We start from the raw sequence: 136,971 nt of genomic DNA, 5'->3' as shown, positions 1-136,971 counted from the left end.
ACGAGTGCGAGGTTGTCTGGGTACGAGTTGACGCTGTTGGCAAGCCACATTCAAATAAAACGTTGTAATGTCCTGAACCCGGCAACTTTGTTACCAATTAGCTCAGAGTCAGATGAGGTAACAGAACACAACTGTTATTTGAGGACAGAGGAGGAAACAAAAGGTCGAGTGGACCTTAAAAACACCCCATTGGAAGACCCAGATGGTACACTGTATGTGGATGGTTCATGTTTCAAGTTGCCGAATGGTGATGTGACTACTGCTTATGCTGTTGTAACGTTGAATACTGTTGTTGAGACTGCGAGATTAAATCAGAATTCTGCCCAAGCTGCAGTCAAGTCAAGTCAAGTCATAACATTTATATAGCGCACTACATACCCAGAGGGTTTCAAGGCGCTTAGGAAGGGGAGTAGGATTATTTGTCAAATATCCACGTTTTAAGCTGCTTTCTGAACGCTAGGTGATTCTGGGTGAGGCGAAGGTAAGCGGGGAGTGAGTTCCATGTTTTGGCAGCCAGGTAAGAGAAGGATCTGCCTCCCATGGTGGTCTTGTTGATGCGAGGTACAGTGGCCAAGGCTTGGCTGGAAGAGCGAAGTTGGCGGGAGGGGGTGTAAAAGGACAGTCGAGAGTTGAGGCACTCTGGTCCAATGCCGTAGAGTGATTTGTGTGCGTGGGTAAGCAGTCGGAAAGTAATCCTCTTATTGACGGGTAGCCAATGGAGGTTTTTAAGGTGACCAGAGATGTGTTCGTTGCGTGGGATGTCTAATATGAGCCTGGCTGAGGCGTTTTGGATTCGTTGTAGTTTCTTCTGGAGTTTTGCGGTAGTACCTGCGTAGAGGGTGTTTCCGTAGTCCAGTCGGCTCGTGACCAGAGCGTGGGTGACTGTTTTCCTTGTTACTAGAGCGTGTGTGTTAGCGAAAGGGAAACGCGTGAATGTGTTTACCGACAGCCAATATGCATTTGGCGTCGCACATAGTTTTGGACGTTTGTGGAGAGAGAGAGGTTTTCTAACATCGCATGGTACGAAGATTCAGCATGGCCAGCTTGTGAATGATCTTTTGGACGCACTTACGTTGCCTAAGCAAGTGGCGATTGTCAAATGTAGTGCGCATCGTAAGGTGACGGATGATGTGGGTCGTGGTAATGCGTTTGCGGATGAGACTGCTAAGGAGACTGCCCGGAACCTTAGCACTCGAATGTATGTGACGAGTTCGGTTAGGTGGCCTACAGAATCGAGTATGTGTGAGGACACTATCGAGAGTGTGAAAGCAATTCAGAATGAGGCCACCGAGACTGAAAAGACGAAGTGGAAAGAAAGTACGGGAAAGTTGGATGCGAATGATTGTTGGATTGATTTGTCGGAACAGAAAAGATGGATGTTACCGGATGCGTATGTGCTGGCCGTTGTGACAATGGCGCATGGGTTAGCACATATTAGCGCGAAAGGTATTTGTAAGTTGCTGTCCCCTGTGTGGAAGAATGATGGTATTACGAAATGTGCTGAACGCTTGGTTAAGAACTGTATGGTGTGTATGATGTACAATCCTGGCAAGGGAACCCCAACTCCTCCTGGTAGTTTTGCTCCCCCTTCATGTCCCTTTGAGGTGATTCAATTGGACTTTATCCATATGGAGAGATGCAATAACCTGAAATACGTCTTAGTTGTGGTTTGCGCATTCTCCCGATGGATTGAGGCCTATCCTCTCAAAGACAATACTGCTTTGTCTACTGCGAAAATCCTACTGAAGGAATACTTTCCTCGGTATGGAATGCCTAGAGTCGTGTGGTCAGATAATGGAAGTGAGTTTGTGGGGAGTGTGATGAAGAGTGTATGCAAGGGCCTTGGAATTAATCAGAAATTCCATAGCGCCAATCATCCCCAGTAAGCTGGTTAGGTTGAAGGGTATAACGGCACCCTTAAACTAAAACTAGCGAAGATTCAGGCTACGACTGGTCTCTCGTGGCCTGACGCTTTACCCTTAGCATTACTGTCAACTAGGGCGACTGTACACTCCCGAGTAGGGCTTAGTCCCTATGAAATAGTGTTCGGTCGTCCTGCGAATGTTTGGGGGGTTCCTAGGCCAGGTATTTTCTGTGACCTTGAGTATCCAATGTTGATCGATTATCTTCATGACTTGACTGCTAAACTGAGGTTAATTCACCAACAGGTTCACGAAGCATTGCCGACGCAGACGGAGGGTCCAGGCCACCAGCTCCAGCCCGGAGATTGGGTGGTAACGCGCAACTTCTCGCGCAAAACCAACTTGGACCCGAGGTTTACTGGACCCTACCAGGTCCTCCTTGCCACGAGAACTGCAGTTCGTCTTGAGGGGCGGAAGAATTGGGTGCACGCCACCCATACGAAGAAAGTCCCTATCCCGTTGCCAGCAGACTCGTGGGTAAGAAAAGGCATTGCATCAACTGAAACCGAAGGATTGCCGGCGTTTGTACCTTTCAGTGACGCACAACCTGTCGGAGAATCCTCAGTGCAGCAGAGAGACATTGTTGAACATTTGTCAGCAAAAGACTCAAGACTAAAACATTCAGCTGATCAACAGGACGTTGTCCCTTCAACGGATCCTTTGTTCGACGAACAGACACGTCCTGGGAAAACCCGATACTTTTTACGATCCAGTACTAAAGACTAATAAAAGATCCTGTTCTGTCCCTTGATAATTGCATTATCCCGTTTTCCACGATCAGTTTGAACATTCGTACCATTGTAATTGTTTTGTACATATTCATTGAGCTTCGTTCCTTACACTTTTGCTTCCACAGCTGAGAGACATTGTTTTTGCATATATACTTGTGATATAAAGGCCGTAGGGCCGCGCGCGTACTTCCTTCTGGTTAGTAGGTCTTGACGCTAGGTTAAAGACCGTCGGTTCCTGGGAACTCCTAGGGATTGACTATTGCTACACAGAACGAAGTGCGTCAAGAAACGTTGCGGACGGTCGTAGGGAATGACATTTTCAAAGCTGACGGATTTGGAAGGAGCTCAGGCTCATAGATTCAAGCTGCAGCAACTCAGTCGTACCAAATGTTTTATATTCCAAATATTCGTATTGTTTTTGACTGTTTCTGCATTATTGGCGGGTGGGGTGTATTATACGATGTTTTACTTCTTACTTTCTGCTACACCTACTCCTACCCCTGACCCTAAACTTACCTCCACTGCTTCTCCTCATTCTTTCCATATCTTACCTGAACACGAGCAGGCTAGACGTGCAGAATTCCGCAATAATTCCTTTATTCAGCTCCTCCATCAGCATCAGTTAGTGGTTAACACTACTAATTGTTGGGTGTGTGGGTTGATGCCACATACTACGGATAAGGGAATTCCATATCTGGTGTTACCGTATAGTTCCCAAGGGTCTGCTCGAGCATTTCAGACAATGTTTCGAAGCGCACTGGGTTTCCACCCCATTCGAGAACCACGTTCCCCCTACTCTGGTCCTACCTCATATCAAAAACCTTTGTCTATAGCAATAGAGGATTTGGATAGCGATATCTATGATCCCTCGCTTATTCCCGAAGAAGAGGTACAAGCCTATAGGGTCCTAAGTAGAGGCGAATATAGTGTGTTCACCAGTGAAAAACAGCTTAAAAGCTCGCCCCCGATATGGGTCGTACCCCACATTGGTAATTTTTGTCTCATAGGTCGCGGCCGAGGATCGAAAGCCCGACTGGGAGAGAGTGCTTGCACTGAAAATTACATTCTGCCGATGGTCTCGTCCCCTGTGTTCCTGGCCGCCAAGGGTACATACTTTCTCTGTCATGATCGTGCATATGCATGGTTGCCCACTGACTTCATGGGCTCATGCTTCATCGCAAACTTGTTGCCTCCGACGTTCACTGTAGATGCAGATTATCACAAGACTAGAGTTGTGAGAGGCGTAATTAGCGAAGAGGATACTGCCGGTCAAGAGGCAGGAGACTTTTTCAAGGGTTTCCTCCCGTTTTGGGGACCTATGGTTAATAGTAGGAACCTGAGACAGTTGACTCGAGTGGTAGAATCGACAGCTAATATTACTGCCAGTGCCCTTGGTAATATCACCACTGAACTTCAGGCGGATAGACTTATGACGTTACAAAACCGTATGGTTTTAGACGTGATCTTAGCAGATCGAGGTGGGGTATGTAAGGTGATCCATTCGAGCTGCTGTATTTTCATTCCAGATAATGCTCCGACTGTCTATCAAGCCATCTCGAAGTTGCATAAGATCTCCGAATCCATACACGTGGATGTAGGGGATTGGACGCTACTTGGGTGGTTTTGGGGCCTAGTGTCGACTTGGGGTTGGAAGATTCTGATGATCATCGGAGTCGTTGTGGCGTTCCTGTTCACGTGTTGCCTTTGTGTGCAGTGCGGTCCTGCCTTATGTGGCCTCTGTGCTACAACGTGTATGAGACAGCCACCTGTTACCAAGGGGACTCGGTTGGACAGAGCTATGCTACAACAACATCTAGATGGTCTGATGAATATCGAATATGATTCCGACTAGTGCTTGCCTACATGAGGGCAAAAGGAGCGTCTGAGGATCCGTGACAATTGTAAGTGATGTTTTCGACTCGCACGAATATAGTCGAGTTTGGTATCTATGAACCGCAAATGACGAGTTTAGTAAGTGTGCGCAGTTTCGCTGTGCTAACTTAAACTGTTCGTTTATTATGTGGGTTTTTCATCTGTACCCACGGGTTCCATCTTAGATACGGCATCCATTTTGTCTCTTGCCCTCAAGTAGCCAGCGAACGGACGATGTCCGCTTCGCGACCCTGGGACTCCCAAGATATTTGCGGAAGACGCATGTTCTTTGTAAGTGTCTTTATGACGAGGGGGATGAAACTGTAAGGCAGATGGCCCCGCTCGAGGCTCATCTTGCCGTGCCGGTTTATTGTCTCAGCCGTGCATCTCATTAGGCACGTCCCTTTGATGCCTGTATCTGAATATCTCGTGTTTCCCGATACCCCCCCTTTTTACACCCTTTCCGATCTCCCCACTGTCTCCGTCTTCCTCTGCACCTGTCTTTGTTCCTATTTCGATCCGTTTTACTGCCGATTGGAATGCACTAATGTTGGGAAGATGGGTTTTTACAGTTGGGAACCGCCAAATGTATCCGCACTTATGTTCCGGACCTTATGTGTATCAAAGTGACCAAAGCGACCCCTCTGGGGGATAATTATGGGAACTGGGTTGTAAACTTTTGTGTACCATGTTGTCCTATGGGTAAATTCTGTATAAAAGGAGCGATCCACAGAACCAATTTGAAGCAGTCTCCCCAAGTTGCACGTGTTGTACTTGTCGTGACTTCTGTGTTCCCTGCAGTAAATAAACCTTGAATCTTTGACGCCGAAGGAAGTGTCCCGTGTCTCTGTCATTCGTACGCCGGAGCAGGTTACCCACGAAGGTTTCAGGTGTTGTGCCCTGGCACCGCTGGGTCTTAAAGAACCCAGTCCTTCAGAACTTCAAAATCTGCAGAAGCGGCAAAATCATTTAACCCTGCAGAGATCAGCTACTCTGGGCAGGCTGTCCGTAGAGTTCCTCTTAGTAAAAACGGAACCACAACTAGAGGAATTCTTAGATGTAATCCAACCATGTCTTGTGCGGAAGTTATACACTCAACTAAGGCATGGCAGCCTACCAATCAGGGCATTTACTTCTAAATGGGCTAAATCGGGGAATGGAGCCTGTCCGGCATGTAATTTTAAACGAGAAGATGTTCCTCATGTTATGTTTTTCTGTCCAGCGTATGTAACAATAAGAAAATGCTGGCTGATCCCAATATGTAGGAACCTGGGGTTTAGACATTGTACGCAGGCCTGCAGGGTTCTAATGTATGATATTTGTCCCCCCATAGTATTTTCTCTATCTCGTTTTCTACTTGGTATGTGGCGCAGAAGGAAAAGCTTTGTTAAATGCCTGTGATCAATTATGAATTTTATATTACTTGGTCCTTGATAACAGCTGAGTTTAATTAATTTTTATCTCTAATATTGATTCATTCACTATTTATTGTTTTAAAATGAACTGTGCCTTGTATGTATTTTATCTGCACTTTTATGGTCTTTTCAACCGAAATAAAGTTATCATTGATTGATTGAGTTAGGACCTATTTTTCATAGGAAAATCATTGTTTGTTTTCCCAATAACTTTGGCGCAGGTTGATGAATCTTCCCAAACTTTTCAAAACTAGTGAGGTGTTCCGGTCAGCTCCTATCTTTAAAGTTTCGGGGTGATTCGGCAAGTGGGGGCCGAGAAAAAAGGGGGGTCCTAAAACGTGTTTTGTTCCATGTTAATTTCCATAAGAAACTTTAGACACTGCTACAGCCCGCACTGCTTAATGAAATTACACAAATTCAGCAAAAAGGTAGCCCTTGGTTCAGTAAGAGACATTTTCTTAAATGGTGTAAATCCATTCAGTAGTTCCTGAAAAATTCAAAAAATAGTTGTTGAAAAATTAACTTCCCTTAGGAAACTTTAGACACAGTTATAGCCGAAACTGCTGAATGGAATTAGACCAAATTTGGCACAAAGGTAGCTCTTGGTTCAGGAAGAGGACTTTTTTTAGATGGTGTAAATCTGTTCAGTAGTTGCTGAGAATATAAAAAAAGAAAAGTTTTGATATCTAGAGGCGAGGTGGATCTGCGGACCATCATGTGCTTTATTCTAATTGGCTGTCAACACTTCAAACCAGGAAGTGTTGGTAGCCATCTTGTGCCTCAGTAACCAAGGCAAAAGAAAATAGGGAAACAAAGGTGTAAAACAAGGAAAGGGGGCAGGGCAGAAACACCCTGACCCCGTAGGCCTGCTCAGGGGGGTCCCACAAGGACCTCCAGGCCCAAAAAAGCATAATAAAAACACAAAAATCAGCAAAATTCACGAATGATCCGCGGATCCTGCCGCAAAAATTTAAAAAACGAAGCACGGGCTCCTGTGCTTCGTTATTATTTAGCCCTGGGTGGGCCAGGTCACAGGGCCAGAGAAAAGAAATATGGGGGTCCCAATCCCCCCACACTGCCCCGGGGACCGCTACCTCCCCGGGGCTTGATTAATTAGTTGCAGGGGTCACGCCACCCCCCCCCCACAGCCCCAGGGACCGCCACCCCCCCAGGCTTCTTTTTGAATGGGTGGGGGACCTCTGAGGCCGCTAAAGCCCCTGGGACTGCCACCCCCAGAGCTTTTAAAAAAGAAATGCACCTGTGTGGGGGGCCTCGAGCCCCCCAAATGTCCAGAGACCGCTACCTCCCCGGGGCACTAACATTCAAATTTGGGGGTCCGTGATGGACCCTCAATCCCCAGGGACCACCATCTCCCTGGGGCTTTGCTAATGGTGGAAGGGGCGCCACCCCCCAGGGCCGGCTCCTGCAGTGTCCCTGGGTGCCCACCCCGGGACCCTGCTGTTTGCTATGGCAGGGCGGGAGCCTTGCTGCTCCTGTCCTGCCATAGCATACCGTGGTTTGAGTTTTGGGAGAGAGAGCAAGAAACCTGATTTCTCTTTTAAAATCCAAACCACATAGCTTTTCCACATGGGGACCTGCATGTCAGCAGCTCCCCATGTGGAAAAACAATGCCGGCAGGATGCAGGGAGCCGGCAGGTACTGTGGGGGAATAGGGGCTCCCCCGTGGTCCCCGAGAGGCCAGGCCAGGGAGATGGGGTCCCCGGGGCCAGGAGTGGCCAGGGTGGGGGGCCACCCAGTCCCCCTCCCCATAATAAAATAAAAATAAACATTTTTAAAAATTCAAAGGCCGGCCCCAGGGGATTGGGTCCCCGGGGCCATAAATGGCCTGAGGAGGGGGGGCATGCAGCCAGCCCCACTCCAACTACATTTAAAAAAAACACTAGCCATGCCCCAGGGGATGGGGTCCCCAGGGCCAAAAATGGCTTCGGAAGGGGGGCCATGCGGCTCCCTTCCATTAAAAAAAATAGGGGTCAGGCCCTGGGGGATGGGGTCCCTAGGGCCCATAAAATAGAAAAGGAAGGGGGACCACATAGCTCCCCTTCTAAAAAAATAAAAAGATGGGATGGTGCCGGAGGCCCAGCACCCTCCCAGCAACACTCTGTGGCGCGTTTTAAGTTGGGGAATTAATTCCCTTTCAATATCGGGGGTCCCTGGTTGCCAACTAGACCACCAGGTACCCCCAGTAAGCGCTATAGGGCTGCGTTGCAGAGTGGGGGTCCAGGCCAGACCCCTTTTGGTCAGAGAATTCCTATAAGGGTACGATTCACTTCTAATTGTAATACCCAACATGTGATTTATGCAATTCGTTGCCCGTGTGTATTATATTATGTAGGGAAAACTGAGAGATCACTTAGGATTCCTATGACTGAGCCCGAGAGTAGGATTAGAACTAGATCGTTAACTTCACCACTATCTAGGCATTGTTTGCAGGTGCATCACACTATAGCTCAACTCAGGTTTACAGTACTGGAGGTAGTTACACTCTGTAATGACAGAGACATGACAAAATATATCACGCAGAGAGAGACTTTTTGGACACAATGTCCCCAAGGGGACTGAATGATAAACTGGAGTTATCATGTTTCTTGTAGAATAATCCCCTGCAACTGGAATTCTGCTCGAAATGTTTGTTGTGTATGGTTTTTCAATTTGACAGAATAGTATTAGAGGACATTGTTCTGATTGAAGGTTGTCATTAATATTCATTCATCACTATTTCTCATTACAGATTAATTATATTAGTAGGTACTAAATCACTTGTATAGGCAAATACAGGGGGTGTGATATGTCAGGAGGCCACATATATGATGAGGTTGATTTGTTTTGAATGTTTAGTACAGCACTTGCTTTAAACTTGAGTCGCTTGGCATTTCAACATTGAATGATCCCAAAAATGTTGTTTATTACAAATTCAGTGCCTGTATATTGATATACATAACGGTGTAACGATGTCTAGCTTGTTGTTGTTTATTTGGAATCACATAATGCTCGAAAGCGTCATGACACAACATTTCTGTATTGTCTTACACAAATGAGAAAGAATCCCATTTGTCTCTTATGTAATAGCACAAATATGTTCAGTTACGCTTAATTCCATGGAGATTGATGAACATGGAATTAGTGTCTACAAGAGAGCCAGAGCGATAGATAGTTGTACTTAACAGCATGAATTTATGTCTTTGTTAGCATTGTTTAATCTCATCTAGCATGTCAGATGTGTTTGTGAATATACACTACCAGTTTCTAGAAATATATGATAACACTAATTTCATTACTTAAACATACTTCTTGGGCACTCACTGACAATTAACCACAAGGGCAGATTTCTTGGGTGTATACTTTTGCTTTAATATCAAACACATTTCCTTTTATTCTTCAACATGATTTTAACATTTTTAATATATCTGTTAGGTTCTAGAAATATGTTGTGTCATGCGAGCCCGTTTTTTAATAACAATACACCTTGCTTATAACGTGTGTGGCACTTGGGGTATCTGCAGGTATATTTCACATAGCTTAGAAGCTATCTACATCATGTTGTCTTTATAGTGTTCCCTTGAACCTGCTAATATGACCGCCGGGCTTTGTGGATTACGCTGGGCCTTTCTGAGGCCGTTTTTAGTTTTAGTGATTTCAGGCAGCTCAATTGACGTGATAACCACATTGGACGTACGCAAGTAAGTTTTAAATTCAGCCTTGGCATAGGAAGCTTTGCATTGCATACAAGTGTGTTCCGGGAAAATCTTTTACTGCTTCAACGTTTGTTATCGAGTAAGTTGCTGTCTACAAGATTGGGGGACACAGGGAGCGGGGTGAAAGGATACTTACCCCAATGTTTATTCATTTCTATATTTGATGCAGGCAGAGTTTGAATTACACAGCAACTTTCACTCCTTAGTCTTATAGAAGTTTGGCACTTCGTAAGCAGGTGAGACTTTTTGGCACTGGCATACTGCTCAGTAATGCACTAGCTGTAATGAGATGGAATACCTCAAATGATGTACACCAGGCAGGGGTGGTTATTATGCATTTATTTTATTTTCCTTCAAGAGAGCGCCGGGAATCATTCCGGAGCGCTCGGCTATCGGCACTCGAATGCCGTCCACAATGGCCGCCACACACTACATCATCGCATAGTGCGAGACAACTAGAGCGCGACACTACATATCTCCCTTCTTTATATAACAATGACAAAACAAACAGTCTCTCTCTCGGGACATAATTATTTTGCTTCCCCCAAGTTCATAGTCTCTGTATTTGGCAGTCCTCACAATGGTTCTCCCTGCCCGCGTACGTCTTACCGGAGTAGAGGCGGAACTCCCCAAGTTGCTTTCTGCCTGGCTCGCCAATCCCCTTCGAGTTCCCTTGGGACTCTCTATTTCCCTAGTCTCACAGCTTCCTCCTGATGTTCCCCTGCAATGGGATTGTCTCTATCATGGAACTCAGCTCCTCTTCCTTCAGTTCCTGAGTCTTCCTCTCCTCCGCGCGGTAACTCTCTGTCAGTAGATGAGTCCTGGCCCTGTTGTGCCTTTGCTCTTTCTTCATTGGCCCACTGCAATATCTTATTGCATTTGGAAATGTAGTCCTGTGACCAGACATTTCCATCGCTGAGCAATGCTGCTCTGTCGTACACCTCTTTTACCTGCATGGGCTGGCTATATTTGCTGTCCCCTTTCCTTCTCAACTGGGCTAGTTTGACTCTGATCCACTCTCCTCTTTCTAGCGAGGTCTCTTTCACATTGTGTCTCTTATTGTAGTGCTTGGTGTATATTCTTGGTGCTCTCTCCAAGTTGTGCTAAACCACTGCTGGTGACCACTTACTCGTGACGGTCTTTTCCTTCCATGCCAGATTGCCCTAGGTGAAAGGGTCGCTCCCTCATAGGATCTGGAAAGGATCATACCCTCTGCCGGTGGGTGTAATTCGGTAGGCCCAAAACATACTCTGTACTTCTTTTTTCCAATCCTTGCCCATTGCAATGTCAGCCTGTATGGAACCCATTATGACCCGGTTAAACCTTTCGGCTACACCATTGCCAGCCGGGTGGTATATTGATGTGTGTTTTGTCTTGATCCCATTCCGCTCCATGTATTTGTACCATTTTTCAGAAGTGAATTAGGGCCCATTGTCACTCAGAATGGAGCGGGGTATGCCTTTTCTGAGGAAAGTGGCTGGTAGAAATCTGAGAACTGTCTCTGTGTCCATCTCCTCCTGTATGTCTATTTCAGGCCACTTTGAATACCGGTGATGAGAACACACACATACTTCGGGGTTCCCTGTGCATCCAGTATTGGTCCCAGAATGTCTATAGACACTTCTTCCCAAGGGTTCGCAGGGTTGTCCAATTTGCCTAGTGATGGGTTTGAGACTTATCCGCTCGCTGGCACTGGTCACATTCCCTGACATGCCTTTCAATTTGGATGTCCATTCCCGGCCACCAGTACATCTGTTTGGTTCTCATCTTTGTTTTCACAATACCCAGGTGACCTTCATGCAATACGGCTAGCAGGTGAGGTATCAGCGTCGTTGGGGGAACCACTTTGTTCCCTCTAAACAGGAATGTTCTGTGATCTCCAATGCATAACTCCTCGCGCACCTCAAAGAATTTCCTGAGTGCTGCCCTGAGCTGTTTTTTTTCGGGCCATCCTTGTAGCAGGAAGTCCTTAACGTCTTTGATATCAGGATCATTTTCATAGGCTTGTTCCCATTCTTGACCGCTTATCACTTTCTCTGGGTCTTCTGCAAAAGCCACATGCATTTTTTCCTCGTCTGCCCGGATCGGCGCTTCCTCCATCGCTGAGGCTCTGCTGAGATAATCAGCTACCTTATTCCTTGTCCCTGGGATGTACTCCACATCACATCAGTAGTCTAACAGTTTCAGAGTCATCTTGGCGATACGGGGTGTAGCGCTAGCGTGGCCACATGATGGGAGTACTTTGACCAGGGGCTTATGGTCTGTCTTGAGCTGGAACCTCGTGCCCCATAAGAATTGGTGACATTTTCCCATGGCCTACACTACTGCCAGCATTTCTTTTTCTATTACACTGAACCATTGTTCTGTTGGTGATAGGGCCCTGGACGCAAAACCATCTCTCCAGTCTTCCTTTCCTGCATAAGGACTGCTCCTAGTCCCTTTTCGCCTTCATCCGTGGTTAGGTCCTGCTGGGGCTCCAAGGCACCCTCCTCTCCGTGCTGCTCTTGTTCCGCCAGGGCCCTGGATCTCTAGTAGGCTTTAGTGGGTGACTACGCTCCTGGTGGCGCATTGATTCCCTCTGATTTACTCCTTTACCTTTGTATTGGTTGGTCCCACTGTATACGTGCCTCCCTCAATGGCGCGCTTTTTTGGTGCCTGGTCGTGACTGGTTAAGATTATTCTTCCCCCTTGGGTTCTTTGTCAGCTATGCTTGGGGTGGGGCTGCCCTCCTCCCTCATCGTTCTTGGAGGTATTCTTGCCCCCTGTATCCTGGGTGCCACTGTTCTGGCCACTGCTATGGGTGCTTGCCTGTATCGGTGACTTCCTCTGCCACGCTCTCTTGCTGCATGTACTGCCCCTGGAGTCACTGCTCCTCATGGTGTCTAACTCTTTTTTTTATGTCTGGTAGGTCCTGGTGTCTCCTTTTGTTGTTTTAGAGCCCAGCCTCGTCGAAACTGTAATGAGGTGGAATACCTTAAATGATGCACACCAGGCAGGGGTGGTTATTATTTATTTATTTCCTTCAAGAGAGCGCCGGGATTCACTGTGGAGCGCTCAGCTATCGGCACTCCAATACTGTCCAAAATGGCCACCGCACACTACGTCATTGCATAGTGCGCGATAACTAGAGCGCGACGCTACACTAGAGTCACACGCATATAGATAGCAGTCTCATTACATGCTTGTTTTTTTAGCTGCAGGTTGAAACCTTGCAGCATTCTAAATTGCAATTGTGGTCTACTCAACAATCTACTACTGTTATCACTACTTAAGATGCAGGTGAGACCATAAGATAGATGGCAAGACAGTTACTTGATGCTATCAGTAGCACATTATTAAATAGTAATTTTCATTGTATCACATAATTAGTAAAGGACCTTTTTTAATGAGCGGCAGATGCCTGTATAGCATTGGAGGAGAGCGCGCTATTTGGATGAATAGAGGTAACAGCTATTTTTGGCTTAGTTTAAGTAAGCGAGGATTGAACACATGGGTGGATCAGCACTCTGAGTTTATGAATAACTTTATTTACGGCACAGTTGGTGTGGTAATACTCTCTTCTTTCTACTTTTTTCACTTCTTTTATAGTTGTTATGGTTTCTTACTTTTTAAAGGCACCAGCAAGATGATTTCTACTACTATTGCTTCATTTCTTAGATTTAGGACTTTCCTTCATGAATAATGATGAGAACTGTTGAATTATGAACTTATTGTATATGACATGGTACATGTTACAATGTAAATGTTTTGTTGTAGATATCGCCTGACGAAGGGTGTTCAAGATACCTGAAATGCATTAGGACTGATTTTCTTCTTTATGATTTGCAAGAAGTTGTACTTCGAGTATCAAAGTTTCACATGATCTTGTACTCCGCTTCAGAATAAAAGGAAGAGTCAAGAAGAACCTTGGGTAAATTTACTTTTTTATGTTGACTGTTGCAAGAATGTGAATAATTGTGTTTTGTTTACATAGAGTACTTTCACAAAATTGTGAGTGATATGAACTAATTTCATTTAAAACTATTTTTGGGATGACACATTCATTCATGAGTGCCAAAGGTAGTGCTTTCTCTGTCTAGGACCGTTGAGCCAATGTCAGTTTTTCTTCTTAAAGCTCTACACAGACATACCGCCCTCTGGAATGATTCCTGGTGGCCATTGGAACTCGGACCAACCTCCACTCCAAAAGACCACAACTGCAAACTCTGCATTATCCTGGCCAGTGAACTTTCCATGAAGTGTCAGGTCAACACCGTCTCCTCCGCCTGCATCCACACTCTCTGCATGCTCCGGAAAAGTTTCAAGTGGCTCCCCATCAGCAAATGGGAAAATGGTGATGGAGGCCCTCATCACCAGTTGGCTAGACTATAGCAATGCACTCTATGCAGACACCACCATCAAGAATAGACTCCAGACAATTCAGAACGCAGCAGCCAGACTGATCCTCAACCTGCCCTTGAGGACCCATATCACCCAGCACCTGAAGGACTTCCGCCGGCTTTCCATCCAGAAAAGATGCCAATTCAAGCTCCTGACCCATGTCTACAAAGCCCCTCATGACCAAGGACCTGCTTACATTAACCACCACATGCATTTCCACCAAATCTCCAGGAACCTCTGCTCCATTCTCCTTGCCTTCACAGAAATTCCGCACATTCGCCTCTGCCGCTGCCGCTCCGGAGGGCGCTTCTTCCCCCACCTTCCAAAGTACCTTAGTACTGGAATACCCTTCCACTCCACTCTTCTCCTTCGCTAACCAATGTCAGGAAGGGACTCAAGACCTAGCTCTTTGACTGACACCTGCAGCAGAGCACCTGGATACTATCTTGGGTGTTAAGCTGCGCTATATAAGTACCACTTGATTGATTCTTGATGACCCTTCTTCCCAAGGTGCAGTTCTGCTTCAGCAGATTCTTTGGGATGAGTTTCAGGAGTCGGAGAGAATCTAGAAATGCATGTTTCACTGTCTGCACATGTGTCACCTCTGAGGTGTATAAAATCTTGTAAAATTCTGAAATTCCTGTGGAATGTTGTAAGGGTTTGTCAGGCTACCTTGCATGGTTCAAATAGCGGGGATAGACATAACTGGTTCACCGAATTTCAGTACACTTTGTTCCACTCTACTGACATTGGCTGATTAACATGCATACTGTAGCCTCCTATGAAATCTATAAATTGGATGATTACCAACAGCAGTTGGAGAAGTATGGGGTCCGTTCCTGACTTAACTGTTGCTCTCTTTGTTTTTTGGGGGAATGTATCTACTGTGATATGGTATAGTTATTGAATTGTGTAGTGTTTTCCATCATATTTCTGCTCACACGGATAATTGTACATAGTTAGCCTAGTGCTTCTCATGTCAGGGAAACTGTTGCACCTAGAATAGCTATACACAAGTGTCACTGGTGCTTGTATCTACACTGGATGTTATTAGGAAGGCTTCCCTTTCCCCCTGGCCCCTTTCCACCCTCTCATTCCTATATTACTCTAATTTTCAACCTGCTTTTTTGATAGTTGATTATGTGTACCTTTTGATGATGTGTTCACAGTATTAGCTGTGTGTACCAGAATGTCTTTAAATCTTAATAAAGAATTGGAATATAAAAATGGCAGCCCTCGTTCTATTCACCTCTATCTTACTTGTACCCAATGATCCAGAGGCTTGAAAGATTTTGAGCATGTCTGTAATGCTGGTGTCGACTCATTGGGCTGGTGGGCCACCCACAAAAGTCAAAGTGAGTTCACAATTCTGCTGTTGGTCTACATGCATATAGTGAAGAGAACTTTCCTACCACCTGACATGTCCAAGAATTTCAACAGGGACTCTCTCAGTGTCAGTGTATGGTATGAGCTCTGTAAAAGCTTTGCATTCTGCAAAAGAATGTGATAAGAGTTTGGTTTTAACATTAAAGCCAATTTAACATAAAACGACATTATGGAATTCCATCTGAGTTTCCCTTACTCAAATATAATGCAATTCTGCAGCACACATAGAAAGAGGAGAATGCCTCTTAGGATTTTTTTGTATGGAGGAAAATGTCCCTTCTTGTACAAAAACAATCCTGCCTGTAATGCAGGTGCCCCTGCATTATGATGCAAGCATGGTTGTTTTGGCGCAGGGCAAAGCTCAGTGCACCAGTGCACTGAGTGAGCAGGAATCAGGGCTCGAAAAATCCACTTGCCCGCTCGCATTTGCGAGCCAGATTTAATTAGTGTGAGCTATTTTTAGGTCCTACTCGCCCTTTCTGGTGAGTAGGAAGACAAACTGACTTTTGACCTCTGTCTCTGAAAGCAGAGGAAATGTGACAAGATAGCACGATTTAAAGGCATCTTTATTGCTCACAAAGTGAATGAGCAATACAAATGCCTCGGTCAAGTGCATTTCAAGTAGGTCGAGTACATTTTTTAGGTTACTAGACCTGCAGGTCTAGTAAAAATTAAATGATTTTTCGAGCCCTGGGAATGCGCCATATCTTTGTGAATATGGCACATCCCCCCTGTCTCCATTTGACGCAGTGTAACAGGTTGTCTTGCTGTGTTCTGTTGCGTTGTGCCAAATGTTATTAAATATGTCCCTTGCTGACCACAGCACTTGAATGTTCACAGATATTAGTAATAGAAATGAAAGTGTACTTTCACCAAAGTCTTATCTTAGGGCAAGTGGGCTTTGAGTTAGCTATAGTGAAGAGTGTCCTGCAGTCTTCATGAAAAAGTTCATGTCCAAAATTTGAATGTGTGATGTTCTGCTACCTGTGATCTGGAACAGACTGCATATGTTTAGCGCAGGTGTCTCCAACCAGTTGATCGAGACATAGCTCACAGAAACCTTAGGAGTAGCAGCCTTGAGTTTATTTTTAACTTAGAACTTCAATAAATAAGCATTGCATTTTCCTTTTATAGTTAAGGAAAGGCTGTGTTTAATTCACATTATTACAGATAGCAGGCCTGATAACGAGCAGATTTTTGACACAGGGGGGTCACAGAGGTTCAGAACTGAAGCACTGAGGTATTTAACTCTTAAATAAAAGTTATTCTCAACTCAATATTGGAGCATGAGAATAAAATGTTTTTGAATGCTTTTAATTGAGAAAAAATGAAAATGAATAGTTACTTTAATGATTAAGTTAACACTTCTCCCTTTACAAAGTGTTGCTTTTACATACAGCAGACATCTTGCTCCCAGTGGCTGGGAGACACAGTGCCATATATATAACATACAGTTATTTTCTTTTAAATTGAACATATATAAAGTGAAGAAAAATGTTTCTTTGAAACATAGTCTTAATGTTTTGCACTACTTTAAATTAACCCAAATAAGTCTTAATGTTTTATGAAGCATACTTATTCACTTTAAATTTTTCACATTTGAACAAATTACTGTATTTTCTTATCCTAAATGTGGCACCATATCTACAGGCCACTGGAAGTAAAATGCATGCTGTTTGTAAAGACACTCTGACATGCAAGAAAATTAAAAAGATGAGTTTTATGTAATGTATATAAACATAAAGTTAACTGCTCAGTTAACCCTCCAACAGTCCGATGTCCCTACGCCAGCTGACTCCGCCGCACGGCGTAATGCGGCAGTCAGAACGCGGGAGCAGATATCCGTCTGACCGCAACTGACAGCCATTTGGTTGTGGTCTGACCGACATGACAATAAGGGCCCAAGTTTCAAATCCTTATATCTGGCTGCCGGCTTAGCACTACCTACAAATGATGGAGTGGGCGCCCAGTGTTATAAAATAAACACATTTCTCTGTGTATGACTTTTGTTGTCTGACGTCTGTTCCATTGGCCTGATGATGGAATATCCTGTCTGCATCTAGATTGCCTTTCTGTGAAACGTGATTACTTATCTGAGTACAATAAAACATCAACACACTTAAACCTTTGTCGACAGTGTATCTTACAAATGATAACACTAGTTTCCTCTTGGCAAATATTCCTAGTTACAAAACCACTCTACACCTTGAAACCTTTGTGCAAGTTTATCCCAGAGTTATGTCAAGCTGCAGAAACAGAGCCTTGTACCATCGGTCATCAGCATTCTTACACTTCCTTCCCTTCCCCCTCTGGAGTGATGAGAGGTCCACCACACCTCTCCAAAAACAACCAAGGAACTGACACTGCATCAACATCTTGGAAAATCACTGAACTGTTAATGGAAGGTAAAGGTGCGGCTTCAGCGGCATCGTGAGAAAACTAAGAGAACAAATAGGACGATGGAGCAGCATCAGAGATGTGTCCTAAGCCAACATCTGGATAAAAACAGCAAATTGTTTCTCTAGATTAAAGTTCTTGTAATGCCGCAGGTCACTCTTCTGGGGGTGTTGCACCCTTTTATTATGTACAAGCAATTGTCTCAGATGCTTCTACAGAATATGTGGAATGAGGAATTTGAGGTTTATCATTTATTAGAGCATTGGAATGTTGGGAGCTCCATTGCAGACAATGGAGTGCTCCCGGCTTCTACGGGCCGGTAAAGGCCTGCAGAGCTACACTCCAATGTTCTACAAAGGCTTCTCGAAGCTCAAGGGCATTTATATCCCCTCGAGCTTCGAGAACCCTTTGTTTAATTTGTTAGAACATTCTGCCCTCTAGTGGCAGAATGTTCTAATAGCCTTATAGCCCTCCGTAGCAGGGCTATACCGGCAATTAAAGTCCCGCTGTCTTGTTCGATTCAGCGGGCCTTTAATAGCCGGTATAGTCCGCTACGGCGGGCTATAAGGCTATATTGTAAGTGGAGGCGTAGTAAGAAGGTAACTAGGCAGCACCCAGTCTGGGTAGGTGCGCCAGAGGAAGTGATGTCACCTGGAGGCTGTGGGGTATTGAATCTGTCTGCAAACAGAGACAATGAAGGGTGGCTGAGACAACTGTGTGTCATTCAACAATATCACGTCGACAAGCAGGAATACACAATGGCCTTCCTCTTCAGAAACCAGCTTTAAATTGTAAACAGCGATTGTGTATAATCCTTATCACCTCATTTAATTTGTCACAATAAAGCACACAAGGATAAAAAAACTGATTTGGAGTCAGGTATTAAAATTGCGTCAGAAGACAGCTTATTTATTTGCAAAAAACCAACCACATTCAACTGTTGTACCTGTCCTGGACACAAATGTTCTCCTAATGATCCTCTAGAGAGACAAAACATTTTCAGACGTCCCTTGCTAGCCGGCATGTGCAGTTTCCAGCAAAAGCATATGCTTTGTATATAATCCTTTTGCAATTGATCACTTGAATATATAGCTTGTGATTTAAAACACGATGAAATAAAACAAATCATTTAATACCTGAGGCCTGCTGTCTAAATCGGCCGCCAGGTGGCAGTACCGCAGCAGCTTACAAAACATCATTAGTAGCAGTGTTGCATGTCTGAATGGTATTCTTTATACCAGTATCAGAGTGGGGTATTTCAAAAGTCACAGGGACAAGCAGTAAAACTGTGCAGAGAGAGTGTCCAGGTGAGCGCTGCAGAAGAAAGGACCTATTTCACACAGCACTAAGGGGGCAGATTTATGTTAACTGACGCATCCCGAGGGATGCGCCAGTTAACATGCGCCACAGTGCGCCACAGATACGCCACCCATGGTGCGCAGACATTTATAACAAATCAAATGACTAAAGACTAGTACATAATTGAAACAACCCCTGGGAAAAAAAGGAAAAGGTACCAACATCCAAAGACATTCATAACAATCTCCACATTCTCACTCAAACTTCACACATTCTCACAACATATGAAACACGGAAGAAAAATCATGAGTACAGGTCTCCAAGGTCAAGGTTGACAATACAGTAGGAGTTCTAATGGAACAATTCAAAATTAAAGTTTCAGAAGGTCATTTATTATCTATCTTCCAAATAATGATCCCTATATAGGTGGATGTTGGAGTGAATCGGGAATTCCGTGATTACTGCATACAGTATGATCCTTGACTTTCTATTTATTGAAAAAAACCAATAATTGGTTCCCAGCTCTTATAGGTAACAATTATGTCCACAAGATTTTATAAATCCATTTTCTATTCAGAACACTGAGGGTATGGCATCCAAACTTTTGAGCGTCCTGATCGAAATAGAGCCTCGATTCTAACGTGTCCGCATCTCAGTAACCTCCAATACGGGAAAAGTGTGGGTCCTATCAACATAACATTTTGGTGCTGTAGATCAGATGGCTGGAGGAAGCCTCACATGGTGGGCAGGGGCAGGGAAAATGAGTGATGATAGTACGGCCATTATAAGGAAGGGATGCCCACCACTTTCATGAGATGTCCTCTGAGGCGGTACCGCTGGTCAGGAGTTACTCTTGTAATAATTCAGTGGTGGGAATGACAGTTTCACTGACCGAAGAGGCCGCCGTGTGCAGCTTTCCTTCTCTTTTGCCAAATCATAAATAAGGACATTAATTGCAAAGACTTTGAAGAAAATTGACCCATTGTCCATTGAGTATGGTGGATGGGCTCAACCATTGGATTTCTTTGCGTCAAATACAGGATGGAGCATGAAAAAACATTGCACGATATGCAAAGTTTTTATGTCACATGGTAAAGCACAAATGATTATTCATGAATGTAGATGTTTTTATCTTGTCTGCAACTCTATATTGGTTTTTAAATTCTTCTTGACACTTTAGTAACCTAATTTTCTATCAGGAACTAGGTACTGTTTGCTTTGCCTTTAAAGGTATATTTGCATTTTCTTGTTGCCAATTTGGTGAAAATTAAGAAGAAAAATAAAGAAATAGAACATTTGCAAAAGAGCGGTGACAGCACGTAAAGTGCACAAATTCATTCAAAATTCTCAATTCGTTTGTAGGACCAGGTGCTGTGTGTTAGGGTATAGTTTATTTGTTTGTTTTTAGTGGAGACACACAAAGATACCCTACTAAAGTAAAATGTTTGCTCTTTCTACCATCCTACAAATGTGACGTTTTTGAAGTTTTATAGTTATTGTTCAGGGGTGTGTGTATCTGTGCCGCATGGGATATTTGTTGCTCAGAAATATTTTCAACATTTTTTTAGCAGGACTAGTTTCAGCTGTTTTTGTAGTAGGATTTAAATTTCCTTCAATGTTGTAATAGTATGCAATTTTTGAGTAGCTTTTGCATTTCATGATCTGAGTTGATTCTTGCAATTTGAATTACAAATAATTACCCGCTTTTGAAAGGCTTGTCATGATCAAAGATGGTTTTTGTGATTTCTTGATGACTAAATTTGACAGAGTACCACTAATTAAAAATAATGCATAATTATTGAAGCTGCCTTTCCTTCCTTGTCCTTAGGGACCAGGAAAAGCTCTACTCTGCTCTGCTGTTTGGGTATTGGGCAGGAGTGAGAAGCTGTGCATGGGGTTTTCGTTTCTTTATTTTGTTTCTGTCTACCTGGTTACCTAGCACGTTTATTTATTTTTTAGTTGCTGTAAGTGGCATGCATGTAAGCTTTTCAATAAGCATGTTTGCCTCATAATATTGATTACATTCTATCAGTTGTACAAACTGGTGGTTGGTAAGCAATGAAGGCTGTATGCTCTTCACATGTCCTCTTGGCGGACCTGCAGGTTAAAAAAGGAAGTTGCCGTCCATTCTCCAGAGACCATGGTTTTATATCCAAACACTGTCATGACCTCAGCTGTGTAGGGAACTTTGATGTTGGCCTTCTTGACAACTGCTTTCTGCCGGACAGCCTTTCCAGCTGGTACTTCAAAGCTAAATGACACTTTGTAGTGTGTCTGAAAAGAAGAAGAAGAAGATGGGTTCAAAGAGAAAACACAGGTAGTTTGGGATTCTTTAGTAAGATTTGTAGAGAATAAAGTCATTATCGCTACTATTACGCTACTACAGAAAAAAAATTGTTTTCAGCAAATAAATCATCTTTGCATTGGAAGCACCATTGACCTTCACCCGGTGTTGATAAATTATCTCTGAGATGCATTTCTTGGGCTGTCTGTTCTTTCTATGTCGGCAAACCAATATGCTGTTGTTATCAGTTAGTCTCCTCCCCACCTGAGGAAAATTCAGTAACATCACCACCTTACTTCATAGTACATAATTGTTGGACCTGGCCCCTTTTGCAGTGTTATCCCCAAACCTTTTTCCTTTTTCCTCCGATTTTTCTGACCATCCTTTTGTTGGTGTATGACTCTAGGCCCTCTACCACTGCTAGTCAATGTTAAGTGCAAGTACTCTCTCCTTTAAAACATGGCATGGATGGTTTACAACTATTTGGCATATTTAATTTACTTGTAAGTCCCTGTTAGAAATGGGGTTTCTGGTTGGCTAGGGTATAAATGTAAGCAAGGCAGAACACACCACTCTAATCTGGGTAAGTGAATTACACACCCAAGATAATTCCTGCTTGGTAGCTTTGCTGAGCAGTCAGCTTATCCCAGAGGCAACGTGTAAAGCGTTTGTGCAACACACACACAACAGTGACACACACATCCATCAAAAAAGAGACTCCACACAGGATTTTATTAAAATATCTCACATATTATATATAACACGGACACCACAACCACATAAATCATGAATCACTTTGCCAACTAGGCAATTGTCATAACATCACAGTTAATGCTGTACCTCCCCGGACGTCGCATTCTAGACAGAGACATGGTTGAACCCCGCCTCCACACCCGACTTCGTCATTGCCATCCTGGAAGGATACAAGATCATCCGCAGAGACCGCACCAACGGAACAGGTGGAGGAATCGCCATCGTTCACAGGAAAACCCTCAGAGTCTCAACCAACACCGACGACACCCTCAATACCGCTGAACACATGTACTTCCATATCCACACCGATCCCAACACCACCCTCAGAGGAACCCTCATCTACAGACACCCCAGACCCTGACCACAATTCAGCGACTCCATCGCCGACTTTGTCAGCACGCACGCCCTCGCCTCCACAGACTACATTCTCCTAGGAGACATGAACTTTCACCTCAAGAACAATAACAACACCAACTCCACCACCCTGATTGACAACCTCACCAACCTTGGACCCAGACAGATTGTGACCACACCCATCCACACGCTCGACCCCATCTTCACCGCAAGCCTCCACGTTTCCTTCAACCACACCACCAAACTCCACTGGACCGACCACCGCTGCATCCACTTCACCTTCAAGAATCCCACCACGCCCCAGCTGCTGCCTCAACGCTGATGGAGGAAAGTCACTAAAGACCAGCTAACCACCTCCCTCGCCCAGAACCCACCCGCTGACTCCACCGACCCTGACACCGCCAACCGCAACCTCAGACAGTGGATTAACGACTGCGCCAACACCCTCGCCCTGCTCAAGACACCCTCCAACAGCCACACCAGCAAGAAATCCACCTGGTTCACAGAAGATCTCCAGGCCTCCAAACGAACATGCCGGAAACTGGAGAGGAACTGGCTCCGCGAACGATCACCGGACAGCTACACAGCCCACAAGAACGCCACCTGCAGACACCACCAACACATCAGAGCCGCCAAGAGAGCCTCATTTAAGGACCGCCTAGACAACAACGCACACAACAGCAAATAGCTATTCAAAATCGTGAAGGAACTCTCCAACCCCAGCTCCAACGCCAACGACACCCTCTCAAGACCAATGCGACTCACCGGCCGCCTTCTTCCACCGCAAGATCGCCGACATCCACAGCAGCTTCAACGCCATGACTGCCCCTACAACCACCACCCCCACAACCACCATCTGCACCAACTATCTGCTCTCCTGGACCAGCATCAACGAAAAAGACACCAGCAAGATCATGAACATCATCCACTCCGGCTCACCGCTAGACCCATGCCCCACCACATCTTCAACAAAGCCAGGACAACCATTGCACCCCATCTCAGCAAAGCCATCAATATCTCCTTCGAGACAGCAACCTTCCCGGAAAGCTGGAAGCACGCCCAGATCAATGCCTTAATAAGGAAACCCAAGGCGAACCCTAATGACCTAAAGAACTCCAGCCCCATCTCCCTTTCCCGGCAAAGGTCACTGAGAAAATCGTCAACAAACAACTGACCCGGTACCTCGATGACAACAATATCCTAGACCCATCCCAGTCCAATTTCTGCAGCAACCACAGCACCAAAACTGCCCTCATTGCCGCCACTGATGACATCAGGACCCTACTTGACAACAGAGAAACAGCGGCCCTCATTCTCCTGGACCTGTCAGACGCCTTCGACACAGTCAGCCACCGCACCCTACAAACACGTCTACACGATGGCAGGATTCAAGAGAAGGCCCTGGACTGGACCACATCCTTCCTCTGGCAGAACTCAGAGCATCTTCCTCCCCCCTTCCGCTCCAATGCCACTGAGTTAATCTGTGGCATACCCCAGGGCTCATCCCTCAGCCCTACGCTGTTCAACATCTACATGGCACCCCACGCCCACGTCACCCATCAGCATGACCTCAACATCATCTCCTACGCTGACGACACCCACCTGATCATCTCCCTCACCAAAAACCCTCACACAGCCAAAACCAACCTCCACAAAGGAATGAAGGCCGTCGCTGAATGGATGAGGAACCGCCGACTGAAGCTGAACACGGACAAGATGGAAGTCCTCATCCTCGGATCCACCCTTCGGCCTGGGACGACTCCTGGTGGCTGACCACTCTGGTAACAGCTCCGACACCCATCGTCCACGCATACAACCTAGGAGTCATCCTCGACTTCACCCTCACCATGACAAAGCAGGTCAACGCTGTCTCCTCATCCTGCTCCAATACCCTCTAAATGCTCCACAGGATTTTCAAGTGGATCCCCACAGAAACAAGAAGAACAGTCACCTAGGCCCTTGTCACAAGCATATTGGACTACGGAAACACTCTCTACGCAGGAACGCGGCCAAACTCCTTGGACGGCTTCATTGCATCCAGAACGCCTCTGCACGTCTGATCCTCGACCTACACTGGCTACCCGTCAACAAGAGGATGACCTTCAAGCTCCTCATCCACGCACACAAAGTCCTCCACAATGCCGGCCCAGCTTACCTCAGCAGACGACTCAGCTTCTACACCCCCAACCGCAAGCTCCGCTCCGCCGCCCTCGCCCTCACCACTGTCCCCCGCATCCGAAGAACGACCGCCAGGGGCAGATCCTTCTCCCGCCTCGCCGCCAAGACCTGGAATACCCTCCACACTAACCGACGGCAGTCCTAGTAGCTGCATCCCCCCCAGTGCCTTGAGACCCTCACGGGTATGTAGTGTGCTTTACAAATATCTTGATTGATTAATTGATTGAGTAAATACTTATAGGTTGCACACGTCATGAAAACACCCTACACCATCACTGTACACATTATGCAGGTCCTGAAATGATGGCCGCTAACCCATCATTGCAAGGTAATACAACATAAATCATAATATCAGGGCATGAAATGTATGCGGTTAGGTTAGGAAGATTAAACTCATAAACCACCAAACATCATCATTTGTAAATCAACAAATATCGCCAAGAACACATAGAACACAGCATCCCTGCACTCCTAATACATTTTATATGCTAAAAATACAACACACAATGTAGGGTACCGTAACGCTTGCGTGCCTTTTATAGGGATTACAGTGTTTGATGGTTGCAGCAGGAATGGGACCTCTGAGGAGAATTCCTTCCTGTCCTGACAGCGGAGTCTTGGTTGCCCCTGCAAAGGTATGCCACAAGAGGAAGGCACATACACTCCCCACGTGAGCGGGGAGACCTCGCTTAGTCCCCTGTGTGTGGAATTGCCCAAAGCAGCTGCTCGCGACCATGCAGTGCAGCTGCCAAAACTCAGCCCCTCTATGCAGCCACCAACAACATACTGCACCCCTCCCAGGTATGTCACCATGGGGGGGGGACCACTCAATTGTATAGCTGGGAACCTTCTTTGGGGTGCCAAATGCAGAACAGCTCAGGGCAGCTGCCCGCAAATGCTTTTCCTACTGTTGCACTCATTGGAGTGGGAATAGTAAATTTTACCCATCCATAATCTAACACTTTCCTTCCTGTTGAACTAATTGGAGTTTGAATAATAAATTGTACCGCTCCGCAAGCCAACACTTTTGCTACTGTTGCACTGACTGGATTGGGAATAGTAAATTTCCCCCTCCGCAATCCAACATTTTCCCTACTGTTGCAATGACTGGATTGGGAATAGTACATTTTGCCCCTGTGTCAGTAAATAGTTTTCTTACTGTTGCATTGCCCAAAGTGAGAGTAGTACATTTTATACATCCTTAGTATAACACATTGCCTATTTTTGTATAAACTGTAGTGGTAACAGTATATGTATTAAATGTAAAATGTTATAAAATATTTTATTGTTAGAAGTTATATTATGTTTTTGCTTTAAAATTTTAATATTTATAACGTTAATGTTTTTAATGTGTACATTACTTTTATGAAATTGTAAGAAATGTAATATGTTTTATTTTTAATTTTTATTAGAATAGTTTGTTTTTTAAATATTTTATTTTATTGGTATATGTTTGTATATATATATATACTCGTGAGCAAGGGAGGAGAGTTCCCGAAACGCGTCGAGTTTGGTTGCCTTTGTAGAAAAATAAAGGCTGTTTTCCATCAAGAAGTGTCCGTGTGTTTCTGGCAGCGGAAAGCGGCAGAAATTGGAGTTTGATTTATGGGCTCGCAACCCACACATGGACCGCCTTCGTAAGTGGCAGTGAGCATAGCGGAGCTCGGCGGCTGTCGGGTTGAAAAGAATTAATATATATATATATTCCGACCGCTAGAGAGACTAATAGAGATGTAAGGACATCGATTATATGTACATTTAATCACAGGTGTTACAGCCATGGGTGATTCAGCACACAGCACTTTTTTGCACAATAATGCACTTTAGGTATTAGGTAAACAACAAAAAACAACAAACAAATAAATAAAAAAACTAGATATGGAAATAATAATCAACAAACATCCATGTACGCATATATAGAATTGGGTTGAAAAGATCTAAGGATAATATATAATAAGTGCAAGCATGGAATCTGCACAGGATGATTATATGCAAACATAAGAGAGTAACATTTGAGATGACGATGTCATGGGATTTAACCTGTTACAGCTTAAAAATCGTAAATGCATACATGTATTCATTTAATCAACTATATTTTTATACATATATATATTTTAACAATAGCATTTTATCCTTGCTTTTAATGACAATCACTGCAAGAAAAAGAGAAATGACTTTATGCATCATCAATGAAGTATTTTTTCTATGTTTATGCGTACTTTGCACAATTATTATTATTATTATTATTATTATTATTATTATTAACGAGTTTTATATAGCGCCCGGTTACCCTTGGGCATCCCCGCACAAGTGACTATTTTGAAATGCACTGAGCACTTTAAATACATCAAAGGTACTAGCAAACTTTGTCATGTGATCAAGGCTCCGGTGGGAGCTGAAACGCGTCATGCCGCCAAGCACGATATAAAGGATTGAATTTGTCACAATACCGTGGTCCTGACCCGTTTGTTTGGAGGGAATCCACTGTTGTTAGGGGTGTAACCAGATATATACATATATATATATATGTATATATATATATATATATATATTGATTATAGGATTATCCCATGTGCATTAGATGATCATCCGTCACTCCACAGTAGGGTTGAAAGTCCTTTTATTTAATTAAAAGATGACAAACTACATCAACGCGTTTCGGGAGTCAAGCTCCCTTCTTCACAATATATATTTTCCACATTTTCTCCCCCAGCTGGAAAGAGATTTGAGCCACACACAAAACTTTGCATTTGCCGATTTTAATGATGGATTACAACAGGATGAGGCATACTCCTGACGCATTTCGTTCCCCATGGAACTTTTTCGAAGGTGAGCCTTGCACCTAAACACGCTGTTTCTTTCACAGTCGGATGTTTTCAAATTGAATTAATTTCCTCTGATGGCGTTCTCCTTTTGAATTAATTTCCTTTTGTCATTGCATTATGGGGCCTGTGGTTCAGACGGTTGTTATCACATTTACATCCCTCCAGTAGGTGGTGCATTTTACATACTGTTGAGATGAAGATCATTGATATTCCAGTTTTCCAACATTCACCGGCAAAAGTTTCCCCGTGTCAGCCCACTTTCAAAGCTGACTCGGGTCCAATACCGAGGCCAGTCCTCGGCGGCACCGCATTCTCCTTTTTTGTTTTACTGAGTTTGCACAGTGGTTCAAGGTTGGAGAGTGATGGCGCTCTAGCGGTGGTGCGTTGCTCTTCGGGGGAACCAAGCCAATAATTTTTTTCCACATTTTCTCCCCCAGCTAGAGGTTTCCCTATGATGAAGCATGCCACATATAGATGGGTGAGGGAAACCGTCCAGTAAAATGGACACTCCAGCACTCTATTTCTTTACTTTTTCGTGTAGGCCCAGAAAACATGTTGTGTTGTGTCAGAAAATTAAATAAACATCATTCAACCCTGGTTACAAATCTATGTTTTCAGCTTCTTTTTAAAGGCTTATTGGCAACGGTGCGCTATTCCTCTAATGGAACTTGTTTGAAGCAATAGCACCTAGAAAAGCCAAAGATCTACCTCCAGTTCTAGTCTTCTGCACTCTAGGGATCACTGCTAATAATTTATTGGCGGATTTCATATTTTGGGTAGGGGAAGGGGAACTGAACCTGGCTCTAAGGCATAAAACCCCTGAATTATATAAGGCCTCATGTGTCACACCAACACCTTCAACATAGTTCTTTTCCTAATCGGCAGCCAGTGCAGATCATGCAGATGCGGGAATATATGCATTCTCACAGGAAATCTCAAAAGAAGGTTAGCTGCCATTTTCTGCACCACCTGTAGTATCTCTAGAAGATATTCCAGCAGGCCTAAGTAAAGTGCATTGGCGCTCTAACTATCAGTCTAATCTTGCTCTAAGGAGACCCTGAATAACAGTTTTTTTTGCAGAGACGGACAGTAGGTGTAACAACTTTTTCAGTGTGAGCAAAAACCCTGAGCATGTACCCACTACAGATTTTATTTTTGGCTTAAATGCAGAAGGTCATCAAATTTCACCCACAAGTTCCTCAAAATCCCATCCTGAGGACCTGGAAGAGAAGCATTTTCAGGCCAAAATTCCTGCCAGCTGTTTGGGGGGATGTTGCCAAAAAAGAGAATCTCTGTCTTCTCAGCATTACAATTTAGATGTTATGCAGGTTCCTGGGAAGCTCTTAACCCTTGCCATATTATAACAGTAGCTGGGTGTCATCAGCATGTGATATATCTTTGGAACAAAGGGATTCCACTAACTGAGCGAGAGGGGTAAGATATACATTAACTAATGACAGACTCACAGCGGAACCCTGGGGGTACTCCCACTGTCAGATCATGGAGCTGAGGGGAATATAGTGGAATCCAGTTCTGCTGGGTACGTCCCTCTAAAAATGAGGAAAGCTTGTTTAGGGTATGACCCACTATTCCGACTGACTGCAAGCACTCAAGGAGGCTGGAATGGGGAACTGTATCAAAGGCTACTGACAAGTCCAGCATTATTAGCACTGTCTTTCCCCCTTCATCCAATGTGCCTTTGATGTATTCACTAACCTCCAAGAGAACAGTCTCAGTGCTATAGTGGTGTATAAATCCTGCCTGGCTGGGATGGAAAACGTTATTGTATTCCAGGTACCTGGAAAGTTAAAGATTAACAAGCTTCTCCAGTATCTTAGAAAAAGCTGGGAGCAGAGATATTGGTCTGTAATTTTATCTGCTGAGGATTTCTGTATTCAAGGCAAGAGTTTTACTTGCTTCCAAGAGCTTAAATCCCTAGCTGAATTTAGAGAAGAGTTTTGTAGCTTATTTACTAGAGGGTTAATTACAGGAGTACATAGCACACACACATAGGACGGACAAGGGTCCTGTGACAAGTTGGATGAGTCCGATGGTGCTCAAGCTTTTGAGGAGTGCTATAAATCAGGGGTTGTTTCAGTCTTGCAGGTCAAAGTTCAGATCACCGAGGACAATGTAGGCTCTAGACTCGATGTTGAGCTGAGCATCAAAGTCAGTGATGAGGTTGATAAAGGTGGCTCATGGTCCGATGGTCAGCAGGTGAAGGTTCCGTTCAGAAAGAAAGAAGTTTTTGGAGATTTGCAGCTTGAAGTGAAAGTATCCTATGAATGGGGTGGCGTTCTCTCTGTATGTTGTGCATTTGATGGATTCCTTGTGGATGATAGTGAGTCCTCCTCCTGGCTTGTGAATGTGGTCCTGTCGAGCAATCTTGTAGCCCAATTGGATTCCGTTAAGATATCCGGAGCTGATGAGGGGTTGAGCCTGGTCCCCGTGATGAAGAGAATGTTGGGTGAGTCACTGGTCAGCAGGTCCCATATTTCGGCTGTGATTTTGTATTGAGAAGCATGCATGTGAGTGGCTGTTGATGTGTGGATATGCTGTGGCATGTGCTGTAGGGTGGGGTTGTGAGTGCTGTTGGTGCATGTGTGGCATATGTGTTTGGAGGGGGTTGAGGGTATTGTTAGTATTTGCATGGAGGGGTGAATGGGTGGCTGCTGGAGAACTGGCAGTGGGTGCAGACATATAGTGTTGTGAGGTGCAGGGCAGCAGCATTATGTCACATCCTAATTAGGCGGTTGGAACTGCCAACCGGAGGTCGGTTGGTCCCAGGTCCGAGATGGTGTTGGGCGTACTTAAGTCCACCCAACATCGTAATTAGGCCCCAAGTGTGTTGCAGAACAGAAATAAGACGGGTCAGACATCCCTAGTTGCAAAAATTCACCATCTCACAGTACCATTGAGATTCAAATTATTGTTACTAGTTTGGATTATTTTCCAGCCAAACCCACATGTCATTTAGGTGGCTTCAAACAAGTCAACTGAACAACCTGAATCACTCATAGGGCATGCCCCTCTGCAGACCCAAACTAAAGGGCATTCTGTCTTTGTATTGTAGTGTAGTTCCTATATTCCCAATCGGCTCTGTGCATTGGAATAATATATCCTATAGAATAGTTGTTTGACTGAGGTCGACTAGGTCTCTATTGAATATACTAAGCTTAATAGTGAGTGCCAGCTAGCTCAGAGGTCACTAGAAACTTTCTCGAATTCACAAGAAGGGATTAGTTTCTGACAACCGCATAAACATGACAACTTTGTTTCCCAAGAATAAGTATTTCACTCAGTCAATCGTGCATGCTTCGTTTCAACAGAGCTTGTAGAGAAATAGAGAGACGGGCGTTTTCAATAAAAAGGTTTATTGAACAGTCTTCTTTCTCATACAAGAGAAGTGAACTGCTACAATCGTTAAGCAGACTGCAAAGTATAATGCACACAGCGAGAATAGTATTATAAAATAATACTGTAAAAGCATTGTATGGTTTCTAAGCCACATATAAATACATAAATAAATAACATTGACTACTATACTCAACTGGTGCTTCTAAATACGCCTACCCCAATGTACCTAACCTAAGTCTAGTACCCGGGAAGAAGTACGTTTTGTGTAGCATACGTTTTATTTATTTTTGCTAAGAATCTACCAAAGGTCTCTAGGTTCTAATCAGCTCCATACCTTTGTTTAGAATGAAGGAGGTCTGGTATCTCTGTCTCAGGACTCGATTTCCCAACACCCCGAAAGGGGAGCTTGGAAACACCGGAGATGGATTCTCAGCAAGAGAAAGGCAGCCTCTTGATCAGTGCATCAGCTTGAGGGTCAACTTCCTTCGGCACTTGCTGTAGCGAGCTGCGTTGAACTCCTCCGAACCACCGTAGTTTGCTATAGCAAGTGAAGGTATAGTTATACCTTGAAGGTGTTTAGGAATGCCACAGCTTGACATAAAGTTGGGCATAATAACGTCGGGAAAGAACCCCTAGGGAATAGTTGTTCTTTGCAAAGTACATGAGTTCTTGGACAAATCAATATTCGAGCAAGGGGAAGTTCCCTAACTGCTTAAGCCGATTTTCCAAGAAATTGTTGTGACGTTTGGTACGGGTGGAAGTAGCCATGCCTGTATTTGGTCTGCATGGGCTATGTCTAAAAAAGGGATTGATTCCTATGCCTATATAAGGGCAATGTGAATTGTTCCTATATAAGGGCATGAATCAGGAAAATTCACTTGGAGCTCTCTAAACGCCACGCAACAGTACTTGACTATCCAATGGAACATTTCATGAACCAAAGTCTCATCAATCACCCTCATTGAAGGATCCAGAGACAAGCAGTTTTTTCTTTAGCCACCAAGGGGCTAGAAAGATCTGGATGTATGTCTTCTCAGCAGCTGAAAAGGGTGAAGCACTGTCACTCTATATGATCATAATACAGGACGTATTTTCACTGTCTCTAAAAACTATGATGATGTTAACAAATTAAAGCTGATACAATCATCAGAAGATGAGGCTGAATTAAATTCAGTGCAGTACAGCAGATCTGACCTATCCTCAGTGGAGGAAGCCAGGCCAAATAACAGAATTGGGCCCAAGTCAGCTGAATGTTCTTCTTTTTCTAAGGAAATGAAGCGTATGAAACTTGGGAAAAGAAAAACCACAATACAACAAGGAGGGGGTGGTGAAAAAAATGAAAATACAAGGATGAGGACCAGAAGTCAGGACAAAAAGAAACCATAGACCTTAACCCCTTCCATGCTAATGACAAGGCCAGCTCGTCATGATTTACGGCAGCGCTGTGCTTATGACGAGCTGGCCTTGTCATGAACAATGGGAAATTGGGTAATGCAGCGCAGGGGGGGAAAACCCCTTAGCACTGATGTTGTTAACATAGTTGTTGATCCCACTAGTTCTGAGAGTAATAAGGTTCTACAAGTAATACATCTTTCTGATAGACCTATTTGCGAAATAGAATTGAATGTTTTGCAATGTGTCTTGTCATTTTGTCCAGATGGGAATTGTGAGTTTAAATTTTGAAGAAGACTTAAATTAAAAAGTTTTTTTTCCGAATATGATAAAGAAAAGTACCATGAATCCCAGGCAAAAAACAAAAATAAAAAAATCTGATTTAACATTTTCGAATGTTCAAAATATTCATTTGTTGTTATCATTGTCAAATGAAAATGATGTTGGTATAGTGAGCCTTCCTGCTATGTTAAATGTTGATATGGATTAAAGCTGTACTAGTGATGTGGCTTTCTCATCTAAATTCACTTCAAATAGTAATAAATATGTTGCTATTGATATGTTTGTCAATAAAACTATGTGTGAGCTCTACAAATTTCAAGATAAGACATATTCACAATATTTGTATTACTCTAAGCAGTCCAGCTTATCTGCCCAGGAACTAAAGGCTCAGATGAATCAATTGTAGCAAATAAGGGCAGGAATATCGTTATTTTGCGTAGAGATGATTATGATAAGGGAAATTATGAGAAAGCTTGAAGACACATATAGTTACATGAGACTAACTAGAAACCCCATGGAGGAAGCCACCAAATTATTGTCTGTCAAACTCTACTCTTCGAAAGGAATGGGGCCCATTGACGATAATGAATTCAGATCTCAATGTACAGCATCCCAGATCTCCCTTCATACACATCTTACCTAAAGTACATAAGTTGAAGGAAAAGCCACACAGGAGACCCATTATCTCTGGGATAGGGAATCTTTCAAAACACCTTTCTGAATTTGTAAATCCATTTCTGAAACCCCTAGTGGTGAATCTCCCTTCTTATATCAGAGACACAACAGATGTACTCAATAAACTGCAAGATGTGGAATGGGACTCATCCCTGATGTTCTCTACTTTGAATGTGGTAGGACTTTATACATGTATAGAGAACAGACTGGGCCGAATGGCCTTACAATACTATATGTCCAAGAGAAATGCTAGCCTGGTGGAACCTTCCATCATGATTATTGAGATATATGACTTAAAATGCAAATATTTACTTTTTTTTGGAGAAGTATGTTACCAACAAGTGAGAGGGACGACTATGGGGTCGAGGTTTGCTCCCTCTTACGCCAGCCTCTTTATGGGTTGGTTTGAGAGGGAGCATGCCTGGGTGACCAGGGCTGCTACTTGGACAGATAACATAATCTTTTGGGGTTGCTTTATTGATGCCATCTTAATAATTTGGAGAGGTTTGACAAGCTACATGAAGTATTTAAATGATAACAGCATGAATGTGATTAATTCCAACTGTCATAGTAAGAATCAAATTGACTATTTGGATGTACGGAAGTACATTGAGAACAAAAAAATACAGAGTAAACTGTATAGGAAAGAGACCTCTACCATTAGTTGGCTTAGAGCAGATAGTGCACATCCCTGATCTGTCATCTCAGGCATCCCATACGGCGAGATAATAAGACTAAGAAGGAATTATAGTATGGAGCAGGACTTTTGGGAATCCTTGGAGGATTTGAAACAAAGGCTACATGATCGAGCATACCCTGATTAACTCTTGAACAAGGCAGAAAAAATCATTTTGAAGATTAACTGAGCAGATACTCTGAAAATCAAAACCAAGAAAAAGTCCATTGACCGTATAGGATTAATCACCACTTACAAGAAATACCAAGTTTACAAAATCTTACAAAAGAATTTGGACATACTCAAAGCCTTGCCTGGATTAACTAATGTGATTACTAATAAACCTTAGGCTACATATAGGAGAGGCCCCACGATCAGAAACAGAATAAAAGCAATAATGAAGGAAGTTTCACTTGGCTAAGCCAACTGAAAGTTTTTTTTACAGATGGTGGCTGTATAATATGCATGTTTTTTTTTAGACATGATTCAAACGCTATACACCTATTGGTTGATTTTGGTGGCGACCGGAGAGAGAACCTGTTGTTACAGTTCAATATTCTTTTTAACAACGAACCTGATTGGTCTTTCGTGATTTTGGGCTAGTTTAACTTTGGAAGCAGGAAATGGGCTTCACCTTATTAGTTTAGAAACAAGCTTTTTTATTGGTGAATGTGGGTCATATTAATGACAGAGAAACCATTACAATCCTCAACAGATAGACAGACGGCCTTGTATTCCCGAGCGGATAACACACTAGGTGAATCTTCCTGAAGGAAGTGACATATATGGGGTATTATATTTTTGGTGACTTGGCAGTAATATAGGTGAGCAAGCTAGTAATAGAATTTGCTCTTGGACTCGTATATCTGTCTAAAAATGTTGTTAACTATAAGATGTTACTTGTGGCTATGGAACTATCTTTGGTATAAGTTACAATTCATATCTCTCATAATCTTGTGTAGATATAGTGAAGGTATACTCTCTTAAAAGAAATAGACTCTTGTGATCCTAGAAGAGAGGTTCCCTGATGGGCTGACCATTGTTTGGTTACTCTTTGGAATCATATTTTTCACTCTATTTCGGAAAGAGTGATATTGGTCGTAACATATTAAATGATATCCTCTTATTCTTCAGCACTGATCAAAGGCAATAATCCTTTTAGGATTGTACTGAACGGATGCACTGGTGATTACCAGGGTATCGACAGTACATCTGATAATAGAACAAGCATCTGGGTGATCTTCAATAAGATAAATTCAAGTGAGACAATTTTAGGAGATTTTTTTGGGTGCCGACATTTTATTTATATGGTCAGTGTTCTATATATTCAACCAGGAATTACATTAGTTTCTGATTATAATGAAGAGGACCCTTAGATCATAATGGGTTAACAAATTTGTAGTTATACCTTGGAGCAATATTTTTATCCCCATTTTTGGAAGATTGATACTGAACCTTAATAGTAAGTGATTTCCTGTTCCTTTCCAGTATGGATCGAAGGCAGTAATTCCTTCATCATTTTAACAAACAGGCTCTACCGTAATCACCAACGTATTTATATTACATCTGTCAATAGAAAAAGCATCTGGGTGATCTTCAATAAGACAAATCCAAGTGAGTCTATCTTATGAAACTGATTTGGTACTGCCTTTTGCTGAGACTGTCAGTGGTGGATATAATCAACCAGAAAGAAAAGTCTGTCTTTGGCTACAATGAAGAGGACCCTTTGATCTGGGCAGGAGAATTTCTCATTTATCTTTATCTTTTAGATAAACATATTTTTTGTCTCAATTTTGCTAATAGACCGCATGCAAATTGAAAACTTTAATAATAACAATAGTATTCATGTTATAGTATCTTTGTCTGATTTTGAGCAATTGGAGTTACTGTTTGAATTGATAAAGCTGCTGTGTTTCATCAACTGATTTATTGTCATGTGTAACATTACATTGAGAGTCTTTGATGAGATATAATAATACTCTTTAATTATTGACCTTTGTTTATTCAAATTTGGAATTGCTTTAGCTGTTTTTGTACTTTCTATCTATTTTTGACAACTAGGTTTTAATAACCTTGTGGGGTATATGAAATATTTATTGTTTTTTCATCCCTGAGGAAGTCCATGTTGGGCAAAACGCGTTGGCTGGGCTGATGCATTTGACTAGAAATACAGAATAATTGGAAAAAATAAATCTCAAGACTCCTTACACTCTATTTTGCTTGGATTGTGTGGATCCTATACATATACACACATTTAGAGGATGCCAAAACCAGATTGAAGAGATCCAACTTAAGATTTATTGATATTCTAGAGAAAAAAGAGCAGAGCTCATCAGTGCAAAAGTTATTAGGAGACTGATAGGAACCCAAGTTTTATCTGACACTAAAGAAAACTTGATGCTCCCCAGGGACCAGGAGTCTCATTTTCAGTTAATTCAAACAATATTTGTTCAAGAACAGTCCTCTTGTATTTTGGAGACTGTTGCATAAAAGACAGAAATATTTGCTGCAGCAATAAGACAAAAGGAGTTCAAAGTAGAGTAACAATAACAATAAAAAAATACTGACATGGCTCAATAAAAAAATCCCTCAATATTCGTATTGCAAGAGACAGATATTAAGAAACAGTTAGAACAATACTCACTTCTAGACTCTTTTTTACTCTGGTAGCTCTTACTTTGAGCTCTGTATTACATAGAGAAGTATCAAATAGGAGCTTATTATGATGTAGCTCGGAGTTGCCCCTGCCCGATACTGTGTCGGTCTTGGGACGACAAACATCTGGTCAGCGGTTGCGAACGCCTAATTTCGATCCAACGGAAAACAGTCCGGTCAGATACTCACATTTCTCTCTGGGAGCTTGTGCTATGGCCGTAAACTGGCCATATACAGGCTCCTATTTATCCTATGAAGAAATGATGATGTTTGTAAAACCCTGCACCCTGTGACAGGCACCCCATGGCACCTGCCAAACAGTCCCTGGATTTACACGGGGGCACCCAAGGTACCCCCTCAGCCCCCAACCGTAGGCTTCAGATGCAGGGGGTCATGCTAAGGGCCCTCAAAGTCACTTTCGGGCAGCCTTTCAGTGTCAGAAAGGCCATCACAGTAAGGCTGTGGGAAAATTACATCGTAATCTCAACGGTGGAAGCACCGTCCATAGGGGATTTCGGTGCAGTTCCGACCAGCCGGAAGACTCCGATAGGCCGTCGGAACTGCGTCTCAATGACCAGCCTGTTGATGCCCTGAAAACATAATTTCGGCGGTCGGACTGCAAACTGACCCTGTCGGTCAGAAATCCTCCGACCACTGTCGGAAAGCTTCAGACTAGCGGTCGGAGACTTACCGACTGACATTGTAATCGGCCCCCTAATATGATGTCAGGGGTCCCTCATAAAAACAGAATTAGATGATGTAGTAGAGGTTAATCAGCAAAGGAATACAAGTATCTCATCCCTTACCCTTTTGAAGATGATGCAAAATCAATTTATCAAATAACTAGACTTGATAGAATTTCAAATATTACTAAATAAATTATTTTGTTCCAATCCCATAACTTTGTATTCTTCCAAATCAGATATTACCTTTTTAAATAAAGAATTTGCCAGAGCCTTCAGCTCTTTTAAAACAGAGGTGTGAATTATAGATTTTTGAGGGCTCTCCACAGCAAACTGAAGCATTTTACATTTTTGTAATCAATTTTAGGTGACTTATTTTGAAAAATTCTTAAAACCTACATAAATGTTCTTAAAAATGTATACCAAATTGCTTTTTAGATCATACGGCTCTTTCTTTACACATACCTCTAAAGCCAGGACAAAAAGCAACCCTCAGATGGAAACTAGACATATCTCTAATCACAAATGCAGTTTTGATTTAAAAAATGAAAGATAGATTTTGATAAACAGACAGAGATCAGCTCAAAAAAACATTTGGGAAACATACAAATCCTCGGAGGAGACGAAGTAGCCATTTCTTCACAGATAAATAAAAACCATGAACCAGATATGTTGGCTTTACAAAATTCTCTTATTCAAGCAGAATCCAATCTGAATTGGTGGGATAGTATGCAGAATCACCAAAAATAGGACATAGCAAAATATAAAATCAAACACTGTTTATTAGAATGATTTTTTAAAGTATTCAGACACTAGAGACTCACATCTAAAAAGACATTGGACATGCAGGTAAATTATTGTGTTTGAGTAATAAAACCTGTTGTGTACCCAACACTAAAACTAACATATCAGACACTAAGGCACATTCAACCATTACAGACCATCTTGGATAGAGTGGACATACACATTTCAAAATATTTACATAGAACAAACTATTACCTCTGAGAAAGGTATTTCACTATTTTTAAGTCAATTAGAAACTTCCTCTCTAACCTACCTTCTGGCTCTTGATTTAGTACCCCCATTTTAACAAGAAGAAATAGTAATTCAAAAACTTCCTGTTGGAAGGTGGACTATTAGGGGTAAGTATGCACCTACCACTAACAATGAGGCCACCAACACAACAGTCTAGGTCTCAATAAATTATTCCCTTGCTCAACCCTTAGCATCTGGCAGGCTTAACTTAGCAGACAGGGAGGAAAGGCCACTAGTGCAGCAAGTATGAGACCGGAGAAATACAGCAGGGGTACCCTCTAGGGTGGTATCCTGGACATCAACGGCACCCCACCTGGGACTCTGCCTTTCTTGCCCATCCTTCCTGAGGGCACTCAGGAGCATACCCTCATTCAAAAAGAATGGAGACATCGAGCTAGGTGCCCGGAAACCTAAGAGGATCCAGAGGGGGAAGAGGACATTAGGCCCCACCATACCCTCCCTAACACTTGCTGCAGAACTGTGCGGATCATACACATATCGGCGAGGATACAAAGGGAGCAAGACCAGGGTTGTCTTGAAGATCCTCAGAGCTGGATACCACTCAGACCCACAGAAGGAAATGACTAGCAGGCCCACGAAGAATCAAAGTAGATCAGGGGAGAGCCTGGGGTGGAGTGGTCAGAGGTCAGTGAGAGCCATCCCGTGTGAAGCCTAACCCCTCCCTGGCCCAACTTTGCTTTTCTCCATGGAGGTGATCAAAAAGAAGATAGTGGACAGGCAATTCAGCCACCTCCCTCCCAGATTTAAATGGAGCTATACGCAATAAGTCATGTTGGCACAGGCTCTGCTACCACAACTGGGCCTCTAGGACCCATGGCCGATTTGGCCACCATACTTCAAGTGATCCATACTTCCCAAGATTGGGAAGTACAGGTGGATGTAGCTCTTATTCTGCAAGACCTCTGTAATGCGACATCCAGGATCTAGGAAGCGGAATCCTATTTATATACGATTGAAGACAAGGTCTCTGCAATGAAACATCAAGTTTCAAAGCTCCTATCTCACTTGGCTGAGCTGCACCAGTGAGCAGAAGATGCTGAAACCAGTCCCACTGGAATAACCTCCGTCTGGTAGGGTTATCGGAGGGATCAGAACCCACTCAGGTGTCAGCCTTCATTGAAAAATGGCTCAAATTGTGGTTGCAGGCAGATCGCCTATCCGCATGGTTCGTGGTGGAGAGGGCACATCATGCTCTTGCGCCTAAACCTCCCAGGGGGCTCCCCAGAGGCCCATTATAGCGCACATCCTTAACTTCAAGGACAGAGACACTATTCTGCAGGACACACGCCTGCAATCCACACTCTCTTATTAAGGATACATGGTTATGGTGTTCCCAGACTACACTAAGGAGTTTCAGGCTCAACGGAGATACAGCAGTTTAACAGAAGATGCAAGCCCTTAATCTCTCATATAGACTCCTGTTCCCAGCCCGCCTCAGGAATAACCACAATAACAAGAGCCATTTCTTCTACTCCCCGGAGGCGGAGTGGGCCACGGAGGAACGTCCCCTCGCTAGGAACAAAGCAATATCATCCTCTCCAGCACAATAGCCCTCAAAGAATGCAGACGAACGAGTGGAAAAACCACAACAGAGACGCACCCGGTCCTGGTGGCGGCAAAACACACAAAGAAGGAAGTCCTCCCCACTAGAAGGAACATTGAGAGTTGCTTCCGGCTCTCCTCTAGTAGCAAAAACACATGCCTCATCGTGGGAGAAGTTACTGATTAAAGAAACATCCCACTCCCGATCAACAATGCAGGTGATGTAGAGAATTGGAGACTCAGACCTGTCTCGTAGTTCAACAATATGAATATTAGATCCTCAAGTTGTAGGTGTGGAATCACATCGACAGCATCAGCCACAGGCACTTCCGGACTCAGTATAAATCTTATTAATTGGAGGGGTCCACTTCTCTGCCCTGAATGTGCATGTCAGAAATAGTTCTGGTTTATACTGTTCGGGTGATAGATGCTTCCAGGGAAGAAGTATGGGGTGGGGGGAGGGGGGAAAGTTGGGAGTTTTGTTTTCAGGTCCCCGTCCCACTCCCTTCAGCTACTCAAGTCACACGATACAAGCCACCTACTTAGCCTTCTGATGCTTTCTCAAAGATGTGCCTGTCCACCCTGCTCCTAATCCCCACATACAAATAGCCCGGTCGTCTATGGGCCGTCTCATAATGCCCCTTCAAAGACAACACCCATGGAGACACCAGACATTGATGTGGAGCCCATACGCATCCTCTCCGGGAACGTCAATGTTCTTCTAGACAAGGTGAAACTTACGGCAGTCTTGAAGTTTTCAACCCGCTCCACACCCTCAGTCCCTATTCTACAAGAAACCCATCTACTAGGTAATCACTACCCATTTCTATCCCACCAAGGATTTGACAGAGTATATCACACTGGCTTCATGCAGGGGTCCAGAGGAGTAGCAATCCTGATCCACCTCCTTCAGTAGCACGAGAAACCCATGACCCTCAAGGTCAGTTCTTTGCTGCTAATTGGTTATTAGGGGGACGTGTAGTGAATCTGATCATGGCGTACATGCCCCCTGCAACTCTGGTGTCCTCCTTGCGAGATCTACCCACCCTGCTGATACCCCTTCATCAAGGGCAGATGGTGCTTGCAGGGGATTTAATGCAGTAATAATCACAGAGTGGGACCCCACCAGCGCCCCCTCCTCACATAGGAGCTCAAATGCCAAGAAACTCATGGATTAAGCCACACAGTTGGGATTTTGTGTTGTCTGGGGAGTATGAAACCCTCATCTCTGACAATATACGTACACCTAAGCTGCTCATCGACCCAGTGAGAGCATTTACTATCTGTTCATGCAGCCCTGAACTGTTGACTGGTTGCAAACATACACACACTGGTTTGGGGAATCTCAGACCATATGTTTGGGGAATCTTGGACCATGCACCCCTGGATCTTGGAGGATCCAGGGGTGTGTTACGCCCCATGTGGCGGTTTAACGCCTAGTTCCTGCAGCAAAAACAGTGCAAAAAAGCAATTGGGAGGGAGCTGGAAAGGTACTTCTAAACCAACAAGGGGTCGGTCACTTCCCAGGTCACGTTATGGGCGGCGTGCAAAGCAACAATCAGCGGCTTCACCAAAGGGTGCAATAAACGGACATACCTATCCCGAGATGACCGCCTCTCCCGGCTGGAGGCCATCGCAATTCAATAGGAGAGTGTGTCTGAAGCACACTCTGACAGCTCAACAATCCATCAGCTAGCCCTTGTATGGGATAAATTCGTAACATCTCCCTAGACGCGGCCAGGCAAATGTGGAGGTCCTCTAAAGCCTGTGTATACGGATGTGGTGACAAGCATGTCAAGCTCCTTTACTGGCTGGCTTCTCGCACCCTAGCCAACCGAATAATCCCTTAAATTATATATGCAGATGGTAACGTGTATCGTACCTCAGAAGTGATCATACAGACATTCGCATCATACTATACTCACCTTTAGTCTAAACCTCGGGGCCTGAGCGCAGATACGGGCTCCGCCTTGTTAAGGGATGTGTTGCTTCCACAGCAGCCTGAGACAGAGTAAAATGCTTGACCACCCGATCTCTGGAGACGAGATAAAACAAGCCTTGATGACATTAGCTTTGGGCAAGATCCCAGGCCTGGGTGGATACCCTGTAGAATATTACATTGTGTTCAGAGAGACGCTTGTGCTACATCTTGAGGTGCTAAACACTGAAGCTATGGAAGTAGGGACCTTCCCGCGAGACATAAATGCGAATACCCGACCAGTGTGGATTCATGCCCTGCCGAAGCACAAGACATTGCCAGCATGTGGCACTGGCCCACTGTCATCTCCTATCCCCTTATCTGGCCCTACTGCTGGTCGATTTTGAAAAGGCCTTCAACACAGTGGAATGGGGCTAACTGGAGGCCCTGTTAATCCATGCAGGATTTGGCCCTTACTTTAGAGGACTAGTAAAGGTACTCTAATCTAACCCGTTAGCTTCTGTACTGATAAACGGGGTCCTATTGGATGAATTCCGCATTGGTCGGGGAATGCAAAAGGTTTGCTCCCTCTCCCTGTGCTCTTTTCATAGAACCATTAGCCCATCTCATCAGGGGCGATCACCAAATCTGAGGTTGGCAGTGGAATGAGTCCCATGAGGACCGAATAGCCCTATACCCAGATGACGTGCTCCTGTTCATGACTGACCCAGCTCGCTCAGCCCCCCCCCCCATTGCCTGCAAATCCTGAGGATCTTTGGGGAGGCTTCAGGTCTTAAGCTCAACCCAGCCAAAACGGTACTGGTCCCATTGCATCTTTCCCAAGAATGTGTGGAGTGGCAAACGAACATTCCGATCAGATGGCTCAGCTTTTGCCACCTGGGGATCTGGGTGACACTTCAACCAGAACTTACCTGGTCTCTCAAGCTCACCGCACCACTTACAAGGACTAGAGATGATCTTCCAAAGTGGCAGGCCCTCCCACTGAACCCAATGGAGAAAAAAAGCATTATACAAGATGATAATACCTCCCCGGTTTCTGTATGTAGGGCAGAACATACCACTGCATATCAAGAAGCAATGGTTCCATGCCTTAGATGAAATGGCTACAGCATTCCTTTGGCCAATGACCATGAGTGGCGCTGGTCCACTGCCAAAAAGCGCCAAATGATGGTGGGCTGGGGTTGACAAACATCTAGGCAGGGCACATGGTTGAGAGAGGTGGCGAGTCTGGAGGGGTTCCATAAATGCAACCTCATTGGCATTACCCAGGTCGGTGACATATGGAAAGGGGAGCAAGTTGGCACATTCCAGGACTTACAGGGCATGCACTCCCTCAGCAACACACAATTTTATAAATACCTCCAACTCTGACGGGCTCGCGATGCAAATACCTAGTGGTGCAAATCCACCTGAGTTTAGTCTCCTTGAAGCCAAACTCCTTATGGGGGAGTTGGGTAAAGGGGGCATCTCACAGATTTAGAACACATTAGTTAACAATTCCTCTACCACCCTGGACCACCTGAGAGCCCAATGGGAGAGATGGATAGGGCTATGGAAGATGAAGATTGGAGGGACGCCCTTATGGCCCCCGAGTAATCGCAATCTCAGCCCAGCTGAGACTAATCCAAATATATGGCCTCCACTGTGCATAGCTCACCCCAACCAGGCTGCACCGACCAGGATGTCTCCCATCCTCAGGATGTGCACAATGTTTGGAAGAGTCCACTGACTTCTATCACATCACCTGGTCATGCTCTGTCGTATCGAGGTACTGGGCGAAGGTGGTGGGCGAATTGGGTGAGGTCTTGGGGTGGGAGGTTCCACTCACACCCCAAGTACTACTGTTGGGGATCCTAGAGGGTATTGGGGGCACAAGAGCAGACAAATCATTCCTGGGGACAGCCACAATGGTGGTCAAGAGAAACATAGCAAGCAAATGGAAAGACCAAAACCCCCCACCATTACCCAATGGCGACAATGATTGGACTGGTATGCCACACAAGAGCAGCCGGAGTATGAAGCCAGGGGTTGCCCACCCAAATAAAACAGGTCTGGGGTAAATGGAAGGGATTGATGAAGTGACAAATTGGAGATGGGCAGGAGGAATGGCGCTCTCAATCCTATTACAAGAGTATAATGTTCCTGAGATTTTGTATGGGTTGTCGGCCCAGCAATGTAGATGTACTAGACTACAATGGGGGAGGTGTTGTCCTGAGCTGTCATGTCTAGTGTTTTACTTCAAAACTAATAAAATTGAATATAAAAAAAAAACTTAGGAGACAGGTGTGTAAAGCATTACAAATACAAATAGATTAAATAGGAAAGAGACAACACACAATACAAATCCAAAACCAATATATAGAACTAGGAAATATTGATATGATCAGAATGACAAAAAAATGACAATAAATGCAAGTAGGGAACCAGACATATGAATATTTTAAGATGATATACTTTCTGGTGCCTAAAAACAAAAAGAGGCAAAGTGGCACATCTGATCGTGCCTTACTGGGACAAAATCTAAATTTGAGGTCGACCTTTATGGAAAACTGATTAGATACACTGAGCGGACGGGTCGGTCAGATTTTTACCTTCCCACTTAGGGACCGATAACGATGTCGCCAGAGTTGCCTCTGATAGACACCGTCACGGACCCGAAACTGACCGCCTGAATGTTTTGCGACCAAACACTGTTTGTTTGCTTATTTCAATTTCTCATTGGAAGCTTGTGCTACGGCCATAAACTGCCCATAATGCAGGCTGTCATAAAGAAGTGAGGGTGTGTGTGAAAACCTGTACCCTGTGGTAGGCACACCATCGTGCCTGCCACACAGTTCAGGGATTTACAGGGGGGCACCCAAGGTACCCCATCGGCCACCAACTGTAGGAAACAGAGGCAAGGGGGCCCTGGTACTAGCCTCTAAAGTCACTTTCTGACAGCCTTTCCATGTCAGAGAGGCTGGCACCGAAAGGTTGTCTGAAACCAACAAAGTACTCCCAACGGCAGAAACGCCGTCCATTGGGGATTATGGTGCAGTTCTCACTGGCTGGATGACTCAGAGAGCCGTCAGAACTAACCCTGGGCGAAGCACTACGCTACGCTCGAGTAGTTTGCGAAGTTTGCGCAACTTCACACTACGCGAGCTGCACGTAGCACAGTGCGAGCACGCGTAGTGCAGCGTAGCATAGTGCTGCGGTCATTTTTTGCTTGTTCGCGGTCCTCAACGTCATATTCGCGACCGCGAGCAAGCAAAATGACATCCCGGCGAGATTCTCAACGCGGGGAGGTCAGGTTTCTCATTGCGAGTGGTTGCGCATGCTGGCGACCGCTCGCAATGAGAAACTACCAGTTTGCGTTAAGAAAGCTGCCGCTTGAGTAAAAATCTACTCGAGCACCAGAAAACTACAGCTCGCTCTGTGCAAGATGCCGTTTTCAATGATTGCACAGTGCCGGATGCTTGTCCGCACTGTGCAATCATTGAAAACACATCTTGCACAGTGCGAACATGCTACTACGCAGCTCGCGTAGTGCTACGTGAAGTTCGCGTAGTGCGAAAGTGCACTTCGCGTGGCTTCGCGTAGCGCTACTTCGCGAACTACGCCCACCCTTAGTCAGAACCACGTTGGAATGACCGGCCTGTTTATGCTCCGACCGCCGGCATCCTAACTTGGCGGTAAGCCTCAGATCACAGTCTGAAAACTTCCCACTAGAGGTCAGGGACATTCTGACCAACATAGTAATAGGACCCTTAGTTGTTTTTCTAGAGCTTTTTCTCTCATTGGCGAGCAAGGCACTCCATCAGGTCGATCTTTGATTCATTCACGGCAGCTTGGATTTGTGGGAGGCCTCTGTGAAATCCTAGAAGTCTTGACCTCCTGAGCTTTCAGCAGGACGAATCTGAAATCCAGGATGAGTCGGTCATCTTATGTTGCTTTTTATCAAAAATTCTCCAATCTTCTCCAAACTTCAAGGGGTGCTTTCTAAAGTTCCTTTTAGGGGTTTAAAGTGTCCAAAAACAAAATCCAAGTTTCAAGAGTTTCTGAGAGGCTCCTCGGACGTTGGGACTACAGTTCCCACAATGTACCTGGCCAAATCCTGTAAAATCCAGCTGAAGGTGATCAGCTCAGGTCCTCTTGCTGGAAATGGTGCAGGTGGAGCTCTGTTAACATGTTGCTTTCAGGAAATCGTCTCCTTCACTTGGTAAAGCAAGGTAAAGTCCTTAGGGCTGTAGTTCCTAAGTGTGCAGCAGCTGTAATCAGTGCAGTCTTTTTGGTGCAGGCCAGAGTTCTCAGCAGGGCCTTCTTCTTTTGGTTGTTTCAGGCAGATCTCCCATGTTTACTCTGTGTCCTTGGTTGCCATCTACGAACTTCCTCCAAAGTGTGGCAATTGTTTGTCCCTCAAAGCACTAGTATCTAAAATCCAAAATGGAGACACTTTCCCCTTGGAGTTAAGATCAGGCTAAGCCAACATTACTGGTTTGGCCTATTTTGCTTTAACACTCCCCTTCCAGCCCCTTGGCTAATCTAATTACTGGGACTTCAATCTCACTGTGTGGTAGGATGTGAAGATGAGCCTGTGTGCTGTCTCAACTGTATTTCCCTCTTTAAAGACCAGTTTGACTATGCCACCCCCATTCTGCATTCTGCTCTGCTGCTGCCGTTCTCCTACCAGCAGATTATGTTTGCCTCTGTGCAGGACACTTCCCACCTCATCAGAGCAGTTTGGCTCAGCCTGTCAAAGGCTGCTAGAAGGCTGGATTTTGGCTCACAGAAAAGGAAGTTCCATAACTTCATTTCCGTTTTGGTTATGATACATTCAATGGTGGCAAGTTGTTGTATTTATCATTCCTCTCTGCCCCATGGTTCTCAGAACAAATTAGGAACTACAAAACCCTATGCAAAAAATTTGAAAGAGAATGGCGGAAAAATTATAGGGAAGAGGATAAAAAACTGCTCAATGCAGAGCTGAGAGCCTACAAGGAAATGATCCGCCAGGCTAAATGTGAGTTCTTCTCTAAACGTACTAAAGAAGCTAACAACTCTCCTAAAGAACTATTCAACTCTATTTCTTCCTTGGCTGCTCCTAAATCAGTTGACATACCACCCAGTCGCCAACTTTGCGAAGACCTAGCCAATTTCTTTTTGAGCAAGGTAGAGAAGATCTTTTCCCCCCTGGACAGCCAAATCATGATTAACGCTTCAGACTACACTACCGATACTCATTCCGAGACTAATAAGAAACTTGATATACTAGAAAATTTCTCCTCGATCAGTGAGGAGGAGGCATCAAGTCGGCTTATGAGGATAAAATTAGGCTCCCCTCATGACCCCTGCCCTGCCGCCATTGCTAAATTAGCTCCCGCTACCATTGCTTTAGGACTCAACCCTCTGTTCAATGCCATGCTGGACAGAGGGGAATTTCTCCGGTGCTGGAAACAAGCCTCTATCCTGCCCCTTTTAAAAAAGCCCAACCTAGATACAGCCGACTTGAACAACTTTCGTCCCATCACCAGACTACCCCTCCCAGGTAAAATAATGGGGGGCATTCTAAACAAACAGCTTAGCACCTTCCTGGGAGTAGGAGACATACTGGACTCCTCTCAACACGGATTCAGGGCGGGACATGGCACAGAATTGGCGCTGACTAAATCAGCCGAAGATATTCGAAGGGAGCTGGATGCGGGGGGCAGAGCCGCCCTGATCCTGCTGGATCTATCAGCGGCCTTCGATACGGTCCACCATACATTATTGGTGGACCGATTGAGGGCCAGCGGGATTCGAGGAAAGGCACTTGACATTTTGAAAGTCTTCCTCTCCGGCAGGACTCATTCGGTGGCCCTGGGTGATTTCGAATCTGAGCCATTTGAGCTCCCCTGCGGAGTCCCACAGGGTTCATCCCTGAGTCAGACTCTTTTTAATGTCTATGTCTCCACCCTGGCGCCAGTGATTAGATCCTTCGGATTTAATCTTACATCTTACGCTGACGACACACAGATTGTGGTGTCGCTGCGTCCGGGAGAATTGGACAGCACAGCAGATCGGTTTAGATGCTGCAAGCGGGAGGTGAGCAATTGAATGGCAGGAAACTGCCTCAAGCTCAACTCTGCTAAAACAGAAGTGCTGCTGTTTGGAGCAAGAGATAATTTCTGGTCCCCGCGTTGGTGGCCGGAGGAAATGGGGTCTCCCCCCTCCCCGGTGGCAATGGTAAAAAATCTGGGAGTTTTGATGGACGACTCCCTGTCCTTTAGGCCACAAATTAATGCTCTGTCTTCTTCCACCCATTATGTGCTCAAAACTATCCGGAAAGTTTTGCCATTTCTGCCGGTGGAACACAAGAAGACAGTAGTGACTGGGCTTGTATTGTCGCGGTTGGATTACTGCAATGCTCTACTACTGAATGCCCAGCAGGGACTTTTAGATAAACTTCAAATGCTGCAGAATGCAGCAGCACGTCTGATTACGGGCACCCCCAAGTTTGCCTCAGTTTCTCAGGACCTAGTAAAGCTCCACGGGTTGCCAGTTCATAAGAGAATTATGCTTAAATCACTCTGCGTGATATTCAAGGCATTGGACGGCCTGGGCCCCCAATGCATGATCCCTATTTTTCAGTAGTATAAGCCACTGCGTGCTCTAAGATCAGCCAAGCAGGGGCTGGCTGTAGTCCCTAGAGTAAGGAAAGCCCGCTGGGGAGGCAGAAGTCTATCCCTGGGAGCCGCCAAGGCGTGGAATGCGTTGCCTTCCAGCCTCAGACAGATTCCCGACCTGCTCAAATTTAGGAAAGCACTCAAAACTCCGCTCTTTACCCGCTAACCCCCTTATCTACATCCGCTAGTGATCAATCGGCGCCAGGACACCTTCGGGTAGCAGCGCGCTTTAAAAATTTCAAAAATAAATAAATAAATTACTACTATTTGAAGTCTTGGAAATACTATTTTAGCTCATTCCTGTCAATAGTTACACTTCATTAATGTATTCCCATGTAAACTCCACTACATACTCTACTTCAGAAAGATACTCCTACACATGTGTCGCTACTATCCAGCAGTACCCATACAGACTGCCCATATGACTCCCCGCTGGCCAGAGCGCGCTGAGAGGAAGAAATTGTCTCCCCCCTCACCGAAGAATACTGGTCCTCCTGCTGTCAGCCGACCGGGAAAATCACATCCAGCAGTAAACTGTGTATCATTCATTATAAATACCTCCACCACCTTTATTATACACCTGCACTTCTGATGTGTCTTCACCTAAAAGACATAGACCAATGCGTCTGATGTGGGAGAGAGGGGGTGGATATTAGCCGCATAGCTTGGGACAGCACCGCCATCCGGCACTACTGGAAGATGGTATTGGAGGCGCTCGACCAGATGACCGGGATACGCGGGTCATTGGCCGCTCCATCTCAAAGATACATCTCCTTGGCACTCCTGCTAGCTAAACGGCGGGTCGCCTACAGATGGGGTAGAGGAAGGGCGCCCATTCAAAGAATGGTTGAATCACCTTATATTTTGCCAAGACCAATTGCCCACTTATGTTGAGCACCTACCACCCTCCTCCTGCCCACACAACATCTGGTCTCCCCTCCAGATGTACCTCTTAGCGCAAACTGTCCCCAATGACACTGACGCAGGACTACTGCCGGATGGTTGACAGTGCTTACACATGGGATGTGGTCTAGCTCCTATCACACCAGATTATGTCGGGAATGTAAATCTCACATTATTTGTACCAATGAAAATGTTATCAGTCAATGCAACGTGCTAATGCTATTTTATTGGAGTATGTTTGTGTAATAACCTTGTCAGGCCTGTCGAGTGGCAATGTTCGCTTCCTAAGTTCTGTGTTTAACTAAAAACTCAATAAAGAGACTTAAAAAAAGGTATTCCCATGTTAGCCTATGGAACTAAAATGCTACAATAAGGAAAAACAAAATTAGCAGTTTTTCTTTCACCAGGGCATATAAAACATGTTTTAAAAATGTCCCTGGTAATTTTTACATGGCACCCTACCCTGGGAGCACCTAGGGTAGACCTCTTCATATTGAAAAAGTTGATGTCAATATGAATAATGATTCATTCATATATAAAAATGAAATCACATCTTTAGTGACAAATTCACCCGTTGTGAACTTCACTGCAACCCCAACTCGAAAATACATAGTCAGGCAGGCTCTGTGACCTAGGCCTGAGATTACTAATTGACAGGTCACAGGGGGGGTTTCACGTAGCTGTCAGACAAAAATTGAACAGGAAAACCCAGATCAATCCCACAGATAGGCACAGCGACACCACAATGTCCAGAGAGATAGGCCCCAATACAACACACATGGCCTGAGGGGTACAGGCGCTCCTAAAACACCCTATAGTCAGATGCTACATAAAGTTAGGCAGACAGCCAATCAGTACACAGCACACACAGTACAAGAAGTGATCACACCCTCCCCATGCCGGACATCTGGACATGTTACCCACTGGAATGGAATGGAATGGAATGGAATGGAATGGATGGAATGGATGTGGATTTATAGAGCGTGAAATGCTGCCCGAAGGCGTCCAAGCGCTAGAATAACCAGGGACCTGCAGAGGGGCCTAACTGGGATTAGTGGGGCAGATTAAAAAGAAAAGTTTTTAACTGTTTCCGGAATGTGGGCAGATTGCAATTGGCTCTCAGGAGCAGGGGGAGGTTGTTCCATGCCATGGAAGCGTTGTAGGCGAACGTCCTGCCGCCAGATCTGTATCTTTTTATTCTTGGTATCGTGGCCAAGAAAGTCTGGCTGAAGCGGAGGCCTCATTGTGTCCACGCAAGGTTGAGGCCCACCTGTTTTCATCATCAAATACATTAATTTAAGGCTCCAAAGGCAAAGTTTTACATTCATCACAAAAGAAGGATCACCAGAACTATTTATGGCATTCACTGTATTGAAAATAAACCAATATCAGACCAATTTTAAGTTGAGACATTACTCAAACTCTATCCCTGTAACTGTTCTCCCAGCCGCACTGTTTAATTAAACGATCCGTTCATGTTCTGCTAAATGCCTCTTGCTTCTTGTTTTTTCAAAGTGTTTCATGTTCAAGTAACAGACCTTAGTGGTGACGTATATGTAAAAATAAGGTATTTTAATACTTTGGAAGTACTTTTCAATCCAAAGTCGAATATACATATAATTGTAGTTTAAAAGCAGCGTGCAAAGCAGGTCTGACTTTTAAAGTGACAGCAAGCAACACAACAGTGCCCTATCATATACATGCCCTCTGCTAGCGTCATGTGGGTTTGTTTTACGTCATTGCAAGGGTCGGGGGAAAGTGTGGGAGCCACTTACAGTGTGCTTGACTGGGCTTCTTGATTTTTAGCATGAGGGTCACTTTAGCCCTGGTCTGCCGCGGCTGGTGCAGTTTGAGCGGAGAGCACTGCGACGTGCCATGGGGCCTCTGGCCTCACTTCCGGCCGCGTCCCTTCCGGCCATAGATTTTGCTTTGTTTGATAGCGGTCTAGTGCTCCCAGCACACACACTATTTATTCAACATGCTAAAGTTGGCACCCAGCGGACATTAGTAAGTCTATGGCACTGCACTGTATGCCACTGTTGTTTTAAATATTTTATTCTGCCTGAATATACCTGATAGGAAGTACTAAAAGTGTGGGGGGCGCTAGAGGGCGCACGAGCTGTATGGCCGCACTCCAGTAAGGCTCCGGCAGCCTGGCACTATCATCCTTCTTTTATCCTCTTTACCCTGCTCCCACCCGTCAAAAACTCCCCACGCAGGGACAGTGAGTGTCGCTGGACACTCGGTGCAAGTTTGGCGGCTCTACCTCCATGTATGACGGAGTTAGAGCCATTTGAATATCCAGCCCAGGAAGCACCCTGCCGCAGTGGCACTACGAGACACAGAGGCTCACCACGAGGCGTGCGGGCCTGAAGAGCGGAGGCGGGCGGCGTTCCTCGTCTCACTTGCGGAGGCGGGCGGAGGCTCCTCTCATTGACCCCCCCCCCCCCACCCCCCCTGGCCTCGCCTGACAACAGGAAACGAACTGGTGAGAGTCCCTGGGCAAAAACTGATTGCTGCGACTGTGTGTGATATCGAGCGCCGATAGCAGCGCTTCCGCTTCTAAAGAGCTCTGCATTCATCACCGCGGCTGGCACATTGCCATAGCACCGTAGCGGCCGGATTGCTGCCTCCACGCAGTGTGCGCCTTACCCTATACTGTGGGATAAATATCGAAGTGCGCTACAGCCACGAGCTCCCCTACGGGCACAACAACAAAGCAGTTTTGTGCACGTGAGGGCTTTCCTATTCCCCGAGCTTCTACAGCGGGCCTGGAGGTGCTGCCAGCTGCCCTGCACTGTGACACTGACCACAGCGACGTCGACTTCAGCACTCCGAGCCCTGTTGCCTACGCCAACTCATGCACCAAGCTTTGCTTCCCTATGAGTTTCCCCTATAGACGCCACCAAGACTTTCCTTGCCGGCCAGTGGCGCAGAAGGGGCAGCGCATCTGCTGAACAGCGCCACATTGACAGAGGGGTGCCATTTTAACTTCATACTGCACCAGGTGGGATCAGCATTCACCTGGGGCTGAGCACTTTTATGTCCTTGGCGCAATGGGGAAACCAGACAACAAACAGCCCAAGCTGCAATTTGAGCCCGCAGTGCAAAAGAAAGTGACAAGGAGTACTGTGGACAGCGGGCAACCTCGGAGTCTGTCTACGGAAGTATCCACATCAGCCCCCACGGTGCCGGACAATGCCACGATGCTGCATGAGATGCGCCAGGGCTTTGCCACTGTTGTCGATAAAGTTGATAGACTCTCAGCCAGAATGGACAGCATAGTCCAGAAAATGGATATCCACGAGGAGCGCATTACAGAAGTGGAGCGCCGAATATCCGAGAATGACGACACCACGGCGGCGCATACCTCGAGACTCTCGAGGATGGACAATGTGTTGCGAGTGATTGCCGCCAAAAATGAGGAGTTGGAAGCGAGAAGTCGAAGGAATAACATCCGCGTCACGGGCATACCAGAGACGACTAACACGGGGAAGATGGAGCTCTACATTGAGAAGATACTTATAGCGGCAGTGGGGGCGGAGGCCTTCTCGAACCAATTTATTGTGGAGCGTGCTCATCGCTCCCTTGGACCTCAGCCCAAGCCTGGAACCCCGCCGAGACCCATCATTGCGCGCCTGCTCAACTATAGAGATTGTGATGCGGCACTACGAGCGGCCCGGGCGAACCAGAACCTCACGCACGATGGTGTGACATTCTCTATTTATCATGACTTTACCCCAGTGGTGCAAGAACAACGGCGAAAATTCATTGCTGTGAAGAGGAAACCTAGGGGCCTGAACATTGACTATGCACTTTTATACCCAGCCAAATTGCGAGTGACTCATCAGGGCACACAACATTTCTTTATCAACCCGCAACAAGTCGAGGATTATATTAAAACTTTGCCTAAACATGGAAGACGACCTGCGGAAGCTGAGGGCCAGCATGACTCGAGTTCTGAATAGGTGAACGACGGCCCTGTGTTGCTGGGATTCCACATACTACTGGAACATGCTACCTGTCTCACTGCATGGTTCGGTGTTACTACTGCGACTGGAGACTGCGACAGATTCCTGGGGTACCAAGGACGGGTACCGGACTGCAGGCGGTAACGTATGCCAGGCACCCACCCCCTACTCCCTTTCCCCTCTGGATAGAGACATCGGGGGCGAACTTGTACAGAGCGGGAGGTATGGGGGTGGACAGACGTGCACCTCTGATGACCCCTAATGGGTATACCCCAAGGAACTTGACTCCATTTCTGTTGATGTTAGGTAGTTTTGGTTGCTATTTGGGTGGGGCGTGGGCTTGGGATGCTGGCAAGTTGGGGATGCTTCAGTGGGTGGGGGGAGGTGGGCGAGATGCTTTGTATGGGAGGAATGCAGACAGCAGAGCATGGCTCATACTGGAGGAGCTGTATAGATTGCACGAGAGGGGATGGAAGTCGGTTGCTGCTGCTCTTTCTGCGCGCATTATGTGCTTGCTGGGAATTCTTGGGGTTGGGCAGGATGGGGACACAGTTGGGAGGATTGTTTGGTTTGTGTTCATAACATGTGAAACAGGTATCGAAGAATTGCTTCTATGTCTAGATATGGGGGTCTTTGATTGCGTCGGGGGGTGAGTGGGCCTATTGTGAGATGTGTAGACTATGTGTTGCAACGAAACATCACTGGGGACGGAAACACTGCCCGTGGGCTAGGTCCTCCACTCTCCCTGGGGAGTGCTGGGCACGCACGACTTGAGCGAGGCCTGCTGCTTGCTGGTGATGGATACGCCATGCCAGATGCCTCTATTTCTGGTTCATATATACACTTGCACGCATGGGGGACACAAACTTGAATATAATTACATGGAATGTGAGAGGGCTGGGTGATCCTAGAAAAAGAAGGCAAATACTGGGCTATCTTGATCGACATAAAATTCATATTGCTTCCCTTCAGGAAACACATTTCAAGCCTCATGGACCGCACTCATTTGGAAAGGTGGGCCTCGTATACAGTATTCTCCTCATATTCATCATATGCACGGGTTACAGCTATTTTGATAAAAAGAAATACACCTTTCCATCTAGCTGGCTCCACGACAGACCCACAGGGGAGATTTTGCTTAATGTGGGGCAGATTGGGTCGTATGGCTGTGACACTGGCCTGCTGCTATGGGCCTAACGTGGACGATCCACAGTACTTTACTGACTTGTGGGCGGCAATAGTGGGAACTGGACCACAACACCTCATCTGGGGGGGTGATTTCAACACGACCCTGAATCCTGTCTTGGACAGGTCGCACCCCGCTCCCCATCACTATACCAATGGGAGGGAGGTCCTCCGTGCGATTCTTGATGGTAATAATCTCATAGATGCATGGAGATCTATGCATGGGGCGAGGGGGGAAGGTACACATTTCACTTCACAGGCAAGGTCATGGGCCAGACTGGATTATATACTCTTGACGCCACAACTCTACACATCACTAGAGCGCTCAACACATCTCCCCAGAACATATTCAGATCACTCGCCTGTCATCATCACGTTGAGAGGAACTGAATTGGGCCCCCTTGTTATGGCATGGCGTATGCAACCCACGATGCTACTAGACACAGAATTCCAAGAAGAGCTTCGAGATGAATGCCTAGAATTTTTCAAACGTAATAAAGACTTAGTCCAGGATGTCAAAACTATATGGGATGCTTTTAAAGTCACGCTCAGGGGTCTCTGCATTTCGAAGGGCTCAGGGGGTACTCAAGAGTATACTGAATAGATTGAAGACTCTGGAATCAGACCTTAGAAACGCGGAAGATGCCCTCCGAGTTAACCCTGGGAGTGATACACTAGCTGTAATATGAGAAAAACTGTCGGAATATACTGATGAAGCTACACGGGAGGTGAAGTTCAGGAACAAACACTGGGTGGCCAGAAGATATGGGGAGGGTGAGAGGCCTGGGAAGGCCTTAGCTGCAACGATTAAACGTATGCGTTCACCTACTGTCATACTCGAGTTGGAAACTGCTGAAGGGATGCTACTCAGGGACACCACACACATATTGAATGAATTTGTAGAACACTATAGTACGCTAGATTCTTCAAACAGAACAGGGGAACTGACACTAGATGACTACCTGGCAGATGTGTCATTGGGGTGGCTGAGCGATTCACAGAGAGCCTTTCTGAGTGCCCCGTTCAAAATAGATGAAGTAAGGGAGGCTATCATGTACATGAAATCGGGTAAGGCCACTGGGTTGGACGGCATTCCTATTGAATTTTACAAGACATTCATAGACTTCATGGCACCGATACTGCGCGAGGTATATGAAGATGCTTTGGAGGTTGGCCACCTCCCTGCCTCCATGAGAATCGCTCTCATCACGTCCCTACTCAAGCCAGGGAAGCCTGCTACTCATTGCGATTCATATAGGCCCCTGTCATTGCTGAACTGCGATGTGAAGATTCTCGCCAAGTTAATAGCAGCGCGCATTAGCCTTCTATTACCTGATCTGATACTCCCTGATCAGGCTGGATTTGTCCTGGGCAGGGCGACATCGCATAGCCTCCGCACCTTTTTTTCTGTCTATGATTCCGTTCATGAGGACTTGCCAATGGCAGCCATTTTTTAGACGCCACCAAAGCGTTTGATTCGCTGGAGTGGGATTATGTATTCCGGGTACTCGAACGCATGGGCTTTCCACTTATCTTCATTTCCTGGATTAGATTATTGTATGCGCGCCCGGTGGCCAGGGTACTCATTAACGGCAGATTATCTTCGGAATTCCCGGTGCCCAGAGGAACTAGGCAGGGTTGCCCCCTTTCCCCACTCCTGTTTGCCATAGCCACAGAACCCCTCGCAGCTAAACTGCGTCAACATCATCGAGAGCATTGCGATGTTTTCAAAGGCAGATACTAATCTCGATGTATGCCGACGATATTACACTCTATGTTCCCCATCCGGGTGAGAACTTGCACCCCATCCTTAGGGAATTCATACGGTTTGGAGTTCTCTCCAGTGTCCATATAAACTGAACCAAGTCGTGTATTTTCCCACTTTCCGCCTCAACGCATAAGTTTCCATTGGAGTACCCACTTGCCTGGTGTGAGGGAGATTTTAAATACCTGGGAATACACATAGAAAAAGACAGGGAGGCATTGATTCGGGCTAATTATGGCACGGTAATAGATAAAATCAGTGACAATATCTCCAGATGGATAACCCTTCCCCTGTCCATGGCTGGGAGAGCTTCATTAATTAAGATGGTGATACTCCCTCAGCTCCTATATCTCTTTCTGAACATACCATTTCATCCCGGAGCCTATTTTTTTCGGCTGCTGCGCTCAGAACTGCTTAAACTAGTATGGGGCGGGAAATCACCGAGACTCAAATGGGAGGTCCTTGTCAGGCCTTACTCGCAGGGTGGCTTTGGGATTTCAGATTTTGAACTTTATTACCGCGCGGCCCAGGCCCACTTTGCTTACTTCTGGATAAGACAACCTAGGTACATGCCCCAGTTGGCAGCTGAACACTGGCTGGCACACCCAACTCCGATTGAAGGTGCGTTATACTCCCCGGTTGAAGGTAGAGATAAAACCCCCAACACAGTACTGAGCACCGTGACTGCGTGCAACATATAAGCTCGAGACTCGATCTACAACTGTTATACGCCCAATTGTTGCCTTTGGCTTATCACCCGCAGTTCCCGCTTTTACAAGAAGCAGGCTTTCAGAAGCTATTGACGAAAATACATGTTCGAACATTGGGGGACCTGTTCCATGATGGCATGTTCCGTACCAAGAAACAGCTCTACGAAGGGATACAGCCGACACCGCTGGAGGTATTTTACAATATCCAGCTCCGGCACGGTTTGCAGGCGGTTACACCTAACTTCCCACACGAGCCTCCCGTACTTGTCCCACTACAGAACCTGCTTTTGCATGATAACCCCAACAAACTGGTATCTATGCTATATAAATCGGTCCGTGCCAATATGGAATATAAAGATTTAACTGCCAGGAAGAAGTGGGACCAGGAGTTGGCGATGACACTTACTGATAGACAGTGGGATTTCTGTCTGCAACAGACGGAGCGCATATCGTCTAGCAGTATATATAGAATTATTCATTACAAATTCCTACACAGATTATATCACACACCGGCACGTCTGCACAGATTCCAGTTAAGAACCACTGACAATTGTGACAGGTTTCCGGACCCAGGGGCAGATTTCTTACACCTTGCATGGGGGTGTGATCAGGTACACCGCTATTGGGATCAAGTTTTTCAGGCCATATCCAAAATGATACACATGGTGGAGGACCCATCCCCGATCGTAGCGCTACTGGGCGATGTGGAACCGCTTCAAGCAGCCCACCGCAAGTATGTGGCACTGGCTATGCTATTGGCCAAGCGAAGAGTGGCATGCAGGTGGGGGAGGGGAAGGGCCCCCAAATTCAAGGATTGGATGCAGGACATGGTGTACTGTCAAGACTAATTGCATACCTACTCTGAACTGTTACCGGTCACCTCCAGACCTACTGACATATGGGCTCCGCTGCAATGCTATTTACTAGAGGTATCTTCAGAGGATAACAGTGATTGATGGTTTGTGAGTTATGTTGATGGTATGCTAATGTGGACTCACATGGTCACGGGAGTGTAGAGACGTGGTGTGCGGATGTGATCTCAGCTGCTGATATTACTATTCCCCCCCCTTCCTTGCCCTGTGGACTGCTCATGCCACCAGTATTGTGCCTTAAATCATTGAATGGCGCTGTAGAATTGAGTGCCCTGTGCCTTAGTTATGGTGGACCATATCGTCGCCTTACATGAAACGATGGACTGTTCCGGCTCTATTATGGTTCTCTTGAGATGTACAGTGTGTGTTGTACCACGCCTTGATGTAGGCTCACCACTATACTGACGCACAAACTTCTCCCACTTATAGATTGGATACCGCACATGTTGAGGTTTAACAAAAAATTTAAAAAGCGAGACAAATTGATTTGTTCATATTGAATATGCACTCTGTCATTATGTTCATATCACAACTGTGCAACAGTATGTGTGCAATTTTTATTATATATTTTACCATCCTGATGATTTGTACAAATAGCGGCCGGCCTCAGGGTTGTAGGCGTGACGCTGTGTACACTTGACAGTACTTAATAAACGTCTTGCACCCAAAAAAAAGAAAAGTACTAAAAAAGTGCTCTGCTAGCGTTGTTTGGGTTTGTTTTTTTACTTTGTTGTGGAGGTCAAAGGAAAGTGGGGGGCCACTTACCGTGTTCTTGAATGGGGTTGTTCTTGATTTTTAGCCTGATGGTCTCTCTCACCCTGGTCCGCCGTGTCTGTTGACATTTTAGCAGAGGGCGCAGCGACATGCCTTTGGGCCTCAAGCCTCACTTCCGGCCACGTAATTTGCGGCCATAGAGTGTGGTGTTTGTTGAGCCTTCTAGTGCTTCCAACACACACACTATTTATTCAACATGTTAAAGCGGTCGGGGATTAGTACAGGGCTTAGAACAGTTGGTCCATACCTCCACACACATTAAGGTCCACATTTTAGACATTATTTTCGTTAACAGCACTCAAATAGAAGCACTACCACCTGTGCCTATAGTTTGGACTGACCAGTCGATTCTCTCATTTAGGATTGTAAATCCAAGAAAGGTCCCCTGCAATTTAGAAAAGCGACCAGAGCCCATAATGACCCAGAGTTGGGCGCAACTCACCAAAGACGCATTCAGGGACAATTTGGCTTAAAGTGCACCGGAATTAAGGGCTGATACCCAGTTAGCAGAGAAACAAGTCTCTCTGTGGATTAAGGAGCTGGTGGACTCCTTAATACGTTTGAAACCCTGTAGGAGTGCCCTAACAACTCCATCAGCAGAATGTTTTTCAGAGGAACTGGCAAAACTGAGAACTGAATGCAAATGCCTTGAACGCCACTGGAGGGTGAACTATCAAAACGACAATAAGCTGAAATATTTAGAAACACTCCGGTTTTACCATCAACAAATAAGGAGAGCGCAGAGGAAGTTTTACATTGAGCAGATTGAAGCAACTAAAAGCTCCTATAAGAACTTATTTATTATGGTAAAACAACTTACTTCCCTAGAACGTGTTACCCCAGTACTGCCTGCTTCAACAGACTACTGGAATAAAGTAGCTGATATCTTCTTGGGAAAGATAGAGAACATATATGCTACCTTCTCTGATCGTAGCAGGAACTATATCTTTGCTCCTGCTAAAAAAGTATTCACTGGGGGAGGATACGTTTATTTTTCACACTCCTGTGGAAAGTGATGTTCTAAAAATTATAGAAGCTTTCAAATCCGGGTCTCCCCTAGATGTGATTCCACCAAAGCTGTTACTGCGAGGGAAGGAAGCCTTGTACCAGTTCTTACCAACCTGCTGAAGATGTCCTTCAGTTCAAGACAGGTTCCTAGCCAGTGGAAACACGCTATGGTGGTGCCAACGCTAAAGAAACGATCGCTGGACCCGGCACTCCTGGAAAATGTTAGACCAGTATCTTTGCTTCCTTATTTTGCAAAAATTTCTAAGAAACATCTTAACGTCCAATTGACTACCTTTATGGAAGAAAAGCAGATTCTCCACAAAACCCAATCTGGGTTCAGGGCACTTCACAGCACGGAATCAGCCTTACTCCTCGCTTTTGAAGTTCTAAAAATAGCAGCTGATGAGGGAATGATGACGGCATTGATCTTGTTGGACCTGAGTACGGTGTTTGATTCGGTCTCCCACGGCCTTCTGCAGCAACATCTGTGGGAGGCCGGTGTCAGAGGGGGCACATGGGAATGAATCAAGTATTTCTTACAGAATAGATCATTCCAGGTCCTACAACATCCTTTTAAGTCTGAGATGTGTCCACTGTCTCAAGGGGTACCACAGGGCTCAGCCCTTAGTCTAACGCTACTTAATGTCTACCTGCACCCTTTGGCAGACATTGTGCTGAAACATGGGGTGAAACTGGTGTCATATGCTGATGACACTCTTTGATTGTCACATTGGAACAAAAGGAGGCAGAAGTTGCACCTAATTTCAAAGCCTGCCTCAGTGATCTTGCGAACTGGGTGAAGTTCAGCTGTTTGCAACTAAACAGGAAAGACAGAGGTGATGGTGGTTGGAAAACAGCCATCTATATAGATACACTTGTGGTGGCCGGAGAAACTGGGCCCAACACCGACTCCCAAAGTTAAGGTTAAAAATGTGGGAGTCTGGTTTGACAACACCCTATCATTTGCAGAGCAGATATCAGCTGTGACTAGAACATGTTTTGGCATTCTTAGATTGTTGCGCAAAATAGTAGTTATACTGCCATTTGATGCAAAAAAGACCATTGTGCAAGCTTGTTAGACCTGGCATCTTTGGCGTGGTTTCCCCTTGTCTTTTTGCCTCTGCCTCCTGTATTTTTGACGCTGTGCTGGATTTTTGGTGGTTTAGATGCTTTGGGGAATTTGCCACTGCTGATCAGTGTCAAAGTGCAAGTGCTTCCTGTGTAAATTGTGATTGTAATTGGTTATCCATGATTGTCATATTTGTATCACCAAGAGGTCCCTAGTAAAGTCCACTGAGTGTGCCAGGGCTGGTGATACAAATGCTACTAGTGGGCCTGCGGCCCTGATTGTGCCACCCAAATGAGTAGCCCTAAAATGGTGTCTCAGGCCTGCCACCGCAGTGCCTGTGTGCAGTCTGTGAACTGCCAGGTCATCCTGGTCAGTGTCCCCACTGACCAGGCCTAACCCTTCCCTTTCTGTGCACATTGGTCGCCCCTATGGAAGGCCCAAAGTACCCCTTGAGCAGGGTGCAGTATATCTGAAAGGTAGAACATGTACTAGTGCAGGTGACATTCTCTGGTAGAGAATGACAACCATTTTTGTTTTTCACTATTGTAAGGCTACCTTGCCCAAAGGCTATTATGGGGAATGCTGGCTACATTGTCTACCAGCATATCTTCACATAGGAGCAAGGTAGGACAAAAACGCCTGGTATCCCTGAACTCAGAATTTAATAACACATCTTTTAGGAAAGGTTGTTTTTAAAACCTGGGTTTGAGACCAGCACTTTTGGAAAGTGGCTGTTCTCTTGTCTGACCTTTCTGTGTGCCTTGGCCTGTTTGTGAATTGACTGTCTGGTTTGTGATTGACAGGGGCTGGGTGGCTCCCGGAGGCTGAGTGGGCCATCCCTGGGCTGAATAGCTCCATATGCATCTAGCGTGGTGGGAGGGGGTAGCACTTGGACCTGAATAGGGCTGTGCCTGCCTTCCACAATGCTGGGCGGGTGACTACCCTGCCCCTTTCTCTGAAAGGAGAAGCCAGGAATACAAAGTACTCAAAGAACACGCAGAACTGGTTCAGACCAGGCTCCGAGCCCTCCTGCACAAAGGGAACAAAGACTTTTAGAATTATAAGTACAGGACCCCTGACTAGAGAAAATTAGATCATCCTAGAATCAAGAAGGAATTTCTGCCAAGGAGAAAGCTGAAAGACTGTAGAAGGAAGACTGTCCTGCTGTTGCTTTGCTGGACAGACCTGCATTTGCTTTACTGCCAAGGAGAGGGGAAGGACTTTGCTTTGTGCTGTGTCCCCTTTCTGGAAGGAATCTCCAAGGGCCTGAAGAAGAGCTAGCTCCCTGTTAAGAAGTCCCAGGAACTAAAGGACTTCATAGAGTGCTTGGTGCCTCTGGAAGTTGTACCTGTGTTGGGAAGCTGGAAACCAAGATTTAAAAACTTTCTGCAAAGTTTATTGCATCACTTGCTTGCAGAGCGCATTCCCGTCAGTGCTAGGAAATTCCCCACTGCTATGAAGGCCGGGATCGTTGCAGTGCCTGTAGCCACTGCCAGAGTAGTCGCATCCTTCATTTGCGGAACGCACCAGTCCGGTGCGGGAAGATTACCATCGCTGCCAGTATCGTCGCAGAGCCTGCTGTCACTGGGTGAGATCATCGCACCGCCTGCTTGGGGACCGCATCACGTCGCTGCAAGAGACTTCACATAGCCATCCCATTGAGGGGCCGCAAGAGTAGAAGATCGACGCTGAGCCGCGCATCGTTGCTGCACCATCGCTGCACTGGAGATCGGCGCCGCCACAAAGATCGTCGCATCGTACCTTTTGTGAGCCGTTTCCACCGAAACATGTGCACCGGAACCCACGCAAGGTATCGCATCCCTCCCCGTACAGGCCGGAGTCACCGCAACACACATGCTGCGTCCAGCCGGGTTGTCGTATCGCCTCACCAGGGTCTCAGGAGTGACGCATCGCTTGCTTTTCAATGCTACAGTTTTAACTGGGAACTTTTGTTGCTACTAAAGATACTGTTGGCTAAAACGTGATGCATCTGTGGATTATTTTAACGCAACATTAAGAACTCTTTTGAAACCATATTTTGGAACTGTGTATGTTGGATTTTTGTTGTTTTGGTCTTGTGTAGTTTAGATTAAATACCTTTATTTCTCTAAACTGGTGTGGAGTCAGTTTGTGGTGTTTTCCCTGTGTTACAGTGAGTGTTGGTACAAATACTTGGCACATTGCCTTCAATAAGCCTGACTGCTCGTTCCAAGCTACCAAGAGGGTGATCAGGGGTTATCTGAAGAGGGTTTCCTCCCTACCCTGACTAGAAGCAAGGATTCCTATTTGGACAGTGGTACCTACCTCTGCAAACTAGAAGACCCCTAGTTCTAACATTGTTGGTCAGCGGTGGGATCTTGAACTTGTATTTGTACTAGAGTTTTTATGCTTCTGCCACAGGAATTTCAACGAGAAAGGGCTGCGCCCATTACTCACTGCGTACAGACCCACACGGAACCTGAGATCTATGGGCACTGCTAAGGTGGTAGTACCTAAGGTCCGCAAGGCACGATCAGGAGGTAGATCCTTTGGTTTTCTTGTGGCTGAGGTCTAGAATAACTTACCTATCGAACTGAGGATCCACCTGTCTGAAACACATTTTCATAAAAAACTGAAGACCTGGCCATTCAAGTCAGAGCGAGAGCAAATACGGAAACAAGAGATACTGAAAGAAGAACGCAGACCAAACAGTGCGTCCAGGATACCATTTATCGGCCGGGACAGAGAAGAAATCAGCTGCATGAACAGCAACACATTTTAACCCCGGAAAACACATAAACAATAAGAGAGAGGGTAGCAAAGAAGAAAAAAAAGTGTATGTTTTTCTGCTACAAAGACGACACCAAAACCCGTCCTATCACAACTGATACCAGCCCTGATGAAGACCTTGAGATAAACTAACGTGTTGGTCTCACAACTGCAAGGTCGAAACGCGTCGGCATAACACAGTGGTCTAGAAACATCTATTCTAAGACAAGTTGGCTTTTCTCCATCTGGTTGAGATGGAATAAGATAAACTCGCCCCTTGAAAATAAATCTTAATGTACTTTTCAGACCACTAAAAAGGACCAAAAATCAGGACAGGTGAACAGGACTAACATCGTATATAGTCTTGACACAGTGAATCATAATAGGACATTAGAATTTTGTAGAAATAAGAACAATGCTCTTTAACGCTGAAGTTATTTAAAGGGGTCAAAGGTTTCTCTTCTTCTTCTTCTTTGTGTGTAAACATTTAAATGTCAAATTGGAGAAAAATTCAAATATTCGTAAAAAAATTAAGTGTATTGTTGTAAGAGTCTTTTTGTATATATTTTCATGTTTTGTGTATAAATGTAAAGGTTTTCACCCTTTTTTTAATCGTGTGTTGTGTATACGGTGAAGAAATATTTAATTGCTAAAATTATACAAAGAGACAAAAAATAAAACAAGTGCAGGTTCAATAAAAGGGACTCCTGCGTACAAAAATTTTGCGTGATTTTTGGTGTCAGAGGTACTCTGTTATGTTGATATTAGCTTATTGATTCTAGCCTCAGACTTCCCTAAATGAATCATTCCCCTTTCTTTATTTAAACGACATGGTTCTTTCAAGCACCCCCTGGGGACCGGTGTTAGCACTTAGACTACAGAGCTTTTTGCCTTAGGATTGGTGGGACCTTGGGTGGGGGGGGGGTTATGGGCGTGTGGTATGGTCTGTGATGCCCTAGCGCGGGGACACTTCATTGGAGTAACCAGGCACTTTATAAGCTTAAAAATAATAATAATAATACTGGGGACTTAGAGGTAGGTTGTCAGTACCAATTGTGATGACACCTAATTACCATATACCTTTTAACAAAAGCACTGGCCCTGGGTCTGGTTAGCAGAGCCCAGGGCACAGTCAGTCAGTTACAACCAGTATCAATCAAAAAGTGGGGGTGATCTGGACAAAAACAATCACATTTTCACATTTCCAAAAGATAAAGCTTAAGGAAAGGATGGATACTCATCAGAAAGAGTGCCACTTAAGCAGTTTGAAAATATCTGTAGCGCTTTCAGGCTGCCAGCTGCTACTAGGTGACTAATTAGGTTGTGCTACAAAAGTTGTGAAACATATAATATACATATAATAGTCTACATCCTAAGGAAATCTATGCTGCCTTCAGAAAGCAATGAAAAAGCCTTCCTGAAAGCTGTCTCTTTAACATGCGTTGTTAGTTCACAGAAGGAAACAATGAGGTTTCTTTGGCATAAAAGTTCACATTTTGGCTCATAGAGTTGCAGTTGCTTGTACTTCTGATGTACAGTTATAGTTACCCAACCACATCCATAGATACAATAAAGTTAGCAGGTAAATCAGTACCTCAATTGTGTTGATGTCAGTGAGATTCCAAGTGTGTGCTGTGGATGCGGTTGCAGCTATGCGGACACTTGATTCAGCAATACCAAGTAACTTCGCTGAAAAGGTGGTTTCAGCCTCAATTCCAATTTCAAATCCATGTTCGTGGGAAAATTGGGACTCAGCAATCACTGTTTTATCAATTCTGAAATAGGCAGACGCACACCACACTTAGAGCATGTTACAACAAGAGACTGCAGATTAGCAATACATTAGCATGGAAGGGAACTTGAGGTCAGACCCAGCACCATCCACCGCCTGGACAGATGTGTGCGGCTAAACTGTAGCCGGTGGTTACAGGTCGGGCCATTCCATTTTGGGGATTGACACCTATTTGTCCTCATCAGACTCCAAACCAGGGCCAAGAAGGAGGAAAACAGTGGCACACATAGAAAGCATGGATGAAAAAGAAGCCGCACAAGTGAGATGAAAGGGTAGGGATGTTCTGGTAGTGGGAAGGAGGCATGAGGTGGATGAAGACTGGCTCTGGGGCTCTGAGGAAAGCTTTGGGCGTTGGCACTTGTTTTACAGACGAAGCATTTAATACTCGCCTGTAAGACCTTATTAGACATCACATGGTTATGATAATGGCCATGCACATTTGCTTATGTATTTCGGAGTGCCCAAGTACTCATGGCGCGTCAATGCCACAAAGGCTATCTGTACCCTTCTCCAACAGCAGTCACATTCATCTACAGACTGGACAGGCTGCGCTTAGGACTGACCCATCACACAGTTTTACCCACGAGGCAGTGAGAACCGTCTATTTCAGCTGTTTGTCAGGGTTTGCCCCTTAGTCAATGACAGTGTTTCACCCACAGGGCAGCGTGAAAGCAGAGACATTCATTGTATCCGGTCCACCCACGTGCAGCTCTTTCATCAACTTGGTTCCAACCCACCAGTTACTCCACAATCTTCTCTTGAAAGCATTCTCTGTATAAAACTTAGAATCAAATAAGACAATATTCTAAAGGGAAGCATTTATGGTGTATCAAGAGGTCGGTATAGATTTACTATTCTTAGTTCCACAGTTATGTACTTCAAGGATGCCGTCTCTGTGGACAGGTGTATCTGAGACGGACAGGTGCCCTGCTGCCAGAGGACGGAGGACTACGCGCCAAGTGCTGAGGGCAGCCATTCCTGCACTAACGCCAGGGGAGCCAGGAGACCACAACACCCAGCATCCTTTGCGGCCGCTGACGCCGCGCTTCTGCCAGGAGGCGCTTAAAGGATGCCTAGGGCTCAAGCAGGGCGGGAGTCCTTTTCTGCCAATTACCTGGTGTGCTGTCTGCTGTTTTTGCTCACAGATGACGGAGGACTGCGCGCCAAGCGCCGAGGGCTGCCATTTCTTCAAAGAGCAGAAGTGGTCGGGAGGGATCAATACCAAACTCCTTTACGAGTCAGGGACTACAAATTCCCTAACTAGGGGAACACAATTCTCGGCATTAATTTAGAGCTTTTTTATCTACAATGACCACATGCCTCGTCATCATCATAATTACCAATTTTATTTGTAGTAATCTTTTTTCACACATATATATATATATATACTGTTATTTGTCATATAAAATGCACATATATACACACATCTCTTTCCCAACATTCCTGCACTAACGCCGGGGGAGCCAGGAGACCACAAAGCCCAGCATCCTTCGCGGCCGCTGATGCAGAGCTTCGCGGCCGCTGACGCCGCGCTTCGCGCCAGGAGGGGCTTAAAAGACGCCCAGGGCTCCCACAACGCGGGACGCCCAGGGCATGCTCGGGTGCTGCCCGGGCAAAGCCCGGGCCAAGGGCGGGCAAAGGCTGGAGGAGGCCGGACAGGGCCACCCCCCTTGTATCTATAATCGGGACAACTTTTAAAGGGACGAATGAAAGACTCTGAGAGGTAAAAAGCAGACTGATTTGTGTACATTGTGGACGAGCCCTGTACTGATAGTAGGACAGTCTGGGGTATAGAGTTAGAACACACCAGCCTATTAGCTGACCCGGAGTCAGTGCCTTTGCAGATTTTACCCCAGTTGTTAGTGCTCTAAGCATTGTATGCACTGTAAGGTTAGGTTACACTTTAAGGTATATTTATGTTGTATTTTAATTTAAACAATTACTAGTATGAGTAAGCGGAAGGCGACACCTGCAGGGGTAGGGAGTGGGGTAAAGGGGACCCTTGATGCTTTCCTGATGAGAGCGGTGTCGCTGCTAGTTCATGAAATCTAACTCACAGAAAAAAGATTGTCACTAGACACACTTTTAGACTGCAAGCGAACATCTATGGGTTCTATAGCCAGGTCTAAATCCCCAAATAAAGGCATGCCCCAAGGCCAATCAAAACAAGACTGTAGTAATAGTGTTAGTGCCATAGTTCATGCTCCCCACATGGTACAGGAGGTTGGTTCACCTACATTTCCTGTTGATACGTCCATCTCTGACTCAGATCAGTCCCAGATTATCGTCGAAGAGGCAGATGGGTACTCTAACCCAACCGCACCATTGACTGATGGGAGAGAACTGGGAGGAGCAGAGTTGGCAGTACCCAGGGCCAAATTAGGTGCAGGGACCACGGACAGGGAGGGTGGAGATGTAGTCACAAGATCGAAAGGAGCTATAAAACCTGCAGGCATCCCACAGTTTGTATCACCGTCAACTGACACAAGGAATCGGGGTACACGATCAGGGGGGAGGGGGCAACACCCGCCAAGACCTAAGCCAAAACAGAGGGGTGTGGTAAAGACGAGTGGGGCCAAAAGCTCAGTGGGACCCACAGATAGTGCACAGTGCCCAAACTGTGGGAAGAGTGAGGTTGACCAGGGAGCGGAAAACTCATTACGGCCTAAGTTAGAGTTACTCTTACTCTTTATCACTCACTTGGGGCCTGTGCTGGAGAAAATCAAGGCGATTGAGGAAAAACTTTCCTTGTTATGTGATCAGGACAGAAATGTGTCCAGTAGAACCACGGGGCCAGAGGAAGGGGTAGTAGAGGTCGCACCACATCCAAAGCCGGTTACAAGTAATGACGGCCAGGGAGGGGGGCCACGTGAATGAAGGCAGTCTGTGGAAGTCAGTGAGGTCAACAACAAGGGCCCTTTGCCGGGGACAACGAGTGGGACTAATCAAGGCATAAGTAGAATTGGGCCAACTTATACGTCTCACCCTGACACAGTCCATAGGGGCCCTGACAGAAGAAGGGCAACAGACAGCGATATAGGGCCAATACTGGCCGACCCTGTGCAGAGCACCCAGGGCCTACCAACACTGGACCTCCCGCCAGCCTCATGCCCCTAAACTGTGGTTTTAGTAGGGGTCCCGACTTGTGGGGATGATAGGGAAGAAACACTGCGTACCCTAAGTAATAGGACAGCTGATTGGTTAGCTACAAATACAGGTTTTAATTTCGCACAACACAGGCATATCCTGATGGCAAGGAGGGTGGCCTGGATTGGAAGCAGCAGGAAGAGTTTTGCGGGTGACTGCGTGATTCTAAATCTTACAAAAGAGAGGGACCCAAACACTCCAAAGGGACTGGGTACCGAAAGACAAACTGTCAAAAAGATTTTCCCTTTGGATAAACTTATATGTTGACCACAGTACAAACCTCAACATGCATACAACCTAATAGTTTCAATATCACATACTAGAAGCAGGAAATAACAAGCTTAATACAGTCATACAAAAAATGTACATTTTATTTTTGTTGGTTAAAAACAAATGTGAATTAATGAAACATAAATATACACACAAACTAAAAAACTAAAAAAGGGACAGTGCAGAAGGGAAAGTATCCCAATTAAAACAAGAAAATACACAGGGTTTTTTGGATATGTGAGTTCTACTCCGAGTTGCACGTTTTTATATTGACAATCACTGGAGTTTCTTTGTTCAATTACTCAGTGTATTTTCAAAAAATGCATCGACGCGTTTCGGTTTAAGGCAAATGATTCCAAGCCAAAAACCTTCCTCAGGATAAAAATTTACAGTGTCCCATTCAAGACAAAGTATCTTTTAACTTCACAGAATAGATAAACTTCACGATGCTGCAATAAGTCAGCAGTTTCCAACTTTTTTCCTCCGAGATTTATCCGAGTGCCTGTAAATATCCAATGCACCTCCTGTTTATTTCAGGGTATTACGGAACGTTAGTAGAGAAACGGGGAAAATCCTCCAGTTCTCAAAGCAGCCAGACCGCCTGCAGTCTGCTGATTCAAGATCCAAACGGACGCAGGACCCCACGTTGCCGGAGCTACTTTGCTTATCTTTGTTCCAGGACTGCGCCTTTTCTTTATAGGAGATATAACTACAGTGTGCCACTATATGCTCTGTGTGTTGTGGTTAAATCTGCAAAACAGTACAAGTAGCATATGGAGTTGTCTCTTAGCGGGTTACTGACTGGCCAGTGTGACCGTAGTCACCCTAGCTCTCTAGAGCCTTGCTTAGAAATATGCTCACTCCCAACTGGGGCACCCAGGACGAAATATCCGGGAAACACGAAGGGGCTTATTTACAAGCCACTTGCACTGCCCGTGCACCACATGAAACCTGCATCAGGTTTCATGTGGTGCTGGGCTTTACAACATGACTCATCTCCCTAGATCCGTCACGTTGTAAAGCCCCCGCAGCATGGCGCTAGCTTTACTCCGCCGCTGCGTCACAGAAGTGACGCAGCAGCGGCGCAAAAGTGGCGCACGGGCTTGTAAATCTGCCCCAGAAAATCAAAACGATTGTTAGCTGTGGGGCAATCAAATGCCAGTGTTCAACCGGACTGCCTCGGACCTCGACCAAACCTCTGTTGTGCCCTCTGGAATGTGTGCCTGAAACAAATAATGTTTGCCAGGCTAATGGGTCTACAATCCAGAGAAGTAAACCCCAAGTGGCAGTCACTCATTAAAACTTCCAACTGCAGACTATGTCCCTACAAGTATTAATCATTTAATCACCTATTATGTTGCTGCCCGGCACTCGTGAAATTACTCTGTACATTGCCAAAACCACTGTTCCTTGCGAACCGAACAAGAACTACTTGCAATAAAGCCACAAGCCTGGTGTTCACTCTCATGGAGCCGATGACACAGTCGACACTTGGCAAATACATCATCCTCATGCATAGAAGAGGTGCTTAATTGGTCACACTGCATGGGAACTGTTGATTACAGCTGTGCACTTACAGGCTGTAATCACAGTAGGTCTGCCCAGCTGAGTATTCGGCCTCCGTGCAAGCATGAGTACTTCCAGACTTGTTCAGTCCGGTTGCACAACATCCTGCACCGATGGCTTCCAACCAAGGACATGTTAAGGATTTGGGGGGGCCCTGCACCAAATGTATTTTGGGGCCCCCTGTTTGGAACAGCTTCGAAAATATGATCCAATTTCAGCTCTTTCATGCCCTCTTTGGCCAGGTCACTGTCAGCGCATAGGCACACTAGTCCACATTCTAAATGTGTGTACATATCATATTCAGGGACAGTGCCGTGAGTTTTCAATATTGTACTACAGCAGCAGTTCACTAATATTACTTCAAATAATTTCTGTGACATCCTCCCACTTCTCATATGTGAGATCATGGTTTTTCGAAAAGATACTTTTTATGCCTGTTCCATGAAACATAAACACAGCATTTTCCCTCAAAATGTCTGTAAGAGACTCACACATCCCTGCATTAAAAATAAATGAAAGAAAAATGGTATTTAAAACAATCTGTTTAGGAATTATTCTGGTTAATCAGGGCAAGACTCTGCAGAACATAGCTGGCTCTATCAGGGGCCCCGTGAAAGGCTGAAAGGCTGGGGTCCTGGGCCAGAGCCCTGTGTGTCCGTGCCTTGAGACGTCTCTGCCTCCAACTGCTGCTTAAGAGCTAACTCCAATGTGCTAGCCCAAAATAACTTTCTACACTAGCGCAGTCCTGCGATCACTGGACCACTTCAGTCTGTATCTGCTTGTGATGATGCACTTTACTGCTTAGTATGCACATTTCCTTTTTCCTTCTCTCTTATTTAAAGCTATTTCCTTCTGTCTCACTTCTCCAGGTCTTTAATCTTAATCCTCCCCTAAAGAGCTTTGCCAACGCCATTTTAATATCAAATCAATCATGTTATTATTGGTGTCCGGTACAATGCGTTTTATTGCTCTAATGCCCAACAAGCTCTTAAAATTGTAAAGACTTTGTTTAATCATACAATAAAATATTCTGGTTAGTGATATCAATCACTCATTGCAAGTAATTTGTGTGCATGATATTGAGAAATCAGGAAAAGGGGTGAAAAGTTAAAGAGGTAGATTGTAGGTTCCTGGCTAAGATTTCATTGTGAAAGGTGGTTTGAGAGACAGTGTGGTGGGGCTGAAAAGGTGGCGAGAAGAGCATTACAAAGAAATTGTTTCATAATAAGCAGCAAGCATAGTTGTAAAAGTAGTCACATAATTACACTTCATGCATGTCGTACTCACTCAAAGGTGCTTTTCAATGGAATGCTGCTGTCCTTGTTATCATATTCTTGCTGAGCGACCAGCTCCGGGGCTGTGTCCAGGATCTTGCCATTGTCCACCAGGAAGTCGAGTCTCAAAACCTTCTGAATTGTCTTATCATGTGTGAAGTTCAGATTATCGTACATATGATAATTCGACCCCATCCTCTTCGCTCTGTCAAGCCATGATTCTTCCTCATTAGTAGGTAGTGGACCTGAGTACAACACCCCGTCGCTTCCAACACACCAAAGATCGCCTTCATAGGAACACCCCATGAAAAAGGAGAGAGCCTCCCAACCAGATCTTCCAACTTTTTCTTTTAGAAGATCAGCTGAGCCCCCTTCACTTTTTGAGGGGACAATTTTATAAAGTGAACCTTGCCAAGAGGCATAAATGTTGCCTTCTAGGTCAGAAAAGATCGCATCAGGAAAATAATACTTAAAACTGCCTAGGGCAGTGGCGTGTTTATGGATCCAGGATACATGTTTGTTGTTAGGTTCAGGGCCTTTAACTAACGCCCCGGCAAAGGTGGTTACATAGAGGACGCCTCCGGGGGTGAAAAAAGGGAATTTCACCTGGTCCCAATCACCTCTTCCGATACACTTTGCCAACTGGAACCAGTCATCCCACCGTCCTGAAGGTGTTGGTCCTTTGTAAAGCTCGTGCCCACGCACAACAAACATCTCACCTTTGGGATTGAAGAAAACATGTCTGACATTTTCTAATTTTCCTAATTCAATGGCCCGTTGGTGGTAGTTGTCCCCCTCTGCGGCTGGAGGTAAGCCAATCTTGCAGGTTTTGTGCTCATCAACACAAAACAACACGGTCTCTAGAATGAAAGAGAAGGCGCCCATTATCCCATAGTCCTTCATCAGGCTCTGCACATGAGCTCATGTTCATTTATATATGGAGGCCATTGTATCTATGGGTGTCAGCAGGACACGCTGATACTCATGGAAGCACACTGATCCAGCCTCCCTGTGAGCATATCATTTACTTCTCTGAATTAAATATCCATCTTCAAATTACATTTGATTAAATGTTGCAATTATTGTCATTCACATACGGGTAACCCCATAACACATGCAAAGTGTCTGATTGTCTAGGTGAACACACGCAAAGTGTCTGATTGTCTGGGTGAACACATGCAAAGTGTCTGATTGTCTAGGTGAACACATGCAAAGTGTCTGATTGTCTGGGTGAACACATGCAAAGTGTCTGATTGACTAGGTTTTCAAAGTCTGAATAAACAGCAAGACTTGTGGTCATTATACTTTTGTTTCTAATTCTTCCTAACACAGATCAGTCCTCTATACATTCTGGTATCACATACTGAACGTTCTTCTTGTGCAAGTAAAGTATATACTTCTTTTTAGTTATCAGAACTGCGTTCACATTTTAAACTGGAATGCAGCAGGTCTGGAAATCTGAAATCTGATAAACTGGGGTTACATTTTATGTCATCTTTTGGTATTATTTGTTTCCACAAAACTTGGGCCCTCATTTACGTGATTTTGGCTCGGGCAGTGCATCAAGTCACCGTACTCTGCTGCCTAAACCAAAGTGAAAGTGCAGGAATGCACCGAATTTATGCAAAACGGTGCATTCCTGCCCTTTCTTCCTGCACAATTGGCAGCCCACTGCCAACATAGGCACTCTTGCACCATGGAAGCGGGCCTGTGTTGTAGGCATGATTGTTTTTGTACAGGAGGGGGCATCTTCCTGCATTGAAATAATCCTAAAAGGAAATGTCTGCTTTCTATGAGTGATGCAGCACACATATAAAAAAAGGAAAAAAATTAGAAGAAATAAAGATATTTTTCCTCGTTCCGCCTCACCTCGGGAGGCATAAGGATTTGGGGCTTCCCCACGTTTACTTGATTTTTTAAATCTGGGGCAGCGTCAAAATCCATGGGTGTTGCATGGGAAAAAACCACGGAAAAACCCATGGAACGCCACTCGTGGACAGAGGAAGGAAATGCAGCGATTTGCACTGCGTTGCCTCACTCAAGATTTATGAGGCCCCTTGAAGCCACGCAGGATGGCTTTGCGTGGCTTCATAAATCTTATTCAGAGCCCTGCCTCACGCATGTACCACTTTACATGGTGCAGAAGTGATGCAAGTTTAACTTAAATAACCTCCTGGGTATGTATCTAACTCTTTATTGTGGAACGGTTCTTGCTCATTTAATGTACCAGTTGTTCCTTCTCCCGCTGGTCAGGCCGTAGGGAGTAAATGCTCCTTAAATCTCCTTCAATATAGAGTGAACAGCAAAGGTTCATACTAGTTCTCCTAAGTTGCAGGTTGTGGAATTGTGTCCTCCCAAAACCGCTTGTGCCCTAATGATGAATTTTTACACTGTCAATTGCTCAACTAATCATTTGACATAGCTAAACGTTTTACATACCTTCTTGAGGGACTATAGATGCAAAGTGTATCTCAGGTCTTTTATCTTCTTTCTGGAGACTTTAATGCGCATCTCTGTAGGTATTTTATTCAAGGGCATCATGGCCAGTTTTAGACAGTGGATTTCACATGGAGCACACAGGCCCAGAGAAACTATTAAGTGCTAATACTCACGATTTTTCTCTTGAACTTCCCTTTGATAAGATTATTTCTTATCCTGATCCTCCTGTCCCACCAACTCGACTAGGAAGAGGAAGTACATCATTATATATTTTATTTTTGTGTTTGCTTTTTTGGGTAATCTAGCATAATCTACCCAAATACCTAATTTAATGCTTATAGGAGAGGACCTCACAAAGGAAGGGTCCTCTCTAGAACTACAGATGAAATGGACAAAGCCAGAAGGGGTAAAAAAAAATTGTCAAACGTTTCTCTGCTAGTGCTCTAGCTGGTGAGATTTGCCTTAACAAGAATTCTTCTGAATTAGCAAATACTTAACTCCTTTGTATTAATTTCCTTAGTGATTGCTCGCCTTTTGGCTACTCCGTGTACTTGTGGCTATGCTCCATTGCATAGGTATTGTGATAGCAAGTGCTCACCAGCACATCTGTAACTAATGAACGCCTTAAGGATTAGCATAGAGTTTGAGAGTAGGTCACCCTTGTCAACATAACTATAGGGCAGAGGTTAAGAAGTGGGAGAACATTCTTAGAAAGAAGCTTGGCAACATCTTCTTCTGGCTAGTTGTCTGTCTAATACTAGTTCTACATTTTGGGAACTTAGCCACTCTTTTTTCATTCTGATGAGGGTTTATTCTCTAGGCACATTCCCCCTTAGATCCTGGGTTACTTATTTTAGTAATTTCATAACCGCTTGATACAGGAGGATGTCTCTCTTGGCCTAGTAAAACACTTGGAGGGTGCCTTTGACCATCTTATTCCCATGACAGGAGGTGAGATAGGCAAGCTTCCAACTCTAAAAAAAGAAAAAAAAACTCCACGTTCCGATGGGATTCCATCAGAACTTTTTATCTCTGAACGTCAAGATTGGGGACCCCTTTTGATCCATCTCATTAGTGCCTCAGTGACAGGATGCTATCCGCACTCCTGGTCTAAACCACTTATGATGCTGGCATACCAAAAAAGTGATAGGTTCAACCCTAGCTGGTACAGACCAATCTCTCTAATGGATTCTCTTGTTAAAATATGTGGGGAAACACTTTAGAATAGAGTCACGGTCTGGGTTGCTAATAATATCCTAGAGGACATACCGTATGGTTTTAGCTCTTGTCAGGGAACTACTAACCAATAGTTTGTTCCTGCAGATAAACAAGTATGTGTTGTCTAAGTCTATCCTTATCACCTTAGGCGTCCACTCAAATATAGTTTCTTACTTGCGGGATCTGCATGTTAATCTGTCAGCACAATAAGGTCCGTGAATGTTGGTTCCTGAACTGATTTTTGTCCCTATTAGGGATTTCTGACAGGGCTGCATCCTAGCCTTTTAATTATTTTCTCTCTATATAAAGGAGTTGGAAGCAGTTGTGTTGCTGCACTACTGGTCGGAGGGTTGGTATCTAGAAGGGATATTGGACTCCCATGGCAGTGGGACAATTTTGTTAAAATTATGGACTCCTTCTACCTGAGGACAAATTATTCCAAATCTTGATGGCGGCTGGGCAGAAATCCATAAAGACCAGTCAATTCAGTGTGTCAAGGTGGACCCTATTGAGGGTGGGTGCCTTGCCCTATTTTGCCATTTTACTTGACACAATAGGTACATGTGCTTCTTCTATAGCTGCTAAGAACTCCTATTGAAGATAGATTGAGGGGAATTTTAGATTTGCCATGAACGTAGAAAAAGAAACCTTTTAAGTCTAAGCTATAGATATACCATGTTAAGCTTGTACCTGCCCTGGTTTGTAGAAGAGTTTGTAAGTATCTTGGTCTCCTATTATAGAAAACTGTATTACTAGATGTTTGTTGCGTTTACGTAATTTTATCTCAGCACATGTTGCACACCAAGAGGTGGAGCTTCCATATCTTACAGGGGCAACCCTGTAAGATTGCACCCCCTGATTACATGGATTTTGATATGGATCCAACCTGAGCCTTAGCTCAATAGGGTAATTATTCTGAATCGTCTAAAGCTGAATTAGGCTATGACTATTCCTTGGTTTGCGTGGTTAAAGACCTCAATTGCTGCTTTGGGTCGTCCAAAGATGTTTAGTGTTCCGGACACCTGGATAAAAAAAGCACATTGAGTGACAATGTGGAAAGCATTATGGAAAGGGTGCAGTGAATTGCGAAACCCTTTGTTCAGGGGTTTATCTGATCTTACCTTTGGTATGCCTAGCAAGCACTGTCATCTGTTAACAAGGTTTGGGTTTAGTTTGATCTAATGTGGCAGATTTCTTGTTTTTTCACGCACTACAACAAGACAACTTGATGCACTGTGCTGCATGAAAGGGAGAGGGCGGGAATACACCATATTTAACATTATATGGCATGGTCGTGTCCTCTCCTTGCCCTGGTGCACTTATTCCAGACTAGCGCAAATGCAGGCACCCTCGCGTCATGGTGCAAGTGTTCCTGTGTTTCAGATAGAATTGTTCTTGCCCAGGAAAGTACACCCTCCTGCAGAAAAACAATTCTTAGAGGCAATTTCCTCTTCTAATTGTGCTGCGTAGCGCAGAAAGAGGAAACATCCAGGAGAAATTTCTCCTTATTGAGCCTCTGGTTGGAAGACGTACAATTCTGATGCGTTCCAAGGTCTAGCAGATTTGGCAAATCAGGGAACGCATCAGAATACTTTGGTGGATGTGTGGGAAAAGCCACGCTCCATCCATATAAGGCCTTCACCACACAGTGTAACATAAGGCAGCAATTTGCACAGCTTTATGTGACACCCGATTTACCAATCCACGCAGGGTGACCTTGCGTGGCTTGGTAAATCTGATTTTAGGTTTTGTGTCGTGCTGCGCCATGTTGTGTCCCGCAAAAGCGACACAAAACAATAAAGAATGGGGCCCAATGTCAAAGAGATCTATTTCTCAGAAAACAGTTGTAAGTACAGCCTACAACTGTTTGTACAGAAGTGTTAGCAGAGAGCCCACTGTCTGAACACGTTATATCATGCGCAGCTCAGTCTCTGAAATCATTGAATTATGCATATTTTTCCACATCATGTTCAGAGGTGTTTGTGGATGGGCCATTCTTTCAAAATATCCTTTTTTCACTCTGCACAGAGCTGTTGGCAGAGAGGTCAGCCTCTTGCCAACGCCTACTACTGTGCAGCAAGGCAACTTGATATGTTGCGTGAAAGGGAGACAGCAGAAATTCACCATATTCACAAGGATATGGCACATTTATAATGCTTCCTGGAATTAGTACACTGTGTGCTGCATAGCTCCGAAACAGGCACCCTTGCTCCATGGTGCAATGTTGCCAGCTTTACAAGCAGGAAGGGACACCTTCCTGTCCAAAAACACATTTTAAAGTAATGTTCCTTTTTCCATGTCCGATGTGGAATGCATCACAAATAGAAAACGAAAGTAACAAGGAGAAATAAAAGTACTTCTCGTTACCCCTGGGTCTCGGAGGCATACAATTTCGATGCAGTCCCAGGTTTACAACTTTTTGTAAATCTGGGAATGTGCCAAAACACATGTGAAGAATCACTCTCAGCCTCCTGAGCTGCACTCACATCACACCACACTTTAAAAGTTCCCCATTCACAAATGAGCACCATTAAAAATCCTCATCCACACTTTCAAGGCACTACGTCACACATGCCGCCCAACATTACTCAACAGTTACATCTAATTTCAAAAACCTTTCAGACAGTTCCACCCGTCCGGACTCCTATTTTCTCAAATTCCGTGCATACGGAAAACCAGATCTGGCAGTTGAGCCTTCGTCTGCCAGGCTCCTAAAGAGTAAAAACCACACTCTCCTCCTCATTTCTAGCATTCTGCAAAAAACTGATGACCTGGATTTTCAAGTAGTTCAACTAGGTCCTAGGAGTGCCTAGACTCACCTCAGCGCCAGGATACCTTTCTGGGTGATAGTGCGCTCTATAAATCTGCATAACATATGACAGAGGTTTAAAGGGTTAGTGATCTATAGGTTTAGCACAGAGTTGTGATTTGTGCATAGGTGAAAGAGCCCTTGTAGGCATTTATGGTTAGAAGGGAATGAAGGAGGGTTTTGAAGAGATGAATATTGCTTTGCAAGTGAGTGGTGGGTAGTGTGATTTAATTTTGTTTGAATGATAGGTGTGTGTGTTATTATGCGTGTGTGTGCATGTATATGTATATAGGCTTGTCCTGCTGAGGGCCTGTGTGTGCATTTTTGTAAATGTGGTTGGGCCTTGGTGAATGTTTTAAGTAGTAAAAAATACAGCATTTTTGACCCTCGGCAGAACCAGTCCTGAATAGGCCCATACAGACAAGTTGCCCTTGTCCTGTCTGTCCTTAGCCTCAATGCCCAGGCTGAGATGCCCCAAGGGAAGAGCGTGAAAAGGCTAATCGTGAAATCATGTAACCCTCTTGCAGCCTCTTAGGTTTACCTGCAGGCCTATCCAAATGATTGCCCAACAAACACCAAAAGAGAGCACCATGTGGAGGGTGTGTTCAGCTCTCTAATCCACAAGCTGTGCCTGGGAGAGCAGGAAGGAAAAGTGAAAATGGAGTGGAGCCAGGCAGGAAAGAAAATGAGTCTTGAAGCAGTAAATATCTTATTAACAGTGGTCAGAACTGCACACAATTCACAGCCTTAAGAATTAACACAAGCAAAGTGTATCACCAGAACCACTGGTCTATAGCTCAAAAGGGCACTTTGAATGTAGTCAAATGAGTATAGAGCTATTAGGCTGACCGGAATTACACAGCTATTAGGCTACAAAGCAGCCTCAGATAGTCAGCAGATGCCTGTAAATGGAGAGCCAAGAGGGCAGGAGAAACAGAGGTAAAGTGGAGGCTGAAAAGAGGGTAAGTAGAGCAAAGAAAGGGAAACAGAGCTAGAAAATGGAGAGGGACAGAGGGTGCAATGTGGACTTAGAGTGGAAAAGGGGGTGCAGATCGGTTTATACAGAGATGTATAACCGAGGCTGCAAAGCTCAGGAAGCAAAAGACTGAATGGAAACAGACACATCTCCATTTGAATACACTTGAACAGATACGAGGTAAACCCTTATTGTATGGGTCTGTATTTCTTTTGTCCTCTGGCATTGTTGACCATGTCAGACAAATATCTACACTTGCCAGCTTCGTAAAAATATAAAAAATACATTTTGGGACCAGCTGGTCTACCTAAGAAACTTGGTTTAGTAACAACAATGGTTCGCTCAGGAAATAGTTTGTGCTCCTACGCTTCTAAAGAACAAGTTACTTACCTTTAATAATGCTTTTTCTGGTGGATAGAGTATCTGCCTGTGGATTCCTCCCATTATGAATATCCCATGCGCCAGCATTCCCTGGAAACTTTTTCCTAGCTCTCCAGGCCAACGAGGTTGTCACAATGCCTTGGATCCGCACGCTGCTCTGCATGATGTCACTGGAGTCATAAGAAGACCACGTCGGCGTGATGACGTCAGTTCCACCCATTTCTTCCGTGCCTCCGAGGCAAACGGGCAGACTGACCATAGAGACATTGTATACATAGTACGCAGTATTCACTTAAATACACAAAGTGAAAACGGGGAAGCAAAAATTTCCTATAAGCCTACACAAAGGCAAATAGAGGCAATACAAAATGACAATATGAAACAACCATATTAACCAATACCTCTTCTAAGGTATAAAAGGGTGGACAACAGGGAGGAGGGTGGGTCAGTGAGGAATCCACAGGCAGATACTGTATCCTCCAGAAAAGCGTTACCGAAGGTAAGTAAGTTGTTCTTCTGATCGATACATCTGCCTGTGGATTCCTCACCTTATGAATAGAATCCCACAGCAATCAAACTCACAAAATGGCCGTCCCTCCTCACTTCGTAATCCAAGCAGTAATGCTTCGTGAAAGTGTGGAGGGAGGCCCAAGTTGCGGCCTTACAGATGTCCAACACAGGAAAACCCCTGGACAAGGCAGAAGTAGACAATTTAGCCCTGGTGGTGTGAGCTTTAATGCCTTCAGGAGGCTCCTTACCAGCCAGAGCCTAGCAGATCTGGATGCACAAGATGATCCATCTGGATAACGTGCGCTTGTGCACCGCCTTGCCCTTCATTCGTCCAATGTAGCCTACAAAAAGCTGATCATCCTGTCGCAAGTCCTTCGTTCTATCCAGATAGAAACTAATCGCCATCTTAGGATTCAATCGATGAAGCCACTCCTCCTCCTTGGAAGAATGAGGGGGAGGATAGAAAGTAGGGTAGTGTTACATTCTTTATTCATTTAGATTATATTGTCTGTCTTTTCATGTTCTCTGGTTGCTGGAGCCTGGAATATATGATGCGTGCCTGCATCTTACATGTTGGGTTCCGGATTCCATGAAAAACTGTTTTTACTGAAGATCTACATCGTAACAGACGTGCTGTGCTTCTTCTGCATGTCTTAAAATAAATATATGGATTCATCATATATTCTGAGCATTCATTATTTTAATAGGTAGGTAATGGACTGTCATAGTTGGAAGGGAGTTACCACGCCCTGGTCGTGAGGACCATCCTTTCAGCATGTATGGTCAGAAACTGAGGTTTTGAACTCAAAGCCTAAAGCTCACTCATCCTCCTGGCCAAGGTGATAGCCACAAGGAAGACCGTTTTGAATGACAGCAGTCTCAAAGGGCAACTCTGCATAGGATCAAAAGGAGAACCCATTGAGAAAGTTAAAAGTAGATTTAAATACCACTGGAGCATATTGAAGGAAGTGGGCTGAAACATGTTAGTAAGACCCTTAATGAACCTTATCACAATTGGTTATTTAAAAAGAGACAGCAGATCAGGCAAGCAAAGAAATGCTGATAAAGCCAACAAATATCCTTTAACTGTAGCTACAGCACAACCTTGCTGGGCCAAATGTAACAAAAAAACAACGAACATCGGAAAGATGAGCTCTTAATGGATCAATAGACTACTCTCCAAACCATTTAACAAATTTAGACCACCTATCGAAGTAGACAGACTTAGTGGAGTGTCGTCTGGCCGATAATATACCATCCACCACGGCAGGCAGAAGAGAAAAAGAATTCAGGTTGCCCTGTTCAATCTCCAGGCATGAGTTTGCAGACTCTGGAGGTGGGGATTTAGAACCTGCCCCTCTGACGGCAAAGGGAGGTCTACCCTGAGAGGGAGATGGAGCGGAGGTGAGATGAGAGGTGAAGAAGGTCTGTATACCACACCCTTCTTGGCCAATCCTGGGCGATCAATATAACTTGGACCCAGTCTTGTTGAATCTTCCTCAGAACCTGAGGAATCAAGGGTGTGGGAAGAAATGTGTAAAGGAGTTGTGAGCTCCAACTCAACTGACACACGTTCCCCAACGCCCCCTGCTTCGGAAACTGGAGACTGCAGAATGACGGGTAGTGGAAACAGGTCCACCTGAGGAGTCCCCCACATCCGGAAGATGAAGCCTCCAATTGTGGCCAGAGGAGAACTGCGGACTGAGACTGTCTGCATGCACGTTCAGTACCCCGGCCAGATGATTTGCCATCAATCAAATCCGATGGTCCTGAGCCCAGGACCAAAGCCGCAACGCCTCTGTGCAGAGATGGCACAACCCTATTCTTCCCTGCTTGTTGATGTACAGCATCAAAGCAGTGTTGTCCGTCAGGACTTGAACCGACTGACCGCGAAGGGAAGGGAGAAAGCCCTTCAGTGCCAAACGAATCGCCCGCAATTCCAGAAGATTAGGATTAAGCAATCTTACCTCTGTAGACCGAAGACCCTTGATCTCCAGATCCCCTAGATTAGCATCCCACCCTAGGGTAGAGGCATCTGTTATCACTGTGGCCACCAATGGAGGAAGATGAAAGGGCTTTCCTTGAGACAGATTGCCCTCCACGCTCTACCAAGAAAGATCCTCAGCAGCATCTCTGGAGATCCTGACTGACTCCCTGAGATCTCCGTTGCGCTGATACCACTGCCTGTGGAGATACCACTGGAGCACCCTCATGTGCCAGCATGCATGGTTGACCAACAGAATGCAGGAGGCGAACAGACTGATTAGGCGAAGGTTGCAAAAAACACAGTTGATGGACAGAATGTAGAACAATGTCATACATTCACCCCAGTACAAGGATCTGGGCCTAAATCCATCGTTTTTTTGCACTCCACACCACCCTGGGTTGGACACTGGCTATATGCAAATCAGCTCTGACCCTGTGCCTCATGGGAACAGTCCAGTCCGAACTACCAAGCCATGTCTTTCCCAGACCGGAATCAAGCATCCAAGGACCGGTTTCTGGCTATCAGCCTTCATCAGCCTGGATAGCTTGACTCCAGTGGTGTGGAGAGCCTGGGACTCACGTCTGAGCATCCCCAGCACACACAAATTTTCCAAAATTGATTAGGCGAAGGACCTTCAAAACCAGAACAACCACTCCATTGTAAACCAAGGAAATAATTTCCTGAAAGTTGAGAATCTTTTGTGGAGGTGGGAAAGCTTAACACACAGTGGTATCCAGTACAGCCCCTATGCACAAATTGCTCTGTGAGGGCGCCAGGTGAGACTTGGACGCATTTATCAATAAACCCAATTTGTTTAACAGCTGGGTTGTTACCTGTAGATGATGACGAATCCTCTCTGGCGACTCTGCGGTCAGCAGCCAGTCGTCCAGGTAGGAGAAAACCGGAATCCCCAACCTCCTGAGATGGACAGCCACCACATCCATCACCTTGGTGAAGACTCGAGGTGCAGTAGTAAGACCAAACTGAAGAACCGCAAACTGGAAGTGTTGCTAACCAAAAGTAAACCGGAGATAGTTCCTGTGCGACTTCAGGATTGGAATGTGAAAATCCGCATCCTGCAAGTCGAGGGACACCATCCAGTCCTCTTGTGGAAGCGCCTGAAGAACCTGCGCTAGGTTGAGCATCTTGAATCTCTCCTGCTTGAGAAACAGATTTAAGATTCTGAGGTCCAGGATAGGACGTAACCTACCATCCTTCTTGGGAATCAGGATATACCGGGAGTAGCATCCCTGACCCCTTTCCTGCTCCAGAACCACCTCTATTGCACCTTTTTGTAACTGGACAAGAGGCAGAAAAACTGGGAGATTGGGAGAGAGGGGATCAGAGAGAAGAGTAGGGGGTATGAGACGAGGTGAAGGAACAAGGAGACAAGGGGGTGGGAGAGGGGGGTTAAGGGACTGAGCGAAGGATTGGAATAAGGCACAGAAGTGGAGTTCAAAGATGTAGAGGTGATTTTCAGATGCTTAGATGAAAATGTTTCCAGATTTGAAGATGGAAATATCAATATCACCAGGAAATGAGGAAGAGCAAGTGGTGGAGAGTTACTGATAGGGAGGTGCCGAAGAAATAGGCTTTTCCATTTTGAAGGGCGTTTGGAAAAGAAGATGTAGTTAGTGATTAAGGAGGAGTTAGGGCTATTATGGTAATCTGCAAATAAGGTTTCAGGGTGGAGACTGAGGAGCTTGTATTTGAATTTTTTTACCAGGCTTGGAGAGATGGGAGGGGTAGAGGATAGACCAAGAGTTGGGCCAAGTTTCAAGATAGGCGATACTGAGGTGGAGGGGGAAAGAGAGAGGGGAGGCATGATTAGGAGAGTATGTAGAGAGAAGCAAGCAGATTAAACCATAAGATTAATCAAAACAGGGATATAGAAAAGCAGAACTATGGAAGAGATACATTTAGCCAAAGCAAAATTACAACAAAGAAATGGGGGAGAACAACATAAAAGAACATCCTATGGGGGGGCAGCATAATCAAATAAAATAAACAACAATAGACAGCATAGTAATATAGAATAAACAACAATAGTAAAACACGTCCAAATGTACATTCAAGGATTAAAGCTAAAAATGAGAAGGATGTGAAGTAAACTAATAATGGGAAGGATGATAATCAGCTAAAGAGAGTAAACGCCAGCGAAATACGGTGTAAGCTGCGTAAATATCTCACTAAAGTTACATTTGGCCAAAAGCAAATAACAAAATAGGAAATGGGGGTGAACCATACAAGGGAACATCATAAAGGGGGACAGCACAATCAGACAAAATTACACAACAATAATAAAACACATCAAAAGGAACATTCAGAAATTAAGATTAAGCGTGAGAAAGATGTGAATAAGGTTAGGAGTGAGATAGATGACTAAAGAGAGTAAACATCAAACGAAAAAAGGTGCAGGCTGCATAAATAGCATACTACAGGGTAAATACAAAATAGGAGGTACCTAATCAATAAAAATACATACACAAATGATGAATATCCCAACATTCTGTACAGTGAACTACAAAATGAGAAGCAAATAAAGGCAAGGTAGATGGGGGTGTGGTAGGGGTGTGGCAAACAAGCACACTAAAATATACTATTGTATAGTGTAGGGATAGGATTGAAAGTTAATATAGATGGGGATAGAGTTGAGAGGTAGTGTAGAAGAGAGCATCTGAAAGGACAGACAGCGAGCTTAGGACGAAAGCATGGGCAGGATAGTTGGGGGTGAACAAAGATGAGAGAGATAAAATATAAGATAGGGATAAAAGGTAAAGAGATGGGGACATTTTAAGGTGAAAGAACAACAGGATTGAAAATCCAGTGGAGTTACAGACGGGGCTCCATTCAAAGATGGCCACCAATTCACGATAACTTACGGACAGCATAGACAATCTCAAAGAATATCATTATATTATTAATGATAAGATTAATAAACTAGAAATAAACTATAGAGCAAGAGAATGTACAGAAATCAACACAAAACATCCATGTGCAAAAAAAAAAGAAAGAAAAAAGCTGTCTAGGTAGAGAGTTCGAGTAGGGAGGAATGATAACTCAGGATGAAGGTGCGAATATAGTCCTATTTTAGTGTTCATGAACTGGGGAGCAAAAAACCAGTGAAGAGGTAGGAGAGGAGATTGTGCAAGGAAAGAGGCCAGGGACAAAATGGACGCTAGAGAAATCCAAGATATTCTAGGAGATCGTGCAAAAGATACCATTGGCAGAATGAAGGTCAGGTAAACTCTCTATCTCCCCCAAGGGACTCGAAAATACAGTCAGGTCAGGCGTCCAAGGTAGATATCCAAAGTCATTGCCATAGCCCAGGAACTCCGCTAATAAAAAAACACTTCGAGGACTGTGTTGCAGATCGCCACAGGGGCCAAAGGCAAACAATCACCGGTGGCTGGGAGTGAACTAAAAGGGATCACCCGTTCTTTTCTTCTCCCCCTCTCTCAGTTTGGGAGCAGCACAAACCTAGCACCATTAGGAGATACCTTGGGCTCACCAGAAGTGGAACGCCACATTCTAGGCCGACAAAAGTCCTCTCTCCACCCGCTCAGGCAAGCGCATCGGGAATGTGATCATGAGAGTAAAGTGATAGTGAAAGTGCCCCCCATCAGAGACGCAGATCACGCTTCTTCACCTGGGCATCTGCGGGGGGAGAGAGAGATCTGCACAAGCGAGAACATGTCACAGGAAAAACTCACAGGAGGTGCCTTGGGTGCAAGAGGTCAAGTTATGATCTGCCGGCAGCGAGAGGAGGCCGACCCTCGCATCCCCGCATGACTGGTGGTGTGACCCTGGCCCCCAAGTCCCCTGGCAGGTCCTGCAGTCGTTGAATCAAGCCCGAGATGCAGGGAAGGCAGAGGGCAGGCAGAGAGATCCTGAGGGTCAAAGGACCCCTCGCCGCCTTGAACTTGGCACTAAGCATGGGCGAATTTTGCGAATCTGGCGTTCACGAATTTTGCGAATTTGCGAACTCGCAATCCGCAAAATCCGCGAATTCTCGCGAATTTGCGGATTTTTTTTTTTGTTCGCAAGGATTTCTGCCAGTTCGCAAGGATTTCTGCCAGTTTGCGAGGGTTTTGTACCAGTTCGCAATTGCGAACTTACATGTCGGCTCGCAACGGTCATGATTATGTTGTTTCTACGTCTGGTTCATCATCACAGGTTCCCAGCACTCTCTGTTTCACCCCTGCCACCCTCTGTTTCACCCATGCCACTCTCTGGTACATCAGTGCCACCCTCGGGTTCATCATCTCTGTAGATTATGGGGGGAAAAAGCAAGCACACCTGCCTGCTTCAACTGACATGAATTAATTTGGGGTTGATTTATTAATGTGTCACTGTTTTAAAATTCCAGTCTGGCACCTGCTTCCTTATCTGTAATTTGCTTTCTGTTGCAGTGCAATTTTTTTTTCCAGGACCTTTGTGGCCTACTTGTAGCTATTCTATGAGCCTGCTGTGAGGGTCAGAGCAGGGTCATACAATTGTTGCAACTAGCAACTGAACTCTGGAGGGGCCCTTGTCAGGAAGAACTACAGGGAATGGTTACTAATGATGAGTTTGAACTTTTGAACCTGCTGAATGCTTTTTTTGTGTTCGCAAGGAATTCTGCTAGTTCGCAAGGATTTCTGCCAGTTCGCGAAGGTTTTGTACCAGTTCACAATTGCGAACTTACATGTCGGCTCACAACGGTCACGATTATGTTGTTTCTACGTCTGGTTCATCATCACAGGTTCCCAGCACCCTCTGTTTCACCCCTGCCACCCTCAGTTTCACCCATGCCACCCTCTGGTACATCAATGCCACCCTCTGTTATATCATCACTGTAGATTATGGGGGGAAAAAGCAAGCACACCTGCCTGCTTCAACTGACATGAATTAATTTGGGGTTGATTTAATAATGTGTCACTGTTTTAAAATTCCAGTCTGGCCCCTGCTTCCTTATCTGTAATTTGCTTTCTGTTGCAGTGCAATTTTTTTTTCCAGGACCTTTGTGGCCTACTTGTAGCTATTCTATGAGCCTGCTGTGAGGGTCAGAGCAAGGTCATACAATTTTTGCAACTAGCAACTGAACTCTGGAGGGGCCCTTGTCAGGAAGCACTACAGGGAATGGTTACTAATGATGTGTTTGAACTTTTGAACCTGCTGAATGCTTTTTTTGTGTTGGCAAGGATTTCTGCCAGTTTGCAAGGATTTTTGCCAGTTCGCGAGGGTTTTGTACCAGTTCACAATTGCGAACTTACACCGCACGCCGCAAAATTGTATCACCAAGAAAAAAAAAGTCCGCTGCGTGAGAATTTGCGGATTTTCGGTAAATTCGCAAGCGTTCGCGGATTGCGAATTTACCGAAAATCCTCAAAATTCGCGAGCGTAACGGATTTTCCGCCCATGCTTACTTGGCACCGGGTGAGCCAAGCTCAGAGTGTGAAGTTCACAGAGCTGTCAGACCCAGTGGTGCGCGGTTGGATGGCGGAAGGTGCGGTTTTGCAGCAGCCCCAGGGCGCCAAAAATGAGATTGCAGGAGGAGCCCCAAAGAGCAATGGAAGCAACTCGAATTCAGAGCCATCCGGGGACATCGGTGGCCATGTCGATTCTGGCTGTGCAGCACTGTATTTGTTGATGTGTGCTTAAATGTTTGGTCGTTGCGTGGCTGAGAACTTCCGCAAAGTGTGGGGGTAGAGTAAGAGGTTGTGCGGGGGGCATAAACAGGGATTTACACACAAATTGGGATCCTGAACCCTGGAGCTTCTTAGGCGACCTCTTTTCCGGTGGCCATCTTGCGCTGGGAGCACGCTCCCTGGACTTCTATGGGAGTCCAACTGAACCGAGTCCGACAGCATACACCTGCATCGTACTAGGTCGGACTGCAGGAGTCCAGATCAGTCGGAAAACACCCCGGATCCGTCTCAGTCAGAGTGCTTTCCGACCCAGTTCGAAATCGGCCCCTTAGTGTTGGCTACTGTCTTGTTGCAAGCATTGCATTCTAGTAGAGAACTACTGGCTCACATACTAGCTCACATTTCAAGGACTGCATCCTAGTAGAGAATTGCTGGATGGCACTTCAAGTACTGTATCCTAGTAGAGAAGTACTGACTTGCACTTCAGGTATTGCATCCTAATAGAGAAGTACTGGCTCTGACTTTAAGCAGTGCATCATAGTAGATAAATGCTGGCTCAGCTTTAAGTACTGCATCCTTGTAGAGAAGTACTGGCATGTTTTTTTAAGTATTGCATCCTTGTAGAGTAGTACTGGCTCACACTTCAAGTATTGCATCCTAGTAGAGAAGTACTGGCTCGCAATTCAAGTACGGCATCCTAGTAGAGAAGTACTGACTCACACTTCAAGTATTGAATTCTAGTATAGAAACACTGGCTCGCGCTTTAAGGATTGCATGCTAGTAGAGAAGTTCTGGCTCGCACTTCAAATATTGCATTATAGTAGAGAAGTGCTGGCTTGCCATTCAAGTGTAAAGAACAAGGGAGCGACCCCACTTGCAAGAGACAGGGTACCACAAGTACAGACACAGCTAGATTCTCTTGGAACTGTTAGAATTGCCTCTATTCAATGAATATAATCAGTCATACACATCTCATATATTCAGACTACCACACAACTCAAATGGAACACCATGAATTGGAACCCCAAAACCAATTGCAATATACACAACGATAAAGTACTTTTACTCAATGTTAAAAAATAGCATATTTATTCAAATAATTTAGCTTCAATGAAATACAATTAAAAACATGACATTTATACAATAAGAAAAATGTAATTTGCAAAAAATACAAAAAAAATAGCAGAGGATAAAAACAAGCAATTAGAGACAGACAAAATGTGAACAAATTAGATCATATTAAAGTAACTTTAAATGGATTCCATATATTAATAGATCTCAGTCTAAAAGACTCATGGTAATCTTAGACATCAGGAGGTTCTGTGGATGCAACGTGTTACACAAAAAGGGTGCTGACGCGTTTCGGTGGTATGAACTTATAGATGTACCACCTTCATCAGGACTCTAACAATATTCGTCTCTCAATTAGTTGGTATATAATTCATAAGCCTTGTACTTATTTCATTAAAGATGGAAAAATGTACCCAAGAATAATTGTGCAGATATATATCTGGTCCTTTTACCAAATCACTAAATGACGAATGATGTCGCAATAAGAGGGGATCTCCTGGGACCTCATGACAGACCTAATATGCCGCCGTGTATACTCTGTTCAGTGTTCAGAGCTATAATCTTTCATCGTTTCGATTTCGCATTCATAAGTTTCTATGAAAGATAACTGGTCGATGTGGGTTCACACCCTGAACAAGTATTCTTTTGTATGGGCCATCATATAAAGTACAATGTGGTGAAAGGCTTCCGCACCTGAGTGTAGAGAGAAAATAGTTTCAAAAGCGTCCCGTCCTGTCATCACGGCTTCCCTCTGCCTTCCGGAATGTTGGCGACTGTACTGCATCCTAATAGAAAAGTATTGGTTTCGCACTTCAAGTATTGCATCCTAGGAAAGAAGTACTGACTCACACTTCAAGTATTGCATTCTACTATAGAAGCACTGGCTCGCACTTCAAGTATTGTATCCTACTAAAGAAGTACTGACTCACACTTCAAGTACTGCATTCTAGTATAGAATCACTGGCTCGCACTTCAAGTATTGCATCCTAGTAAAGAAGTGCTGGCTTGCACTTCAAGTATTGCATCCTAATAGAAAAGTGTTACTGCATCCTAATAGAAAAGTGTTAGTTTCGCACTTCAAGTACTGCATCCTAGTATTGAAGTGCTAGCTCGCACTTCAAGTATAGCATCCTAGTAGAGAAGTACTTGCTCGCACTTATAATATTGCAGACCCGCTAATAAATATAAGTTTCTGCACAATCCAAAGTATTCAGCCTGGCAGTACATTTTTAGTACTGAACCAGTCACAGCTTAGGGTTCTTGCAAGGAGGCAATATTGAAATCCAATAGAAACACTGGACCTTAAATCATGAAGCGCCTACCGCCCTTCTCTCCTTATGTGGCGCTGTTTACTCCCAAAGACCTACACTCTTAATTCATTTTTTTGCATGCACATTGTTTTTAGATTTTTCACCATAAAGAAAGATGTTGCCATAGTTCCCAGAAGGCAAAAGAAATGGGGCAGCCGTGGGCAAATGTGGAAAGCAGATGGGTGGCAAGGAGGAGGGTGGAAGGGGTATGGGAGGGAAGGAGCTGTGAGTGAGGGGTAGTGGAGCTGGGCCCCGGGATAGGAGCTTCAGTGGCACTTTTGAGTGGGGTGTGGCAGGAAGGGTAGGAACTGAAGATTAGCAGTAACAGGATTCTAGCTTCCATATGTATCCTAGACAGGAATCTACTACACGGCACAAAATCTCAAAAAAGAAACCCGAGTTAGGCTCCACAACACTCACCTTCCCTGTCGGAGGTGGTAACATCTACGACACCTTCAGGTTCGTCAGAAGCGTCGCTTGTCCCGGTCCGTCTTGCTGGGATTCCCCTCGCTGGTATCACTCTGTGAGTCACCGTAGGGGCCTTGCCTGGAAGAAGCACACGTGGGAGTCATTGCTGTAACCTTGCCAGGTGTGCACCCACTGACATCCATGAGGGCAGCTGCCTGCTCAGGCACTGCCTTTACTCTTAGTTAGGCAGCTGTGCCTTTGAGACCTGCACTCACTCTACAAGGGGACAGGAAGAGCGGGGGCTACTGCCATACTGATTGGTTTTCCATTGCAAAGATGTCAGCGTGAGAAGGAAAAAAGAAATATTGTGCAAAAGAAATCTGAATTAAAATATACTATCAAGGCTGGGTACTAATAAATAAAACGAGTACTGTTTTCACTCTATCACCCACATTAACTTGGGCTGCTGGAAAGAACCAATACATATCTGTAACATGTTTAGGCTTCTCCATTCAAGCCCGTGCCTGAAGGGGGCTTGACCAAACAAGCCAATAGCTGGAGAGAGTTTAGCCAAATGTAGGTGGTATGTTGTGGCGTGTGTGGTGTAGTGCTAACAGTTGATTTTAGTAGCCAGCAGGAGGTGCCCCTGGTAAGACTCATAAAATAGCATATACAAAAATGAGAATTAAAATATTGTTGATGTGTTGTGCAGTTAAAATAACAAATTGGATAGAGCAGAATTGTTTAATGAAACACTGTAAATCAATTCATCACTAGTGAAAAAAGGCAGCAGTTAAACCTACCACACAGCCCGCACCAATTATTCCATCGAGCCGGATGACATAGTTGGGGGATGTGTCCTTTGTGCACAGACAGCCCAGCCCAGCCACATCTGTGCATCCCCTTCTGTAAACTGAAATTGCACGCGCACGTACAGCGTCAGAGCTTTCCTCAAAAGGACGTTCCCAAATTTCCGTGGGGGCGTGGCCCCATGCAAAGGAGGGAATCCCTTCGCCTTTGCGCCCCTTCCGGATTATAGACAAAGGTGCAGAAGCAAAGCAGTTAGTAGGTGCGTCCCCTGATGGCAGCCCACTGCAGGAGGCAAAGGGGGTCCCATGGATCCCCGTGATATCCCCTTGCAGGCAGGTGCAATCGCTCACTGCAACCACCTGCAAGAGGATCTCTAATCCCCTTTAAAAGTGCAGGTGGGTTGCCACGTGCACTGTGAAAACACAAGCGGTTTCAAGGCAGTGACTCTCTTTTCACATGAATGCGCTGCCCCCATGGCAGCACAAGATTGCAGCTGCCCTGGGGACAGTGCATTCCTTGTAATAGCGCACACTTTCCCTGTTTGCGCCCAGCACAACTATTTTTTCGGTGCACTGGGCACAAACAGAGAAAGTGCGCCCTTTTCATTAAGGGCCCCAGAATCAGTATTATGCATTGTATCCTGGGGGAACGGATGTTTGTGCCCGCCTTATGCGACCCCAGGTTTTACAGTATTACAGAGGGGGCAGCAGACGCTTGTTTGTCCCCTTCTGGTATACTGAATGATACTATCATAAGAGAAAATGTAAATTGATAGATACTTGTATAGCGCACTACTAACCCACAAGGGTCTCAAGGCGCTTGTACGAATACCGCTGTGGAACCCATCCTGGCTTTCCCTGTAAGGCAACCACTCCTGGGAACCCCCAAGGTGGAGGCCAGGCATTCTTAGCATTGTGGGGGCCATTGTGGAGATTAAGCAAGCTATTGCCCAGAGTTACAGAGTGGGACTTCATGATTGGAATAGGCATCGAGGCGAGAACTATCAGGTCCGTGGAATTTTGAGCCCAAGACCCCGCCGAGGCGGGGAATTGAACCTTGGTCCCGGGCTAGACCTCTGCATCAGGGTCTGCCACTCTAACCATTGAGCCACACTTCTCCACTTGAGCCACACTACTCCAGAGTGCGTTCCCTGGTTTGCATGGGGGCATAGCCCCATGCAAAGGATGGAATCCATGTGTTGCTGTGCCATATTAATCACAGCATCTTCCACCGCAAGCAGAGGTACCTTGGAACTAACCCCGCTAGCACACCTGCTGAGTTAATCGGATAAGGCGTGCAAATTATCCTTTCATTACCCGTCCGCATGCATGCGGAACTCCCCGCCACCATCTCTATTTCGAACCATGACAGAATATCTCATATACCCACCTACGACATTCTAGCTTCCACCACGAGGATTCATGCAATAACCACTCATTTTGAATTCCTGAAACACGCTGACCACGAGCAACTTCCCAGGCACTTATTTCATTGTTTAGTCCAGATGATGACCCCCCAAAGCTGTTTGGGATCGAAACGTTGTTGAAACTTGCCTCTTAAACTCTAAACTATAATTAAAATTGTGGAGTACAAGATATATTTTGTATTGTGACTTTTGCGTATTTACATTTTCTCACCTAAAAAGTCACTTTTAAGTCACTTGCCTGTCATAATGAAATCGGCTGACTTCCCATTACCCTGTCACGTCCTTCTCACTCACCTTTTCATGCAATGTTTTGTTTTTTCTAATTATTAATAAAATTCTAGAAATTGTTGATTGAGACTACAACAGACACAATCTTGATTGTGAAGTCATGGTATTATACTGACTTACTTTGTAATGGACAACTTTTTTTTCTTACATACTACTACCCTTGGTCCCTTCTGACTTTAAGGGTTCTTTTTTCTGTATTATTCACATTGGCATACAGGCAAACATGCCTTAGGAGGTGCACTTAAAGTGTGCCACAACTAGGTGGCACAATTTCAGTGTGCCTCCTAAAAGACCTTGGACCCCCTAGACATCCCCCCTGCAGGTGGGTGCAGTCACTCACTGCAGCCACTTGCTTGGGGATCTCTCTTCCCTCTTGTGGGGCAGGTTGCCGCCTGCACTGTGAAACACAGAGCAGCTTTCAAACAGCTGCTCCATATTTCACATGAATGTGCTGCCTTTCTTCTTTCTAAGACAGTGCAATTCACTGCAGCCGGCTCCCCTTTTGAAGGGTGCTCCATGGCCTAAAAACAGAGAGGCAGATTTACAAGCCCCTTGCGCCTCTTTTACGCCGCTGTTGCGTCACTTTTGTGACGCAGCGGCTGCGCAAAAGATGCACCATGGTGCGGGGTATTTACAACGTGACGCATCTGGGAGATGCGTCACGTTGTAAAGCCCTGCACCAGATGAAGGCGTTCCTGCACGGGGGGGGGGGGGGTGAATTCTACAAGATTTCACTCAGTCACTTTTAGGCCACTGCTGCGTCAAAACCCTGTGCCTGCTTGAAGCAGGCGTAAGGCTTGATCCAGCATTGGACAGATAGGGCCCCCAGGGCATTGCTGGAGCTGCATCGCGCTTGCGAGGCAATTCCAGGAATGCACCACCTTTACGGCACAGATGCGTCACGCATCTGTTCCATTTTTGCCCCATGGTGCGCCGCATTGTAACTGTGGTTATTGTAAATCTGCCCCAGAAAGTGCACCATATTCAAAATACAGTCCCAGGTGCTTTTTTCAGCATTCTCAAAGAAGGAGGGAGAGAAGACTTGAGGGAGATCCTGGATACTAGCAAACACCAGGTACATCTTTTAAATAAATGTGAAGGAGCAGGGAGCCTTCGGCAAGTTGTTTATGTGTCATTTTGCATTTGGATCCATCAAAAGGCCTCTTCCATTGCAAAGACAGTCCATTGGATCACTCACAGAGGACACACGCACCATAGGAAATTATGATTTCGTATCAATATCACTGTTGCTTTCCGCAGACTGGTTCAGTTACATCGCAGGCATTTGCAAAGTGTATGGAGGGAGCATACTTTTTGAATTTCATCATTATTGCAAGAAACATTTCTGACAAAATGTAATATAAATTTACAACTTCCCATTTAATTCCAATCCACATCACAGCACAGGATAGGATGCAACATTGATTAAATGAGTGGACACATGTAATGTCAAGGAAAGACTTGATATGTCGCCGTACCTCCTTTAGACATGATGGTCCAGTCACAGCCCCTGGTCTCTTCACTGTAGTGGGGGCGGGAGGGTGCAGGCAGAGGCAGGTGGGTGCAGACAGGCTCAGGAAGACAGATGCACCAGCACTACTGAGGAGCTCAGAAGAGCCAATATTTATACCAAGGTTCACGCTGAAAAAAGTCAACATTCTGCCTTAGGAAAACACGTCTAATGAACATCTTTGTTGACTCAAAGTTTCATCTCAACAGCCTATGAGAACAACATCTTTTCTGCCACGTCGACGCTGGCTCAAATACTCACCCTCTGGCGATTTCTGAACACCTTTCCAGTCTGTGGACATTTAATATGGCACCCAGAATGGAACGGAGGACACTTAAGTTGCAATCTATCGGTACAAAAGGCACCCATGAGCTTATCAATGCGTTCTATTGCAATGGTTAACTTTATCTTATAATGAGATGATACTCGACTTGCTATAGCTGCTGGCTTCTTGATGCCTTTGCAGGTACACACCAGACCAGGGTGTGTGAATGTCTGATGTCATACCAGGGCACAAGACACTAAAAATGAATTCCTGCTAAGGGTGGGATCGTCATGATGGAAAACCTCACCTTCTGAGACTGCAGAAAAGATTGAGATAGGAAGCCCCCTGACCACCGGGATAAAAGTTCTGGGGTGATCAGGGTTACTCACGAGATCTTGGCCCAACAAGTGTCAGAAGTTGGGAACATTGGCTTCTTTTACCAGGCAGTGATCGGGAAGATGTGTAGATATGGTGGCAAAATAAAAACAATGGGCTGTGCCAACAGGGTTTTGCAGGTCAGGTCAAATATTTATGAAGAGTCTGTAGAGTTTTCAAAGAGCTGCAGCACGTGACCCAGTGTCCATATGACGGCCAGGTCATTGCCCCAGTGTGGCCAAGACTCCACCTATTAACTGCCTCAGTGTGCATGGGGACAGACGATTAACTAGCATAAACCTCATTTTGTATTTGAATCCATGTTGTATGAACCTCTAAGAGTCCTTCTCCCTACCTACCAAATAACGCTGTTGGCCCCAGGTTTAGGAAAAGAAGATGTGTAGGCCCCTGCTTCCCAACAGAGGCTGCTGCACAGGGGGCCCTGTTCCATGGTCTATGAGAGCACTGGAGGGCACCCCGACCTTGAGGAAGGAAAGAAAGCCCTGCTAGGGAAACACACGTGTCTTTACAGTGGACTATGGCTCTCTTCACAGGCCACCATGCACTGAATTGTGCACTTCACAAAAGGCCTCAAACATACCTTACTAACACAATGCTAACCATGAAATGGAATATGACAACTGTTTCCTGTAACAAAACATTCTTCACTTGTAATGATAACCACAGTTTTCGGGTCTGATACTATTAGTCAATCAAACAGGATTTGGATGGAGGAAATTCGAGACCTGAGGGCCAATCAAAACGAATGTGTCAGGCTCAGAATGACTCCTTTTTTCCCCAATGTTGACTCTCCTTCATTCAGAAAAACACATGGTTCAAGCACAGGGTAATGGCAACTGAATGACCAGTTCTGTTGTCCTCCAACTGTAGGTGTCTTCAGCCTACATTTAGACCTCCTCCAAGTGCTGCTCAGGCATGCAGATATTGAACAGCTGGAAAGGGACAGATCTTTCAGTAAGTACTTTACTTGACGCAGGACGACTCACACCTGGATCCAGCTGTATTTGCTGTAGTTATGAGAAATGATTTAGATAGCAGATCTAGATATGGCTGCTCATTGGTTAAGCCTTCCCACTAATATGGCATGGCCAGCTATGTAATTAGCTATATATTATCACAAGGACAACCCTTTCTCTGCTCAGGTGGACCAGGGCCAATAATTGGTATATGAACAAAGTCCACCTTCAAACTCTTTTCTGAAAAAGCGACCTTCTCCTGCACGTGTCTGAGAGAGCCAACATTCAATGTGATGTTAGAAAATTACAAGTGGTAGGTACCTACTTTGGTAGTGTTTAACCCCAAAAATTCTAATACTCAAAAAAGATGTGCGTTAGTGATCACAAATTGATCAGAATTGTTTCCGAAATTATTTTTTGTACTATTCTTAGATGTATATGATGATACTGTGACACAACTAAATGTAAGTGCAGGGGACGCAGTGCAAATAAATATAGTATATATTCAAAGGACACACAACAAATAGTCGCTGGTTACAAAAAACGGATGACATGTGCATATAGCATTGCAACATGTGGAATCATTATTGATCAGTAGCTAAGTTAAATAATAGCGATGTTTCGACCCCTAGTGATTTTCGGGGTCTCCTCAGGACAAAAGTCGTCAGATTAATTCTCACCTAATGGTAACAGAGTCCAAACGGCTAAGAAATGGAATCTACTGCCAGTAGAACTGCGGACCGAACCTTCAGAAACTAAATTTAGGAAACATCTGAAAAGAATACTCTTCCCCAACAACTAATATCAAAAGTAGCGTCACCAACGAACACCTTTTATTGGCATTTACAGCGCGGGGACACACTTGCTAGTGTGACCAGGCGCTTTACAAAATACTAATAAATAAATAAATAAACAGCTGTATGTGGACACTTTCCAGAAAAAGGTGGGGAAGGATCAGGAGGTAAGTTTCTGTCATAAATCCTTAGTGGAAAATTCATTATAACCGAGTAGCATAAATGGCCCCACCACATCCACATAGTATGTGTCATTCAGCCTGTGCATGTTTCAATGGTGTCAGCAATTTCACCTACACTAAATGGCCTCAGTATTCGTCAAGTTGTGTCAAAGAGGATAGGTCCTATTGGTCCCACTCCGCTCTTCGCGATTGAAAAAAATTCATCTTGCGTTACCATTTGTTGCTGTTTAGTCATATGACTTTTGTCCTGAGGAGACTTTGAAAATCACTAAGGGTCGAAACGTCGACATTTTTACACTTGGTTACTGATCATTAATGATTCCACATGTTGCAATGCTATATACACATGTAATCGGTTTGAAAATATTTGTAACTAGGGATTCTTTGTTTTGTGTCTTTGTGTATGTTTAATATTTATTCACACACTGGAGCACTTTTATGCCTGCTCTTATATTTAGGGCCCGATTAACAGAACTAAGTTAAGACAAAATCCTAAACTTACTACTTTTGGTATTCACAGAAGTTAGGATTTTTGTCTTAAGGTGGTCTTAATACAGACTTAAGAGAAAATCCTAACTTAAGTCTGTCTCAAGTCTGTGTTGAGACAAACTTAAGACACAATCCTAACTTCTGTGAAAACCAAAAGAAGTAAGTTTAGGATTTTGTCTTAAGTTAGTTCTGTGAATCGGTCCCTTAGTGTTGCCAAAGTATCTGCATATAAATCTAAGAATATTACTACAAAATAATTTAAGAAACCCTTTTGAGCAATGTGTGATCATTAATGTATGTCTTTTTTGGGTATTAATATTTTTTTCTGTAAAACACTACCAAAGTAGGTACTTAACACTTGGAATGTTCAGATGTCACATTGACTGTTGGATCCCCCAGACAGGTGCCGGAGCGGGCCACTTTTTCAGGAAAGAGTCCCAATGTGGACTTTGATGTTCATATCGCTCAATCGCTTTGCAAATGCTGTAAATGAAGCAATTGATGGTACTATACCACTTAAAACGTATAAACCCCGCCAAGCAGCCAGACAAGAAGTCTGGTACTCCGAAGACCTGAGACACATGAAACAAAAGACCAGGAAGCTTGAAAAGGTGTGGAGACATTCTCGGAAGCCGGAGGATAAACAATGCTACCTAACATCCCTTAGATCCTATCATAAAGCAATAAGGATGGCTCGGAAATGCCATATTGCGATGCAACTTGCAGAGGCTGGGAAGGACTCTAAAGTTCTTTTTCAAATCCTGCAAACTTTTACCAAGCCTGTAGCATGCGAGACGGCGGAGATTGCTTCCCAAGAATTATGTGACAGCATCTCATCCTTCTTTATGAAGAAAATCTACACGATCTATGCTAAGATATTGGCCACTAAATCAATGGAAGTGGTCGATCCTAACAACCTCCCTTACAATAGTATTCAACAGAACACACTGGCCAATCGTTTAAAAAACTTTCCCCTTATTTCTTTGGAAGAAGTCATTTCCCTTATAAAAGTAATTAAGAGCGGTAGTTCGCAGGATACTGTTCCCGCCCGGATCATGCCTATGCTGGCTGATATTCTTGGTCCAGACATACAGAAACTGATTAATCTGTCGTTAAGCACGGGAGAAGTCCCGAGAGATTGGAAACGGGCATTGGTAAGACCGCTAAGGAAAAATACCACCATTCCTTGGACGGATCTTGCCAACCTGTGACCCATCTCTCTCCTCCCCTTTCTGGGCAAGATGATGGAGAAGTTTGTTAATGGACATCTGTCCAGATTTGTTGAGGAGACACATGGACTGGATCCCTCTCAGTCGGGCTTCAGGCCGAGACACAGCACCGAGACCACCTTGCTGTCAGTCGCAGACGATCTACGTATGTACCAGGATGGGGGTTATTCCGTCATCCTGGTTCTGCTGGATCTGTCTGCGGCGTTCGACACCGTGTCTCATGACATCATGACCACCAGACTTGTTAACATCGGTCTGGAAGGTGTAGCTCTGGCATGGCTGAGGAGTTTCCTGACCGACCGCACCCAGACCGTCACCTTGGGTGCCTACCGGTCAGAGGAGTTGGGGATCTCAAAGGGGGTGCCACAGGGGTCTTGCTTAAGCCCGACCCTGTTTAATATCTATGTGGCCCCCCTGGCAAACATCATGAGATCCCATGGGTTCATCCCCATGTCATACGCGGATGACACCCAACTCCTCTTCCCGTTTAAACATCTTACGGATACGGTCAGGAACTCTTTCTCCTTGGGGATGAAGGCAGTAGCTCACTGGATGGCATCAAACTTCCTGCAATGCAATGTGGCAAAAACGGAGGTGATGCTGTTCGGTGAGGCAAAGCTCCTATGGTCCCCAGACTGGTGGCCGCAAGACCTTGGCCCAGTCCCAGAGCCAAAGCAGGTGGTAAAAAATCTCGGTGTGCGTCTGGACCAGGAGCTCTCTTTAAAACAAAACAGCAATCAAGTAGTGGGCTCATGTTTCCATGTGATCGCTATGCTGAGGAAAGTCTTCCCCTTGCTCCCTGATACAACTAGGAGAACGTTAGTGCAGGCCCTTATACTGAGTCGACTGGACTACTGCAACGGGATGCTCCTATCAGTAAATGAGAGAGTTATCGCGAGATTGCAGGTAGTCCAGAACACAGCGGCCCGTCTTGTCCTAAATCAGCCTCCCCGCACACCATCGAAGCCTCTTCTGAACACCCTACATTGACTACCTATCAAACAAAGGGTGAAATACAAGATAGGGTGCACTATACATAGAAGTCTCCAGAACAAAGGCCCAGAGTATCTAAACAATAGATTATCTCTCTATAGGCCCGCTCGATCCTTGAGATCCAGTGAACAAGGTCTTTTACAAGTTCCAAGAGCCAGAAAGACCAGACAAGGTGGAAGAGCTCTGTCCATTGCCGGACCAAGATTGTGGAACAGCCTTCCTCTCTCTTTGAGACTTTGTCAGGAGTATCTCCTATTTAGGAAACAGTTAAAAACCTTCTTATTTCCTAATTAATCAATGCCATCTGCCTACCTATTGTTACAAGCTGAAACGGTTCTCAAAGGCGCGGAGATACTCCTCCGGGAGATGATCCTAGCGCGATATAAACCCGCAAATTCAAATTCAAATTCATATAACAGCTATGTCATTAGCCGCATCAAGCTTGGGGAATATGAGAGCTGTATCTTGTCTTCATACAAGGAGTGAAGGGATTCTTCACTTATGGAAGCTAAGACAGAGTCAGTGCCCCTTGCAGGAAAGAATCAATACTATAGGTTCTAAAAAAGATGAATTTCTTTGACATACTATTGAGTTTACCTCATCCCCTTTTTTTTTCATGATTTCTATGGAGTAGGGAAGTTGGAGATGAGCCAGCATTTCACCAAATTCATGTTTTAAAGGGTAAAGTGTGCTTCATTTATCATGTTTGTTGTGTCATGTACAAGGCAGAGGATGCTTTTGTCCTGAGTCCCGGGCCTAGGTCCTTGGCGGTGCTTTGTTTCGTATTGTAGTACTCCAACACTTCTCCAAACATACATGCTAGTTTGTGGTCTTTTTAGTTTCCAATTGCAGTAACCTGCCACCATTTACAACCTTCACCTCTCTCTTGGCTAGCCTCACGTGCCTCCTAGGTGAACCTCTTTTCTGGCTGTGGCTGCGGTTCTCAGCTCCAATAGAGTTCAACAGATTAAGTACACTGCATACATATACAGAGTGAGTCACTCTCAATGGAGATCCTTTATATAAAAATGTAATTTGAACTATGCAACAAAGCCTGTTTATAAGTCAGCTCCAATGAAAGAGACAGGTAACAGAGAACTATCTTCCTGATGAAGGCTCTCTTCTTTACAAAGACTGAGGTAGTGGTAGCTGGTGAGACTGTAAATATATGCTTCTCAAGCAGGAGATGTTTTTTTCTAGTTGGCCTATTTTGTTTTGGCACCAATGAATTCTGAAGAGTATACCCACATTGCTAACTAGGAGTAGCTTTTTCTGGTATGTCTCTAAACCAAAGCTCACATTCTTATCACTGATAGAGGCATACATCCTTTAAATGCTTGGACAGGAGATCTCAGGACTCATCTAGGTACTGGCCTTTTACTCATCAGCGTATATTCCCTTCCTTAATGGCCCGAAAGAAACGATTAAGGGAGAGGAGTGGCCCAGTGGCCAGAGTGGCTGACTCAGAGTGCGGGGCTCACGGCTCGATCCCCGGCGCCTGTGGCCGCTCAGGTCAGCACCTTGCCTTTCTGAGCAATATCTCACTTAATTTCTCTGAGTTCCCCAGCACCTTGAAAATATTAAGGGGTGATATGTTTGTGCTTTACAAATAAAGATAGGTCCATTGAACTGTCCTGCAGGCAACCCTAAACTGATGAAGGGCGGCGGTGCATCCAGGACCTCCCAGGGCAAGATTGATAATTTTGCCAAACCAGGGGCCACTCAGCAGAGGACTCAAATCAATCAAATCAAAACTGGTTTGTAAAGTGCATAGATACCTTGGAGAAGGTGTCCCGGTCCTGATGGTAAAAATCACCCAGAGAACGGGGGAAAAAATAATGACAGAATTTATTTCATGACTTTCTAACGGTCGCTTTGGAAGGGATACTTCTCAAATTAAGACGAAGAGCATTCCACAGCTTAGTTGTCAGAAACGTAAAGGATCTGCCTCTTCTTCTGGCCATGTGAATGTGGGGATGTGGAAAAGTTTGAGATTATTTGATCTCAAGCATCTCTCTTCTGAAAGTATGGTATAAAATGGTACCTAAGGAAAAGAGGACCCTTCAGATGGTAGGATCGGAAAGATAAAGTTAGCGCTCTGAAAAGTATTCACTTAGGGCATTATTAAGATGGCGGGCGGACTTTTTCCGCCTGCCATTCTGACATAAAAAGGGACCACCCGCCATAAGTGCGCCAGTCAAGTGGGAGTGATTAGGATGCGACCGCCACACTGGCGGGCGCATCCTGCATTTGTAACATTGTGGCGGGGGAGGCTTTCAGCAGTGCCTGCCATGTTGTGCATGCAAATGCAAGGGGGTACCATAGGTACCCCTCATGTGCCCCCCTACCCTACAACATCCTGGGGGCCTGCAACAGACCCCAACTTCAGAATCTGCATGCCTTGCCGCCCCAGAAAGGCTGTCCCCTGCCTGCATCCTGATATGGAGGGTGGTGTCTAGCAGACACCGTCACCACTTTAAACCCTTTTAATATGGTACCCCGCCCGCATGGTACCCCCGCCACACTAATATGGCGGGTGGAAATGGGTGGCCGGCGGGGAAGGATGTAGGGTGGATAGCCACCGCCATGCGGGCGGTGGTGATTCGCCCTACATCCTATTGGATCCCATAGTGTCCAGTAGCCAATGGACCTGTCACCGAAGGTCAATGCGTGATCTTCTAACCCAGTCAGGCAGCAGTGTTTTGAGTGGTCGGGAGACGCTGTATCAAAAAAGCCAGAAAACCCAGATACAGACTGTTAGAATAGTTCAGCCTAGAGGTTTTTAACACATGGACTGTCATCTTTGGGTACCCTATGGTAATGAGTTGTAGCATCCTTCTCTGTGACCTCAGGGTGAAAAAATAGGAAGAAGATAAATCCTTAACCTGGGGCTCAAAGGTCAAGCCAGAGTAAAATTTTACCCCACGATTACTAACCACGGACGCAGGGCCCCAATCCCATTACCAAATAACCAGTCAGTTGGCAGTGAAGATCAATGATTTATTAAGCAAAATACTCTATAGAGGAGCTTGGCTTGTATTCGAACATGAGATTATATACTTTCAGTTCAACAGATATATTCATTGTAAATGGAAAAACACCAGTTGGCCCTAGAGCTCCAGGGAAGGACCGTACATGGCACACATGATTAGTTCAAAGCTTAACTATTTTTACTGGGAACGTCAGGATGGGTGACTCCCTTTCGTCTTGGTGCCCGGGAGTGTAGGCACGGCGCCTCCAGGAATGCGCTTATCTCACCCAAAGCCAGAAGCGAACTTGACAGTAGAGTGACCAGCCTACATTCAGCTGCTCCCAATAACTAACTGGGCTTGACAACTACTGGAGAGTAACACGTGATCACAGCCCCTGTTCGAGAAAAAGTAAAAAAATGGCGTCTGTATGATTTTCAGCCTACTCAGTTAGCAGTGGATACGCGAGGAGTAAATAAATGCCGTCCTCTCTGCAAAAGCATATATATATATATATATATATATGTTAATATCAAGCAGAAAGGGATACATGTAGATACATCATGCTAACATAATATAGGTTAAGATACTCCTTATGTATGAAAAATCTATTTTTTATCCCTCAGGGTGAGACTTAGCGACGAGGAATAGCTCCTCCGTCTTGTCCGACACCTTGTGTTCATCCAGTCAACCAAGGATTTCAGGCACAGCATGAAGGAATCAAGGGGTGCGGGCATGTTTTTCTGGAAGGCCAAAAGGAGTGTCATCTGTGTAGGATATAACTCTCACTCTCCAAGATTCATCTAATTTATCCAGAGACACCAGATAAACATGAAAAAGTGTAGTGTTGAGAGCTGAGCACTGTGGAACACCACATACTAAGGGTTTTGTTTCAGAAGTAAACGGGGGAAGGAAAACATTCTGAGATTTCCCACTGATGAAAGATTTGACCCAGCATAGTGCTCGACCTCTGAAACTGATCCTGTCCAGTCTCTCCAGCAAAATAGCAGGGGAGACTATGTTGAATGATCCAAGAGAGCCAAAGCAGAGAGCCAAAGCAGTACCATGACTTGAGTATTTAAATCAAGGTTAGCTCTAATATATTCCTAGACTTCAGTCTCGGTGCTATATCCAGCATGGAACCCGGATTGAGAATCATGGAGCAGGTGGTTTGCTTCCCTAAAATTAGATAGCTGCCTATTTATTTATATTCTTCTCCAAACTCTGGGCAGGAGAGAAGTAGGTCTAAAATTATCGAAGACCCTGGGATCAGTGGAAAGCTTCTTCAGCAAGGGGAGAAGAAGAGCTTGTTTCCTGCTGGCGGGAACCAGTGCCTGGTCAAGAGAATCATTGAGCAGCCCATTCAGCCAGGGGTTCACCACTGGTCCTGCTAGATAGACAATGGTGGGAGGACAAAGGTCACAAGGGGATCCTGATTTATGTTTTGAGAGCCCCATAGCTGATTCCTTAATTTAATGTGGGGGGAAGTTAGTTAGAAGGGGCCCAGTAAAGTATCAGAAGGAGGTGCTTGAATAGTTCAACTCCGACCTGGGATTTATTCATAGATGACTTGAATTTTGCTTTGAAAGAACATGGAGAGGTCCTCACAGAGATCCAAAGAGGGGGTAAGAATGTTTTTAGTAGGGGTTGGGTATAGAAAGGAGTTAACTACTTTGAACAGTTCCCTGGGATGTTTCGTAGCATCTGAGGTAGACAAGGCAATACATTATTTTCGATCCAACTGAATGGATGCATTGTGTTTTTAAAGAGCAGGCCTTAGCACTTTTGCACCCTTATCATACTTAACTCTCCATTGCCTTTCAAACTATTTGGTAAACAGACATAATATTGAGTTGTTTATGTTAACTTGCACTAATATCAAGTGCAAAATATCGTAATACAAAAATATCGACTGTCAGAATATCGTAGTCGAGAATATCGAGTTTAAGGTAACTAATATTTTAAAAAGTATTGAAGACGTTAATATGTTAATTATTCCCCTCTGCGGATGTATGACGTTACAACGCATGCTTTTACCACACATCCCTTTACAACGCGGTTTTTACATCGCAAACCTTTACAACGCATAGCGCTTAGTTAGAGGTGCTGGATAGTGAAAAGTTTAATTTTCTATTCCAACTCAAGTCCCCGTCGACCCTAGGGAAGGTGTTGGATAGAAAATTAAAAACGTATTCCCTATCCTAGAGCGCCCCCCAGTGCAATGCGTTGTAATGGTTTGCGTTGTAATGGTAGTGCATTGTAAAAGTTTCATTGTAAAGGTTGTTCACCCCCTCTGCTATCCGAACCCTTCCCTATTGTTGCACTTGCTGGAGTGGGAATTCTAAATTATTCCCCTCCACTATCTAACACTTTCCCTACTGTTGCACTTGCTGGAGTGGGAATAGTATTTATTACCCCTGCGCTATCAACACTTTCCCTACTGCTGCATTAATTGAAGTTGGAATAGTAAATGATTCCCCTCCGTTATCCAACACTTTCCCTATTGTAGCATTTATTGGAGTGGAAATTGTAAGTTATTCCCCTTCGCTATCCAACACTTTCCCTCCTGTTGCCATCCCTGGAGTGGGAATAGTAATGTTTACCCCTACACAATCCACCACTTTCCCTGCTGTTGTTATCCATGAAGTGGGGATAATAATTTATACCCCTATGCTATACAACACTTTTCCTATTGTTGCACTCTCTGGAGTGGGAATAGTAAATTATTCCCCTCCACTATCCAACACTTTCCCTACTGTTGCACTCATTGGATTGAAAGACCGGTACTGGCCTCACTGGCCAGGTAGGCCTGAAAAGAATCGCAATATGGAGACCTGAAGCAGCCTCATTTTCCAGGTAGGCCTGAATAAAAGAATCTTACATGCATCTTGCTGGGTGGGAGCCACTCCTTTTCTGTCTGCTTCGCTCGCACCGTCGCTCCTCGTCTCCCATGCACATCTAAGAGGAACACCCGGTGTTGGCACTTCTCTTATTATTTGCTAATTATGTCAGTCAAAATGTCAAACTATAGTCAAGTAGCCGAGAAAAGCTGTTCTAAATCTGAAAGGAGGGGAGTGAAACAGAGGGTGGTGGAGAGGCTGACTTTGGAGAAAGAAGTAAAGAAACTGTCTCCCTCCCGCTTAGTGTCCTGACCCAGGCTCTTCATGGGTGCTGACTTGCATTGTGTACAGGCCAGAAACTGTCTTGCTGTGCGGACAGTGGAAGGGTACCCACTAAACCATGCCTCTTGGCATGGTCTACTTCAGTGGTGAAACGGTGCCTCGTGAGCTGTCCGTCGCCGGTTTCAAACTGGGATGCCTTGCTGCAATTGCAGATGGTTTACTTTCTTTAAAGACCCAAGCAAGTTGACTGCATGTGCATGTTTGCAGTTAGGCAAAACACTAACCAGAGATAACTTTAATGAGGTAAAAATCTAAATCTTGTTACTAATGCTTTCACTAAGGACGCGGGCTTTAAGTGGGATGAAAAAACTGGGGGTCTCTCAAAGGGGCGTGACCAATGTAATTAAGGGCTTGGCTTAAAAACACTTAAGCTAACAATCTGTGCTTAGCATAGTGTGCCACCCGACTTGTATTTTGCTGTTTCTGTCATTGCATCCAGAAATATGATACAACAAAAAAAATCATACCTACAACAAGTCAGGACTATTGGCTTTGTCAATGGGTGTTAGTTGCATAAGATAAATAAGCAGCACCTATGGCTTGGACATAATATTGAAAAATCTTCCACTTAAAGCCTTGGTGAAACCACGCCAAGGTTGCTGATCCTGAGTTTCAAAAAAAGAAGGGAATCCTGAGAGAAAAGGACTCTCTTTAAAGGATTTCCCTTCCCCTACAACGCTCGCCTGGCATGAAGTCATGGTGTAACTTCTCCACTAGTGAGAAGAGAGCAGTGTGACCACCGCACATCGATGTGCCTGATGCCACTGCAGTCCGGAAAAAAAACAGACCGCCTGTGCCAGGGCACAAAACAGAGCTCGTTAGGGACCCGTTACGAGGCACCCTTTGAAAAACTACCGGCGCTCAGTACTAGTGAGACCCGGCCCACTTAAAGTTTTGCTAATGAGTCAGCCCAGCTAACAGACGATGAGGAGTAGCTCTGCCACAGCGACAGAGCATGTGCACTGCAGCACTCCTAGTCTTAAAAACCAAAAGCTGCTGGACTACACCCCTCAGGACATATCAGCCAATACAAGCCACACAAGCGTTAAAGGAGGTAAGGCCGGCTTTTCATGGTGATCCACCTGTTCACTCATCCATCCATCCTTTCGCTCATTATCCATCCATTTACCCTTTCATTCATACATTCACCCTTTCACTAATCCATCCAGCCATCCACCCATCCCTTCACTCACTCACTCGCCCACCTATTCATATTAATTATGAGCTGAGTCTTCATCTGCAGAGTTGCATACAGAAGACGCCCATAGAGAATTTTTCTCTTGTAGAAGTTCCTAAGGCAAGTTCTAGGATAGGGCATGGGATGGACATACCCCTCACCCTCGTTCTAAAATAGCAAACTTCTTCTCCGGATATCGACGAATGCAGAAATTGAGCAGGCATGTTGAGTTCAGTAACTTGCGAGCAATACACACGACCCCTTAATCGGTCACAATGGACTGAGGTACTCTTAAAGTTGCAACCAGGCACAGGCTGCTGGCCACCTTCAGTACACGCCGAGGCCTGACTCAGATGCCTACCTCGTTCTTGACCAGTCAAAGTCTAGGTGGAGAGCCAGAAGGAGTCCTGAGGCAAAGGTATGGGTGCCAGTTCCACAGCAGATTTCTCTATGCATGCGGTGGGGTAGTAGTAGCACAACCGCCATAGTAGTGCTTCCAAAGACCTGCTAAAGTAGCGAAATATACTTGAAAAAGTGATCTCAAGGCCTGGAGCCTAAGCGCGGCTCAACCTTCTGTTGGCCATTCGTTGTAAAGTGTTTATACATGACTAGCTAAATGAGCTATACATTAAATTCATGTGAGAGAGGGGCTAAGGAGAGATGAGGGGAACCATGGTGGGTGGTAGTGAGGTCATGGAAGGGGCACCAGCAAAGATTGTTGTCCTGGGCGCCACTAATGCAAATAGTTTAGAGTTCGACAGTTCTTTCAGAGCCTTTCCAGCAACCACCTATAATGTTTTTGTCCTATTTCTGTGGTACACAGTTACACGAAAGCTACGCTTCATTGTTTAAAATAAGTTTGCCATTTGCAAACAAATGCAGTGCAGAGGCCTTTTAAGGCAAGGGCAAAGTGTGCACCTTCCAAGAACCCCAAGCTATAAAACCCCCTCCCTCCCCTAGGAAGACGATCTATTTCTATATTATTTATGTCTATTTATCTCAATGGACCCCTCTCTCCTGTGCAGTTTCAAGGCTTGTTGGGGCCCAAGGGAAGACATATATCAGCTGTTTCTGCATGATTTAGTTTCTAACAATTTAACATAGTTTAATATTTTTGTGCATTATGTAAGATTCAGTTTTCAGAAAATAGTTACTACAATTCACAAATGTTCCAAATAGAGGCCCCCTAAACATGTAATGCACAGGGCCCCGAATATCATTAAGATGACAATATTACACGGCAGTAGCTATCAACAGTGGAGAAGGAGCATCAACACAGTGTCCATTGCACATGAGTTAATGTTGCCTTTTACTGTGCAAACAGACCGCGGGTGACATTGTCATTGCTTGTACTGGGGCCCAGTGCTCTTGTGTTACACCACCGCACGGAGACCATATTTTATCTGTCATTATATCTGTTTAATGTCTTGTACGGTGAGGATCCAAAATGACCCAATGGAAAGTGTAAATGAAGGCAAGCAGATGTTAGAGGGAAAAGAAGAGGAACTGATCATAAGGGCAACTCAAGGGGAGAAAAAAGATGGTTTTTCACAAGAGGATGTGAATGTTAATGAAAACACCATCGGTCAGGCCTGCGGGAAGTCAAAGGAGGGTCCATTATTCTCTAAAGCTAAAACAACACCAACTGCACCATCTGCTTTGCATTTCCCTTCTGTTGCTACATAATTTGGCCTATTGCAATGTGATTGATCCTCTGACCTACATTTGATTCCAACGCAAAACAAGGACAATCATTGGTCGCCTCAGAAGGAGAACAGTGTTTCAGTGGATTTCCAGCCCCAGCTAGAGCCCCATCCGCAAAAAATGCAGAAGACGGTGTTACCATAGGGCCGCAAGAAGAGCCACAGACAGAGCTAGGCGAGCGTGTACTCAAGCAATCAGTACAGTTGCAAAGAGATGACACTTTCATGCAATGTGATGTAAAGACCATGCTGAATCTTATCTTTGACGAAAAAAGAGAACTCAAAATAACACAAGTAAGTGAGATAGCATCTCTCCATCACCGTCTGTCAAAAATTGAGGAAGCAATTGTCACCTTCCCTATCAGAATGCAAGAGGCAGAGTCTCAGATTTCCCAGATTGAGGACAAGATGAACTCTATGCAGCATCATGTCAACTCAGCCAAAAAGGAGAAAACCTCATGAGAGAATCGGCTGAAGGAGCTGAAAAATCATTCCTGGCGGACCAATCTGTGTCTAGTTGGGGTTCCACAAGGATGTGAAGGGGCCCAAACTCTTCAATGGTTCGCGACATTTACTAAAAAAAAAGTTATACCAGAATTTTCCGTAGACCTCACCATTACGAGAGCTTATAGGGTACCGTCTCAGCCTTTTCCAAACTCAAAATTGCCGGAAACAATCCTAGTGAACTTTGTAGATTACTGGATTAAAGAACAGATGCTCACTAAAGCCATCCAGATGAAGCAATTTATTATCAATAAAGGATCCAGCTGCTGTATTTTCACCGACTTGTCAGCGGTTACAGCACGTTGTCAAAAGGAATTTGTTGATGTTACTGTTTTTATTTAAGGTGCAGGGCACACAGTTTGCGATAGCACAGCATTCCAAGTTAAGGGTCTTAGTAAGAGGAAAATGTCATATGTCCACAAACATAGATGAAGCTCAAGAACTGTTGCAAGAAAGTTCCACTGGGAAATAGATAAGAAATAGTAAATGGTTTACAGCAACAGGATTGAGGGCAGGAGGGGGTGGAATTGATCACTTAGGGTACAGCACCACAGCACCCAGTAGGGCTGTCAACCCAAATGAAGAGGAGGGCGGCACTGTGGGCAATCCCCCTTCCTCTGGGGGGGTGGAGGTGGGGAGGGCTTGAAAAAAATGAGCAGAATCATAGAGGGAAAGATATTGGTAAGAAATATATTGATGGTGATACCTCAAATTCAAGCAACAATTCTAGGGATCGGTCTAAAAGCCTGTATAATTGCAGTCAATTTTAAGGGCATATCTAATAAGCAAAAATGCGGTGGGCTAATAAGATGGTCAACTTCATTTTCACCACAAATTCTATTCCTCCAGGAAACCCATCTAAAGACAAACACAAATAAGAACTTAATCCCTTAAACCTTTCTGTAAGGCATATTTTGCTTCAGCTGGTATGGCAAAAAGGGGGTAGCCATCAACTTTGGGCAAAGGATATATTTGGAGATTGATCGAGTCCAGGGAGACCCTTATGGTAGATAGATATGGGTTACAGCCGAGGTAAATGGTAATATGTTTAATTTTGTGAACTACTATGCATCAATTGTAGACAATCCCACAGCTATTATGAAGATCAATGACCTAGCTAGTGGGGCGATGGGCCCAATCATTTTAGGGGTGTATTTCAATTTTGTTCAAGGCTTGGGAAAGGACCGACCGACCTACATCGGGCCCCTAATTACTTTGACCTAATATTTATCATATGCAAAATGGCCTTTTGCAAGGTCATTGTGGATACTCTAATAGCATTAACCTGCCTGGACATATGCTAATTGATGGCCAATAAGGCCAATCCTACCCAGGAGCCTTCAAATGAAGTATAACATGTTACCATTTTGCTATTGCAGATATATCACTATTTGTCTAACAACTTCTCAGCAAAATAAGTGCAAAGGAGGCAAGCAGGGATTATGGGCAGGTAGAATTATACATTGTACTGAATTTATAGAGAAAACATTTCTCAAGAACTAAGTAATTTATTGGGCTGAGTTACAGCATTGTTCCATATGTTATTTCTTACCCATGCTCGATGTGACTCAAAAAAACATAATTAAGACAAGGCAAAGAGTACACAAACACTGCTTCTGATGCAAAATAATAAAACAATAAAATAAATCCTGAAATAAAACACTATTTACTTACTTAATTTATTAAAACTAAATATAACTGTGCAATGCAACCACCAAGCTCTGTATCATGTACAGTCATGAATTTTATATTTTACAGTTCACATAAACAACGCAAAATATTGTGAGTCATCCATCAGCAACATTTGCAGAAAAACAGTAGCAGCCCGAGAAACACTAACGCCAACTTTACCACTCTATCCAATTGTGATGGTGTAGATTACTCTTTAGCCCCAAAAGTGCTACTTGGACGTTTACTGTACATGCCTCAATTGGAAGGCCTTCACTCAAGGTGATAAAGATAAAACACATTTTGGATTGAGCCCAGTAAAGTTTCAGCACAAGCTCAATGGTGCCTTCATGGTCAGAGAGAGATGATTTCCACCTGAACTGTCACAACTGTGAGTAGTTGCAGGATGCAGGCTCTCTATGTAGTGTACTAAAACAAAGTACACTGTGCAGAGAGCCCAGTGGATCCCTTTACACAGAAGTTAAGGTAGATAATACTCGTGCTCTTTTTGTGATTGTAGAGAAAAACATACAATATCCCAAATGGTACTATTTAGGAGACAAATAAGTAAGTATGCTAAAAGCATTACTAGTGCCGAAATAAGGAGACTGAGAACAAATTAAGGCTTAGGTTTGTTAGTCATCATATATTTGACCTGACCAAGAGGAGAGAAAAAGAAAAAATTATAAACAATAAATAACAATTATACATTTAGGGCAGCACTGTATGAACAAATAAAAAACAACCCGAAGTGCGCATACTCCCTGTAAGGGACCGGTGGAGTCTCTCTCAGTGGGGGAAAACTGGGTTGCCCCGAAGCACAGAGGTGCTGGACTGACCTCCAGCAGAGTTTTCTAGTTAGAGGCCGCAGCTGGTCTAGCACAAAAGAGAAACATCTCGGCCAAAGTTAGTTTACGGAGAAACTCAGCACCAGCAAATTTCTTTCCTTTTCTCCGGGCAAATCAGACTGTTCTATCTCAGGGCTCACCAGTAAAACCCCAGCAAAAATCAGGAGCAAAAGAAGGAATAGAGCAGGACGACAGATGGGGGGCTGAGCATAATGCATGGCTTACATCAATGATCCCGGTAAGGAGAAGGGGGAGAGATTGGGGGCTTAAACTGCACCTGGAACGGGAAGTAGAGGAACAAGAAGGCTAGGAGGGGGGCTCACACACAGGGCTAAATAAAGTTAGTAGATATACCTTTAGGAGTAGGGATGTCTGGGGGGCAAAGAACTCTTCCCCTGAGGTATTGAACCAAGACCCTCTACAGGCAGCCACTAAGGAGACACTCCCAAAAGAAAAGAAAATAAGAGTGCTTGAACCGATTTCAAACCCAAAAGCCCTGAATACCAATACTAATACTCCCTAAAATATAAAAGAACGTAAAAGGTCCACAAACAAGTTAAATAGCACAAGAGTTACACCTTTTCAAGGTTCAGAGTGCAGAGCCCTCAGTAAAAGAAGTAAACACTCCTACTACCTTATACTCAATAGTGGTGGTGGAAAGTAGCACGCCTGCTTTAAAACAAAACCAATTCTTAATTTTGAACAATAATACTACAAGGGAGATGGAGCCTCTGCCTCTACAGAATAGATACAAATCACTTGGACAGGAGACCAGTGAGGTTGCAGAAGACTTGCTACAATCCACCTCCCCAGCCACAAATACTACGGTGACAGGAAAGGGAGTTATACTAGATGAATCAAGCTCCTTAAGTTCTTCAGGCATAGTATGCGAGAAGGAGGCTACATCTCACACTGAAGGGCTACTAACTACACTACTAGCGGAAATTAGAGATAAGTTTGCGGTTTTGGAAAGTAATCAATTAAAAATCCAATCAGTCTGTGCAACTCTTGAGGCTAAGATGAATGCCATCTCAGATATAGTCGGAGTTATGGAAGCAGCGGTTATAGACCTAACAAAGAAGGTTGGGAAGATATTCAGGAACTAAGGGGGGAGGATAAGATCCTGAAAGAAAAACTGGAGAGATTGGAAAACGCTGCAAGAAGGAATAATATCAGACTGTTGAATGTTCCCGAAAATGCAGAGGGTGAGGATGTAAGATCATTTATTATTACTCTTCTGGCAAAAACTAAAACAGATATTGATAAGAAAACTCTGGAGGAGGACATTCAAAGAGTTTATTGTGATCCCTACCTTAAAAAACCAGGGAAGAAGGAAGATTCCGGTGAACTTTAAAACATTAAATGAAAAAATCCTGACAGGAGGCCTGAAAGTAGGGACCTATAAGAAGGCTGATTGCACATTCCGTATTAGATCAGACATTTCTTACATTACCCAAGAAAGACAATGGGAGTTGGGGGAATCAATGCAGGAATTAAAGAATTTAGGCGCAACCGTAAACCTACTGTTCCCCGCGTCGCTCAAATTCATGTGGAACAATAAAATATTTATCTTTAAAGATCCAGCAGAAGCAAACACTTTGATAAATCAGATAAAGAGTTCTTCATCCAGATAAGTGCTACGGAAGTCATGCTAGAGACAGAGCCTAAAAATTAGAGGAGCCCCTCTAAATAGGAGTAAGGGAGGTTTCCCCAAGGGGTGGGGGTTGGCCCTACCCTTTAATAACACAATTCCCCCACATGTACACAGGGTGAGGGAACATGTGGGAGAAAAATAAAAAAGTGTGTTCTCATTTAAATTTGTCGATTTACAAAATCTCTGGCCCTTTTTATACTGTATGAAAATTACTTGAGTTTTTAGGTCTAAAAATATTAGAGTAATTGACTTGGAAATCATGACATGGAATGTAAATGTTTTGAATGTTCCCGGGAGAAGGAGAACATTTTGGAATACCTAAGACTATCATAGTGTATGACTTTTTTGATACTAGAATCTCATCTACTTAGAGAGGAATGGTGGTTTATCGTAAAAAAGCAGAAATGGATTGAATATTGTATTTGCACTAATCAATCTTTTACAACAAAAGGAGTCGCTATACTAATAAGAAAAAACGGCATCGGCTGTGTTGAGTGAAAGTATAGTCGATCCAGCAGGGAGATAGGCTGTTGCTAAATGAAAAATCAATGGGACTGGGATGACTTTAGCAAGCTATTACTGCCCTAACTTGGATGACCCAGGGCCCTTGTATATTTTGTTTTCTCACTTAACAGATGCCAAAAATAATACCATCTTAGGGGGTGATTTTAATCTGGTCGTAAAACCCAAGTAGCGACTCCACATCAAATAGAGCTACATTAAGCACACAAAAATGAGAAGAGCGTCAAAACAACTATGGTCTGACATAGGACGTATAGACATCTGGAGGGACACGGTCACTAAATCTAAAACCAAGGGTGGGAAGTTCACTTTTCATAACAATAAAAATGGGGACTTAAGTCAAGGATTGATTTTTACTTAGTTAGTGCAATGGTAGGTAGAAACACTAGTCAAGTTAGTCATGCCCCTGAACATCTGGCGGATCACTCGGCAGTCATCTTAAAAATAGCGGCTAGTAATGCACAAGCACCAAGAAGATGCACTATTAACCGAGCACTATTATTGGAAGATAATATAACTGAAAAATTAAAAACAGAAACTAAAGAGTTTTTTAATATCAACTTAAATTCAAATAGTTTGGGACACATATAAAGCCTTTCTAAGGGGGGTGCTATTAGCTATCTCTTGCACACAAGCAAAGAAAATAAAAGAGGAAACTAAAAAACTACACAAGTGTCTCGGGGAAGAACAGGAAAATGTTACAACTTTAAGCAATTTAGCTTCCGCTAAAAATAAATTTAGCCGATTTCCTAGAAACTATTATAAAGAAAAAGTGGGATGCCAGCAAATTTGCAAACCATGAATATGGAGAGGGTTGTAGTAAACTCCTCGCCTGGAAAACAAAAACTGACCAGACGAGGAACTGGATAAAAGATATACGATGCCCAGATACTAACAACATTGTTTCAGAAGATGCTGAAATTGAGGAGGCAATTGTCCAGTTCAGGAGGATATGATTATGGAGGACACCACTGTGGAATTTATTTTAGTAGAGGTGTCCCTCCCTACCATCCAACAGGAAAATAAAGCTCTAATAAATTGCCCTATACGGTTAGAGGAAGTAACTCAAGCAATCAACTCCTTAAAAATGGGGAAAGAAGCATGACCTGACTCCATTCCAAAGAATGGAGAGATCTATGATATACTAAAGGAGGAATTAACACCTATCCTCCTACAACTATTTAACTCTTCCTTCTTAGAGGGTGAAAGCCCTCCCACATCCTGGGAAGAGACAACAATTACAATTCTGTCAAAACCTAATAAAAACCCACGTATATGTGAATCCTATCGACCAATCTCACTCTTGAACTCTGATCATAAAATTTATACGCAAATTATTACTAAACGACTTGACAAAGTAATAGGACCTCTTATCCATTCTGATCAAAAGGGATTTATGAAGCGGAGACAACTTAGTGAGCTAACTTACGACCTGATTGGTGCTATACATATGTCCCAAAGATATAAGTCCCCTTTAGCGGTAATGACATTCGACGCCGCTAAGGCATTTGACCGAGTTAATTGGGTATTCCTATTTAAAGTAATACAGTCCTTCGATCTGGGTGAACAAGGCTTGGCAGCAATCAAGCCCATTTATAAGAATCCTTCAGCAAGAATCCTGGTTAATGGGAAGTTAACTATAGCAATACAGATTGGTAGAGGGACTAAACAGGGCTGCCTCCTCTCACCAATATTTTTTAATATGTATATCGAACCTTTGGCTTGCAAACTGAGAGCTTCTCAGAAAACTATCCCTTTTAATTGTTATGGATGGGAAAAAAATTGGCCTATACGCAAATGATCCAATTGTCTTTACAGGAGATTTGGAAAAGTCTTATTAAGAAATCTGGTTAGAAATAGAAAGCTTTGGAAAGGTCTCAGGATATCGCCTTACCCAAAAAAAAACAGAGCTATTAAAGTGGAATACAAATTTTAATAGATAGTGTCTGTGAAAAAAAGGAGATAAGATATTTGGGAATCCAGATAGTTCAAAATATTGATAACATTTTGCAAGTTAATTTTGTTAGTGTAACAAAAGAAGTAAGCTCTCAATTATAATCCTAGGGGGCTCTGTGTCTCTCCTTTCTTGGCAAATCCAATTTAATAAAAATGTCACTTTTACCAAAATATACCTTCTTGTTTAATATTACCCCACTGGAATTTCCAAAACTCTGGTTCAGGAAAGTCCAGGGGCTCTTCTCAAGTTTTATATGGGGGAACAAATGTCCACACATTCCTCAATAGAAATTTAGAAAAAAAAGGAATACGTGGGGATCTCAAATCCAAATTTATATCTGCATATGTGTGCATTTTAATTAAAGAATTTCCGTCAATTGATGTTGGAGGACTATAAGTTCTCTCCCCTTTTTAAAGCCCTTTCTAGAGATATTACTCAACAAGCTGGGTGCTACATTCTAACATTTGGTCACCCCAAATTTAAAAAAAATAATAAAATTGAAGATTTTTACATAAGCAGAATTTTTAAAAATCCCATATTCTAATGACATTTCCCCGGTTAGAAATTTCCCCAGGCTACCATTATGTATGACAGATGCTTTGCGAACCCCCATGAGAAAATGTGGGATTAATACCTGTGGACAACTCATAGTCGATGCAGAACTCATCTCATGGCCACATTTAGCAGCTATTACCAGAAATCAAGTCTCAAAGTTTAAATATTACCAGCTTCTAAGCTGGACAAAAGCAATAGAAAAAGAACTGAAAGGTAACTCAAACTTGGCAATAAAGATCTGTTCACACGATAATAAAAAAAAAGAGGTGGCAGAGTGGTACTGGATACTTACTCAGAGTGGACGAGAGGAGCAGCCCTCTTTTATGGACCTGCCAGTTGAAGACTTGGAAAAAATCGGGCAAGTATCTATGGCTCTCCTTTGGTCAAGTGTAAATGCTGCTTCTTTAAAAAAAGAATCACCTTTTTACAGTTCACAAGGCCTATTGGACTCCTCAAAAGCTATTGAAAATTGGTAACCGAGTGACCAAGAGATGCCTTAAATGTGGAGGAGAAGAGGCCAATGAGTTTCATATTTTTTTGGAGCTGTCCGGTAATAGCTCCATATTGGAATAAAGTGGGTAAGACCATTTCTGATATTATGGGGCTGGAAGTGAAATTAACAACTGTAACGGTATTTTTGGGTTACCCCCGTGGGAAGTAGATGAATGAGCATTAACAAAAAATCACAAAGCTTTATTATTCATCTTGATTTTATTAGCTCTTAGGGAGCTTTGTATTAAATGGATATCACCATGCTTCCCTACGGAAGAAGAATGGATTTTTTCCATTCACAGGGTAGCTCATTTGGACCAAGCTAGTAGTTGCTTGAAAAAGACTAAATTTGGGACTATTGGGTCGAGACAGGGGCGAGACATATATAGAATCGCATGCTTGATTAATGGGTTGCTTAATTTTGTTCTCTTTTTCTTTCTTTCAACGTTTTATATACATGATTTCCAAGTCCTATGTCTAAATATTATGCAACAGACAATTGTCCAGGCGACTGGTCTGTTTGGCCATCCTCCGAGGTAACAGGTTATACTGGCCGCTAAATGTTCAAGACTACGGTCGAAACCTAGACAAGTAGACGAAGGAGTGGTTTTGGAGATACAAGGTATCCTCTCTCCCTTGCGGAGGTGTAACCAGACCGGTAATTTAAAAATGTATCCTTCAGACACTTGAAAGGGTCCAAATCTTGAATTGCTGAGCATATTATATTTAAATGAGGACAAGAGAATAAAAAAAAAAGGAGTTCGAAAATGTTATCTTTTTGTGTCCATTTACTCTTCAAATCGAGAAGAGCAGAAAATGCATTTACAATCAGGGAATGCTTTCACGGACTTTACCTTCTCGTTTTAGGTCGATTGCTGGACCTGGTTCAAAGTTCCAGCAGCAAAAGGTCTGGAGTGTCATGGATTTGGCTGGGAGCAGGGTGTTGAAGGAATTGGTAGCTGGGGTGCTATGATGAAGGGGGGCCACTTGGGAAGACACTACACAGGAGGTCTTAGAGTTAAGTCGGTTGGGTGCCACTGGACGGGAATGTCACAAGGGCTGCAGGACCACGGGAGCTAGTTCAATGTTACCAGGGCCAGTTGGGCTGGGTGCTGAGCAGTTAGGTCAGCTAAGTGTCGTCAATTGAGTAGTCATTGCAGTAAGGAGCAGGCAACTTGGAGAGGCAATTTTGAGACAGTTGGGCCACTCAGGATGTGGGCCTCAGGGGTCCCAACATCCCTTGATGGGTGCTTGCTTCTGGAATTATTGGAGTCCGGAAGGGACTCATCATCTTGTTGTTGGCTATAGGAGGTTACGTACCCCAGGTATTGGTACAGTGCGATGCTGGTTGGCCCTGGTATCTCCAAATATGGTGGGGAGACAGATCTGATCATCCATATCTGGTGTACATCTTTTGGTGTGGGTGCTGCATCAAAGTCTTCGGGGCACAGCACGTCGACAAACTGGCTCAGTGGCATCAAGGCTTTCACTCCAATAGAGGTTCTGGGTGATTTTGCGAAGGCTGTAGGAGTTCTAGGATTCTTGGAGTCTTCACAAGTACAACTAAGTGCGCCACAATTATCGAATCCTAGAGGCAGTAGGCAGTGTTTGGCGCCAATTTCCTCTGCAGCAGGGCTTCTTTTCTCGGGCAGTAGGTCTTCTTTGTACTTTTCTTTTTCTTGTCTGTCGATTTAAGTTCAGGGTCTCTGGGAAGCACCTAAAAAATAAATTGATGGGTGTCAAAGGGAGCGACAGGCAATAACCAATGGGCTACCTACCTTTAGGATGTGACCAACCTGTATTTATCCATCTCCAGTTGGACTGGAACAACCCTAACCCTTATTGACTATAATGATGGGTATCCAGTCCATGTACTCTCTATTACTTCCATGTGCACTTACAATATCTTAGAATGGACTTGCTATTGTAGGGTCACATTTATTCATGCAGACACGTTTTCACATGGGATAAAGTGTGCCCTGCCTTAGGGCTAGGATGCAGGCAGTAGGGCTGACCTACCTTTATGTCATGCAGTGCTGTGAGACATGGCACACTGGGTGGTGTGTGTCATGTCGACTCTTCTGTTTTTTCTGCACCAAGACACACAGCCTGCAATGGCAGTCTGCATAGCCTTGATGAGGGGTCCCTAGGGTGGCACAATTTGTGGTGTTACCCTAGTGGACCCTTTTCAGTCTCAACGCCCTAGGCACCAGGGTTACCACTTACTCAGGAGTTACAGGGGTTTGTGAAGTTGTGCTATCGTGGTACAGTTTTGGAGAAAGATCTGGCACTGGGAACCTGGTTAGTAGGGACCCAGAGCACATACAGTTCGAAAATCACATCAGGCATCAAGCAAAAAGTGGGGCTAACCATGTCAAAAGAGGCACTTTCCTCCATGACCCCAACTCAAATGGATGAAACTAACCTTTACCTAGGGAGTCTTCATTGTCTAGTTGGAAGAACCTAATAAAGGCCATCTGTATTGGCATGGTCAGTTTGAGGTATGTGTTTTCCTAAAGTAAAGTCCATTCCCTGTAGGGGTATTGACCACCTTAACATTTGGGGTTTTCTCCATTCCTCTGCATGAGCCTTCTGAGATGTCTGTGATCTGTTTGGACAAGGACGTGAGAACCAAACTGGTGGGGTCTCAGCTTCTTCAAGGACAAAACCACAGCAAAGGCTTACTTTCAATGGCACTCCAAAGCTGCTCTCTGAGGAGAATCCTCCTGCATATGAAAGCAACACGTTGGTCATGGCTCCTATCCCATGTTCAGAGGCATATGTCTGCACTATGAACTGCTTGGCATAACATGGAGCTTTTAGAATGGGTGTTAAACACATTACTTCGTTGAGGATGTCAAATGCCTTTTGACAGTTCACTTTCGAATTAAACATCTTGGGCATTTTCTTGGAGATCAGTTTGGTGAAGGGAGCCACAATAGACCCATATCCCTGCACAAAATTCCTGTAGTACCCAGTCAAGCGAAGGAATGCCCTGACTTGGGTATGGGTGTTGGAGCTTCAGAATCTAGAATAGTCTGGATTTTAGGTTGTAGTGGCTGAAGTTGGTCTCTACACACAAGGTGGCCTAAGTATACAACCTTGCCCTGACCTATCTGTCACTTAATTCCCTTGATATCGAGGCCTTCACTTTGCAGAGTCTCAAGGACCTTTTGGAGGTGGAACAGTTGATCCTGCCAGTTGGGGCTAAAGACAGCAACATCATTCAGATAAGCTGCACTACAAGATTCCAATCCAGTATAGGTCTGGGTTCACCAACCTTTTGAAAGGTGACGGGGCATTCTTTTTTCCGAAGAGAATCAGAATTAACTGGAATTGCACATCTGGGGTTGAGAATACTGATTTTTCTTCTCTTTTTGCTCCAGGGGTCAGCTTTATCTGCCAGTATCCTGATTTGTGAGATCAAAAGTATTCAGATATGTGGCTGGCCCCAACCTGCCAATTAGCTCATCAGCCCTAGGATCTGGATGTGCATCAGTTTGTGTGACAGCTTTATGGCCCCTATAGTACACACAAAACTTCATTTCTTGGGTTCATCCCTGGGAATGAGGTTTGGGGGCTAAGACAACTGGCTGGCCCAGGGGCTCTCTGATGGTTTGTTGACATCCAATTCCAGTTTCTTGCTTACTTCAGCTTTGATGCTCTCCTTGACGTGGTCAGACTGCATGTAAATTTTATTTTTGACAGATAGGCTGTCGCCAGTCTCCATATCATGTGTACACCCATTAGTCGGACCAGAGATCAGGGAGAAGAGCTCAGCAAACCGATATAAAACTTGCCTGCAATCAGTCTGCTGTTTGCCAGTGAGGGTGTCTGAGGAGACCACTCCTTTAACTGACCCATCCTTAGCGTTGTGGGAGAGGAGGTCAGAGAGATTTCCACTCTCTGCTTCCTGATCCTCAGCCATAAGCATGGTCATGTCAGCCCTGTCTTTATAGGGTTTCAGACGATTTACATATATGACCATCTTGGGGTTCCTATATGTACCAAGTTCCACCAGATAGGTGAAATCTCCTTGTCTAAAGGATAGGGTAGGGCCCAGTCAATTTGTCCTGGAGGGCCTTATGTTCCACAGACTCCAATATTCCTACCTTTTGCTCTGGCTGGAACTCCACCAGGGCAGCATTTTGGTCATTCCAAGGTTTCTGGTACTCTTGGCTGGCCTCAAGATTATGCTGGCTTTTTACATATACTGAAAACCACGGGGTAGCCAACCAGGTTCCACCAAGCTGCACAGCCACAAGGCTTATATGAATCCAATGCATTAAATTCCATTAATGCTTGTCCACTTTATCCTTATTTTAAACCTTATAATTTTCAACCTTTATGCTTAAACTCTGTGATCAACTCATTATTTTCATATCTCTGATTTGCGTTGATGTTCACAAAGGCTCAGGAGCAGAAGTAGGTTCCATTTTATTACAAACACCCAATGCATTTCGGGAAAGATTCCCTTCATCAGGGGCATCATGACGTTGAGTTCATCTTGTTGTTAAAATGAAGTTTCCAAAGATTCCAACTCATTCTTTAAAAAGACAGACAGAGTACCAAGTACCATCACGTAATTTTTCCACTTCCTAGCTTGCCAAAGCATGCGTCTCCCGTTCAGATGCTAACTTCATATACACAGCCATCCTGGAATGAAGACCAAACACATAGCCCACAATATCCTGCTTAGGATCTTTGAAAGGTTTCTCTTACAGGGTATACAAACAGAAGTTCAAAGGGGGAAAACCCTACTCTCTTCTGTGTCACCTCTCTGTAAGCAGAAAGCAGACATAGTAGTAAAGCATCCCATTTCTTCTGAATCGTTCAGAGAGTTCACCAATCATACATGTTAGGGTCTTGTTCAACCTTTCAACAAGCCCATTTGGATGATAAGGGGTAGTGAACTAATAGCTCACTCCACACTCAGTCCACATGCATTATACGTATGTAGACATAAAGTTTGTACCCCTGTCTGATACTTTTGGTGAAATTAGATTGGGGAGATTGTATCAGGTGAGAAACAATCTGGCATGCTTGCACATCAAGGTTTAACTCATGAGCCTACAATATTGATTCCCCTTGTTACTGAAGGAAACCTTGCTATTGGCTCACCTGCTATTGGCCCATCTGCTATGAAAAAGCAGAATTATAGACTAAGGGGTCTCTCTCAACCAGCTAGAGCACAAGATTCACAAGGGTTTTTCCAAAACATCAGTGTCGACTATAAGAGATCTTGATCAATTCTTTCCTGTCGTGCCACCAATCCCCGATGTTGCTGATTTTTCTGCATCTCCTGATTGGACCAGGTTGCTGGACCTTATAAAATCCACAGTGGCTGATTGTATTTCCACCCCTTATAACTCAGCTTCAGAATCTGGAGGATGCTATCGGCCAGCTATCTTCTTCTTCACAGGCAAAATATTTTACCCAGTTGAATACTGTGCAGACATTCACAAACAGTGCTGCTAAGGGACCATCCTCGACAACTGCTATTGATCCAGGTTCAACCCTGCTACATGGAGCATTAGACACTCTGGTTTCGCTGCCCCTTCTTGAGATCAATGTGGGGCGTCCACTTGCTGTTAATTCAAGTTTGGCGGAACGTCACCACAAAGAGGCACGAGCTGAAGCCTGACAATGAGAAATTATAACCAAATCAATGATGTCCTGCTTTAACCCTCTACCTGAATGCAGTACCTATGTAGCTGTGTTAACAGGTGTGCCATCTTTGCTAACCACCAGAGAGGAACACTCCTCAGCACTCAAGAACAAAGTATGTTACTGGTTGCTCGCAACTCTGATTTTAAATCCAATGAGTATAATGATATTTTGATTGTTACAAGGGTTGGCCCCAAGAAAAATATGTAAATGGGGATTGTGTTGTAATTAATTGTATATTCCCTTAACTAGCCCAATGACTTATACAATCTGCTACCAACAAGTACTTGCTAGGAGGTGCTATGAATGTTGTTCCGCTGGGCTACTTCAATCATCCTTTATACCCAGCGCGTGGGTGGGGGTGGAGGCCTTTGGCAACTAGACCCGTTGGGCTGCTTAGCCCATATGTGACCACTTTTATTCGCTTCCTCCTTCTGTCTGACCTGTCATATGTTGATTGACACCCCAACCCTATTGTGGATTCCTCCAACTCCAGTGAAGTGGAGTCTGTGTTGCAGGGGTCTGATTCACCACACATAATTGCTAATATGAACAGCTGTGCAGCAGGCCGCACAATAAATCCTAGTTTCCACTCTACTGAAGTTAGTCCCTCAGGTTTTAATGGCATTTCTCCGGACCCTAGTGTAGCAGAATCTGATTCTCAGAGGGATGATATTCTTCCACCCTGACGCCGGCACTAGACTCCCTGTGGTAGTATACCCAAACTGTTCTAGTCCTCCCCTTCTCATATTTTCGTCTGCACCCTCTACTAGGCTTATATCCTGGAATGTTGAAGGACACGCCTCTAAATCACTGAGCGAAGAATGGCATAGGTTTGTCAACGAATTTGACATATGTCTCTTTCAGTAGACCTGGGCTACAACCCCCATGTTTCTTGACGGTTAAGTAAATTTTTTGAAGCCTGCTGTCTATGAGGGGTGGGCCGGCCAGCTGGTGGGTTGACCATCTATAACACCCTGCCCTGCACCAAAGCTGTTGTTGAGGTGGGTTCACTGGTCATTCTAAGTGTTAGCATGCAATTTCCAGCTAAAGCAATGTTTTAGGTCTATGATGTGTATCGAAGGAAAGGGAGTATAGGGACGGAATCTACTAGTATAGATGGTTTGTTTTAAATACACACTTGGCAGCCCTTCTGCCTGCAGTGTACAAAATTGTTGCTGGTGATTTAATTGTCAATTTGAGCCCTTGAGTATTATTATTGTCGGAGGACAAGTTTATGAAGAAGACCAAGGCTGGTCAGTTGCCCAATTAACACTTTGTATCATCCAGAGGTGGACAGCTACTGTAATTCAGCTCAATGCACTCACTTTAAATCATGGCCGTCTAGCATGTAATGGGAGAGCCCCTTCCAATAAAGAATGGCCGCATACATTTAATTGCCCAAACCACACCAGCCTCATAGATTACATATTGTTAGATCTTAGACTTTGGCTTGCTCAGTCCCCACAGCTTGGAAGCAGGCCATGGTACGGGCGCTGTTGAAGAAACCCAGCCTAGGCCCAGATGACCACTCCAGCTACCGCCCCATCTCACTTCTCCCTTGGGCTAGCAAGGTGTTAGAGAAGTATATAAACGCGCAGCTGGTCCAGTTCCTGGAGGACCACTCTCTATTACACACATCCCAGACAGGCTTCAGACCGAAGCATGGCACGGAAACCGCCTTGTTAGCAGTCGCCGAAGAAACTAGAAGGATACTGGACCAGGGAGGATCAGTGGCAGTGATCCTCCTTGATCTAAGTGCCGCCTTCTATACGGTCAGCTATACCACCTTGCTGGACCGTCTCCATCTATCTACCTTTCTATCCCTATTCGCAGTTCCTCCGCATTAGACGGAACTGCTATGCTAAGGAAGACTACTTTAGGGAGGCATCGGTACTGTCAGATAAAATAAAACATAGGGGTTACCCCAATAGGCTAGTAAGAACAGCGGCCAAACGTGCCTGGTACTGCCCTAGGGAGGCACTTCTCTGTCCTAAAGATCAAGAGCCCAACACAAGACTAGCCTGTGTAACGACATTTTCACCTGTGTCTAACCAATTGAAAAAATGCATTCTTAAACACTGGCCTACTCTGAGCGCGGGTATTTTGCATTATGATCGCCCGTTGTTTGCTTTCAAAAAAAGTTCTAACTTGAAAGACCACTTGGTTCGAGGGGCCCTTCCAAATCCCCCCACTTTGAGCACAATAGATTCCCTATGGACCCAAACACCACTAGTGGGGCATGCAAAGTGTTGTTCATGCAACGTATGCGAGTTCACCTTTGAAGGCAAGTCTTTTGTATTTAACAATGTCACAATCCAATGTAAAAGCTTCACCAATTGTAACAGTAGTGATGTGATTTACTTGATCCACTGCCCGTGTAAATTAATATACGTGGGTCAAACAAAACAAAAAGTCAAGACAAGGATTTGTCAACACCGCAGTCGGATTCGCTGCAAAACTCCCAACGCCCCCTTGGTGGATCACTTCACCGACAAAGGACATACAGACAATGATTTGAAGTGGACTGTCCTAAAATCCGTGAAGCTACCACCTCGAGGAGGTGACATCGGACTCTTACTTAACAGAGAAGAACTCAAAATGATCCTACTCCTCGACAGTATACGAAGTGGCCTTAACCTTAATGAGGATTGGACCTCACTTTTGTGATAACTAGTAACTTTGTCTCTTAATTAATGAGTGGACCTGACTTCTGTATCAATGCTAACCTACCTACTGTTTCTGAATATGGAAATTGCTTAATTGGTACTTTTTATAATTTCAAATGTCACTCTGCGCGTCATTGCCTCCTAGTTGTCAAGTCACTTGTATGCTCCCTGAATATATCACTTCGCCCATAGCCAATTCTCACCTCTACTATCACTGGTAGTAATAATACTAATATCACCATTCCAATATGTCAGTAGCTTTTGGCGTGGTGTGGCTCACTGGTGTGGAGTGGTGTGGCTCACTGGTTAGAGGCGGCAGACCCGAGAGCAGAGAACGGCCTGGGACCAGGGTTCGATTCCCGACGCGGCTGGGTCTTGGACCAGTATCAGCGGACTTGATAATTCTCGCCTCGGTGCCTACTCTAATCAGGGATCACACTCCGCAACTTTGGGCATTAAGCTTGCCTCATCTCCACAACGGCCCCTCACAAACGCCGGGGTTGCCTGGTTTCACCTTGGAGACTCTCAGGAGGGACTATCTCACAGGGAAAGCCAGGACGGGTTCCCCAGCGGTCTATAGCGCTACGAGGCCTGCGGTGCGGGTAGCAGTGCACTTTACAAGACACACACAATTACAATTTGGCCTTGCCCCCCTCAACATGGCCGCTTAACTGAGCCGATTCCCATTTCATCATGGCCGCCGCGCCTTTTTCTTCTCAGCACGCCCACACCCAGACGTTCCACGGCGCGATTGTGCACCGGGATATCGTACCGAGTTCCACTGTGAACTTTAGGTAAGCGCTGCTGTAAAATCCCCGGAATTTTGCGTATTGTAATATATAATAGATAATTAAATAGCCCCTTCTTTCTCCCTTCAGTACACTGAACTGAGTTCCTTTTGAACCCGAGTTAAGCGCTGCTTCCATCTCCCCGAACCCTTCCCGCAACCGAGTAAATAATAGATTATCATATGGCCCCAATTCCTCTTTTTTCAGGAGCCCTATTACAGGCTACTCTACTCTGATATGGAGGTCCTTATTGTCAGTCTGTGGGTAAGCGTCCCGGTAACGCTCCGTGGCACGGAGGTTAATTGTCTATTTACATTGGCCGCAGGTCCCACACCAACCCGACGCGCCTCCCCTTAGCCCCATTAGGGGCTAAGAATAATTCCATTGCGAGGTAAGCGCCACAATTCATGGCCATCCGAAGGTGAATTACCTATAATTTCCCGTCCTTGACCCGGTTTTTACATCTTCCACAGGCATAAGGCGCCCGTGTCAGCCCCCCTACTCACCGATCGCGCTGTAGGTTCGACCCTCATGGTTAACTGATAACTGCAACCCATGAGGTAAGCCAGCCCCTTGTAATTTCACTAGCCTTTTGCCCGGTTAATATAACCTGGCACATGTTTAATTTGGGTTATTTTCCTAAGGCACCTTATGAATTGACTGTTCAACCAGGTCTACCTTATCAACCCAAGGCTCCAATTGGACGCCGGCTTAGTTTCAACTCCATCAGATCCTGCGCCCAAGTAATTACTTGCCCTGGCATATCATTCCTACTGGTTTGCTGCACATATACGGCATGTGCACTAACGGCGTATTATCTTCCACTACCCTGATATATACCACCTTGGCATGCTATAGGCACCATCTGTACACATCATATTCACGATATATATTCCGAGTGCAGCATGGTTTGTTCACTACGGCGCCGTGGATGGTTGGCACAGATTGCCTGACACCTTCGCACTTGAATGACGATTAGCACCTAAAATCTTGGCATGAGGTTACATTACTATTTTCCTATGAGTAACACAGTTGATTAATGTTCTGATATATGTTCCCTTCCTTCCTGTTCAATATAGGCTTTTGATTCAGGCAAGCAATGAATGTCCTGAGGATGATCTATCAATAATAATTGGATCTAAACGCCTTTGACACAGTATGTGGTTGAACACTAGTGTAATATTATGTGCTTAAAAACCTTGTGTTTCCCACATATGTGAAGCAAATGCATTGTAAATTTCCTTTTTTGCTCCATTTCTCTATATGTCTGAAATACCCCAATTTTATGTATTGTCTAATGTGTGTGTAGCATTGTGGATGCAGGAGTGTGTCCCACTGTTTCATTGTTAGTTCGTTTGATTTAATATATTCAAACATTGAATAAATTCTAAAGTCCGGCTGGACTTTTTTTCATTATAGCGCATATTCTGGCCTATAATTATTGAAGTGTTCATTTTCCCTGTCAAGGACCTTTGTCTTTAACTTAACTGCCTTCTATTGGAGGGTGATATACTGAACAATTATTTTCATCAGCCCAACCCAACCAATGTGCTGCTGTCACATCCCCCATTCAGAAGGAACATGTCTCATGGCATCCTCCAGTCCCCAAACACTTGTGAAACACAGTTAACTCTGCGCCACTGAGTGCCCCCTACTTCTCGTCCTCCTGGCGGGGTTTCACACAAGTTATGATGGCCCTGGGTACCCCCACTGAAACTGCATTCTTGGTCCTTGTCATGTGGTTCTTGTACCTTGGCGCACAATGGCTGCGTCTTAAGACATTGTCACCAACCTCCTTCCCATTACATTTCCAAGAATTATTGAAATAGAGGTGATGTATTGAAGGTATTAAGGGCCAGATGTACGACCCGTTTATGGATGCGCAAACAGGTTTACGAACCTGTTTGCACATGTAAAAACATCATGGGACATGTACAAAGCCTATTTAGTGAGTCACAATTTGTTTGCGACTCACTAAATAGGTTTTGCAACCTCTATTTGGAAGGGGCGTTCCCTTCCAAATAGCAAGTCTCAGCAGAACCATGTACTAATGTTTGCGACCGCAATTGTGGTCGCAAAACACTTGCTATTACCACCTACTTCATGTAAATGGTAATGTATTTGCAAATGGGAAGGTGTCCCTAGGGGACCCTTTCCCGTTTGCAAATACATGCAAAATTATTTTTTAAGGGGAGGCAGTGGTCCCCTTAAAAAATGTTAAAAAAACATTGCATTTTTTTAAAAAATGCATCCTGTTTTCCTTTAAGGAATTCAGGCTGCATTTAAAAACAAACTGCTTGATTTAAAAGCAGTCCCAACCACGGTGGTCTGCTGATCCCAGCAGGCCACCATCCCTTGGAGGGCTGGCATTCCCAATGGGCTGGTAAATTGCGAGAGGATCATTAATTTTAATAAGCCTCGCAGGTTGCGACCCCATTGAGAATCGCAATCAGTGTTAAACACACTGTTGTACATTTCATTTAGCGATTCACAATTTATGCCTCGCAATTTGTCCCAAATTGTGATGCACTAAATGAAATGGCCGTATATCTGGCCTTAAGTCAACAGAATTATGGGCAAGTTAATTATAGGTCTACCAGGCTTGTTGCAAAGGACAGCCGTATAACATTTTGCCACTGTAAGCCAATCGCTGTTTATCGAACCCCTTATCAAAAAAATAACTACACTGGAGGAGAGTTGGGAGTATGGGCAGGTAGCATTAGGTGTTGAATTGTATTTATAAAAATGCATGTATTAGAATTAATTTGCTCAGTTGGCTGAGATAGAGCATTGTGCCATAAGCTATTTCTTACCCATGCTCCATGTGACCAAAAAACACACATCCAGGACGAGCCAAAGAGCAAACACACACACCCTGCTTCAGATTCAAACCCATACAGCAGCAAAACACCTGATTAATAAGATCCTGAAATAACCTGCAATAACATTATTTAATAAAACAAAATCCAGCCATGCAATGCAGCCACCAAACTCTTGGTCACAAACATCTATGACTTGTATGCTTTGAAGTTCACACTTTTATAACACAAAATATTATAACATTAGTCCACTAGCAACCCTTGCATGTAAACTGTAGCAGCCACAGGACCCACTGCACTCGAGTTCATCAGTTCCTCCCATGGTATGGTGTAGATGGCTCTATATGCTCGGAAGCATTACTCAAACGGTTACTCTTCAAGCATCAGTTGAAGTGCCTTCGCTCACTGTGATAAAGATAAAACATATTTTAAATTGAAACATGTAAAATGTCATCAGTTTTACCAGGGTGCCTTCTTACCCGAGGGAGATGACTTGCACCTGAATTGTCACAGCTTCGAAGAGTGGAAGAACTTGAGTCATGAAGAAAGCACCTGGTATCTCAAAGCAAGACTGAGGGAAATGTGGGTGGCACAATTGGACAGGATGCACCTGTTATAGCAGTATTTTCACCCTGAGCACATCAGAAGCTGTGAGTCCTGCTGGACCCAGTAGACATTATGAGCTCAATAATGCATCGAAGCGGGGGTGCTCTATAGATTTAGCAACCAGAGGTATGTGAAGCTAACTAGTCTCAGTGGCTCAACCTGAGTTCTTATGCACAGTATATCACTGAAGCTCATGGCTTGGGAGAGTATCCATTTTCATAAATGTAAGTGAAGCTGATATGAATGCAGAGAGAGGTGGCTTGAGGCCCACAACAGCAATGCTCTGCCCTGACCTCATCACCCACTTACCAGTTCTCTGTTATCTGAGAGGGAACTTACAGGAAGGCCTAGAATCAGCTATCCTTTGGCACATAATTGCAATCAACGTCAGTGCTGACATGCATCTTGAATATCTCACTGGTGGTGAACTCTGATTTTACTGTCCCTGTTTGATCTTCTAGCCCTAGTGGGGGGAGGGGGGTCTACCATAGAAAAAGCCCATTATTAAGTGTTAGTCTACTTAAAAAGACCAATAAAACCAATAAACAAATAGCTTCCACACATCTCTGCCTTCTGATGTGCCAGGTAAAAGGATTGGAAAACATCAAAACAACCACTTTACATTTAAAATGGATTTCCCTGGACATTAATGTTCTTCAACAAACAAGAATAGGTACCTGCAAGTTCGAATAAGTTGGCTTTCCTCTGCTTCTTTGAAGATGAGGCCCCTGCCCACATTCATGATGCAAATCCAAGCCAAAACCATTACTCTACTTTTGCTGTGGGATAATGTTTTTGTTTTTGCATGCCCTTTTTTCAAAAGCACCGCGCCTGGAGAGGCAAACGTTATGGTCTGTAAGTTGCATAGCAGAACTTGAGAATTCCAGGCTCTTTTTTGGGCTTCCTTGTTCTGACCAATAAATAACATATAACTGTATGTTTTCATTCAGTTTCTCCTGCTGCACTATGATGCCCCTTACTCACCTTCCATGTACTCCATTCTCATAGGACACTGGCATTAGAAATGCGCAGCAGAGGTTGGTTGAAATGTTCAGCATAGGCTGGTGTGCCTTACCAGGACCTTCCCTCATAGCATTTCATTTTCCCCTTTTCTATCAAAAATTATGAATGTTGGTACTTGTCATACTTTTGAAAATCTCAATTCTTTCAAAATAGTATGTTTCCAAGTACAAAATGGTTACCGCATATTATGTTAAGACAAATAGCTAATTTACAATGGAAAATATTTCTTTTGTTACTTCCTCCCCCCCACCCCCATTTCTGAGTGCCCCCTAGCTCTGCCATTGGCTCTGACACTGTGCCTTCCCTTAGCTCTGGATTATTTTCCCCCAAAAGGCTAAAATTGTGATATTGAACAAAATCGCAATTTAGAAGGTGGTTAAAAAAACTGATCCACTTCAAATGCACACTTTCCGAATAAAGTTCAACAGTCATGCAATTTTGGGCTTCATCCAATCTAATGTTTTGGTGCAGCAGTGACAAAAAAAGACCCATGGGAGCTAAAATAGTAAGACACATGTTTTTAGACCTGTCCTTTCAACTCCTTTAATTTAGTCCTACCATACCTATTCTGCTTGACCTCAGATATTCCTGCAATAGACTTAGGGCTAGATGTATCAAGCCGTTTGCGATTCGCAAAGGCTGGAATTCGCAAAACCGGCTTTTTGCAGGTTCACATCACTTTGTGTCAAGCAGGAAAGTTAGGGGAGATTACTGGTGCAGAGATCAGCAAAGGCCTCACCACTGAAGCAAAGTCTGATCTACCAAAATAGTCAGACTGGGCTTTTCACAAATTAGCAACCACTGGTTGAAGTTGCAAATAAAGGTATATGTTTGTTGCTCTCGAAAAACAGCACATTGCATGTATGCTTTCATGTACAGCACAGATCAAAAGCACAGGCACCTTTTGAGTTTGGGCAGTGGAATTTGTAAAGCAGAGGCATGTTTCTAGTACAAATCATCTGATTAAATCATACTCACCTTTGCATCATGTTGTAAGCCTGAATGTTGTAAAAGGCAAGCACATGACATGCAACAGCAGCATAACTGTGCTTTGTAGATATAGCTTGCACTGTTTCCCCCCTCCTTGCATGCGCTGTAGTTCATTTGACTAGATTTTCTTTACGATCCACCAAACAATGCAAATATATTAGAAATCTAAAGAGTGTGACCTCCCCTGCCTCGTTAACTTTGCCCCTATTGGATCCAAATCAAACATGAAACGCCTGGTGTGATAAAGTGAGCTGTTGGTTAAGGGTGTGTGAACCCTCTTCAAGCTTTCATACCCATAAGGGTGAACCATCAAAGCCACTAAATTGACCTGTGCTTAACCCTCTGGTAGGTTGGGACAAAAACAGCCAGATTTAACTAAGAGGCAATAAATAAAGTATTTATGCAGCACACAAACAGTAATAAAACCCCACACCAAGTAAAAAAAATAAAGTAAAATTAAACAAAATATTTGACACCAAAACAATACACTTCCAGTTTGTAAAACCAGATTCATGCAATTTTAAAGAACAGATCATAGCCGGAGTACTGAACAATGTCAAACATTCACCCCCAGTCACATATGTGGGTTAAATTCATAGTCTGTTTGCTCACCATGCCATTTGAATTCGGACCCAGCCATGTGCAATTGATCTTGCACCCCATTGGAACAGTCCTGCCCGAACTGCTAGGCCAGGTCCTCCCTGGACAAGAAACATCCATCCTCAGACAGGGTTTTGGGGTATCACCCCTCATCAGCCAGGCTAGCTTGAATCCGCTGGCAAAAAGAACAGATGATGCACGGAATGCTGAAACATTCTCCTCCAATAAGAGATCTTGGTTAAATCCATTGTTTTTTGGTTTTGGTGTATCTTGTCGTGGTAGACCGTGTCAAAGACACCAGTTCACGCCGTCAGCAATGGCATCGCGTCCATATACGCAACTGAGATCAGTTTGCTGACAAATTACCTTGTGACTTGGGCGTTGAGGTGCAAAGTCCTTGCATTGAGCTGCCTGGGCCAGCACTGCATTGTCATTAGACGACAATATGTAATGCGAGGTCTAGTGTTTGGAATCATTTCACACCAGCAGAGTCGCTAAAGCTCCAGCAGGGGGATTGCAAAGTGAGACCTCGAGCCATCATCAAGTAAGCTGTCAATAGGAGCTTGCAAGGACTTGCCTGGTACGGGATTGGCAAAGAGGACAAGATGTGTCTTGCTGGGCCAATGCTATCAAGCTGCATCAAGGTTGAGAGAGCGGTGCCTTGCTCTGTGATGCATTGCCGCCAAGGGCATGAGAAGTCAATGTTGAAGAAGCCTGCTATATCCATGGGGCTTTGAACAAAGAGCCAGCCGACTGACTCTTGGAGATTTTCTGGACGCCTGGGTCTATACAAGCAGAGCACATCAGGAGGGTAGCTCAAAGCAGCAGTAGAGTCATGGTGCAGCCTCAGCATGCTCTGGGCAACAAAGCAGTCCTTGGTCAGTAAAGCAGAGTTTTGGCAACAGGGCGGCCTTCACAGCTGGGCAGTCCTACTTCCTGGCAGGGTCACAGGGCCATAAGTGATCTGAAGAGTTGGGACTTGAGGGTCTACTAAATATACCTGGTACCCATTAGGTGTGGGTAATAAATTCTGCTCCACTGGCAGATTTGCTGAGTTTTGCCCACTATGCGTGTTCTGGGAAAACTCCACCAATCGCTTGCAGAGATTTTTTTGGTGTGCAATGGTAAGTTAGTGAGCACGAGCGAGAACTGGCATCCCCCAGTGTGATTCTTTTGGCGCTACGACAGCAACCAGTGAGATTTTCTTAACACGGGTAGTCACAGGTGGTCATAAACGTTTTTTGTGAGAAAACTGCAGCTTGAATTGATAATGTACTCGAGCTCCAGCTAAGAAGCAGTGCCCTTTGGCGCACTGCATAGTGCTTTTCATGCTGATTTTGCAGTGTAGTGGAATAAGCTCCTGCCACTAAACATAAGCTTAACAAACTGATTCTGCCTGCTCCCACAGTTCAGCAGAATCTCTCAGAGTTCTCATGTAAATCTGCGGAGTGAACCTCTGCCAGTTCTGCCCAACCCTAGTATCTATGATGAAGTGGAAGAAGCTTTAAGAGTCCTCTCCGCACAGAGGGCTCTGGATTTTTCTTCCTCTCTGTCTTGGCCCCAGCTTGTCTGGGGACACAAAAGACTAGTGTTACATCCTTTCTGAGTGGGCTGAGGCAGAGTCTTTGTAAAGTGCTGTGTGGTAGGGGACACCTTTTCGCCCTTATTCTTACAGAGCTGGCACATCCAGAATACAAATATAAACAACAAAGAAACCTAGGGGTCTAGAAAAGGAGATAAACAAATTATCTCAAGGCGTCAACATTAGTATTCAATACATTGATGACAGCAGCAATTTGTAGTGACAATTACAGGACAATATTTACCAAACACTATGTCTACAGTAATTTGTGAATAGAACCCAAGAGGCATTTGTAGGATTCCCATCAAAGAACTTGCGATGATCAATGTTATCATTTGGTCATCTAACCAAGGCAATTAGGTCTCTTGATCATTGAGACCATGATCTTGCCTTATACCACAGCAGGGTCACTGCCCACAAATACGTCTTAGGCCAAGTGATAACCAGATGATGGGAAAAAGTGCAGTGCAAAAATTATGAAAGTGGTGAATTAAAAAAGGATAGAGGATTAGAAAAGTAATTTTAATAGGGATCTAACCTCCTCCTAGTTAAAAACAAGAACAGTGCAAGAGAGCAGTGTTAAACAAATAACTGCATAGGGGCCAACATGTTTCAGCCTAACCGGGGAAGACCCAAGTCTTTCTTCAGGGCCTCTGTTCTAATTGTTGCTACTGCAAAGTGATTATATAAAGTGAAAAACAAATAAACACGACCAAAAGGATACGGTCAATGCGGTTGCATATCCTCCGTGATAATAGATGACTGAGTTCATCTGTAACAATAGTATTTATTTTATTTATTTATTTATTTAACTTGTATAGCATGTTATAACCACCAGGGTCTCTAAGCGCTGTTTGTCCAGATTACGTAGTGGGGTTTGGCATATACTTGATCTTAACAAGCTGCTCCATGCTTGCTTGAACAATACAGTTTTTAATTTTTTTCTAAAGGATAACAGATTGCATTCCTTCCTTAATTCTGGGGCCAGTTTGTTCCACAAAGCAGGGAGTGTGTTAGAAAAAGCACGTCCCCCCACCGTGGTCAATTTGAAACGGGATTGGGACAAGAGGGTAACGTCCGACGAGCGCAAAGTCCTGCTCGGTGTATATGGGGATAGGCGGGATTTCAGGTATCTTGGTGCTTTACCATACAGCGCCTTATGTACGATACACAATCCTTTGAATACAACCCTCTGCCGAATCGGGAGCCAATGTAGCTCCTGCATCAGAGGGGAAGAGTGAGCAGTCCTGGGTTTCTTATAAATCAGCCTGGCTGCATCATTCATAACCCCCTGTAGCTTATCCAGCAGCCGTTGGGGTAGACCTATATACAGGGAGTTTCCGTAGTCCAGCCTAGCCAGGATTGTGGCTGAGACCACGTGTCTCAAGGTGGAAAATGAGAGTAATGCAGAGATCTTCCTCAGTTGTCGCATCAGGCCTATACAGGTACCCACTACCGTAGTGACTTGTTTGTTCATGGAGAGTTTATCATCCACATACAGGCCCAGACTTTTGACTGCGGTCGCTGGTTTCGGTGGCACACCCAGCTCCACAGGCCAGAATTTCTCGCTCCAGGGGTTGCCCGTGATGGAAATGGGCAACACTTCCGTCTTGTCCGGGTTAATTTTTAAGGAATTCTCAGACATCCAATTAACCGTGGCTTTGAGTATGTCCTGCAGCCTGGTAGACGCTCCCGGGCCATCATCCAGCCGGATGATTATCTGGGTGTCATCGGCGTAGTTGTATACTAAGCAGTCCATCCTATTCAGGAGTGCAATTAATGGCTGCAGGTAGATATTGAAGAGTAGGGGTGACAGGGCAGAGCCCCGTGGAACCCCGCAAGTGATGGGAGCAGAGGTGGAGAGCAAGTCCCCCAACTGCACTCTTTGTGTCCTGCCCTGCAGGAATGATGTAAGCCATGCATGTGCTGTACCTCTGATACCAAAAGACCTCAACCGCGACAAAAGTTGTTCATGACACACGGTATCAAAAGCCGCGGAGAGATCCAGTAGTACCAGGGCGCTCGGTGTTTTTATATCAGCCCGACTCCTCAGTTCATCCAGGATTGATAGCATGACTAATTCCGTGCTATGGTTAGCGCGGAACCCTGCCTGATTGGACTCCAGCAGGTTGTTGATCTCTAGATGTCCTGAGAGCAATGCCAACACATGCTGCTCAATCACCTTAGCCAGAAAGGGCAACTGGGAGATGGGTCGGAAGTTCTTCAATAGTAATACAAACATAGTGTTCAAAATCAAATAGAACTTGTCCCACTAAATCTCCTCATAGTGAGATGGAAAAAGAAGTAAATTAGTGACACTCACCCAGCACGACCGGGGATTGTACCTCACCTCACCTGGACACATACTCAGGAATATTGAGGCCACGCTCTAAACAAGCATTTGCAATGCAATAGGTCTCGCATTAGGAAAGTTTGAGCTATTGGTATTGTAAATTACACATTTTTTTATTTATGTGTTGGTTTTGAAAATAGCAAATTTAATAGCTTTGTCATTTACAATGCCAATAGTTCTAACGTTTGCAAATGTGACACCTATAGCATTTGTAATGCAATATGTGTTGTATTTACGTGACTTAGATGTATTGATATTTCAAATAACAATGGCTTTTACATTTTTTAATAATTAATACTTAAATAAAAGTTATTGTAATTTATAATAGCAATAGCTTAAACTTTTGTAAAAAAAATTGTGAAGATTATGTTAATTGTATTTTATTTTGACGAAAATCCAAGAACAGAAGTGAAATATTAACATCTTTTTATGACATTTGTAATAAAGCTTGAAACATTGAGAGAACATATTTGAACCAGTTATTGAATGGTTGCACAGATTGATGCTGTGGTGGCGCTGAGTGATATTGTGGTGGCAACGAGTGATGCTGTGGCGTTCATTGATGCTGTGGTAGCGCCTAGTGATGTTGTATTTCCCATGAGTGATGCTGTGGTGGTGCTGAGTGATGCTGTGGCGAAGTGATAGATAGAGTGAAGGCAATAGATAGATAGAGTGATGGCGATAGATAGATAGAGTGATGGCGATAGATAGAGTAAGTGCGATAGATAGATAGAGTGTATTTATGTTGCATTGAGTAGTGTAAGTATGATGTGTGTAATTATACGGCACTGAGTGGTATTATGTGAAGTGTATTTACGTTGCATTGAGAAGAGTAATTATATGGGGTGTAATTACGTGGCACTGAGTGGTAATATGGGGAGTGTATGTTGTATTCAGTAGAGTAATTATGTGGCACTGAGTGGTATTTGGAGTGTATGTTGCATTGAGTGCAGTGTAATTATGTAGCATATTATACGGCACGGAGTGGTATTATGTGAAGTGTATTTACGTTGCATTGAGAAGAGTAATTATATGGGGTGTAATTACGTGGCACTGAGTGGTAATATGGGGAGTGTATGTTGCATTCAGTAGTGTACTTATG

General features: G+C 44.5%; 1 protein-coding gene across 1 annotated transcript; it reads right to left on the bottom strand.

Moving 5' to 3' along the window:
* Positions 1 to 21,007: 21,007 nt before the first annotated feature.
* Positions 21,008 to 94,233, bottom strand: LOC147726078 (uncharacterized). Its single transcript, XM_086960196.1, has 5 exons — positions 94,206 to 94,233; positions 90,216 to 90,341; positions 71,478 to 72,324; positions 65,010 to 65,190; positions 21,008 to 21,389 (listed from the first exon to the last, which is right to left on the bottom strand). The coding sequence occupies exons 1-5, from the start codon at positions 94,216 to 94,218 to the stop codon at positions 21,192 to 21,194; spliced, it is 1,365 nt and encodes a 454-aa protein (XP_086816322.1). The 5' UTR covers positions 94,219 to 94,233; the 3' UTR covers positions 21,008 to 21,191.
* Positions 94,234 to 136,971: the final 42,738 nt, after the last annotated feature.

This window comes from Lissotriton vulgaris, chromosome 3_1 (genome assembly GCF_964263255.1).
Source record: "Lissotriton vulgaris chromosome 3_1, aLisVul1.2, whole genome shotgun sequence".
Lineage (NCBI taxonomy): Eukaryota > Metazoa > Chordata > Amphibia > Caudata > Salamandridae > Lissotriton > Lissotriton vulgaris.
This window is presented reverse-complemented; position numbering and strand designations above follow the sequence as displayed.

Bases quoted from the DNA above. Each gene is read 5' to 3' on its own strand.
- LOC147726078 (XM_086960196.1), bottom strand. The intron at 72,325-90,215 runs GTGAGTGTTGTG...CTTTCATTCTAG, and splicing joins TACCACCTCCGACAGGGAAG to AGACCGTGTTGTTTTGTGTT. The intron at 65,191-71,477 runs GTGAGTACGACA...TGCCTATTTCAG, and splicing joins CCATTGAAAAGCACCTTTGA to AATTGATAAAACAGTGATTG.